This window comes from Ambystoma mexicanum, chromosome 1p (assembly GCF_040938575.1).
Source record: "Ambystoma mexicanum isolate Mex_15411 chromosome 1p, UKY_AmexF1_1, whole genome shotgun sequence".
NCBI lineage: Eukaryota > Metazoa > Chordata > Amphibia > Caudata > Ambystomatidae > Ambystoma > Ambystoma mexicanum.
In genome coordinates this window covers 639,817,618-639,961,796 of record NC_090921.1, presented here as the reverse complement: position 1 = coordinate 639,961,796, position 144,179 = coordinate 639,817,618, and the positions used below count along the sequence as shown (strand labels likewise).

At 46.7% G+C, this 144,179-nt stretch overlaps 1 protein-coding gene across 2 annotated transcripts; it reads left to right on the top strand.

The window, feature by feature from the left end:
• Positions 1–31,312: 31,312 nt before the first annotated feature.
• On the top strand, positions 31,313–106,807 carry CFAP300 (cilia and flagella associated protein 300). 2 transcript variants are annotated; one of them, XM_069649675.1, is made up of 2 exons: positions 31,313–31,415; positions 104,831–106,807. In XM_069649675.1, the coding sequence occupies exon 2, from the start codon at positions 104,924–104,926 to the stop codon at positions 105,752–105,754; it is 831 nt and encodes a 276-aa protein (XP_069505776.1). In that variant the 5' UTR covers positions 31,313–31,415; positions 104,831–104,923; the 3' UTR covers positions 105,755–106,807. The 2 variants fall into 2 exon arrangements, with proteins under 2 accessions (XP_069505776.1, XP_069505777.1); XM_069649676.1 differs by having other exon boundaries at positions 31,353–31,405.
• Positions 106,808–144,179: the final 37,372 nt, after the last annotated feature.

The window sequence follows — 144,179 nt, the reverse complement described above, 5'->3', positions numbered from 1 at the left end:
ACTTCAACATCTACCTGGATGCCTCCTGTCCTCCCTCTGGACTCTTTGGTGACCTCTGCGACCCTCTCACTCACTATTCTCCCCTCTGGCCCAGCTCACTCTGCAGGGCATACTCTGAATGTTCTGATCTCAAACTTTCCCCTCTCTGTCCCTCTCTCCACTCCTCTCTCCTGGAGTGATCATTTTCTCCTTTCATCCCACCTCACTCTCCCTACCCCTCAGGCCAAGCCACTAACATCATTGCCACCCACCTTCTCGGTCATCCGACTCATGAAGCGCGTGTCAGTTGAGACTTTCACCGCCACCTTCTCACCCCCTCCACCTTTGACTGACTCTCACCCTGACATAGCCCTCTTCACCCTCCACTCTGTTATATCTGATACTCTTGATATCCTTGCCCACGTCATGAGGATCCGCCTGAAGCCCAAAGCCAAGTGCAACTCATGGTACGGCTCAGACCTCGTCACCCTAAAACGTGCAGGGTGGTTGAGAGGAAATGGCGTGCTTCATGTACATCCTCCGACAAACTGCCTGCCGCCTGCTGCAAAGGCAATACCGGCTCTCTGTCCTAACCAAGAAGAGAGCTCATATCCAAGCCCGTATCTCTGCGGCATCTAACAACTCGGCTGAACTCTTTAAAATCTGCAAGGAACTAGCCAATCCTGCCGCAGTCTCAACCTCTCCTGCCCATTCCCAGGCCCTCTGCACAGCACTGGCTTCTCACTTCATCTCTAAAACTCAGGACATTCTGTCCTCAATCTCCTCCAATCCCCTCCCTCCCTTTACTCCCTGATCATCTTCTGGCCCTTCTGCTGCCACCTCTCCTCACTCGAGGTATCTAGACAAGTTCGATCTATGAAAGTCTCGTCGAAACAGGTCCACCCCTGTTCCTCCAAAACTATCAAGCACCACATCGACTCCCTGGCTCCTACCCTGGCTGATTTCTGCAATCACTCCTTCGCCACTGGAGTCTTCCCATCTCCCCGGCGGCAATCCCCTGTGCAACCTCTTCTTAAGAAACCCTCTGCCGACCCCTCTTGCCCGGCTAACTATCGCCCCAATCTCCATCACTCCTTCCTGGGCAAGCTCCTGGAGAAACTGGCCATCTCCCAGCTTAATCTCCACACTGAATCTGTTGGTTGTCTTCATGATCATCAATCTGGCTTCAGAGCTGCCAGAAGCACTGAAACTGCTCTCCTGAACATCCGTGAAGACCTGCTCTCCAACCTTGACGCCAACACCCCCTGCATCCTCATCCTGCTTGTTCTCTATTCTGCCTTTGACACTGTCAACCATGCCAACTATGCCATCCTGCTCAACCGTCTCCGTGAGATCCTGGGTATCACTGGTCAGGCTCTGGCGTGGCTGACTTCTTTCCTTTCGGACCGACCCTCCCAGGTCCAACTTGGGTCCTTCCTCCCTGCTATCTTTTTCTCTACCTGTGGTGTCCCCCAGGGGTCTAACCTCTCTCCCTGGCTCTTCAACTAACACCTGGCACTCCTTGCCCACCGCATCGCCGCTCTCTGCCCCAACTTTCAGTGCTATGCGGATGACACCCAGCTCATCTTCAGGCTACCCTTGGCCTCCTCCTCTCATTCCCTCATCGCAGACTGTGTGTCTGCTATCCAGGAGTTGTGTGCCGCCAATGACCTCTGCCTTAATGCCAGTAAGACTGAGATTCTCCTCATTGGCACACGCGCTCCCTCCTTTCCTGCAGCTCTCTGTCAGGATGCCTACCCCCGGGGACCCAGACCAAGTCCAGCAACCCCGGAAGCAGGCATCAAGTTATACTAAGCAAACCCAACAACCCCTGCTAGGGGCTATTTGGGTGCAGTCCTGGCGCCTATGGCGCCAGGCTCATATGGAGAGTCAGTCCTGGCACCATAGGCGCCAGGCTCATAGATTAAAACTTACCTGATGCAGACCATGCTGCAAACTCACCTGATGCAGACCATGCTGCAAGAGCTCCAAGCCAAAGGAGGCTTGGAAGGGACTACTTTACCTAAGGGACTATTATTTTTTACTCGGGTGGGGCTGGGGAGGAATACTTACCTGGGACTACTTTGGGGGCTATTTAAACCACGCCCGAAGAGCAGCACACGCTTCACGTTATTCTGCATCCAGCAGCGTTACGCTCACTGTGCCTGCAAGTCTGCATCCAGTCTTCTGCCACGCCCACCTCGAGTCCGGAGCTCCTAGAAAAAGGGGAGAGAGGGAGAAAAGGTTAGAACAAGAGCAATACCTTTGAGCCTTACCTGAATTCCCGATCCATCACGCCTTTGAGCTGGAAGAAAGAAGTTATTTTATGTGCGTCACTTTGCCTGCAGCAGCGCCGTGCTGAACTCACCGGCCTTCGCAGCATCTTCACATTCCACCGCATCCTTCTGCATGCTCCCGCCGCACTCAGGCACCTAAGGGGAAGACAAGAACAGCAAGGTGAGCCAAGGGAATACACAGAGGCAATATTAGTTACCCCCCATAGACTGATTTTACCACTGGGGGTACTATTCCTCTTCATGGGTCGGCGCAGCTTCCACTGCATCCTCGCCGAACCCCAGCCCCTAAGGGGAAACAAAAGGACAGCAAGGTGAAACAAAGGGATAACAAGGGGAAACCTCCTCACCATAATAGACTTACCTGATTTTACCGCAGGAAGCATTATTCCCTGAGACTTCATATTTTCTCTCAGCGCCTGAATAAGGGAGAAAGCAACAGGTTACATATTGACATTATTTTACCGAACTGTGTTGGATAATACAAATCCTTACCTGAATATTACCGGTTGCCACGAGGAACTCTTCGCTAGGGTCAAGCTGCAACCTGCAAGGAATCGGACAAGAGTGAAAGTCAGACATTTGAACTCTTACGAACTACATACTTACCGCGTCTTGCCAGGAATCTGAGAGTCAATATTGTTCTGGAACTCACCAATTCCTTCGAGCCAGTGAAGCAACTGGTTATCAACGCGCCCCTGCGCTCAATGCAGGATGGAGAGCTCATCTTTCCAAACCATCAGGTGAGACTATAAGAGGGGACATCAAAGGTGATCAGTGTGGAGAACAGCGGGAGTGGGGGAGGGTTAACGCTCAACTCCACGGGTGGTTAATTCCCTTTCTCCATTTGCAGAAGAATATTCCTACGGGCCAAGCAAACGAAGCTAGGTGGGCCAGTCCAGTCCGTCATCTCGGCACTACGCGTCACATTGGTGGAGGCCGCAGCTGTCCAGTTCAGATCGATGCCCCTGTGGGAGCCAGGTGAGGGTAACACTCTCTGGCCGGCCTCTCTTGGCCCTCTTCCTGCAAGGCAAAAAACATTGGGGTCATCTTCGACTCCACACTATCCTTCTCCCCTGACATCTCTAAGAAGTCACCCTACCAGCTGCACCTCCTCAGAGGTATTCTTCCTTTGCTGTCTCCAGAGCTCTGGTTCTCTCTAGGCTGGACTATTGCAACAGCCTCTTTCTAAATCTGCCTGCTTCTACTCTCCGCCCTCTGCAACTTATCCAGAATAGGAGTGCAAGACTTGTCCTTGGCCTGAAGCCCAGGGATTGTATCTCTCTAATACAGTACTAAAATCTCTGCAATGGCTCCCAGTGGCTGCGAGGATTAAGTTCAAAACCCTCTGCATCGTCCACAAGGCCTTCTGGGGCCTGGGGCCTCAATACCTTCAACTCTCTCTCCCTAAATATCTTCCTTCTCGAGCTCTCCGCTCATCCGCCTCCAACTCCCTCAAGGTCAGTCCCTTCTCCAAGCAGCGAGTTGGTGGTAGATCCCTTTCTTCGGCTGGTGCCTCCCTCTGGAACATCCTCCCTGCCTCCCTTAAACTGGAGGAGAACCATTTCCGGTTCCGGAAGCACCTCAAAACCTTTCTCTTTGCTTCTGCTTTTTCTCCCCCTCTCCTCTACTGACCTCTTTGCTGTTACCGGAACTGCACTGGCTACCTGGACACCCTCTGATCTCAGGCCCCCCCCCCCAGCATCACACACCTGCACTGCCCTCTCGGCAACCCCCGCACTTGGGAACTATTTCTGTATCCCTACAGTCCCCCCTACCAGCCCTTGACACCTGATGTCTGCACTTACCCTTGCACTTGCCACATGCTGGCCATTACTTACTGTTTATCTATTCCCCATGAAATGCACTGTTCCCTGCCCCCTTCAGACACACTTGCGCGATCTGAATGACACCTGGCCTAGAAGGATTGCTGTCTGTTCTCCCTCTGTTCCCCTCCCTTGCCGCGTTGCACCTTGAAACACTTGAGTATAGGCGCGTTATAAATGCCATATCATATCATACTGCTACACAGTTACATTGCTACATTTAACTACCACGCACATGTACGCAATGACTGATTTTCATACAAGCGCCACATGTACGCCGTGACACATTTACATACATCTATGCATAATTAGTGTATGCACACAACTACGGAACAACACATTGATGTATATTTAACATATGCATGCTGTAACATATCCACGTGCTTTTGCTCAGGCTATATTTTATCACTATGGAAAACGAAGCATTTGTATACAATGGCCCACCGCCAAATTAAGACACCAGCCTGTCTCACCTTGAAATACGGTCTAGCATGACATGGCATGGAAGAAACGCTTAATTGAGAACCTTTGACATAAGGGTGCCAGGCCTTTTTTAATTTGACCACTCCATTCCATTACCGTCTGCCATCAACAAAATTAACCTTTATGCACAGTCTATCCTTTGACTGTCACTCTTGACTCAGGTTTAGCAGTCACAGAATTAACCTTATGGAGTTTAACCAAGGGTACAAAGGGCCTCATTACAAACATGCCGTTCTGGAAATAACGTTGCTGTTATTTCCGTACCGGCATCCTTTACCGGACTGGTCTAGTCCGAGTCGTGATGCTGGTGTCACCAGCACAGCCAGGGACCTGCTGTGCCCGGCCACACCATTGCCGGTATCAGTGCTGAGACGCAGCAGCCGTGCCAGTGATACCAGCATGGCATAAGTAGGTCTGCATTAAGAGGTGCATAGACACGCAACCACCGGCATGCCGCTATTAACGGATACAATGATGCCGGAAACACTGGCATCGCGGACAAGCGTTAATAGGATTCTGGTGTGTTTAAACCTGCCTCAGGTGCACACAATCAGCACAGATGGAGGCAACTGACTGTGGCACAGCACAAAAGGACCACTCCCACACCCCACTCCTCTTCCAAATCCACAATGCTACCATTAGCACTAGCAGTACTGGAGCTGCAGGACATGCCTGCACAGCTACTCATTGAGGAGGCAGTGAGGAAGAGGATGCAGCGGAGGCACATGAGGAGAAGGAGGGCCATGATGGCCCAGCAGATACCCAATGTGCAACCGGATGTACCCCGAAGGCAGCCAACATTCCCTAGCCTATGGGCTATCCGAATCAATCTCACCCCCGCTCAGATCCACACCCTGTACCGGCTGGACATGGACACCATCACCACTATAGTGGACCTGATACATGATGACCTGGTGAGCGTAATAAATATCCGGACAGCCAAACCCTCCCCCGCCCCCCTTGCTGAAGGTAGTGTGTGTGCTACACTTCCTTGCCACGGGCACTTATCAGCACACAGTGGGTCAGCTGCATGGAATCTTCCAACCCCGTTTCTCCTGTGTGCTGTCCCAGGTGCTAGATGCACACCTGTCCCACGTACGCAACCACATCAGTTTAGCACAGACTGCAGAGGAGGTGAATGCAACAAAAATAGCATTCCATGCACTTGAAGGCATGCCTAATGTAATAGGTGCGGTCGACTGCACACATGTGGAGCTGGTTGTCTGGCCTGCTGGGGAGGTAGTTGTTAGGCAGAATTATATGCAGTAGCCTTTGGGAACACCACACACAATTAAGACTACAAGTGACAGTACAAATTCACCTTTGGTACAAGCCTGTACTACACAGTAAAGCGGTAGGAATGGCTGAGTAGCCAGACTTATCTCAAGAGTAAGTGAGCAGTATCAATAGTTACACAAAGGATAGCAATTACTATGATTTAAACAAACTGACTCAAGGTTTCTGAGTAAAAGAATATACATTTATTTACACATCAGTTATAAAACATGTCACTATTATCAAGCAGTTAAAAAATCACAATCTTAATACACTACACCACACCCAATAGATTCTGGACAAGTTAGGCTCAAAATTAAGTGTGAGCAAAATGGCACTCCAGTAATTTAAAAAGGGAGGGAAAGACAAAGTTAGATAAAAGTTGAGCAGCACCAACAAGTAAGTAAGCAGGGCAATCTAGAAAAAGGAACTACAGTGAGGAAATCAAATCAAGAGGCCTGGTCCAAAGTCAATGGACCAAAGTATTTGCGGAGGATCACACAGTTCAGGGTAGTTCGCGGTTAAGTCTTTGCCAAGAGTTCAGAACGAAGTTGGTCGGACGAAAAGGTACTTTAAAGAATAGAGAAGGACAAGCCCTCGGATTGGCGAAAGATTTCACACACTTTCACTGCGGCTGGACGAAACAAACAACTGGGTTAGCACAGTACCTTTAGAGCAGAAGAATGCTGTAGCTGAGGCAGACGTTCCTGGAAGGTCCGGCAGGCTCACAGTTCCTGAAGCGACTGTCGGACTGACAAGAAGGAGGAAGACTGGAGGGTCCTGCACTGCCCAGGGAAGGAACCAGTTGCGGAGCAAAGCGACAAATAAAAGGTGCGATCCTTAAAACCCAAGCAGGGTCCGTTCCTCCTGGCTATCCGGTTCACTGTAGCTGTGCACAGCAAATTTGACCAGAGGAGGGAGGCCTGGCTTGCAGTTTGGCGAACTGGTTGTTCCCACCAGCTCAAGGGGAGAAGATTCCTTGCAGATCTTCCCTGTCGTCGAAGTTTGGAGATTCGGACCCGCAGCAAGGCTTCACCGGGAGGTTCAGTCGTTGTAGAGGTCCTCTTCTGTCAGCTTCTCTTTGGTTCTCTCAATCCAGTGGCGACTCTGCCTTCTCAGTCCCAGAGACCTGCTTTTTATGCAGTTTTCCCTCATTCACACAGCCTGGCTGTCAATCACACAGCAAGGTGGCTGTCCTGGCGGGACGGTCACCTAGCTAATCAAATAGGATTGCGACTTGGGTTACCAAGGGAACCCATGGTAGGGGTCCTAAGACCGCTCCCTCTCATCCTGCCTAGGCAGACTTTCCGGCGCCTAAGGAGGGCTTCTGTGCAGAAGCCTGTCAAAGGTCAGCGAACAAAGGGACCAAACCTGGTTTGGCGTGCAGAGTAAAACACAAGAAAGACTTTTACAAAAAGAAATGGTGAATAAACCCAGCCGCAATCAAATAAAACATATATGGTCCAGCGGGTTTAAGTTTGAGGTGACTAAGATAGCCTAAAACAATACCAAGGCTATTTAAAATAACCGCGGTAGGAAAAATAGGGTAGATAGCACTGCTACCAGTCAAATCTTAATGTAAAGGGAACGAAACAATATTCCATGAGAGACAGACAAAAGGGGATAACTATTAACCCTTTCTAGTACTCGATGTAAGATAGTTTGTACTGGGTCTGTGGTTTTAAAAAGACTAATAAAGTCAATGGCAACTTTACATGTTCTGGGAGACAGTAGTCAGTCCCAGAAAATGGAGTCCGAGTTGGGAAGTCTAAAAAGACAACCCTGTGTCACTGCACTGAACGTGCTGTGTAACACACAGTAAAAAGATGATGCCTATGGGGTAGGTGAGGCTCCACAGTCTATGAACACAAGAAGGTTAAACACACACAGCAAAAACACATGTAAGAGTGGGAAAAAAGGCTCACACTCTTACCAGGTGAAAAAAATAAATCCTAGAAATCCAGCAAAGCTGCTGAGGGACTCAGTAGGTAAGGGAAATTAGCCATTGTGGAGAATTCCCCCTAACAGTAGTGTACCGCAACAGGAAGCTGTACCATTCCCTCAACGTACAGATGGTGTGCGATGCCCACAAAATAATCACACATTGCTGCGCAAGATTCCCTGGCTCCACACATGTCTCCATGGTGCTGCGCAACTCAAAACTGCCCCGCTACAGGACCCGACACGCTGGACATCGTACCTGGCTGCTTGGTGAGTCCATCCACAAGGCCATGAGGAGTGTTGAATTAGGGGGGGGGCAGTAAACAGCATAGCCAACCTGGCTGTTTCCGGGGTGAGTCTGACCACAGGGCCATGAGGAGTGCTGAATATGGAGGGGAAGTGGGACAGTAAACAGCATAGGGAACCTGACTGCTGGGTGAGTCTAATCATAGGGCCATGACGAGTGTTGGAACATACCACAGCATGGCATGCATAAAAAGCCTATGTGCATACTGCATGCATGAATCCAGCATCACTCCTACTGCAATATCCCGTAACCATTACAAAGTAACCATTGAAGTGCACAGAGACTGGATAGGCCAATAAAAGGCTAAGGTAGATGAGGAACAACACCAAGGACCCTCATCATCCGCAACCTGCACAACATCCAACCTCACACATGACCATACACAGCGTACTGAGTGCATTGAACTTGCTAGTGTGTCGATGTAACTGAATGTGCAACACAGTAACAGCATGCCGAAGCGCAAGGCCTTCCCAGCCATGTCCCCATGCATTTAATAGACACAGTGCACACATTAGTACATGTATTATGATCTTTACAAAACAGAAACATGAGCAGAATGCACCACTCATTAGTGACATCGGTAACACATTAATGAGATTTGAGTCCATTGGTGTCAGCTGTACTTGATTAGTGAGAGTGCAGGTTGACAGTGAATGGCCTATGTGACAGCAACTGCACCAAACCCCACCCCACCCCCCATGCATCTGCCCTAAGTTCACGTACGGGGTACATAGCCAATTATCTATGCCATGTACAGTTATAATTCCCTGTGCATAGTAGACTCATCAAATGAACACTGCACAGCCTGTGCCAACATGGAATTACAACATAAATCACAAGTAGCCTTTCTCTTGCTCCCATGCAGGGGATGCCGGTTGTCTGATGAGGCTCATGACTCTCATCAGACAACCCCACAACAGGCACGAAGAGGCCTACAACCATGCACATGTACGCACTTGCTGCACCATCGAGCAGACGTTTGGCCTGTTGAAGGCCAGGTTCCGCTGCCTCAGCAGATCGGGGGGGGGGAGCCTTCACTTACGGCCCAGAAAAGGTGGGCAACATTCTGCTGGTATGTGCCATGCTGCACAGGTGCATCCGGCGCAACGTGCCCCTGCCCCCTGATATAGACATGCTGCCACCAGAGGACGAGGATGAAGAAGATGGAGGAAATGCAGCGCGCCACAATGGAAATGATGGATATGCCACACAGCAAGAGTTAATTCAACACTACTTTTGATGGACTGTTACAGACACAGCACTGGACATGGATCACATTGTGCACTTGACATGGATCACACTGAGCACTGGACATGGATCATACTGTGAACTGGACACTGTACATGATTAAATGCACTCACACTGAATAAGCAATGTTCAGTCATGTTTTTGTTAAACCCCAGGTGTATTGCAACATGAATAACTTGTACAAATGTGAATGACATTGCCTACCACTACAATCCCGTTCTACTATCAACACCTTCCCTAACTATCCACCCCCTCACCCCCAACTACTCCCTCCCCACATGAACCATGGGCTATTTACCTCCTCTTTTAGTCAGATGGGGTGCCCCTCTGGCAGACGATTGAGCCGCTGTGAACGACGCACAGGGCTGCTTTGCATCAAACTCGTTGGTGTTGTGCATGAGGATGGGGCCAGTGGGGTGGTGATGTGGCGTTGTTCCGCAATTGCGTGGACCAACAGGTTGATTGACTACCAGTGAAGACACGGTACCATTGCCCTCCCTCACACGCCTCGTCAGGTGGTACAACCCCTGTGCAACCTTGCATTCATGCAGTGTTCCGTGAGGTGTCCTGCATGGTCTGGCGTGTGAGTTGTGCCTCTGTAAGGTACTGCTGTACCAATGAGTGCATTGCTCCATCCTGGTGAGGCGCCCCTCAATGTCACGTATATGAGTCCAGGTAGGGGCATAGGTGGTGGGCTCCGAGGGTCTGAACACAGCATCATCCACATAGCTACGGTCGCTGTGTGTCTCGTGCACACTGGCGTCCACAATGCGTCCACAATGCTGTGGGCTGCAGACACTTGTGTTAGTGGTGCAGGTTCATCTTGCTGGCTGGGTGCCAGGGAAACAGGTTCATCCTGCTGGCTGCGTGCCGGGGAAACAGGTACATCCTGCTGGTTGGGTGCCGGGGAAAACAGGTACATCCTGCTGGCTGGAAGCCGGAGAAACAGGTACATCCTGCTGGCTGGAAGCCGGGGAAACAGATATCTCCTGCTGGCAGGGCTGCTTGGCAGCAGGTGTTTCCTGCTGGCGGTGCTGCTTGGCAGCAGGTGTCTACGGCTGGCAGGGGGGCTGGGCCAAAGGTGTTGTGGCACGCTCCGGCCTGGTGGCGGATGTGCTTGGATCCTGGCTTGAGGTGGTGGATTTCATGCGGCCAAGCTGTGCCTCAGTGCCTCTGGATGTGGTTGCATGTTCCCCTTCGCTCTCAGATGATGTGCCTGTGGGGGACAGTGAGGCATGGCATCAGTAATGGGTGTGGATCCATCAGACAGACATCAATGCTAGTACATTCTGAGTCATCTGCATTGTCATGGGCATGGTGGAGGGCATGGCACACACATGAATGTGTGGGGGATGCAGTGTGGGTGCACATTTGTTGTGCTGCCATGGAGTGCGCAGTGCCTGTTGCCTGGGGTACTGGTGTTCACCGGTTTGGATGTTATGGGCATGGAACACGAACTGTGTGACTTTTTGAGTTTGATTGTGAAACGGATGAATTTCACTTGTGACTGCTGCCTATGGCTGTAGCTGCGTTGATGGTGATTCAGCGTGCAGGGACATGGTGGGTGTGACAAGTGTGCGACAGGTGTCATTGATGTGTGCATCTTGTCATGACGTGGCTTTGGCCATGTGGTGGCACGGCGGTGACAACAGCAGTTGGCCACTATCTGGGTGTATGTCTGTGTACATGCAGATGCTACTTGTGGCGAATATAGGGGACATGCGGGGTGTGTAGGTAGTGTTTGTTTTTGGGTTGCAGCCAAATACACTGTACATGTGTGAAACCAGGTTGTCGGTGGGTGGAATGGCAGCAGGGAATCAGGTTCCATAAACTTGACATATTGACCTAGCCATTTGCATTAGGGCTACAAGATGTGTCATGTGACTTTGGGGTTACGAAGACTCACCAGCATTGTATGTTGCACCTCCCGCCGCCGCATCTCCAACTCAATCTATGGCCTCCATGTGCAGGACGGTGCTGCACATCTCCTCCCACGCCTGCAGTTTGATAGGGGATGGTGCTCCCCCTCCTGTGGCCTGGCCCTGGCTGTGCTCTGCGGCAAAGAGGTTGCGGACACGAAGACGTAGGTAAACCTACCTCTTCTTGCAGTCGCACCCCTTCCGGGGGTGTTGTCCCCACTGCCGAGACTTTGCGGGCAACATCCTCCCATATGGCCTTCTTACGTATTTGCGCTTGGCGCCACAGATATGTGCAAAAATCTTCATCTGTGTGCTCCACAACGGTGTCAGCCAGCATGTTCAGTTCCCGTTCACTGCTTGCGGAGGCAGACTACAGGTTGCCTTGAAGACATGTCCCTCGGTGTTGTTAGATGCTCTGATTTTGAGTAACACTCCTGTGGACTGAGGATTGCAATGGATTGTGTTTTTATAATGGCCGCTGGTGCATTTCCTGTTCTGGCGCAATGGCTTTACTTCCGGTGCCAGTAATACCAGCACCAGTGATTTCGGTCTCCTCGGTGCTGGAGTCTGTGTCAGCGGCTTTGGGAACGTTACAGGCATGCCGGTGCTACTGTTTCCAGCATGCCGGAATGCATGTGCACGTTGACTCAGAATCTACCGTAGATTCCAGCAGCAGTGCTACACGGATATGGTAGCACCGGCATGCCAGTATTTTTGATTTTTTACTGGCTTACTCATAATGAGTCCAAGAATAGAGACGCCCAGGCAAATAAGCCTCCAAACTTCCAGGATTGTCCAAGCACACTCTCAAGCCCCTCATGTATCCAACATTACATTGTGTACTATCTTACAATACTTCAAATCTGCCCTGAAAACACAACCCAATTATCACAACACTTTTGGACATATCCGTCTCCTCCCTTTTGCAGAACCATGGGCCACCTAATAGGACTTGCATATGTCATAGATGACTATAATAACTTGCAGAGTCTGCAGGAAGATTCAAGGGTTTTTATTTTGGATTTTCAAAAACAACTTAATGTATATCAACTGACTGAGGTGCGTGGCTTATCAGCCATGAGATAGGCTGTGTTTCTTTCTGACTCCCAGCAATCCGAAATGATCCTGCAACGCTCTTGAGGAGGAGGTGTTTACACTATCCACAAGGACCCACAGGAGCATGAACGTGTGCTGCATGTATGGCACCACGTTGGAGACAAATACATATTACAGGAGGAGAGTTGTGCACAAAATAAGGATAACGGAGTCCCAAAGAAAGGTGGGCAAGATGGCTGCTTTCAAGGATGAAAAAGGACTGAAGCGTGCATCAGGAGATTTTCGGTGCACCCGCACCGCAACACAAAATAGTGTGGCGCCACGCAAGGGGTCAGTCAGCGACTGCAAGAGTTGGGATAGGACAGACTGGTGCCTGGAAGAAGGACGGAACCGCTTTGATCCCGCGGTGTAAAAAGTAGGAATCGATCCCTACCCCCCCTTGTAGACTGGACGCATGAGACAGAGCCGTCGTAGAATGTGACACGGCATCAATGAACCCTAGGAGTTTGCTGTGAAAGTAAGCTTCACAGGGTTGCAACAGTAGCAACTAAGACGTTGTGCCGGTAATCTGAGGGGAATATTAAAGGCGCCCGGCAACTAAACTGCCCGCACAGTCCCATAACTCGCAGTAAGGAGACACTTTGTTTCGGAACGCAGACGCTACAATAACAAAGCCAGAGCGCTTTAGAAGAAGGACTCCTCTCGCTTCACGCACCGAGAGCTTTTGAGGCAGCAGAGCCCTGTGGAAACGAAATCTATGGGCTGTGTGTTCTGGCCATGTGAACTGCTGTAACTGCCACATAGAAACATTATCCAGACCTTCGGACACCGGAATGGTCTGAGCTGCCGGAATACAGTGGTGCTTGGTGAATGCAGCATAATGTACCCAAGGCACAACAGGAAGAGCCATAAGAGGAAGACAAGGAGATGTGAAGGCTGGGTTCCTAATGAGACACTGGGAGGCAACATACAATAGACGCCATATGGATGACATTTAAAGTTGGAAAGGCACAGCAGTAGGGAGCGTGAGGGAGAGTGGCCCAAAGGCTTGGAAGTGGCACGGATTCCTAAAAGCGGAATGCAACAGCACCATGGGCGAAACAGGAGCGCAGCAGACGCCCAACTTAGGCTGACTAGCCAAAGGGGAGTGGGATTGACCCCAGAACAATGGCGAAAAGTAGCTACGGCCAATAAGAGGAATTTGGACCAGGAGACCGGAGGTTGGGCATAAAATAGTGGACGGAGCACACAAGGCGCTGTGTCTATACTGCGCAACACACAGTTAGTTGCCCTCGGAAGAACAGGTGGCAAGGCAATTCTGGGAGCCATGAGACCATGTGACAAAGCAAAGTCAGCAACACATAACGTGGGGTTCATCCCGGGAACGGTAATGGCCAGTAAGCTGAATAAAGGGAAAGGAAGCAGTCCACTATGGAGGAGTTTGCCAAATCCCCACAATCAAAGGAGGTGGTGAGGAACAAGGGGCAGAACACACAAGGCGAAGGAGCCCCGGTGCGAAATGATCAGCAGATCCTGGGAGCGATAGCAGACCTGAAGAAGTCAGAGGAGGCTAAGCTAGATGCTGTGATGGCCGAACTAAAGACTTTTTGGAATTCAAGATAGACACAGTGCAAGTGGACGTCAATTTGCTGCGACAAGATGTTAGGGCGCTGGCAGAACGTATGAGTGGACTGGAAGAAGAGGGGAAGACCAATACAGCCGCCTGCACGGAAAACGCTGTGGAAGTACACACACTACCACAACAAGTGAGCAACCTAGAGCACCGGCGGAGGAAGCGACAGGCCGCGTGCGCAGAAACAACATACGGATTGTGGGGCTCCCGGAGGGAGAGGAGGGATCAGACCCGACCAACTACGTCGAGACCATGCTGCTGCAGGAAATCAAAGGAGGAGCGCTCACCTAGGGGTTCGCAGTGGAGAGGGCACAAAGGACACAAGCACAGAAGCCACCTCCCGGAACACCCCAAAGCCGGTCATTGCTAACATACTGAATTACAGAGACAGGGAGAAGATTATGGAGCACTTTCGAAAAAAAGGAAGAACAATACACAGAGCGTCTGCGTCCATTACAGCGTACCTGGACTACACCTTCCTGGTACAGGGAGAGAGACGGCACTACGGGGCGGTCAAGAGGAGGCTCTGCAAAGCGGGCCACAAATATATGTTGATGTACCCAGCGAAACTGAAGGTGTTTCATAAGGGCAAGGCCCTGTTTTTATGAGACTCCGGAGACTGCGGCGGAATGGTTGGATGCACAGAACTGTCCAGCAGTAGCAGATGAGGAGACGGAGCGCAAGACGGATAAGTGAACCTCTGGTTTCTGGGGCAATGTGGGTGTGGGGAGAAATTGTCTTTGGGACTTGAATATAATACAGCACATGATGGGTTTCAGTAAAATGATTAGGTGGGACGATGAAGGAGGATAATTGAGCGGTCAAATGCCTTAAAAGGGAGACACAAGTGCTGCAGTAGAACAGCAGCACCAGAAAAAACACCATCACCCCCGTAGATTAGAGATACTGTTAGAACGGTATCCTCCTGCTGTATTCCGAGTATCGGTGCTACCGGGAAAGGGCTAGATGCGGCACAGCCTGAGATCCAGAGATGGAGGTGGTCGACAGTTGGAGTTGGGTGGGGGAATTGGACTAGTTGGTGAGGGAATTGGGGTGGGGGACTGGTTAGTTCGAGCTGAGGGAAGGGAGGGAGTTGATGGGAGGGGGGAAGACTGTTGGGAACAGTTGAAGGGCGAGCCTACACCTATAAATCACTGCATATGGAGAGGAAGACAAGGGAGGACACGGGTTGAATGGGGTATGAATGAGATGGGTGACCTCAAGATAGCGACCTGGAATGTCAGGGGGCTCAATAATTATTTGAAGAGGAATAAGGTCATGATGAATCTGAGGAGACAGAGAATTGATATTGCTTTGTTACAGGAAACCCACCTGACCAAAGAAAAACAGGAGGTCGTGGGGAGGAAATGGAGAGGGACCACCATAGGAGCAACATATTAAGCATACGCCAGAGGAGTAGTTACGTGTATAGCACTGCATGTCCCCTTTAAGCTATTACAGTCTACCATAGAGCCAGATGGGAGGATGGTGCTAATAAGAGGTCTAGTAGAAAATAGAGAGCTTTGCATTATCAATACGTATACCCCGAACCAAGATGCTACCAGCTATTTCAGAACTCCCTACAGTAAGATCAGCCCGTATATCGGAGGGGCAGTTATATGGGGAGGGGACTTTAATTGCATGCTGGATCCCAGGGTCGACAGATCAGATGAGAAGATGGAGAGGCCCACCCCAGTAGCTAAAGCTCTGAAGACCCTATTAAGTGATTTTCGACGAGCGCGTATGGAGGATGCACCACCCACAGGACAGGGAATACTCCCACTACTCTGCCCCACAAAACTTGCACTCGGTTAGACTACATAATTGCTGCACCGGAGTTGATGGGAGAACTAGTGAAGTCGGAATACAAACGAGGGTCCTCTCAGACCACTCTCCGTTGATTATAGCATGGCAGTACTCGCCTCCTAGAGCGCAAATCCCGACATGGAGATTTAGGGCCGTAGCCTGGAATGATACAGTGTTCAGGGAGAACCTGAGGAAGGAAATAAGAGAATACTTCGAATACAACACCAGGAGCGTAGAATCGGCTGGCACACTATGGGAGGCATTTAAGGTGGTGGCGAGGGGGGCGGCAATATCTAAATCTAAAGGTTTACAAGGTGGAATAACGCAGGAGCTACACAAAGCAGAAAGGAAGTTAGAGACAATAATGCGCATGGGTGAGCATTCCCCAGAGGAGGCTGGGACCATACGGCGATTACAACAAGATTGTAGGGAGTACTGGGAGAGATTATGCAACCTGTACTATAAAAAATATGTTGAAAGGCAGCACGCGGAGGGAGATAAGCCGGGTGGATTGTTGGCCTGGTTGTACAAGAATGAGACCCCCAGACAAACAATTAGAGCAGTGCGGGGGATGGATGAGCAGACACCAGATACCCAGGAAGGAGTGAACAAAGGCTTTTTAGAGTTCTACCAGCGACTGTATACAGATGTTACTGAGGGGGAGGAGATTGATGTGATGGAAACATTGATGGACATTGGCCTTCCCAAGCTGGATGCAGCGGAGAGGGAGAACTTAGAGGTCCCCCTTACGCTAGAGGAATTAGAAGCAGTGATCAAGCTCTTACCTACTAGTAAAGCCCCTTGGGCGGATGGACTCCCTAGCGAGTTTTACAAAACGTATGGAGCGGAGTTGCTCCCCCCATTGCTAGCAATGTCAAATGAAGCGTTGGATAAGGGGACGCTGCCGGAGTCTCTAAGGGAGGCAATCATCATCCCGCTCCTTAAACCTAATAAGCCAAGCATGGACTGCGGGTCATATAGACCACTATCCATGCTTAATCAAGACAGTAAGATACTCACGGCAGTACTGGCAAATAGGCTGAGGCCGGTTATCAATAAACTCATACACCCTGACCAGACCGGGTATGTCCCGCGCAGAAGCATATCTGACAATCTTAGAAGGCTCCATCATTTTATAGAACAGACTGAAAGAAACTCCCAGGAGGTTGCAATAATTTCACTATATGCAGTGAAGGCCTTCGACTCAGTCAAATGGCCTTGAAGGAGTATGGGTTTGGGCCCACATACTTGAAGCGGGTCCAGTTGCTGTTCAGTAAACCACTGGCTCGAGTCAAGACGGGAGCGATAACCTCAGAACGATGGCAACTTATTAGGGGTACTAGACAAGGATGCCCATGGTCCCCGATGCTGTTTATCTTAGCACTGGAACCCCTGGCAATATACTTGAGGCAGCAATATGGAGAAGAGGGGATTAGCACGAAGGGAGGGCAACATCTGATATCGATGTATGCTGATTATATGCTGCTATATTTGAGATATATAGAAGAAAACCTGCAATATATTCTGGAGGTAATGGAGCGATACGCGGTGCTGTCTGGTATAACAGTGAACCCCAAGAAATCGAGCATATTTCCCCTTGGTAGATATAAAGGGATACTACGAGAGAAACTGCCGGTATTGCAAATACAATGGGAAACCAAGACTTTTAGATACTTGGGGATAGATGTAAACCATAGGGTTGAGGTTGAACATAGACAAAATACAGAGAAGGCGGTGGTTAAAATTGGAAATAGCATGAGCTTCTAGGGCAAGCTCCCTTTGACCATGATGGGGAGGGTGGCGCTGTTGAAGATGGTGGTACTGCCTAGACTATTGCACTATTATGCGAACATACCATATATGATACCCAAGCGATTCTTTGTACAAATCCAGAGTATGTGTAGGGGGTTCATATGGCAAAATTCCAGGAATAGAATAGCATTATGGGAACTGCGGAACGCATATGAACAGGGGGGCATCAGATTACCCAACTTTGAGATTTAATTTCTGGCTAATCAGCTACAATATGTGGCAAGGTGGTTATCGGAAGACTCCACAACGGAGTCCAGATTGTTGAAGGCCAAATGTGCCCCGTTTTTCCTGAATGAATGGATATGGCTGCCAACCTTGCAACGAGACGAAGGGACAAGAATGTTGGATTTGGTTAAGAAAATTTGGTGGAGAGCCTACCGGGTCATGGAGAACCCATTCCTGCGTTCCCCACATATGCCACTAGTGGCACTGGAAGTGATGGATGAGCAGATGAGGAAGACAGTCAGAAGGCGCTGGGAACTGATTGGCATAGCAACTCTGGGGGATGTGTGGCAAGGCGGGAAGGTGGTGGAGTTTAATACATTGGTGGACGACACCGGTTTACACCGGGGACAATATATTACTTATACTAGGCTATTGCGAACGATAAAGGATACATGGTTGGAAACAGAGTTGGTTAAACAGCCTGATACGAACATAGAAACGTTTTATGATGTGTCGGACGGAGGCCACAAGGTCTCCCGAATATATGAACTGTTGATGTTGAAGGTGGGGAAGGTGATTCAGTTGAGGCGAGACTGGGAGGAAGCCCGAGAATAGATGGGTCAAGGAATGTGAGTTTGCAGCAAATCCAGTTGTATGTTACCCACAGAGCGTACATGACTCCTAAGAAGATAGCTAAGTTTTAAAAAACGCAGAGACACAAACATGTCCCAAATGTGGAGAAGTGGATGCGGGACTGATATATGGTCTGGGCATGCCCAAAAATAAGGAGATTCTGGGGGGAGATAGCCCACTTCATGGAGGAAAAAGAAATACATCTGGATGTGGAATCTATGTGGGCGTGCATGGTAGGGGGGTTCCCCAGGCCACGCAAACTGAAACACATAAGTAAACACAAAAACCTGGATTACATTCTAGCGCAGGATAGCTATGAGCTGGAAAGCATACAACAGACCGAAAGTAGAAGCCTGGTGGTATGATCTTTGGAAATGGCCAGATGCAGAAACGGTGGTGTGGAGCGAAGCAGAAGGAAGAGGTGGGGAAGAAGAAGCAGAGACGTTGACAGCCTGGAGGCAATTAGTAGCCACTCTGTCTGGGTCTGACCTGGCATGCCTGGAGGATGACGGTTCCTCGAAGGGATCGGAGGGAGAGGCGCCATCGGAGATGGTGGTGGAAGGCGGTGATGTGGGGTAGGCTCGGGACAAGGGAGGGACGCGGCCGGTGGGGGAAAGAATCGGAAACTGCACATGAGAATTGGAATGTATAACTGTCGTGTATTGTATTAATACAAATTGTTTAAAAAGAAAAAAAAAATGTATAACAACTGATAATGTGAGAAGGGGCAGATTGTTGAGTGTAATGATAAGAAGATTGTTTAATTTAACTCACTGGGCTGGAAAAGAGGTAGAAATGACACTAATGGGCATCTCTCTCTAGCCTTCCGTGGGCTTTCCCACACCTGCCCGGGCAGCCCTAAATCTCAGGTTTCCCCACTAACGCTTAGTTAGACCTACTATGTAAAACTTGCTCATATGACGGCCTAAAGGCAAATGCCTTAACTCTCTATCCCCCTCAATGGTTCTTCTAAGTGTGCCTATCCCCAGTGTGTTCAACAGAGGTGATGGTTTCTTTGTGCCAATTGCAGACAGCCTGGTCCTTTCTCATACTCACCCGCTCCTCTCTTCTTTCCTTTGATCTTACTACTCCTCTTCCTGCTCTCTCCTGCGCTACTCCAAAGTCCCTTCTATTCCCTTTCTCTCCTTCTCCATTCACCTTTCTCCTACCCTTCTATTTATCTTTCACTGCACCCCTCTTCTCAGCTCCCACTACACCCCTCTTCTCACCTTTCATGAAACCCCTCTTCTCTATGCTACTCACATCCCTCTTTTCACTTCCTATCAAGGATATGGTGCCCTGCTCACCCTTCCAGGTATATAGTGCACTGCTCTCGCTCCAAATACACACACTATTCTCTACCGTATCACCTCTCTTCTGCACCCTTCTCCTCACACCCCTCTCTTGCACCCTCTCTTGATCCCTACTCTCTCCCAAGACCCACTCCCATTCACTCTGCCTAATACGCTGAATCCCCTACTCCTATACCCCTCTCTTGCTTCACTACTAGCCGTACTCTTCACAAACACTCTCTCATTCACCACTCTCCCTCCCAAACACCTCACCTGCACTCTGCTAGAATTCTGCTACTAACTCCTCAGCACTCCACTCCTCTTCGTCCTTCACCTGGTCTACCAGTCTACCTCCACACATCCTGACCACATCCATGCAACCAACACTCTGCCTTTCACCTGCTTCACTTTTACACTGTGGCTCTCCTGCTTCTAACTTTCCTCTGGCATAAGCTCCATCGCTCACCTGACTAATAGACTATGTATGCCTGTCTTTTGTGTGCCTGCTATAGAGCAGAAAGGTTTAAAAATAGTGTTTTTCAATACATTTTATTAAACTGCTGGAACAATATTTTTGTGACACATTAGGAGCTGCAGGTTTTCTTTTTTAAATCCAAACAGATTCTATATTGATTATATGGATCAGCAAATGGAAGATCTCTTACATTATATTAAGCAAGGGACGAGGTATTAAAGGGAATGGCACTGTGTGGCCATGTATTAGGAGGAATGCAATTACTTGTACCATGCATATAAAGGATATTGGAAGTCACCTTAAAGTTCCCTGACGTTAGAAAAGAACTCAGCCTTTTGCCTCATTGCTTTTTATTGGTCACAAAACTCCTCAGTGGCTTGCAATATCCTTATAATGTACAGTAGGGCGTACATTATCCCATATTTAAACTTTCATAAATGAAGACATGTTATTTTGTATAATTTTATTATAAACTTTAATAAATTCAGACGTGTTATGAATTTGGTTTTATTACTTTAATAGATAAAAAAAGAAGATCATAGAGAAAGCAACAAAGACATGGGCCTCATTACGAGTTTGGTGGTAAATCTGCAGAATTACTGCCAAACTCAATTACCATTACTGACACTTGGTCCTGTGGGGTTACAATGGGTTTACAAGTGGTGGCAATCCCACTTATGGATGTGAGCACCCTGTGGGGATTTTGGGTGGATTTACTGCCAGCAGATTTAATGTGTGTTAAACCCACTGGCAGTAATTTCACCAAAAAATGACTGGTTTTGGAGGTAAAGTGGCAGATTTACCTCCAACTTGTTGCTGGTGGTAAATCCTCCACTTTACCTCTAAATGTATGATTCGCCAGTGCTGGAACAATGGCGATAATTCTGTTACTGCCAAAGAAAGTTTTTACCTGCACTTGTAATGAAGCCCCTGGTTTCTGCAATTCCTGAACAGGTGTTGCCACCAAACAAATATTAAAAAAGCATTATACAAAAATACCACATTTGTAAGTGCAATTCTCTGATTACAAAAATGATTTACAACTGTTTTTTTAATGAATTTCAGCTTTAAAGCATGTGTTAGACCAGAAAAGCAACCCTATAGTCGAATGATATGTATAATATGTTGGCCAGAAGCCAATCGCATCATCTTACAAACATCGCAATCCTAGAATCATTAATGTAACCAAAGGGTGTCCATTTTGTGAAATGTCGGCCATTTGATTTTTCCCTTCTGTCAAAACGCTTTGCAAATGTATTCTACACCGTGTGAGGCCACGGCTTGAACACTGAAATATTAACACACACATGAATGTCAAACTGTGCAGAAATACATTGTTTTTCTCTCTCACTAAGTCCTTGAAGTCGAGCAGAAGCCGCATCTAATTAGTAGTCCTGGTGCCAGTTTGTCTTGCAAGCGCTGTTGTAAAAGGCAGTTAAACATGAATTATATTCTCCTACCGGTGCTCCTTCGCGGAGAGTGGTATTTTCTGCTTCAGAACTATCTGACCCATAGCTCATGAGCCGAAACACACAGATAACGTAGTAAGGAGTGTTTTCCTGCTAAGAACACGATATCCTTGCCGAGCCAGAGCTCCATGTTCCTCATAACAGAAAGCTGTCTCTGCTGCCTTTACTAAAATAACTATGTTTAGGCTGAATGAAGACTTGTCATAACATGTCATAATTGTCAATCACTGAAACCTAGCCTGTATGACATGTATGAGGGCGGGTTGAATTGCCTTAACAATGGATATGTCTAATGTATATATATTGCTGCTTAAGCGTTGTTCGCTCTCTCTGATCACAACAGCTGGGATGATTGGTTTTATTTACAGAGATCTCACACATAGCACTCCCAGTTGTGACACAGTCTGCAGGCAACCAAAGCAGTTAGTATAAAAAAGGTAGCAGGTGCCCCTCTCTAGACAGAACGTGGCATAATAACCTGTTCTGTGATTATTTTCCCCACTTTGAAATGCCTCAGCCATCACTTTTTGCTCACTGTACTTTTCACAAAGGAGGAATATCCAAAGCAGTTAGTGTCACTACTTTTTTGCTCAGCACATCACAGTCTGAGTAAATTGAAGCCGGGGAACGTGACACTGTGAGCATGGAGTCCAGTCACTGTTGCCAGCTGGGTGCTGGTGCGTGGAGGCTGCTTTGCCTCTTGGCAGGAGGAGCGCCAGGCTCTGCGACTCACCCGGTCTGCTCCCTTCTTCGTTCCGCCTAGCTGCGCGCTTTGCGCGTGTTGCTCCGTGAGTCTGGGCCGGAGCTCTCACTGGATAAATCCTCCACAGATTATCACACCTAGGAGGTCTAGAGTCCCCATCGCCAAAAGTGCATTGCTGTTGGGCAGGCATATTAGGAAAATGTTACTGAAAGGTGCAAGCTGGGCCGGCCGAGGGAGCATTGGGTGGCTATTTAACCATCATAAGTCGTATCATGTACTTGGTGGCCTCCCCTGACCCTTAGTCCCCCCGCCTCCTGCTCTCCACCAAGGTGACACCATCACACAGGTTAAATGTAAAATACCTGTTTCATCTGCAATGATGAATCTTCTATTTCTGCATGTTGAATCAGAGCTCCATTTTCATTCTGGGCATGCCAGCATTTTCAGAAGTTTCCATTTCCATGAAGTTTGTTCTACGGGAACAAATAAACATTAAAATATGTATAACAATGCAAGTAAATTATCCAGCAACAATGCAGGCAGATTCACAAGAACAATAAGAGACTATCATTGAGCCATCTCTGTAACTAGACCCCCCCATTCCCATCCATACAACCTTGGACAGACCTCTCTCTCCTATCGCCTGAGGTCGGTTCTAAAACATGAATTTCCCTAAACCCCACTACCTACTAGGATGACATCTAGGCAAACATTCTCAAACAACCCTCTCAGCTGTGGGTCAGATTCCTACCAGGGAGGGATCCAGAGTCAGTCCTGCCCAACGTGGCCAGTGGCAGCAGAGAGGACTACAGTTCCTACATCCCGCCTATTGCCCCTCCAGTGCCAGCATGTTTGCTTCCAGACCTTATCTTCAGCCTTACCTTGAAAAAGAGATATTCACAAGGTCGTTTATAATGTTTTTTAGAAACCCTGCAATAATTGCAAATAAATACATTACAAAAGGTACATGAAGACAACACTATAGAAAAGCCCCGCCTAGGCCAACTCAACAAAAGTACATAACCGTCTAGAAGGTCCTATCATGCCCTTTTTTAAATCTGTGTGCAGATCAACCAAAATAATCACCCAACCGACCACATCTTGGCCTGGGCACATACAAATCCCCCTTATAAAAAGCCTGAGCCAGTTGCTTTGCAAAGTCACATTACCACTCTCCAAAGCCCCACCCAAACCCCCTCTCTCAATGTACAACCCCGCCCCACATATAAAACCCCATCCAAAACCAAACAGACATAGTTCAATCCTGAGGCTCCTCTACAAACCCACAAACAAAACAACCTCTGAAAGGGGCCAATCCTGGTGTCTTATAAAAGCCCAACCCAGACCACTTATAAAAATGTCCAGTCCTGCCCCCACTCTACAAAGCCCCACCCAAAAGCACTATGGCCTGGTCCAATAGTGGTGCCCTCTCTACAAAGCACCAAGTTAAACAGTTCTGCAAAGGTCCAAAGGTCTATGCCTTCTCTATACGCTCCATCCAAATCCCCTCGAACAAAGTCAAATCCTAATGTATTCTCTGCAAAACACCACCGAAGAGCAATGACAAGATCCAATTCTGCGTCCCCTTACATTGCACCTTCTATAACATTTCTAACACAGTGTTATGTGGACCCCTCTACTACAAGCTGTATACGGCTCCCCTTGCAAAAATCCGACATCTATACTGTGCCACCATCAAAAACCATTCCTACAAAGCCAAATGCCCCTTTGTTGGAGGTAGGGAGAATTCTCTCTCACAAGCACCATCCTGACCCTCCTTTACAAATACACGGTTTGAAATTGAGGGGAGCACGGAGCAATTTAGCTCCTAATTGTAGCCTAAAAGAGTCTGTGTTTTCTTGACACCAACAGCTACCAGGATCTACGTTTGGCTCAGCAGGCCAACTGATGCTGAACAAAACAAAACACTCTGTGGCGCTCATGTTCAATGAGCATGTAACGTAAATGAATTATGTAAAAGTCTCACGTAAGGTTTTTTCCCCATTCATTCACGTTACAGCTCATTTTAAACGTGTATGACGAATAGGAGGGGGCGGAAGAGACTTGCATTTGTTCTGCTATGCAAATGCTTCAGCATTTGTGCCAGGACGCATTTTCATGCCGGCGCAAATGCTGGAGATCACTATGGGGTTTGTATGCTTTATGCACCAGAATAAAACAGGCGGACACCATAGGGATATATTGTACATGCTGCCTATCCTGCTTGCATGGCAGACAGCGCGTATAATTACAATTAAACCCTGACTGATATGCTTGCCTGTCGGGCAGGGTTTAAGTGTAATTGTGAATGCTGCTTGCAAGCGGGGCTCACAATTCAAAGTACAGCTGAGCATGCCAGGAAGCGTTTTGTCACTTTGCACAATGGAGTGCAAATGGAGCCGCCTGCGTGAATGTCAACACGTAGCGGCTAACTGCCACCAAATTACACTTCAATGAAATGAACTCCTGTATGCTTCGGACCATCTATAAATAAACACATCAACACATCTTTTAAAGCATAAGGGCTAATAAATACTGGACAACATATACCTTTACATTTTATGTGGAAGTTAGATTGGCGTGGTAGTAGTAGCTCCTGGTCACTGCTGCACAGCCAGGAGCTGATTTTAGATCCTGTTTATATAATCTTAATTTTGATCCCTATAAACACCATGTGACTCCTTTACAAATCCCCACAGAGATGCCACACTTTTTACGTTTCCACTTGTTACTAACATGGTGCACGAAAACATAAGCAACCCGCCCCTTTGTACCCACCACTCTGCACAGGACCAGAACAAATATATGCAGAATTATGTCACTCTGCCCCGGAAGAATAACATCCCACCCTTCTGCTGCACATAACAACTCTCCAAATACCCCCTCAGAGCAGGGGCTCCAATCACACAAAATAACTGAACTGATATGATGGAAATTCGTACCCAAATGCGCCTGTCTGCATAAAACACATATCCCCATCTGCTGCACATAATAAATCCTCCAAACCCACCCCGACCCACGGTCTCCAGCCGGGAGGATAACTAACTATTCGCTGTACTGTTCACTGGTACCGAGGAAGTGCCATTGGTGTGATGTCGTCACATTCCTCCCTTGTCACGTGTGAAGGAACACGGGGCAGCAGGAAGTGGAGGGACGGGATATGACGTGGGGTGGAGATTGGGAGACCGTGGGAGGAAATAAAAAGACGTGTTAAATGAAGGCTCCGCGTCTGCGTATTATTTCAGGGGTAACGTTTTACCAATCTCGACACTGGCGACGAGGGAACTCACGCAGCGATCACACGGAAGCGTACGGCGGGTGGGAGAAAATATACACTCCCCGCCTGCTGAAACTCTCCTTGAAGTCCGCGGGTGGAGCGCGTCGGCTCCCCGCAATTGTCACACGCGGTGCGCGAGTGGAGCACAGTCGGCTCCTCGTGACCACTCCATAGTGGCAAAGTCGTCCGTGTGGTGGAGCGCGTCGGCTCCCCGCGACGGCCCTTTCAGTGGAAAGGATTTAGCCTGCGAGTGGAGCGCAGTTCGGCTCCTCGCACTGAAGCGTGTGAGTGGAGCGCGTCGGCTCCTCACAGCGCTTCCCGCCAAAAGGAAAGGCGGCAACACCAGTGGGTGGAGCGCGTCGGCTCCCCGCGACGGCCTTTTCAGTGGAAAGGAGTTGGCTTGCGAGTGGAGCGCAGCTCGGCTCCTCGCACTGAAGTGTGTGTGTGGAGCGCGTCGGCTCCTCACAGCGCTTCCCGCCAAAAGGAAAGGCGGCAACACCAGTGGGTGGAGCGAGTCAGCTCCCCACAGCATACAAGGTACAAAAACTACCTACATTTCGTGTAATACATAGACTTTCTATCAATTTCAAGTCCAGTTAACGGGAGACACATAACTAGTGTCATCCAAGCTTCCACACCAAATCAGTGCACAGTTATATATCACCTGTCATGCTTGATGATTCATCTGAGGAATCACTAACTGTACAAGTAACCCCTACCAGATCAACTCGCACAAGCATGACGGACGGCCTAATAACTCAGCTACCCCCCAATTTTGACCTGAGCGACACCAGCACACTGGGACCAAGGTGGAAAAAGTGGGTGAGGGATTTTGAAGTGTGTCTCAAGGCGGTAGGGCCTTTGGAGGATGAAAGGAAACACAGTTTGCTCACACATGCCATAGGATCAAATGTGAGAGATATTTTGGATGAAATTCCTGAAGATGACATAGACACCTACACCAAACTGAAAACAACCCTAACCAACTACTTCACGCCACACACAAATGTGGACTACGAGCGTCACATTTTTCACACCACTAAACAACTAAAAGGTGAAACAATGGATGCATTTGTGATGAGGTTAAGGATAAAGATGAAACATTGCGACTTTAACAACTACTCGAATGAAGAAGCCCTTCGCTCACAGATTATTGTAGGATGTGAAAGCAGTGATTTCAGAAAAAGACTTCTACAAAAGGCTCGAAATCTGGAAGAAATTCTACGCCTAGCTCGTTCCGAGGCGGCACTAACAGCACAGGTGGAAGGTCTTGACGGCATCACCATCATTCACGGGAAGCATGAAAGTTTACACAAACTTGAGAGCAACACCAAAGGAAACACAGATCCATTTTGTTATCGCTGTGGACATGAATATCCTCATGAAGGCATCTGCCCTGCCATGGGTCAAATTTGTTCTGCCTGCGGAGGGGAAAATCATTACAAAGCTGTGTGTTTCATCTATCGCAGCAAAATCAGAGGGAGTGGAAGGAATAGACGCTCCTCACCAGAAAGAGAATTTAGGCGTATGAGTCCCAATCGTGAGTCACACTACCAGAATGACGCACCACGCCGCCGACAACGAGAAGAACCGTCAGATAGAAGACAATCAAAACCCACACAGGAGTGGCGCGACAGCAAATCTTCATCCTCCGGGCGGAGAAGACGTCCCCGGAGATATGTCAGGTGTCTGGTGGAACAATCACATTCTGACAGCATTTCCAGCACCTCCTCAGAGGACAAACCCAAGAAGGAATCAAATCCACGCAAAGGAGAACCAAGAATAAAAGGCTACCTATATGCACTGGGAAACCCTACGGCAAAAGAGAATAGCCCTACTCTCATCATCAATGTCAACCAAGTGGCGGCTGAATTTCTGGTCGACACGGGAGCCACTGTAAATGTAGTGAGTGAGGAAGTGTACAACAACATGCCAAATGCACCACGCCTACAACCAGCGAGAGCACTCATTTTTCCATATGGCTCCAAGACGCCTCTACCTTGTAAAGGTTTTTTCACGGCATCATGTCGATACAAAGATCACATAAAGGAAATACCCATGCATGTCCTCAAAGCAGCCACTTATAGTGGATGCATTCTTAGCTACAAATCTGCAGTCGACATGGGTCTAATTCATGTTCTATACAGACTCATGATGCATAAGCATCTAGATCCCACTGCCAACATTGACCAGATTTTCCCTGCGTTATTCAGAGGACTTGGAAAGTTGAAGGACAGACAAATTGAACTACACATAGACAGCAACATCCCTCCGGTAGCACAACACTACCGTGGTATTCCCATCAACATACAGAAACAAGTAGAAGCTGAATTATTGAAACTTTTGGAAGCGGACATAATTGAACCTGCTGAAGGCCCCACTCCTTGGGTATCCCCCATTGTACCAGTCCCGAAAAAAGACTCTGCTGACATTCGCATTTGCGTGGACATGAGAAGACCAAATGAAGCAATCTTGAGAGAACGTCATCAATCTCCCAGAATAACAGACATGGTGCATTTGCTCAACGGAGCCACAGTATTTTCAAAACTGGACCTCAATAAGGGGTACCATCAGTTGGAACTTCACAAAAGATCCAGATACATAACCACTTTTGCTACTCACTTGGGCCTCTACAGATACAAACGGCTCAGTTTTGGAGTTTCTTCAGCAGCCGAAATATTTCAATCGGAAATTCATAACATAATAAAGCACGTACCAAATTGTCTGAACTATAGTGATGACATCCTAGTTTTTGGACAAACTCAAGAACAGCACGACGACACCCTCATGCGCGTATGCATGGCACTGGAAGAAGCACACCTCACCCTGAATAAGGACAAATGTGAATTTAGAAAACCAACCCTGCGGTTTTTCGGTCACATCTTCTCCAAAAATGGAATGACTCCAGATCCCGAAAAAGTCAACGCACTCACAAACACAACACCACCGACCTCCGTCACCGACCTGCGATCGTTTCTTGGTCTGGCAAGCTATTGCACGAGATACATTAAGGATTTTGCTTCCGTCAGTGCACCCTTGAGAGCCCTCACCAAACTGAACGTCGATTTCCGATGGACGGATGAATGCCAACAGGCGTTCCAAATTATCAAGGATCGCATCGCTGATGCCAAAAACATGGCATACTTCGACCCACAGAAACACACGGAATTGATAGTGGACGCTAGTCCAGTTGGCCTAGGAGCCATTCTAACTCAACTAGATCACAACGATGGCCAGGCCATACACATAGTGTCATATGCCAGTCGCAGCCTCTCAAAGACTGAACAAGCATATTCACAAGCGGAGAAGGAAGGTTTGGCAGTCGTGTGGGCATGCGAACATTTTCATCTGTTCGTATATGGGAAGCCTTTCACCATAGTCACCGACCACCAGGCACTATTATTCATCTATGGCAATGCTCAAGCCAAGATGCCTCCCAGAATAGCTCGATGGGCTTTAAGGCTACAGGACTATCAATTCAACATCATTCATCGACCCGGAAAGGAACAAAATCCTGCAGACTTCCTCTCGCGTCATCCCAATCAAGACTGCCACTCCAATTCATCCATTGCAGATCAATACATCATGTATGTGGTCCAAGAATGCACACCACAAGGACTGGATATGGAACAAATAGCCAGAGAAACCAACTTGGACCCCGCTATACAGGTCATCATGAGATGTCTTGAAACAGGACATTGGAAACAAGCGAAACAACTCAAGGAAGGTGCAGAGGAAGAAACCAAGCAAGACATCACCTGTCTACTCACAGTAAAGGAAGAACTTGCAGAAACAGAAGGACTCTTACTAAAAGGGACAAAACTAGTAATTCCTCGCTCATTAAGGAAAAGAGTCCTTGAGCTTGCACATGAAGGACACCGAGGAATAATGTCCACAAAAAGGATGTTAAGACAAAGGTTATGGTTTCCCCAAATGGATACTCAAGTGGAGGAATTACTGAAAACATGTCCCACGTGTGTAGTTCTTAACCCTCAAACCAGACCAGAACCCCTCAAAATGACTGACTTGCCCAACGGAACCTGGGAAGAAATTGCCGTAGATCACTATGGTCCTCTGGAAGGGGGTGAATATGTCTTAGTGGTCATCGATGAGTACTCGAGATTCCCAGATGCACAAATTGTGTCGTCAACAGCAGCACATCACACTATCCCCGCCTTGGACAGAATGTTTGCCACATACGGAATTCCAAAGGTAGTGAAATCGGACAATGGACCACCATTCACCGGACAAGATTTCAAAACCTCTGCAGAATACATGGGTTTCCACCACAGAAAAGTAACACCGCTGTGGCCTCAAGCGAACGGTTCATGGGAAGTATTAAACGAACCACGCAGATAGCTCGCCTGACTGGAGAGCCACTGGAAAAATTACTATGCAAGTTAATGAGAGACTACCGAAATACCCCACACAGTACCACTGGCAAGTCACCATCAGAAGTCATGTTTGGCAGAAATGTGCGAACTAGACTACCGCACATAGAACTAGAGGAAGAACGGTACAAAGGAGACACTGAAATGAGACAACATGATGCGGCCCAGAAAATGAATATGAAAACCATGGCAGATAAGAAAAGAAGGGCCGAGGATAATAGTTTGGAGCCGGGAGACATCGTCGTAGCGCGACAGCCACGACATCGCAAAAACATGGCATCGTTCAATGAAGAGCCCCTCACCATCACACAAAGGAAAGGCTCTCTCATCACAGCTGAGGGAACAGCGCACACGATGACAAGAAACAGCTCTCACTTCAAGAAAATGCCAGGGATCATACCACTAGTCGAACAGTGCATACCAAGGGACACTCTGATGCGAGATGCACCCTATGAAGGAGACCAAGAAGATTCCGACACTGATGAGCTCCGTTGGCCACCTCAGGAATCGCGCGAAAGAAGTAACTGGAGACCTCAAAGATCTCGACGTCGACCACCGCGTCTCATTGAGGAGATGCCCTAATAGTGAACTTAATGTTTAGTATCGGGGGGGTGTGATGTCGTCACATTCCTCCCTTGTCACGTGTGAAGGAACACGGGGCAGCAGGAAGTGGAGGGACGGGATATGACGTGGGGTGGAGATTGGGAGACCGTGGGAGGAAATAAAAAGACGTGTTAAATGAAGGCTCCGCGTCTGCGTATTATTTCAGGGGTAACGTTTTACCAATCTCGACAATTGGGGAGGGAGGAACGTGCTGTGCCCAGCGCCACGCCATAAAACACATCTCCCCGGGGCAAACCGCCCATCTGCACGAGAAAACCCCAAAAAAGAACTGAATCCGCCTGTACTTTAAGTAAATCTCACCCCTGATGCACATTACAAACCCCCAAAATACACAGAAAAACTCCCTTCCCAATAATGCCTCTCGGCATCAAAGTAACAATCAACGGAAGATAACTTTAACAATTACCGTAAACAAAACTCAAACACTAAATAACAAGTTTTCAATCACCAAATAACTATACGAAATGTGATTTGTAAGGAAGGAATCGCTCCCGCTCCTGCAACGCCTTGCCTTGCCTTCCCGCTTCGTCCAGCTCGTGCCTTCCCGCTTAAGCAAAAAAAGATGACGACGTGAAAGTTTGAAGCCCACGTGATGAAGCGGAGGCAAGCGATCCTCCGGCCTATTTCTCGGATGAGAACTACACACTACAGACGAAGTAAACGTTTGAAACCCACGTGACTAAGTGAATGTTGGAAACCCAAGTGATGCAGAGCATCCCACGTGATCAAGTGGAGGCGGAGCGTTGCTATGGTCCATTTCTGGGATAGGAACTAGACTCTAACGCACTCCACGCAGTGTATGGGCAGGTATTTATTTCTGTATTGTGTATTTATGAGACGCTTATATATCGCGGAAGTATTTCGAATCTCTATGTATATTTAAGTGCCAGTGAATGTGTTTTTCCTATTTTGATTTTGGTTGCGGCAACAATCTAGAAAACAAATAAACGCATATTGGTGTGTCAATAACGGGACATGAAAATAATGGCAATGTTTAAAACTTTTCTGTGTGGCCTATGTCCATAGTCTCGGAAGAGGGCATAGATTTCGGTGGGTAACTCTTGCTTTATGTGGCCTTTCAGAATAAAAATGCTCCTTTAAAAATTCTTATCAATCATCTAAAACAAGGACTATCACTTAAAAATATCTTCTACTTTAAGTGCTCCAACAAAACGAAGGGGTGACAAGCCAAGTAGTCAAGTACTTATGAGGTCCCAGTGCGGCTTATTTATCTCGACATCGACACAGCAGAGGTGGGAGGTGACTGCACAGCTTCGCTGGCACAGACAGAAAAAAATATCCTTCCTGAAAGCAATGCACCCCATGTACAATACAATGGTATTACTTTGAATACAGGCAGCTGGTAGTTGCTGCAGGGACCTCCTGAGCATGGTTCACTGGGCTATTGCACAGTCTGCCCATGCCCAGCCCTGTTGACTTGCTGTGCTATCTCACTGGGTCAAGCAGAGCTTTTTATGGCAAGACCCAACATCACATGACCATGTACTAACGGTACTACCTCAATATGCCAATGAACACCTGGCTAATGCTCTGATTACTTACCGGTAATCTTCATTACTCCTAGTCCTACTCTTCCTCGTCACAGTACTTACTTCATGAGGCACCCGCCTCCGACACAGGACCTTCTTCTATTTCTTTAAATCCCTATAACTCCTCCCCCACATCCATGTCACTCAGTTTCATATTACCAAGCCGGAGCATGGGACCATCCCCGCAGGGAGGGTGAGGAGGGTCGTCAGTACTGTGACGAGGAAGAGTAGGACTAGGAGTAATGAAGATTACCGGTAAGTAATCAGAGCATTACCTCCACGTCCACTCTTCCTCGTCCCAGTACTTACTTCATGAGGTATACCAAAGCATCAACGGGGAAAAGGTCCCAATGAGACAGAGCCAAAAACAGTGCAGCAAAACACACCCACAATAACTCTTAAATCACATCCCCACAGACAAAAACTCCAACCACGAAGGAACCAACCCCCGAGTGGGAGAAACTCAACCCATAGCGGTTGATGAAAATGCCTAGACCAGCCAAGGCGGCAGCCATACAAATCTCTTGCAGAGAAAAACCCTCCTTACATCGGGCCAGGAAGCCGCGAAACCCCTGGTAGACCGCCCCTGATTGTGCGCAGGCACAGGCAGGCCAGAAGCCACACAGGCCCTAGAGATCACAACCCGGAACCACCGGAAAATGGAAACCACAGATGCGTTATGCCCAGCCCCAGCCAGACCACAAGCAATCAGAAGACTATCAGATTGGTGGAAAAGGCAAACCAAGCCAAATACTCCAACGCGTCCCGCCGGACATCAATGTTAAGCCGAGCCACCTCCTCAGGCGTTCTTGGATCATGAAAGAAGTCAGGGAGAACCAGACCCTGAGAGGTGTGAAACCCGAGAGACAACTGAAGGGAGAAACTTCGGACCACACCCCGGCACCACCGAGTCTGGCAGCACCCTCAGGAAAGGAGCGTGACATAAGAGAGCCCCAATCTCCCCAAGCCTACGGGCAGAAGTGAGGGCAATAAGAAAAGCAGATTTCAGTGTAAGATGTTTGATATCAATCTCGGAAATGGGCTCAAAAGGAGGCCCATGAAGGAACCGTAATACAAGAGGGAGATCCCAAAAGGAAAGCCCTTTATCAGCACAAGGAAGGGAAGAAGAAAAACCCTGGATCAACTTCCCCACCAACACCTCCCCATCCAAGTGACCGTCAGAGTCCCCCAAAAGGAATTTCAAGGAGGCCCGCTGAGAGCAAAGCCTGGAAAAACTGCCAGGCCCCTGTCAAAACCCCTCCTGGAGGAACCGAAGGATAGCAGAGGCCAGAACGCAGGGGAGGGATCCCAGACTGCCCATACCAGTCTCGGAAATGGCCCCAATGTCTGCCCAACACCTTCAGAGTGGAGGGTCTAAGAGCATCCATTTGGACTCAACTACAGGATCTGAGAACCCCTGAGATATCAACCTAGACTGAGCAATAGCCACACCGCCCATTGCATCCGGTGGAATTCTAACCGCAGATCCCCTTGAAGGGGACACGGCCACCTCGGAACCAGCCAAGGTTCCTAGGAACGAAGCTCCAACAGAGAGGGGAGCCAACTCCGGCGGCACCAGAACAGAGCCAACAACAACACAGTCACCCTGGACACTCAGATGCGCCAAACCACCCGGGGCAGAAGGGGAATAGGCGGAAAGGCATAAAGGAAAACCCCAAGGCCACTGTACAGAGAGGGCGTCCATCCCCCAATCCCCTCAACCTGAAACCGAGAGCAGAAGAGTGGAACTTCTGCTGAGGCCGGGGATGCAAACAGGTCTAGAACCAAGGACCCTAATCTGACACAGGTCACCGCAAAGACCTGGGCCAACAGGACCAGTTCTGCAGAGGAGTGAAAACCGGCGTCTGAGAAGATCCGCTTGAACATTGTCCACCCTTCTGATCCGTGAGGCCAGCAGATACACCAGATGAGATTCCTTCCAGGTGCCTATCAGCGCTGTCAGAGCATTCAAGGAACAGCCGGAACCCCTTTTGCAGTTCACATATGCCAAGGCTGTCGTATTGTCCGATCGGACCAAAAACCGCCGACCGTCCAGCAACTCCTCGAAGTACACCAGAGCTTGCACAATGGCACAACTCTTGCCAATTGGATGATCACCGGCTCTCCCCAGATCTCACAACCCTTGAGCTGAGAGGACCCCCAATGTATACCCTTTCTGCTGGTGTTGGTAGTAGGAGAGGTCACAGGAGGAAGGACCATGCACACCTCGGCCTGTAGACCTGAAACCCCCCGCCACCATAGCAGGGACACTCGCAGCGCTGGGGACACTGAAAACAAAACTACGAAAGCCGAGATGTCGGGAGCCAGTGGGAGAGAGTATAAGACACCAGGAGACGTAACCGAAGACAGGCTCAAGGAACTGGAAAACATGCAAGACGCCACGTGCCCCGTAACTTCAGCAACAGGTGAGTCGAGACATACTGCCTTCTGAGAACCCAGCCCAGAACAGCCAGCAAGCGCCCCCCCTGCACAACATCCAGAGTACGCTCTCCCCAGACGTCCGGACAAGCAGTGCAGGGTCTTGAGACCCATAAGCAGGTGACACATCCTAGAAGGCATTGGGACCAGGAACACCCGCAAGTAGAAAACTTGACCCTGAACAGGGAGAGGAACGGGCAAGACGGTAACCCACAACAACCGTTCGGAGAGAACGGATCCCATGGCCAACCACTTGGACCGTGAGCTGGGTACCAAAGTCCTAACCATGCAAACCTGGACAGGAGGAGACAGGAACGGCAACTGATACCCCCTCCAGACGGATCCCATTACCCAGGAAGCCGAACCCCACCGGTCCCATACACCTCCGAGAAGATAGAGACGAGGAGCCAGGGAAAACCGCCAGTCACTGCACTTGCACCAGAGGGAAATCACAGGACGTTGAAACAGGCCTGCGCCACAATATAACAGCATGCTTGTCAGCCCACAAAAAGATTTGACCTATCAAAAGGAAGATACTGGACAGCCCAGAAGTCCAGCAGACTATGGCCCCCTCAGCCGACAGAGGAGCCACCAGGCTGGCGTCAAAAGGGCAGAGTACTGTCACAAAGCGGGGCAAAGCAATCCATCCCGGATAGCCGACATCAAAGGCAACCCCCTACCTGAGGTATGCCTATACTGGAAAACCCACTGAAGTGACATCCCCCCCACCGGCACCAGGGGCTCTGAGAACCCCTCTAAGCACAGACATGTGCCACCATGTGCCCTATCACTTCCCACAAGTCTGAGAGGAGGCGTGAAAGCAACACGTCAGCACCGGAGGACCTAGGGCCTAAAAGAAGAGACACTGGGAACCCCCTGCATGGCCGTTACTTCCATGATCATTTTCCATAATCCCATGCCGGACAAGGGAAAAGCAAATCAACTCCTTTTGACTTTCCCTTGCGCAGTTTAGAGGAAGAGGACAGGACAAGGAGTCTGCGTCCATAGCTAGCACAGACCCAAACACACCACATGACTGAGAGGTGGCTTGAGCCCTGTATCCAGTAGCTGGTAGCCCCATGCTCTAAATCGTTCCAATGCATCGGTCAAGGATGAAGGACCGAGTCAGCACCACTGAGACTCGAACCCGAAGTGTAGACTATGCCAGGCCGGTACCCTTCCGGCCGCTTGCAGATGGTTCCAAAATCTGCGCCGTATTCACAGGCAGCACGCAAGGAATGCAGCCAACATCCGGTGCATACTGGGCTGTGTGTGTCTGAGGAGCTGGTGGTATGTGACATGTCTGTGACAGAACAGAGCCCCGCACTTTCAAATACTCTGTCACAGTCACCCCACGACAAGAAGCAGAGAGTCCTCACAGCAAAAAAGGAAGGCTAGCCCATACTGCCAAGTGCTTGCCATCATTTCCAATAAAGATGTGTACACAGAGCACGAGGTAACGGCCTTTCAAAGGAGTCAAGATGGCCATACCAGCAAGAGAGGGGAAAACATCAAGCACAGTCCTCCCCTCTCCTTACCTTCCCCCAGAGAATGCAGCTGACATCCGGTGCATCCTGGGCCGTGTGTCTCTGAGGAGCGGGTGGTATGTGGCATGCCTGCGACAGAACAGAGCCCCCGCACTTTCAAATACTCTGTCACAGTCACCCCACGACAAGAAGCAGAGAGGCCTCACAACAAAAGGGAAGGCTTAGCCCATACTGCCAAGTGCTTGCCATCATTTCCAATAAAGATGTGCACACAAAGCACGAGGAAAACGGCATGTTGAAGGAGTCAAGATGGCCACACCAGCAGGAGAGGGGAAAAATATCAAGCACAGTCCTCCCCTCTCCTTACCTTCCCCCAGATAATGCAGCTAACATCCGGTGCATCCTGTGCTGTGTGTGTCTGAGGAGCGGGTGGTATGTGACATGCCTGCGACAGAACAGAGCCCCCGCACTCCCAAAGACTCTCTGCCACTGTCACCCCACGACAAGAAGCAGAGAGGCCTCACAACAAAAGGGAAGGCTAGCCCATACTGCCAAGTCGAATCAAGATGGCCAAAACAGGAGGAGAGGGGAAAAACATCAAGCCCAGTCCTCCCCTCTCCTTACCTTCCCCCGGGCCGTGCAGGACCTGGGACACAATGCTCACGCTGCGGTCCGGAGCCCAGCAAAGAACCGAGCGAGGCAATCCAGCTCAACTGTGACCCCAAGCCCCGCAGGGGGCCCAGGAGCAGTGCCGCACCTGAGGGAGGCGAGGGCCCCGCCACACAGCCCCCCCCAGGGGGCCAGCAATCGGTGCTCCCCAGTGCCCCGCACCGGGAAGAAAAAGTCCAACCTGCCGGAGGCAGGAAAAATTTAAACTGAGTGACATGGATGTGGGGGAGGAGTTATAGGGATTTAAAGAAATAGAAGAAGGTCCTGTGTCGGAGGCGGGTGCCTCATGAAGTAAGTACTGGGACGAGGAAGAGTGGACGTGGAGGTAATGTCATTGCATGCCCAACCACAGTCTCATATGCTTAGGCAGTCTCTGTTATGATGTGGATTCCGACGCCGTTCTCAAACGATGTAGGTTCGAGAGCGACATCGGGATCAGTAGAATTTGGTCCTCACGAAAAGAGCACACCTATTTGGGGGCTCTCTAAATAAACAGAGTCAAACACTTATACAGAGTTCTATATATTGGAATATACATTTCACAATTGGCGATGTGGAGCTGGAGAGAGAGCCTCCTGTAGAAGGCGGATCCAGACCCGGTCGGAAAAGGTGCCATAAAAAATATAATAAAACACTGCGAAGAGCGACGTCGACGGCCCAAGCCAGCCACACAAACGGCGCTTCACAGAGCAAGGTACCCGTGAGGGGAAACAAAAGGGTGGACCGCAACGGGGATTACAATTAAATTAAATGTAGGACTCGCTGTGCAGCACAGGGCATTTTTCAAACGCAGTCTTGCACGTGCATAACGTCCATCTGTGAAACATTAAAGGAAATGACCTTAAAAAAAGTCATAAACGTGCTGGTGTAGCGTCACTTTTTGCTATGTGTCAGAAAATCCTATCTGGCTGACTGAGCATGCGTGTGCATGCTCAGTCGGTACTTAATGGCTCGGATTTATTGACACCAGGAATGTGGTGTGCCTGTCTTTATGGGGTTCCAGGGGTGCAGTTTCTGTAACTTGATGTGAGCCAAGCTCACTGAAATAACAGAACACTGTGAAGCCATGTTAAGAGCTACTCGTAAACGGACGCAAACAGCACAAACCCAGCAGACTCAAGAAGATGAACGCAGCGCGCAGCGGACACTGTGTTTCATAAATTCCCATGATTCTAATAAGCAGTAAATGTGCAAAACATATGAAAGTATCCAATACAAATATTCACTAAGCAACCATAACTCGCGCCACCGCCGTGCACTGCTAAGACTAACACCCAGCACATCAAAGATGACCTCACAAATGTCATTGATGACATCACATGTGCATTTACTTTTCATGAAAAGTCTGTACAAGGGATTCCTATTATAATGTTGACAAAAAAGTGTCAAGGGTCATTGGAATAAATATCATGAGCTAATTAGTGCATTAAGCAATGCATTGATATAAATAGCATTCTATCATGAAGTTCTATCCAGTATACTAAGTTACTCATGCAGAAACATAGGTATTCTGTGTAGCATACATGATGAAGGTGCACTATTCATAATCTTGACATGTTGATTAATGAAATGATAACTGCTTTCTTATTAGAGTTTTGCGTACTGTGAAACATGTACAATAAGATGTTTGCCTCGTGGACAGTGTGGAAATACATTTTTTACTGATGTAGGAACTTCCAACTTTTCCCTTGCACAGCTCCAACACCTATTCGTACTCAGCCATTAACAATGTCGTACACAGTACATACTTTTAGCAAAAGTACTATTTATCTGAAAACGACATGAGCTAAGGCCATCCCTTCTCCCCAAGAAACAGCACCACTGCTGTAATGAAGGAGCATGAGAAACACCCCTCCACCCCATATTACTGTTTGGTGCCTCTTTGCTCATTTTGATCCGCAACTTTCCTTCTTAGCTGTCCTTCCAAAAAAAAGCCATCCGTAAACAAAGTAAATGTTCCTTTTTAAGAACCACCTTTCACAGTTTAAAAATATTTTTTTTAAAAATCGCATACACTCCATCTACTTTATATTTCTCAGTAAAGGGACGCAATAAGATTTTTCAACATTTCCATTTGCAGTTTGTGTTATGCTAATGAATATTGTAGAGTTTGTCCTCCGTTCCAGGGACTGGAGCGGTGAATAAAGGGCGAGCTGGTCAAGTTATCAGGCCAATCGAAGCAAGAGTGCTTAACACGATCTCTGGATCATTACCCCCCCCCCCCTTCCACCCCTAAAATGGGGGATGCATGCCATTAACAATCTAGATTTGCAACACAGTAACTTATGCTACTAAAAAAAAAAAAAAAAAAGGATTTGTCATTCATTAGAAAACTAAATCCTTTTCCAAGATGGCCACCATAGGAAGGCGGTTGTTCCATACAGGGCCCCTCTTCGCTTTCCATGGCAGCCTGCAAAAAGGAAACCCTGTTAACATATTACTACAAGCACTTTTTTCTTCCCTTTCAAATGTATCCTAATGTCGAACAACTTTACCACAAAGCCAGTCCCAGGTGGACATGGCCACTGTAATCCTATCTTTTCTCCCTTCTGGTCATGGCCAGTAGCCACATTGTGCGGATCATGACCTTATACCATGACCCCGAAATTCTGCCCACTCCCTATGGCTGCAGCCTACCCCTCAGCCAATAAACGTATACCGCTATGTTTTTTAACTACATTACGACACTTGTGTAATACGAAAACACTCCCACATCTTGTCACATAACCAACCCCAATGATATTGTACACCTTCTTTGGATAACGTTCCTCTCCAGCGTAGCCAAATGCGCCCATAAGCACCTACGTGCCGTGACGCAGAACCTGAAAATGAACACACAGCGACGTGCAACGTAGCACGTTACATTTTGAAATAATAAACTGGTTTTTAAAAGAAAACATTAACATTTTAGAATTTGTAAAGTACTTTTATTTCACAATAAACCGTCCGAGACCATCAGACTATTCCCATTTTCAATCAAATAGTAACTTTGTTTCTTCGGTCGCCATCGAAAATGTTAATCGTGAGGCACACGTTGTTGTTTTCACATACACAAAGTATTCGTTTTCGATAAAGCAACCGCTTCGGTCGCACAGTGATTTCCAAGACGTGGACATGAACTTCGGCCTACTCCACCATAAAAGATGTTATGTTACTCCTAATGGCCACCAAAGCGTACAGACAAATGGGTCCTGCGCGATCGTCCCACAACACAGTGACGGTTAGGCAGCCGGTCATGAGTATGTGCATCTGGCGTGCAAAAAAGCCATCACTTGGCATCTGGAATCCATGGCAATCACTGTAAGGCAGGATGTAGCTGTTCGGAAAACGTTACAGAAAATAGGTATCAATACCCAACCTTTACCAAACAATTTAAAAAAAGAATGTGGAAAGTGATACACAAATCGATGTGGTCATACATGATATTTTAAAGAAATATTAGCGTTGAAAATGGGTGAATCTAGTGATAGCCTACAAACGCTGAGAATCTACACTCTCCATAACTTAAAAAAAAGGACAACTACACAGAAAGATACTACTTATGTTCTGATAATAAAAACGCAGTAAATCTTCGCCTGTACTTAATGGACAATATATTGAGCAGCAACTTCCAATTTACCGTATGACTTTGGTGACAAGAAAACACCACTTTTTGACTTCCTGCTGCCACATCCCATCCCAGCCTCATTAACCCTCACCTTCCGAAACAGTATTTCAAAAGTTTAACAAGTGCAATGGTGTGTTGTTTTATATGTGTTAGCGGTGATGTCCGCGTACACCAAAACACGAATGAAAGATGGTGGGCACAGCAAAAGAATCTGACACACTTCACGCTGTTCAACATCCAATCAGTGAATGCATCACATGTCCCTGGACATGACGCTACGGATTAGCCAATCGGTTTCTTGTCCGCGCAGCGAACAGGGAAGTGTGACCGCAGAGCGGACATAGATATCACACATTTTTTGAGACATACTTTTTGGTCGGATGGATTGGCACGAAATTTACAAAAGCACGCTTTTGGGACCAACCTCCTGCCGCAAATTTGGTGAAAATCCGTCCAGCGGTTTGGGCTGTAGGCGTGCGCAAAGATTTTCTCCCATTCAGTCTATGCAAAAAAAGACGTTTTGGGACCCCCCCCCCTATAACTTTTCCCCCCCTGGACCAAACATCACCAAACTTTGCAAAGAAATTCACTGTGGCCCATATACTTTTGCAAAGTTTGGTGTGGATTCGTCCAGGGGGAGCGGAGTTATAAGCCGCCCAAAAAAACTAAGTGCATCATTATCACGTTAATAATGCACTTATTTCACATACACGTACATATTTGTGATAAATCCGGCTGACTGTGCATGCGTGCCATGCTCAGTCATGACTTATAGTTAAGCAGTGGGGGCAGGGCCGCCGAAATAGCAGAGGCAATCATTAAAGTATCATGTTGAGAAAAAAAGAGTATGTATCTGTATTTTCCACATCCTGAACGGAAGCCTACAATCACCAGCATGGATGATATTTCACAAGAAATAGTGAACGAAAATACATTACGATCACCAGGTTAAAGTTATGGGTCACCATCTATGCAGAAAAACAGCGAATGAAGCCTCGTTATAGGGAAGGAGAAGTGTTGAAATTGCACTTTGCAGGTGGAGACATTAATCCTTGCACCACCTTAACAACCATCATATCAGGACTTCTTGTTTGGGGTACTGCTCCCGAAACGGTGTGATTGATAATGTAAATGCATCTGTCAGATAGCTCAGTGAGTTCAGTGCTCTCTGCTGAGAACTGTGCTCATCCTCAGATCTGCCAAGTCTGGCCAAGCCAAGATCATTCAGGGTCTTCGAGACAAGCCCCTGCTGGGTTGCTACAAACCAAATGGCCTCACGCTGCCCCTGTGAAAGCGTGGGGTGGAGTGCGTTGACAGCTGATGCCTTGCTTTCCCCTGCAAACAGCGCTTAAAGGACACGCCCACCCTAATAATCATGCCCACCCCACCCTAGCATCTTCCAGCGCCCCACCTAAACACCTATCGTGCACCTCAGCACAGAATACCACCCACCCTGGTTTGCTCCAACTCTACAACCCACACCCTCAAGCTCACCTCAGCAATGAATTATCCAAGCACTCTTGCCACCCACCACAACCCTAACTCATCGCAGCACAACAGCTCACGCCACCCAACCTCTCCACACCACCCACGCTACCTTAGGCCGCTTCCTCACCACCTCACCAACATCACCCCAGCCACCCTTAACCCACCACCTTGCCCACTCCATCCACTCACCAAAGCTAAACTCTCTTACCTCATCCCACACATCCTTACCGCACAAATTTACCCAACATGCACAGACCCTAACTCACCACACCCCACCACCCATTCACCTTACCTCACACAAACACACCCACGCCATGTCGTCCCAGCATGCTACCCACCCTGGTTTGGCTCAACACACCAACCTGCACACCCAACAAAAGTTACCCCAGAACACCTCAAACAACCCATCCTACCTCATCCCCAGCACGTATAGTCATTCCATCTCACTGCCTCCCACTGTAGCTTGACACAACATACCTCCCAGCAACTCACGATCGCCAAGCACATCAACCATTCTAGATCACCCCAGCAGCTCATCCTTCCACACTAGATCACCCCAGTAGCCAAACCTCCAGTATACACTCACCCTGCCGCATACCCTTTCATCCTACCTTACCGCAGCACTCCAAATGACTGTGAAACCTAACAGCACCCCCTTTACTCACCCACCCTAGCATGCCCTGGCCTGCCACTCATTAACCCAGCCGAGCCCCTACCAGAATCCCAAACTTTCACTAGCCCCTCAACCACCAACCAACCCTTGTTGACCCCAGCTCATCTACTTCACCCTAGCACCCCATCTTAGATCGTCTTGTCACCCTACCTATTCCCAAAACACACCTAGCCTAGTTTACCTTAGCACTGAAGCCCACTCACTCTAGATCACCCCAGTAGTGGATCCCAACCATCCGAGCACACCCCAGTCCTATGTTATGTTATGTTACTTGACATTTATATAGTGCTCTATATATCATTGGTATGACCTCAAAGCACTGGTAGGTTGAAAGCCCTTGGGAACCGTGGTTCTGGTCAACAAATTACCTGCCTCAGCTTTGCCCTTCCTCCATCCATGTACCCTAGCGCATGCCAGCCTAAAGCTCACCACACCCAACCCCACCAAGATGTAATGTCAAGAAGTGTGTGAGATCAGCTCATGGGGTGAGAACCAGTTGCACACATGTTTGCAACAAGCAGGTCACAGAAGTAGGTTTACTCATCAATATGATGCACCTTTCCCTACAAAACTAAATATAGTTGACACTAAGTGATTGAGATACACTAACCTATACTTTACTGAAATAAAATAGACCATGCATTGTTTTACAGTAGAAATACTGTACTTATGCATTATGTAACAACTTACATTTTTAGGAATGGAATTGCAGGACTGTCTTTTAACATGTACTGGTCTTTGACAAACACAATATAATTTGCTTAATAAAAATGTTATCTTGATTACTTCTCATTTGAATTTATTTAAAATAGACCTTTTATTGGTTAGCACTTGTTATGACCTTAAGTGGGGTCAACAGGTAAAAGGATACTCTCGATGCCAGGAGAGATCTTCAAGTTGGTTTAATCAGATGACATCAGGAGATTACTTAAGTCAGTTACAGGATACAAGGGACGCCCACTTGCTCCCACCAGCCAGGTTACTTCATTCTCAACTGTCCTGGGTGGAATCTTATCTCACAGCATTCCACTCAGCCACACCTCACACGTTCCATTTGTGACCTCATACTTCAAGCACTCAGCATACATACAATAAGGAGGACAAAGCAGATAACCAAAACACCTCTCCTCCTTACTTCAGACAACCAATCCTAACACCTCTCCTCCTTACTTCAGACAACCAATCCTAACACCTCTCTTCCTTACTTCAGACAACCAATCCTAACACCTCTGTTCCTTCCTTATCACAGCGCGATAACCACTCACCAAATCAGAACACACTACCCAGTTCCAAACACCCGAAATAATTGTACAACCAAGCGTAACTAACATGCATGCGGGCAGGACCCGACCACCACAACTACACTCCTAAACCAACATACAACACAGACCTCCTTCCGCTCCCCACTGCCACCAGGGAACCTCAAAACTGCCAACTTCAAGCACCACCGTACCCACTTTGGGCTACCAAACAAACACAACCACAACCCTCAACAAACTCTGACCTCCGTTTATCCACCCCTGCCACAGGTGAATCATGGGGCTGCCACCCCAAGCACAAAATCCCCACATCGGGACTGGCACAAGGTCCTACCGCAGCTAAATGAGAAAACCAACTAACTTCCCAAACAATCAGCCCAGGAAGAACAACAGGAACAATGCACCACACAGACACGCCAAACAAACACAAGCTCACCCACACAACATTCACACCAGGGCCACAACATGCACGGAGGAGCTCCAAACATGAAGAAACCCAAATCACTAATCCCAGTTTGACGGCCGTTCAAACTGGGCCAACCACAAAATTAGGCTTAAACCCAAAACACGCAATACACTAAAGAAAACCTCCGGCAGCTTGATGAAAATAAGTAGAATAAGCCCTAAGATCACAGAAGAGTGTCAAGGTAATTTACACTCACTGTGAACAAGATTGAACGTGAAGAAAAGATAAACCTGCCTTGGCACTAACAGCCAAGCAACGCAATCCAAGCCCACTACAAAACATCTCTTTACAGGACAAGGGCAATTCATCAAATTCTTGGGAAACCCTCTCCCATCTAACCACTGCAACGAAACTCGCCACTAGACACAACACAACACTTGGGAGTCAGCCAACACTAAATAACTCCTGTCCAGGAAGACTACTAAGTCTCCTCCCTGGACACTGACAACAAGAAAAAGAAGGCGTCCCATCGTTCTTGTGCCACAAACAGCGTGCGGACAGTGCTCTGCCCCACACCTGTTCCATCAATGGGCTACCTCTAACCCATGCTAAACACCTAACATTCGGCATATACCCCCATGCCAACACACCATCTATGGGTTACCTTGCCATCCATACTCATGCAGCTCACACCACACTTAAACACAAACATGCAGCTCACTGCTTAGTATCACTGGGAAGTTGGACTTGCCCATGCATGGGAGTGTCGGCATACACACCCATCAAACGAGACACCACAGTCTCACCTCAACACCGCACACACCCATCTCAATGTGTGAGCATACACACAAACCACAGGGTAAGCACACTCAACCAACAAGCGCTAAAAACATGCCACTATCTGCAGCACACATCACTAGATGGTTGAACTTCCAACCTTTAACATTCAATAATATGCATTCAAGCCACCTTTCCGAAAGCATCTTTTGATTACATGACAAAAGATCCTACAAAAGTGTTCTTAAAATTAACCAGTCTGGCTTAACATATGAGTCCTAAAAGTCCATGTTGCCTTATGATTGCAACGTAACACCCTGAAAATCCTCCACAAGACTTTAAACTAACCCAGGCAATCATTCATGTATCCACGGCAACTTAATTCATCTCTAACCAGTGCATCAACAAACACTGTTACATTTAAAAGTCCACGTTGCATGTTTAATATGGGTTGCCAATAGCACCTGCAAATTCTCAAAACGTTAGTACTACCATCACATTTATATTCACACTAAAACAATCTACACTACTGAAATCAATTAATGTACAAGCATGCCCACGCACCCTGGCATCATAACCACATGCCAGAAGCATGCCCACGCACCCTGGCATCATAACCACATGCCCCCACAAATTAGGACTTAATCACACATAACACAGACTGCACACTTCCTGTGATAACTACCATCACAAACAGAAACAGAGTCTCTTTAAATTGTTATTATGAGCTTGACGACTCTACATTGTTGACACCACCTCGTATATAATACAGCGACAGATGACAAATGAGCAGAGCAAGCTTGTCCCAGTCAACTTACTACACCGGAACGGCTGACCCACTTATGGCGGTTGATGAAGGGAGCTCTGTGAAATAGAAACTGGAAACGCTCCCCGCTCACCGCAACACTACACACATCATTCCTTAATGTGCTACTGTCGTGGTGATCTCCTGGGGGCCGGCAGAGCCGTCCGCGGACCTCCGGGGCTGGGGAGGCCCCAACTTCTCCCGCGTCCCAAAAGGAGTATGAGGCACACACAAGAGAAAAGTAATTACTGCTGTTTATTATAGTAACGGCAGGGTTCGTTCTCCGTCTGTATGCATCCGGGGAGACGCTATCGTTCTTAGTGTGGCTCGCAGTCCCTTTTTACCGTAGTATGACGCGCTACTCGTGTCACCTGGGAAAAACCGTCACAAAAACTATCGCCACTTCGGGTTGGCTCCCCGAGTGGTAGGGTTAGTATAGATACATATATGGGGAAATGTTAGTGGATAGGGACAGGTCAGGTGGCACACTTGGGTTGTCCCTAACACTTGCTACAATAAATTGGTTACACAGGGACCCTTGGTGATTGGCTACCCGAAATGGCGTCAGTGAGGAGCCCTTCGTACTCTGATTGGTTCCCTCGTGAGCCCCCAAGCCTGGGACCATCGCTGTTCCCGGCCCGCGAGGTACCTGGTGTTGGCAACATTGTGCAACTGCCAACACCAGGTTAGTGGTGGACAATGGACAGGTCTTTGCTAGTGGCTGATGATCATGCCTTTCCCATCAGTGTAGGTGTCCAACTTGTCGCTTCGTTGTTGCAACCTGCGTCCCAGACGTGGGACCCCGGCAACTTTCTGTCTTGTAAGCTTGGCATCTTGTCAGTTGGTCATGTGTGTAGAGACTGTAGCTGGAGCATAATTATGAGCATTTAATTTGTTTTTTCGGCCCAGAGGGGTGCTGGCTGCGGCAGGTGTAGCCTTGCCACTGAGAGCTCGGTATGTGGGTTGCAACATTGTGGCCTTGGCGGTGGGCTCTGGCTGGGACTCGTTCTGCATGATCAGCGCATTGCTTTTTGTCTCGAGAAGGTTTTTCATCTTAGAGGCTCCGGCTTGCGGCCTACTTGGGCCTAGTTTTTCTGGGAGGCGATGTATAATTACTAACATGGGCGCCGCCCGCCGGGCGTCAGGGTGTCACAAGTAGTAGTAGTAGATACACATATGTATGATGCTATCTCTATTGAGTACGGTAGCATGAAGCGTCTGCAAACGTGTACACGAGCTCTTCAGGCATCTTGCGTTTCTGCGGTGCTGTAGCTGGCCTATGTGAAAAATAACAACGATGCATGTCCGTGAATATGTCAGTCCGCTACGTCATAGCACTGAGTATGTTCTTCGTGTGGGTTGGTGTGTGTGACCAGTGTGCATGGTGGCACGTGTTTTCTTGTCTGTGGGCTATGTCGTCATGGCATCTGTAACGATGTGGATGCTTTGCGGCTGTTGTTTTAGACGATCTGGTCCATGTCGAAGGCATCGGCTTGGCCAGGGCATGGTAGTTGGCATGCTCCTCGTGCATGTGTGCCACGAACACATGTTACCTTGTCATCTGGTAAGGAGGTGAGTGGGTCAAACTCCTCTTGCGGGGGGTGCTTGGGCCGTGATCCTCTAGGCCATGGTCGGGATGAGAATGGGGGAAGTGTGTTCTCCCATTTTCCCACTTCAGTCCCCCCTCTGGTCGACTTGTATGGGAATGGGGATTTACACCATTCCGCCTCCGTGATTCCCGGAAATACGGGGTTATAATGCCCTGGTAATTCTGGGAATCACAGAGGCGGAATGGTATTACGAGTCCGGCGTTAACCAGGCGGTTTTGTCGACCACAATATTTGTCGACCACAATATTATCCGCTCTCTTGTCTCCGCGTGATCGCCATACCTTTGTTATCCCTCCTAAGTGTCCATACTGGTTCACATGATCTTCAAATGACCATTACATACACACACATCCACCACCGGGTTTGCAGTCGACCCACTTCCCAACATAGCTCTTCGGGTTCCTTGGGTTTTCCACCTTCACAGACAGCGAGTGTGAGTCATTTTCTAATATTTGCTTGCGCAATCTCTCCCTTTCCTTTATTATTATATCTGTATGTCTGTCGTCTTCTACTGGCATTAAGGCGTGCATGCCGATCATTTCATCTGTTGTCCGTGCTGTCCGAGCTCTCCACCACCTTCATCCTAAAAGGGCAGCCATACCCAGTATAATGCACCCAGCTATTATTTTAAGGCCGTCTGACAACCATGATGGCATCCACGACCACAAGTAGGAAAACCAGCTGCCATCTTGTTTCACTCCCTTAGCTGCTTCTTCAATCTTGGCGTGCATCTGGGGAAGTTTTTATACTGCCTCGGTGAGGGTGCCGTTATCTGCGTCATTAGCAGGTATAAATGTGCAGCATGATTTTCAAATTTTTGCTCAAACTCCTCCTTCCATTGCAGTAAGAAGGTCCAGCACATACCTATTCTGTAGTGCTACCATTCGTACTGTCCTCAATTCTTCTTTTATTGCATTAAATCTGTTGACGGTGGAGTTTTATTGTCATCATTAGCTCCCATCTTGTTATTTGGAACCATTTTGCATTTGCATACGCCTGCAGTCCTGGATGTATTATTGATGAGAAGAACATTGCCGCTCTGCTAAACAGTCTGTGTCCTGGTGGAATGTCACTGAGAGCTGTTTCCGATCTTCCCCACAGGTAATTTCCCGTCAGTGGCTCTCCTTGTCTTTTAACTCTTGACAATATGTTTGTGCTGTTATTTTCTTTTCCTTCTTCAATCGTCACAGATCTCTTCCTCCTTTTATTCCCTTCATCCATCTTAGGGAAGTTTGCCAAGTTCACATCTTTCTGTGGTACCACTAGAGATGGTACGTTTATGTGTACCATTGTGCATAGTCCATACCAGGATGGCGGCAAACTGTGGTATGCCTTGTCTCCGGAGGCCCAATAGTGGTCCATTAAAACCGCTGTACCGGCACCCTCCTTAGTTATTGTCACTATCCTTTTGCAGTTGCTGTTCCTTCCGACATGTACGTCTCCGTTGTGTTGATAACATAGGGCCTCATTACGACCCAGGCGGTCCAGAAATAACGGTGGCGGTAAACCCGCCACCACCGTTGTTTCCGGACCGCCTGAGTCCGACCCCTGTAGGCGGGAGGTGATGTTCCCGCCAGGTCTGACCTGGCGGGTTTAACACCTCCCGCCTGCAGGCTGATGAGGAAACACCGGCAGCATTACGAGATGCTGCCGGTGTTTCCATGATCCCCATTTCCATCGAGTCCCATAGGACTCGATGGGAATGGGGATTTACACCATTCCGCCTCCGTGATTCCCGGAAAACCGGGGTTGTAATGCCCTGGTAATTCTGGGAATCACGGAGGCGGAATGGTAATACGAGTCCGGCGTTAACCAGGCGGTTTTACCGCCTCGGTTCACGCCGGACTCGTAATGAGGCCCATAGTGTCGGTGCAGTTAGTGGAAGTATTGATACTGGGTCTTCGTCCTTCTCTAACCAGGTCACTAGTCCGGCTGTCTTAATCCATACGTTGAAACACTTGTTTTCTTCGTCTATTTTTGCTATATTTGGTTTTGTTAGTGTTACCATTTTGCTCCCCATCACTCCGTCTGTCCATCCTTCCTTCGTGTATACTTTCCCATATATTAGCAGCAATGGTCTTTCCCAGCACCCCATTACTCCAGCAACTTCACTTGCGTGCCATTCACATGGTAGGTAATTCAACGTTACTTCCTTCATCTCTCCTTTGTCTGGGCCATCCGTCACGTACTGGAGCCCTTCTGTTAGCTGCCAGTAGTTATTGTACATATGGAGTGTCTTGATTAAGTTATTCCCAGACGGGTATGTGTCTCTCGTCTGCCACTTTATTATTGCCATTCTCCTTTGAAAACGTCCTTTTGTTTGGAACAGGGCCAGGTATATCAGGCATTCTACTGATGTTGCTGGTACTTCAGTAGCCACAAATGCTGTGGAGGCGCTCAAGGCGTATGAGATCAGTGAGCACACATAGCAGTTGTCCTTAGTTGTCCCCTTACCAATTTTGGACATGTGCTGATACCACATGTTGTTTGAGACGTGTGCGGAATCTGTAAGATATGTGTCAACCCCATTATTATCAACATATGTGCTACGTTTAATCCTCCCCCTCCCTAGTCTTGTTCTGCTCGTACCACCTGACACCGTACCTGTTGCAGCCGTGGTAGGGGGTTCATTAGTAGGGGGTGCAGCCAGTACATGGGAAGCATAGTGTGTTTGCCAGACAGTGGCAGCAAGTAGACCAGTGATAAACAACAATCCTATAAGTTTTAATACAATAGCTAATATCACCAGCATTTTCCTCTTACCTTTGCTGTGGTCCTGCAGCTTATTATTTTCCGACGATATAGTTGCCCGCCTGAAAATTTCAACAAAAAAAAGCATTAATTTTGTTAGTTCTGTTTATTCAAGCTCTATCAAATAATCGTTTAATGCCCAAGCGAAAAGCTGCTCCCACGCGTATCTTAGCGACCTATCTCTTAGGGCTGGTAGATGTTCGTGGGGATGTGGAAATTATTGCTCTATGGCCAGAAGGAACGTGTTGTAGTACACACGAATTTTTCTCTTCTTTAAATATTTTGGTCTTTTTATAACATATACAAATTGGTGTGACAATGCTTCGGGTGTGTTGTCGTATGTGGGCAGCATTTACCCCTGGGCAAAACGCAACGTTAGTTACTTCGCTTGTCTTTATACGTAAACAGTTGTACGTGGTACCTGCATGTGCAAGACAAAAAAGAGAAGGAGAACATGCACGTGTCTACAAGTGTGGTGTAATACGACAGTTTGTTATATAATGTCCTTTATTTGGGTAGTGGCATGGGAGGGGTTGGCCGGGGCAGGGTTTTGTTTGCTCTGGGACCTCGTGACCATGAGGTGGGTTGTGGGCAATTGTCCATTTGAGTCCTTATGGGTGTCTGGAGATTGGGAGGGGACAGGGGCTGTGTCGCCTCCTGTCTTTTATTGTTGTTGTTGTTGCTGCTGCTGTGTTGGCCCTGTCATCGATGCAAGGGCCAGTCTTATCTTTGTAGGGCTTGATGTCATGTAGGTGAGTCCAGACCTGTTTATCCCTCAACTTTACTGCTCTAGCAGTTACTTTCTCGACCTGGTGGGGCCCAGTGAATCTCGTGCTATTCCACTTTCTGCTAAAATTGCGAAGGAGAACGTGATTTCCTTCGCTTATTGTCCATAGTGCTGCTTGTTCCTGTCCTTCAATATCTTCTTGTTGGGTAGTCTTCGACCCGCCCGTGTCTTCTCGAGCTGTTGAGTGATAAAGGTGACAATAGTAATCAAGGAATTTATATATTCGAACATTTCATCACCAAAAACAGTTTGTACAGAGTGGCAATCTGTTATGGCCCTTGACGGTGGTGTCAGTGGAAGGTGCATCTGGTGCCCGGTCACCACCTCGTGGGGTGTGTGGTGGTGACCTGACCCTGGCCTGTTTCTTAGTTCAAATAGTGCTAAGGGGAGACTGTATAGCCAGCTCTTTTTGGTAGAATGCTGGGTCTTTGCTATCTCTTCTTTTAGGAGGCCGTTGAGGCGTTCACACACGCCATTCGTCTGTGGGTGGTATGTACATGCAAACTTGTGCTTGATGCCAAGGAGAGCAGTTATGTGCTGAAACATTTCGTTGGCGAAGTGTGGGCCATTGTCTGACCGTAATACTTTGCACACCCCCACCTCGGGAAGACCTCCCTCACTAGGAACTTTGCCGCTCTAAAGGCATCTGCATGGGAGCATGGACTGGCTTCGATCCACCTTGAAAATGGGCATACTACCACAATCCTGTATCTGTACCCCTGACATACATTTATCATGTCAACGTAGTCCATGTGGAGGTGTAGGAAGGTTCCTTCCGGCTGGGGTATAATACCTTTGATCACTTGCAGCGTGTGACCGTTGTAAACTGTTGGCAAGTAAGACAATTACTAATGAAATTTGCAACGTGTGAATTTAATTCGGGACAGAACCACCCTTCCTTAATTCGTGCTGCAATCACCTCTTTTCCTGTGTGTGCGGGATGGTGTAGTTGGGCCAGGGCTGTTTTCAGTAAGGCCAGGGGCATGACTATTTTGCCTGTATTGTTTTGTCGCCATTCCGCATCTGTGGGGGACATTGTGCATCCTCTTCTGACCCACAGTTCTTTCTCCGCCATGGGTGCTGCTGCCTGTATCTCTATTATTTCATTCTCAGGGATATGAGGGTACCCATCATTCATCGGCATCTGTCTTGCCCCCACTCTCCCCTTATCTTTTTCTTTTTCTGGGGGGATCCAAATCTTCCCATAGTACGCAGCATATTTAGCATGTGCGTCCGCTGTTTCATTACCTTTGGAAATGTGATCATCCCTGTTTGTATGGGCCTGACACTTCACCAGGGCCACTTCTTTGGGGTCTTCAATTACTTAAATTAATTCAGCAAGTAGTAGGGCATGTTGCACTGGGGTGCCGTCTGCCCTCCTGAATCCTCTGCACTGCCACTTAATTAACCCAGAGTGTACAGTTGATGTGACATATGCACTGTTGGAATATATAGTTACTCTTTTTGTCATTGCTTTCTTTTAGTGCTAAAATTAGGGCCACTAACTCTGCTGCCTGGGCAGAGTAGTGTTGTGGTAGCTGGACACATTTTACTGGAACATATGTCCAATCCTCTTTCAATCTTACCACTGCTGCACCTGTTCTGCGGACCCCATCACTTTGGTCAATTGTTGAGGACCCATCAATGTACAGTATCTCTCCGCCCCTCTAGGGCGTTTTCCTCAACTTTTCTTGTGCTGGAATATGTGTCGATAGCTTGTGTGCAGTCATGAGCATAGTTGCCATCTTCTACTACCTCTGCTATGAATCTTGCCGGGTTCACGTTGCTGCACCTTACAATTGTTAACTCGGGCCTGGACAAGATCACTTCGTACCCTGATGCCCTTTGGGTGGTCAGTGTTGATTTTGGTTTATTCAAAATGGCAAAAAGGGCATGCTCCACATACAGTGTAGTTGGGTGACCCATTGTTATTGAGGATGATTTTTACACCGCAAAGGCTGTGAGTCAGGGAGAAGAATGCATTTTTGAGGTCAATCGCAGTAAATCGTGATGCCTCTGTTGGTATTCCACATAGTATAGTGACTGGGTTAGCCGCTATAGGGTATTCTGCCTCTACAATGTGGTTGAGGGGTCTTGGACCCTGTATGAAACGCCAAGACCCTCTCTTGGCCTTGCGCACAGGATACACAGCCGTGTTGCATGAAGACTCTGATGGTACTAGTATGCCTCTCTCTATTAGTGCTGTTATTGTTTCATATATTCCTTCATCTGCCTCTTTTGATAGTGGGTATTGCTTCACTTTCGGCAGTATGGCCCCCTTTTTCAACTTTATTTTCACACCTCCAATGCTTTTGATGCAGCCCACGTCATATGGACTGGTGGTCCATAGAGATGCATGTACTTCTGCCATATCCTCCTCATAAAACGGCACAACTGCAGCGGCTGGTGCTTCTAGCGCCAGTGCCATCTTTTGTGCTACATCTCTGTATGTTACCGTCGCCCAGATGTGGACGCTCATTTGAAACACCATCTCACCCTCACCGTTATCATCTGAGAAGAGTTTTTCATCAGATACTTGTGTTAGTCGGCACCCTTCTGCTAGAGCTATAACTGCCCTCCATGCCCTCCCTTCCCTGTCTTGGGCATGCACCGCAATGTAATCCTGCGTTGCCACAATGCTCTCAATGTTCAGTGATATCCTCGTCCCTACTCTCACTGGTTGGTGTTTCTGGTCGGAAAAGGTAAGTTGTAGGCCTCCTCCAAACTTTCCCTTCAATTCCTGGCAGCCATGCTATTGCCATGTCTGTCCCATATTGGAATAGTTCTCCATCTATTGGTTCTGCTCTTGCTACTGTTTTGCCGCAATACGCCTGTAATATTTGTTGTGCTGTGAGCATGCTTTATGCTTGGTGTAGAGAAAATTATCTCTTTGTCAGTGAAGGAGATAGTCATGTTCAATCTGCTCATGATATCTCTACCTAGTATGTTTACTGGTGACTTTTCTGAGTATAGCAGTGGCAGTGACATATCATGATCACTTACAGATAGGGAGATGTTATCTGTGAAAGGAACCAACCCTCGAGCCCCAGAGAATCCTTGAGTGTTCATAGCTTCGCCTGACAGTTGAAACTTACCCTCTCTTATGCATGACCTAGTGGCCCCTGTGTCAACTAAGAAGGAACATTTCTTGTCACCTATTGTCACCTGTATGCGTGGTTCCTCCGCAGGGTAGGTGTTATTGATAGGATGGGACACATCAAGGACGTCTGTGGGCTGTCCTATTTTGGGTATAGTGACTGTCCATTTCCTGTGTATGGGTTGTGACCCAATATTGTCACCTTTCCCAAGCTGTGCCTGGGCTACATGTGCATCAGTAGACGTTATTGTGCTGTCTTGTATTTGTGCTAATTGTTGGCCAGTTCGGACCTGCTGTTGCTGCTGTATACTTGGCTGTTGCTGCAGTTGTGCGTGTGCTTGTGTGTTTAGTTGTTTTTGCTGTTGTGTTTGCACTGTCTGTTGTTGTTGCTGTTGTGGCATTTGTGTTTGTTGTGGCGGTAGTTGTTGTTGTATTCCCTGCTGTTGGTAAACCTTTTGTTCCCCCATAGGCCCTTGATGTCCCTGCTCCCCCCCAGGCCCCTTGCGCTGGTCTCATCGTACATGTGCGCGACATATGTCCTACTATTCCACATATCCAACATGTCGGTGGTTCCCGTGCTTGCCATTGAAGTCCCCCCATGTAGTCCTGATACCCCTGCTGGCCCTGTTGATCGTAAACTCGGAACCCTCTCCCTTGCTGGTTGATGGGTGGGCCATATCATCTCCCTCTCATTTGCCCGCCCCTCCCTCTGTAGTTGTTTGAGTACCCGTTTCCCATTTGCATATAACCTCCTCCCGTTTGTTGTATGGGTGTCGGGGGAGGAAGCATTTGCTGTGTCACTACTTGTGCTTGCTGTGGTGGTGCTACCTGTAGTTGTGTTGTGTCTTGTGTCACCATTGTCTGTGGTTGTGCGGGGGCTGTTATCAGTGCTCCCTCCATGGCATATTTCGATAGCTTCTTCTGAACCAATTTTGTTTATTCAGCCTTCCTATCCTCCTCCTTTTGTTTCATTTTTTTCCTGCCACATCCTGCAGTAGTGTACTATTGTCAGTTGTATTTCTGGCCATCCTTTAGCTTCCATGCCCACTAACTTCTTTAACTGTCTCTGTACTTGCTCTGGGAGCCCTTGTACTAGTATGTGGTAAAAAATTGCTAGTGTTTTGTCCCACGGTTCCCGTGTTTCCAAGCGCCACTTCTCCTGAATCTCCTGTATGTATTCAACAGGATCTTCATTCTCACGCATCTTTCGTGATGTAATTGCTCCTATGTCTGAAGTGTCTGGAAACTGTACCCTTAATGCTTGCCAAACGCATGTCTGCAATTGGCAAATGGTGCTCCATCATGTGCTGTGTCATGTATTGTCACCCCGGGGAATCCCCCCCTCTTCCATATGTCATCAGCAGCATCCCCCAGTATTGACATTAGGAGGCCCTTCACGTCTCCCACCGCTAATGTTTGCCCTGCATTGTGTTTTTCCATCTCAAATATCCACTTCCCAGCTCCTGCACTCAACGATGGGAGTCTGCATTTTATATTTTCCTTGTCTGCATGCTTCCAGGGGATGTATTGTGGTCTCGTTCCTCCCCGCTCCTGTAGTGGCATTAAATTGTACCCCCTCTCCTCTTCCTTCACCCTCCTATGTGCTGTTATGCCATTATATTCATCATTTTCCTCCATGTCTGGTAGTTCTTCAGTGCCATCAATGTTACAGGTGTTGTCATGATGCCTACCCCCGGGCTTCAGGACCAAAGCCAGGTGAGCGTAACAGAACGCAAAGCCTCTCTATAAATCCCCACCCAGGCGTTATGGAAACCTCGGAAACCGACGAACTGGCCCAATTACTGGGGGAACCTAGGGTGGAAGTGCACTTCGCTCGCCAAGAGACTAATGCCCTCAGGAGAGAACTGATTGTTTCGAAGGAGCACACTGACGATCTGGCTAGGCAGCTGCTACAAAACCAAGCAGGGCAAACACCTTTACCGGGACCCGGGGGGAATCCAACTCCTGTTTCATCGAGCAATCCGGTGCAAGTGGTTTTACCAGGAGCTATTCCTTTAGCTCTACCTGGACGCTTTACTGGGGACCCAAAAAGGTTTGCTGTGTTTATGAACCAATGTGCACTTTCTATGCAGACCTGGAGCTTTTGTACTATCATACTTGAGTGGCAGTGCAGCTGATTGGTCTATTCCATTAGTCAATCAGGATGACCCTCTTCTTCAGGACTTTCAGGGTTTTCAAATGAGCATGGAAAGACTATTCGTAGACATTCCCAGGGACATGCCCTGGATAATAAACTTTTATCCCTACGACAAGGTAACCAAGATCTGTTAACCTATATCGCAACCTTCAATAGGCTGGTGGTAGAAACCGGATGGCCAGAGGTAAAACGAATTACACCATTTCATCGTGGACTTCGGGGAGAACTTAAAGATGTTTTGGCCCAAGTTGTGAACCCACCTCAGGATTGCGCAGAATATATAGACTTAGTGGTCCAGTTAGACCATCGGCTTCAGAATAGAAAGGCTGACCGAGCTAAGTTCGAGAATCGGGTATTGGTTAAACCCAACGTCACCCCCAAAGGAACAGATGCAGCAGAACCTATGCAGATCGGGGGGGCTAAGGGACCCTTAACTCAAAAGGAAAGGGAAAGGAGACGGCAGATGCAATTGTGTCTATACTGTGGGGCCTCAGGACATTTTCTACGGGATTGCCCTATAAAACCATCCAAGAATATAGTCAGAGTCGCTGATAGAAATCAAACAACCTGATTCGGGAAACGACCACGCCCGACAAACGTAGAGGTCCGCTTGCCGAGCTTGAAGAAGGACACTCAGACCTCACACCTAATCATACCAATGGTCCTTATTGATCCAAAGTACCAATGTTCAACTAAAGGTTTGTCTTGCACTTTGTTCCTTATGCAGGAACGATGTTCCAATATTCTCTGGCGTACCTCTCTCATAGTTTTTCCTACATATACAAGATCAAATGGACATTGGATACTGTATATGGCATTTTTGCTCAAGCAATTGGTGTGATTTTTAAAGAACCACTCCTTCTTGTTGCCATATTCAAATGATTTTTTCGTAGAGGTAAATTGACACGCCACACAATGGCCACATTTATTATTTTTAGGGTCAGAAAAGCCTAATATGATAGTGGGGTCGTTATAGACCTCCGGCATGATTGTACAAAGGTTCATGAAGGGAATTTCTTATCTGTTTTTTATCCGTTTCCTCCACAAAACTTTATGTAGGGCGGGGCAGGGGAGTGAGACAGCAGCATTAACAAAACCTTGACAATGTTCTGAGTTAGTTAGATATATGAGCATGATGTTTAGTTCCATGTATCCCTTCAGGAACATTGAACTGGAACCACCGCGCAGTGAGAAAAAACTGGGGTACCAGAATAAGAACATATCCAGACTCGGCCACATGAGGTGAGGCGAATTGATAGGAGGTTTTGATTACCTCCAGTGTTGTCAAGATGAAAATATTTGAGTCTTGAGTTTCTGTGTTGCATTTCAGGCGAGAACAGGGATTTTTCCTCTTTGGATTTATTGACTAAAGACGCAAGACACCCCCATACCTGAAATTTTGATCAGGTAAGATAGTGTGTCCATACCATATAATGTTGTATTGTTTATAGGGCAGGCTTACTAAGATGCTTTGTCCTCCTCTTACGTTGCAGTATAGGCGCAGAGTTATCTAGCACCACTGCAGGATTTAGTCCATCGTTTACACGCATCTCCATTAATTCACGTGGAGGTGAGTGCCAATCTGTATACACATAAACTGAGATATACACACACGATATATCTGTGTCTAAACAAATAAGAGATCGGAATTCTGATGTTATGTATATTGCCTTATTGATCCAAGGCAGCCATCACGTATGCACGCAGTAAGGGCATACATTGACAGCGGGGCCGTAGGGAACTATATGGACCACGAATTGGCTTCTACGATGAATCTACCTTTCTGCAAAAAAACCTCTTCGGATGTCATCACCAGAGGTGATTTCAGTTCCATCAACTGCCACCACCACAGTTGATGGAACTGAAATCACCTCTGGGCCTGTAACTCATTCCACCACAGAGATGACACTGTTGGGCCAAGATGGGCATCGAGAGACTATTGTGTTTGATTTAATCAAAGCCGTGCAGTTCCAAATAATACTGGGGATACCTTGGTTGGAAACACATAATCCTAGTATTGATTGGCGAGATAAGAGAATAACCTTCCCGGATTGTGCACAGACCTGTTACCCGGAAAAAACCTTGAACAAAGGCCTGGCCACAGTTGCTAACCCAGTCGCGCAGTTACCTCAGGAATATCAAGAATTCCAAGATGTTTTTCAAAAAGAACAGGCAAACACCTTACCACCTCACAGATCATACGATTGTCAAATCGACCTCATACCCGGTGCACAACCCCCATGCAGTTGGATCTATGCCCTTACGGAACCCAAAAACCTTCACCTACGACAATACTTGGACCAATACCTTGCTAATGGCTCTATTCGTCCATCCAAGTCCCCTGCATCCTCAGCTTTTTTCTTCGTGCCTAAAAAGGAAGGTGACCTCAGAACATGCATAAACTACCGCGCATTAAATCAGATTACGGTGAAGAACCGATACCCATTGCCTCTGATCCCCGAATTACTAGACCAAGTAAAGGATGCTTGCACCTACACTAAATTGGATCTCCGAGGGGTATATCATCTGGTACGTGTAAAGAAAGGCGACAAATGGAAGACTGCCTTTCACACCAAATACGGATTATTCGATTATCAGGTGATGCCCATCGGGTTGTGCAATGCACCAGCAGCCTTCCAGTATTTTATGAACAATGTTATTCGTGAACTCATTGACGTCTGTGTTGTCGTATACATAGACGATATTCTAGTGTACTCCTCTTCAGAATCAGACCATGTTAAGCACGTGTGTGCAGTCCTTGAGAAACTACGCCAGCACAAGTTATATGCAAAATTGGAAACATTTGTTTTTCATACTACGGAAGTTGAATTCCTTGGATTTATCCTGACTCCAAAAGGAGTCCGAATGGACTCTCGAAAGGTGGACGCAATTCTCAAGTGACCATCACCCAGTTCAGTTAAAGGGGTACAAAGCATGCTCGTATTTGCTCATTTCTACCGCAGATTAATTCTGGATTTCTCACATGTTGTACATCCCCATCACAGCACTTTTGCGAAAAAACAAACGCTCCTTGTGGACCGAAGAGGCTGAAAAGGCCTTCCAAGAGCTGAAAGCAAAATTCACGTCTGCACCTGTCCTAAAGCATCCCCGCCCTGAACTTCCATACATAATTGAAACTGATGCATCCAGTTTAGCCATGGGAGCTGTCCTGTCCCAGAAGGATCCCGAAACCGGTCAACTTCACCCAGTAGCATTTTGGTCCAAAAAGTTCTCAGCACCCGAGTTAAACTATGCGGTCACCGATAAAGAGCTATTAGCCATCAAATCAAATTATCTTCTCGGTGCCAGGCATACCATCACTGTAATCACCGATCACCGGAACTTGCAGTATTTAAAACAGCCAAAGCCCAATCATCGCGCCAACTTCGATGGGCATTGTTCTTTGCCGAGTTCGATTTCGTGATCACTTATCGACCAGGCTGTAAAAACGGCAAGGCAGATGCCTTATCCCAAATAGGGATGGGAGAAGCATATGGGAACCCGGAACCAGTGCCTATAATTTCAGAACAAAGAATTCTTGGCATAACTACTCTACAAACACTGGAGGATATTCATGTAAAAATCCAACAACTCTTCGATCCAACAGCCCTGCAGGACTGGGTAAAGAAAGGCCCGGACTACTCGGTCATCAATGACCTACCTTACTATCAAGGGCGACTATTTCTACCACATAAGGAACTACAAGAACTAGTCCTCTCCAAATATCATGACACCCGGATGGAAGGGCACCCAGGTATCGCAAAAACTGAAGCTAAAATTAAGAGACGATTCTGGTGGCCCACCTGGCGAAAACACGTAAAGTCATTTGTGATGTCTTGTGCCATTTGCGCCCAAAACAAAAGTCAAAAGAAAAAACCAGCTCGCCTTTTACAACCTTTGGATGTTCCACCTAAACCATGGCACACCTTATCTTTAGACTTTATTACAGATCTACCTCCATGTAATGAATTTAACACCATTCTAGTTATTGTGGATCTTTTTTCCGAGATGGCCCACTTTATTCCTTTAAAGGGATTACCTTCTGCTTCAATTCTGGCCAATGAGTTCCTCAAGAACATTGTTTGAATACACAGATTTCCTTCCGTATTGGTCTCTGACCGAGGTAGTCAGTTCATTTCACAATTTTGGAAGAAATGTTGTCAATTGGCGCAAATCGACGTGAGGCTATCAACCAGTCACCATCCCCAGACCGATGGTCAGACGGAGAGGACCAACCAGACCCTTGAACAGAACCTACGTTGCATGCTACACCAGACCGAAAGTAATTGGAAAGATATTTTATGGATTTCCGAGTATGCATACAATAACTCAGTACATTCAGCAACCGGACAAAGCCCCTTTTATACCATATATGGACATCACCCCCGAACCTCAGAACTAGATTCGCCTCAGCACTTAGAAATACCTGCAATTTGCACTCTACTATTACACAAGCTTTAAGGAGCCAACAGAACATTTGAAACAAGCAAAGGAGAAATATAAGAAAAATGCTGATCAACATAGAAGTGAAATTCCACAGTACCAGATTGGGGATCAAGTTTGGCTGGCTACAAAACACATACCTCTGAAGGGAACTCAGACTTTTAACCCTAGATATTTGGGACCTTACACAATTAAGGCCATTATGAACCCGGTGGCCGTCAAATTGGAATTACCCTCTAATATGCGAATTCATCCTGTCTTCCATGTTTCACTTTTAAAACCAGTTCAACCAGGGACAAGATTAACCAAACCACCCGACCCCATCTTGATAGAGGGAGAACCTGAATTAGAGGTAAAAAATATCCTGGTCTCCAAGATGGTTACATCAAAACTTTTTTATTTAATTGTTTGGAAGGGCTACGGACCACATGAAAGGTCATGGGAGCCTAGTGACCACGTTCATGCACCTCGGTTGGTGAAGAGATTCCATCGGGACTTCCCAGACAAGCCAGGGCCAAGGGGAAGAACAACTTTAGGAGGGGCCTTGGGGGGGGGGGGGGAGTGGAGAGTGCTGTCATGATGCCTACCCCCGGGCTTCAGGACCAAGCCCATCAGCTCCGGGAGCAGGCATCCAGATACTTATTAAAATCCCAACAGCCCCAGTCTTCTGCCACGCCCACCTCGAATCTGGAGCTCCTAAAACATAGAGGAAAGAAAAGGATAAGGTTAGAAAACAAACTATTTTTGAATTCCTCACCTGATTCCGGATCCATCTCGCCTCCGGACCTGGAAAGAACATCATTTCAGTACGCGTCGCATCTCCAGCTGCAGCGCCGCGCCATACTCCCCCAGTCCTCGCAGCATCTTCCGATTCGGCGCTGCCTCCATCAATTCTTCGCCGAACTCCAGCACCTGGGGGACAAAAGAAAACAACAAGGTGAGCCGAGAAAACCAACAAATATAACTCTTATCACCATATACTTACCTGATTTACCACCGGAGGCATTATTCTATAGCTCTCCACATCTTCATGTGCCACACCTGCAAAGAGCGAGAAAACAACACGTTAAACACGTGCAACATTTACCGGACAGCGTCGGGTTATAGACTCTTACCTGAGCGCCACCAGCTACCACGAGAGCATCTTCTCACAAACTCAGCTGCAAGACAAGGAAGGAAGGGGGGAACAAGAGTGAACATCGGACATATTGAACTCTATGAACTTGATACTTACTGATCCTAGCCAGGAATCTCAGAGTCAATACTCTCCGGAACTCTCCCACGCCTTCAAACCAGTGAAGTAACTGGCATCAACGCGCCCCTGCAATCCATGCAGGATGGAGAGCTCATCTTTCAAGAGTATAAGGTGAGATTGCTGAACGGGCACTTGGGAGAGATAAGTGGGGAGGACTGTGGGGGTGCCATCACTTGAATCCACGGGTGGCTAAATCCATCTCTCCACTTGCAGGAGAATACTTCTACGGATCAAGCAGACAAGATTCGGAGGGCCAGTCCAGTCAGTCATCTCTGCACTACGCATCACATTGGTGGAGACCGCAGCCGTCCGGGTCCGACCGATGCCCCTGTGGGAGCCAGGTGAGCGTAACAGGTGTTTACCCTTTCACTTCCTATATCTTTCCTCCCCTTTTTGTGTCCTTCTGGTCCTACCATCGGTGTGCTTGCCCTTTCTTCCTGCCTGCGTCCTGGGAGATCCCTAAGTCTGCCAACATATGGGGTGTGTACTGGTGTTGGTGTCAGTGGGCGTGTTGTCGGTGTGGGTGTTAGTGGGTGCGGCATTTTCCCCATAGTGTCCCTGTCCTTTTGCTCTCCTGCATTTGCTCCTCCCCTTCTCTCACATGCCCATGGTGACTCGCAATTAGTGCATGTTATGTATAGTTTGTCTAAACTCTCCCTACTTCCATCTCTTCCATTGATGCGCGAACCTTCCTCTTCTTCGCTGCAAAACCCATCAGTTAATGTCAATCCCCACTCTGTGCGTTTTCCCCCTACTGTCACCGTTTTTAAATCTATTAAATCTGCATCTGTGTACTCACCTCCTCTATCCTCAGCTGCCTGTGCTGATGTTGATGCCATTTCCTTGTCATGGCGTGTGTATTTCCTTGCTCCATTTTCCATCCTCCTATCTCCTCCCTCCGCTACCTTCTTTTCCACTACTTCACCTCCTATTTCCTCTTTTTCTTTTCAGTTCCTCCAATAGTTCTTCACTTACCTTTGCTAATATCCTTTCTTCATCCTCTTTCTCCCCTTTATTCCCCCTTCCCTTCTTAGTATACTTTCTATTACCTTCCCTTCTTCATACTTCCTTCCACTTTCAGCTATAATCCTCTTTGTCCACATTCCCATTTCCCTATCCTTCTCTTCTCTCTCCTCCTCATTCCTTCTCATCTCCCTTTGCTCTGCGCGCGCATTCTTTCCGCTATTGCCCTAATGCGCTCTCCTTCCTTTTTCCGCTCTTCCTCCTTCAACTTCATTCTCACCAACTCTTCCTTATATGCTTTCTTTTCATTCTGCCTTCTCCGTGTCTCTTCCTAGAACTGTTTGAGCAATGTGCTTCGCACATTCCTCACTTCCGGCAACCTTTCCTCCAATATCTCTTCCTCCTCTCGTGATAGTCGCCCTTCTCTTTCTTCACTTACCTTCGACCCTGTCTGTGTGTTTTCCTTCTCTTCCTTATTTGCATTTTTAACTGTATCCTCCTTCCTTAGTTAATGTTCCTCTGAGTTTCAGAAGCACCTGCGCTGCTATCCACTCCTCTGTTCCTACGTCTGCAAACCTCCCCAAGTTCCTGCTGTCATCCCCCTTCCTCACCTGCGTAGTTGTTGAATCTACCGTACCTACCTCCCCGTCCTCATTTTACAATCATCCGGGGGCCCATATGGCGGGGGGCTGTATGCGGGGTTGGTGTATTCTTCAGCAGCAGTTAGTTGCTGCCTAGCCGCTTCTCTAAGTTCTGTTAGTGGGTACAACCCCCCTTCCTCCTTCACTATCTTAGCCACTTGCGCTCCTTCTGCCCCTTCTTGTTTGACCTTTGCCTCTGCTAGCGCAAATTATCCTCCCGCCTCTTCTTCACTTTCTTCAGTGCTGCGCTCACTTTTGTTCTTCTTGTCCCCACCCCCTCCTTTCCTTTTCTCTTCCTTTGCCTCATTTCCCTCCCTTATCCCCTTCCCCTCTTTTACCCACTGCACTGTGTACATACCTGTATCCCCAGGTCTAGTTCCCTGAAACAACTTCCAGAGGTCAGAAACTTGTAAGTGGTTTGGTAATTTCTTCCCCTTGTAGGTATTGTGCATGTATGTCAATAAACTGTGTTGTGTATACGTATCGAAGCTGCCGTTGGGCGGCCACGGTACTCTTACTTAGTTGCCCATTCCTTATGTCCACTCAATGCTGTACTTAATTATTTTTTCCCTGTGTGGTGTCAATGTCGTACATATGTGCTGAAGTGGAGTTGTTAATGCGTTCCCCATGTTCCTCCATTCCGCTCCTGTCCCCGATCCATATTACAGGGCCATGTTACAGCTTTACTTTTCCAAATGTAAACCTTTTACCTGGCCCCGTAAATTGGGAACTTCGACCGTCCGCTGAAAAGAAAAGCAATGTTTTTATTACACAGTTATTACTTATTACTACAGCCCCCTTCGACCGTGGCGCACAACGCCCCCTGCGTCGAAGTGCGTCGTGCCTCTGGGCTGCCCCACCTTCCTCTTCTTTCTGTACTTGTCACACCTTCAACTTTACTCCTCCTCCTCCCCTTCTCTCTCTCTCTCTCTCTCCTCAAACCCCACCCTCTACTTCCACAAACCCTTCATCGAGCGCTGCCAGCGTTCTCCGTGTTCAGCCGCCTCTTCCCCCCGTGGCCCTTCCTGGTCTGAGCACGGCCGGCGTTCTCCGTGCACGGCCGCCTCTCCCCCTTTGCCCCTACCTTCCTTCACCCTCCATCCCCGGCCACCCCTGGAGGGTCGCGAGGTGTATCGCAGTGTCCTATACAAACCCTAAGGGTGACGTCACCAGCTTCTACAATACACTTTAAATACTTACAAATTTCAAAACTTCAGAAATGCGCGTTTGTTCTCACACAATGATCCCCCATTAACCCCACAGCTGTCTTCTCGCCTCATCTGGAGCAAGGTAATCCACAATCAATTCACTTAATATAATCGGTCTGCGCACGCTGCATCGCCTTGCGTGTGATACGCCCCCTCTCCAGAGGAGCTTAACCAGCCAATTATCTTCCGCACTCGGTAAACAACCTATCTACCCCCTGCGGGAAAACGTCATCTACTTGACGAGCTTCAACACTCCATTAGTAGGGAACCTCATCTATTCATTGATCTACAACGTCCACTCATAGGAAAGCCACAACCCCTCTTACACAGGTGTCCGCGATCTCTAACCAATCCGCGCTCTCTAACAGTCACATGTGGGTGCCTGAGGCCCCACCCAATCCACTTTGTGACGCTGTAGGGGATGGTCCTCGTGGATGTCCCGTTACACCTCACACCTCTACGGCCATGGAACAGTCAAAATCAATTTCCTTACATATTACAACCTCCCCCTCCCTCTTTAGAACTCCTCCCCCCTCCCGCACAACATTACGTTGTTGGTTGGGTGTGCCATACTCACCAAGTCCTCGTGAGTCAGGGCCACTCGACCGCGGGCACCCCTCCAAAGCGGCTCGCCACCGCCCCTCGTCTGGACCACCTCTGGACACTCGCCGCCCGCGGGCGGGATACTTTTCAAGTCGGCTCCCGAGGCCAATGTCCGGATTGCGCTGTCCGGTCTTCTCGCAGTTCCGCGATGGTCCTGTAGTCCTCGAAAGGGGGAAACGGCAGAGGGGGCAGCGCTGCCGGGTTGCCTCGCTGCAGGAGGCCTGGTAGTTATGCTCTTAGGGTAGGTTAGGTAGATCTCGGCAGTGCCTCCAACTTGTCGGGGTGATCTCCCGGGGGCCGGCAGAGCTGTCCGCGGACCTCCGGGCCTGGGGAGGCCCCAACTCCTCCTGCGTCCCAAAAGGAGTATGAGGCACACACAGGAGCAAAGTAATTACTGCTGTTTATTATAGTAACGGCAGGGATCGTTCTCCGTCCGCATACATCTGGGGAGACACTCTCGTTCTTAGTGGGGCTCGAAGGCCCTTTTTACCGTGGTATGACACGCTACTCGCGTCACCTGGGAAAAACCGTCAAAAAACCTATCGCCACTTCGGGTTGGCTCCTCGAGCGGTAGGGTTAGTATAGATACATATACGGGGAAATGTTAGTGGATAAGGACAGGTCAGGTGGCACACTTGGGTTGTCCCTAACACTTGCTACAATAAATTGGTTACACGGGGACCCTTGGTGATTGGCTACCCAAAATGGCGTCAGTGAGGAGCCCCTCATACTCTGATTGGTTCCCTCTTGAGCCCCCAAGCCTGGGATCATCACTGTTCCCAGCCCGTGAGGTACCTGGTGTTGGCAACATTGTGCAACTATGTGTTAGTGGCGGACAATGGACAGGTCTTTGCTAGTGGCTGATGATCACGCCTTTCCCATCGGTGTAGGTGTCCAACTTGTTGCTTTGTTGTTGCAACCTGCGTCCCAGACGTGGGACCCCGGCAAATTTTTGTCTCGTAAGCTTGGTATCTTTTCAGTTTGGCTCGGTCACGTGTGTAGAGACGGCAGCTGGAGCATAATTATGAGCATTTAATTTGTTTTTTTCAGCCCAGAGGGGTGCTGGCTGCGGCAGGTGTAGCCTTGGCACTGAGAGCTGGGTATGTGGGTTGCAACATTGTGGCCCTTGGCGGTGGGCTCTCGCTGGGACTCGTTCTGCATGGTCAGCGCATTGCTTTTCGTCTCAAGAAGGTTTTTTGTCTTAGAGGCTCCGGCCCGAGGACTCTTGCTTGCGGCCTACTCGGGCCTAGTTTTTCTGGGAGGCGATGTATAATTACTAACATGGGCGCCGCCGGGCGACAGGGTGTCACAAGTAGTAGTAGATACATATATACATATATATATATAATGGCATCTCTATGGGGTAGGGTAGCATGAAGCGTCTGCAAGCGTGTACACAAGCTCTTCAGGCATCTTGCGTTTCTGCGGTGCTGTAGGAGGCCTATGTGAAAAATAACAATGATGCATGTCCGTGAGTGTGTCAGTCCGTTACGTCATAGCACTGAGTATGTTCTTCGTGTGGGTTGGTGTGTGAGTGACCAGTGTGCATGGTGGCACGTGTTTTCTTGTCTATGGGCTATGTCGTCATGGCATCTCTAACGATGTGGATGCTTTGTGGCTGTTGTTTTAGTCGATCTGGTCCATGTCGCAGCCGTCTGCTTGGCCAGGGCATAGTAGTGGGCATGCTCCTCGTGCATGTGGGCCACGAACACATGGTACCATGTTGTCTGGTAAGGAAGTGAGCGGGTCAAACTCCACTCGCGGGGGATGCTTGGGCCGTGATCCTCTAGGCCATGGTCGGGATGAGAATGGGGGAAGTGTGTTCTCCCATTTTCCCACTTCACTACGACGACACCATTGAAAAGCTGGGCGGCTCTCCAGGTCCCGGAACCGATCTGATGAAAGCGGGACTTGGCTCCTGTCCTCACATAACCAGAAGATGGGTTATTTTCTTGGATATGCAAAGACGACACCCCTCCATAACTCACACGCAAAATGCTGTTGTTACTAGCCGAACTCTGAAGCATCAAGGTTCTGGACAATCGGCAGCACCTCCAGCGACCCTCCTGACCTCACCTGTAGCACTAGACTGTAGAGCAGGCAAGAGCTCTGCGTCACCAACCGTCACTGCAAGCAGGTTGGCTCTCAAGACACTGCCAAGCGATACAGTAATAGTGAATACTCCTTGTGCTGGAGGTCATGCTGAGATCTGCACTCTTCCACTACCCGCAATTTCAGTGCTGTGACACCTCGCACGATCTAGGGTGCCGCCCGTAGTGTGTGTACACTCAGCTCAACCTTCCATACTTCAGGGCACGCTAATTCAAAGCCACGGCGCTCCCATTGCCGTGCCCCCCTCGGGACCCAACGTCTCTAGATTCTGTTTGACACACTGGCAATTCTCTGGCATTGTCGACTTGGGGAACTCAGTAGGCAGTCCCTTCCTCTGCCACCATTTCTTCCCCAAAGTATCTGCCAGCACCGCTTTAACAGATCCCTAGGAACCCGGAGGGCAGTCTCTCTCTCTGCAGCCTCACTCACAAATCACTGGAAGCCTCCCTCTGCTACACTCAGGCAACCAAGCAAAGCACCCTTAGAGCTGCCCTGGGTGGTGGGACTGCTCATCGTGGGGGGCAGTGGGCTCCCTCCTTCTCCTTTCTCAGTCTCTTTTAATCCTGCGCTGCACCCCAGTCCCCCCCCACCCAGAGGCTCTCTCTCTCTTTCTTTCTCTTCTCCCCCCCCCCCCCCCAACAGGTAAAAGGATACACTAGATGCCAGGAGAGATCTTCAGGTTGGTTTAATCAGATGACATCAGGATATTACTTAAGCCAGTTACAGGATACAAGGAACGCCCACTGACTCCCACCACCCAGGCTACTTCATTCTCACCTGTCCTGGGTGGAATCTTATCTCACAGCATTCCACTAGCCACACATTCCATTCATGACCTCATACTTCAAGCACTCGGCATACATACAATAAGGAGGACAAAGCAGATAACCAATCCTAACACCTCTCCTCCTTACTTCAGACAACCAAGCCTATCAGCACTCCGACACAGGCTTTTGGCACAATTGTGTCTATACTGTGGGGCCTCAGGACATTTTCTACGGGATTGCCCTATAAAACCATCCAAGAATATAGTCAGAGTCGCTGATAGAAATCAAACAACCTGATTCGGGAAACGACCACGCCCGACAAACGTAGAGGTCCGCTTGCCGAGCTTGAAGAAGGACACTCAGACCTCACACCTAATCATACCAATGGTCCTTATTGATCCAAAGTACCAATGTTCAACTAAAGGTTTGTCTTGCACTTTGTTCCTTATGCAGGAACGATGTTCCAATATTCTCTGGCGTACCTCTCTCATAGTTTTTCCTACATATACAAGATCAAATGGACATTGGATACTGTATATGGCATTTTTGCTCAAGCAATTGGTGTGATTTTTAAAGAACCACTCCTTCTTGTTGCCATATTCAAATGATTTTTTCGTAGAGGTAAATTGACACGCCACACAATGGCCACATTTATTATTTTTAGGGTCAGAAAAGCCTAATATGATAGTGGGGTCGTTATAGACCTCCGGCATGATTGTACAAAGGTTCATGAAGGGAATTTCTTATCTGTTTTTTATCCGTTTCCTCCACAAAACTTTATGTAGGGCGGGGCAGGGGAGTGAGACAGCAGCATTAACAAAACCTTGACAATGTTCTGAGTTAGTTAGATATATGAGCATGATGTTTAGTTCCATGTATCCCTTCAGGAACATTGAACTGGAACCACCGCGCAGTGAGAAAAAACTGGGGTACCAGAATAAGAACATATCCAGACTCGGCCACATGAGGTGAGGCGAATTGATAGGAGGTTTTGATTACCTCCAGTGTTGTCAAGATGAAAATATTTGAGTCTTGAGTTTCTGTGTTGCATTTCAGGCGAGAACAGGGATTTTTCCTCTTTGGATTTATTGACTAAAGACGCAAGACACCCCCATACCTGAAATTTTGATCAGGTAAGATAGTGTGTCCATACCATATAATGTTGTATTGTTTATAGGGCAGGCTTACTAAGATGCTTTGTCCTCCTCTTACGTTGCAGTATAGGCGCAGAGTTATCTAGCACCACTGCAGGATTTAGTCCATCGTTTACACGCATCTCCATTAATTCACGTGGAGGTGAGTGCCAATCTGTATACACATAAACTGAGATATACACACACGATATATCTGTGTCTAAACAAATAAGAGATCGGAATTCTGATGTTATGTATATTGCCTTATTGATCCAAGGCAGCCATCACGTATGCACGCAGTAAGGGCATACATTGACAGCGGGGCCGTAGGGAACTATATGGACCACGAATTGGCTTCTACGATGAATCTACCTTTCTGCAAAAAAACCTCTTCGGATGTCATCACCAGAGGTGATTTCAGTTCCATCAACTGCCACCACCACAGTTGATGGAACTGAAATCACCTCTGGGCCTGTAACTCATTCCACCACAGAGATGACACTGTTGGGCCAAGATGGGCATCGAGAGACTATTGTGTTTGATTTAATCAAAGCCGTGCAGTTCCAAATAATACTGGGGATACCTTGGTTGGAAACACATAATCCTAGTATTGATTGGCGAGATAAGAGAATAACCTTCCCGGATTGTGCACAGACCTGTTACCCGGAAAAAACCTTGAACAAAGGCCTGGCCACAGTTGCTAACCCAGTCGCGCAGTTACCTCAGGAATATCAAGAATTCCAAGATGTTTTTCAAAAAGAACAGGCAAACACCTTACCACCTCACAGATCATACGATTGTCAAATCGACCTCATACCCGGTGCACAACCCCCATGCAGTTGGATCTATGCCCTTACGGAACCCAAAAACCTTCACCTACGACAATACTTGGACCAATACCTTGCTAATGGCTCTATTCGTCCATCCAAGTCCCCTGCATCCTCAGCTTTTTTCTTCGTGCCTAAAAAGGAAGGTGACCTCAGAACATGCATAAACTACCGCGCATTAAATCAGATTACGGTGAAGAACCGATACCCATTGCCTCTGATCCCCGAATTACTAGACCAAGTAAAGGATGCTTGCACCTACACTAAATTGGATCTCCGAGGGGTATATCATCTGGTACGTGTAAAGAAAGGCGACAAATGGAAGACTGCCTTTCACACCAAATACGGATTATTCGATTATCAGGTGATGCCCATCGGGTTGTGCAATGCACCAGCAGCCTTCCAGTATTTTATGAACAATGTTATTCGTGAACTCATTGACGTCTGTGTTGTCGTATACATAGACGATATTCTAGTGTACTCCTCTTCAGAATCAGACCATGTTAAGCACGTGTGTGCAGTCCTTGAGAAACTACGCCAGCACAAGTTATATGCAAAATTGGAAACATTTGTTTTTCATACTACGGAAGTTGAATTCCTTGGATTTATCCTGACTCCAAAAGGAGTCCGAATGGACTCTCGAAAGGTGGACGCAATTCTCAAGTGACCATCACCCAGTTCAGTTAAAGGGGTACAAAGCATGCTCGTATTTGCTCATTTCTACCGCAGATTAATTCTGGATTTCTCACATGTTGTACATCCCCATCACAGCACTTTTGCGAAAAAACAAACGCTCCTTGTGGACCGAAGAGGCTGAAAAGGCCTTCCAAGAGCTGAAAGCAAAATTCACGTCTGCACCTGTCCTAAAGCATCCCCGCCCTGAACTTCCATACATAATTGAAACTGATGCATCCAGTTTAGCCATGGGAGCTGTCCTGTCCCAGAAGGATCCCGAAACCGGTCAACTTCACCCAGTAGCATTTTGGTCCAAAAAGTTCTCAGCACCCGAGTTAAACTATGCGGTCACCGATAAAGAGCTATTAGCCATCAAATCAAATTATCTTCTCGGTGCCAGGCATACCATCACTGTAATCACCGATCACCGGAACTTGCAGTATTTAAAACAGCCAAAGCCCAATCATCGCGCCAACTTCGATGGGCATTGTTCTTTGCCGAGTTCGATTTCGTGATCACTTATCGACCAGGCTGTAAAAACGGCAAGGCAGATGCCTTATCCCAAATAGGGATGGGAGAAGCATATGGGAACCCGGAACCAGTGCCTATAATTTCAGAACAAAGAATTCTTGGCATAACTACTCTACAAACACTGGAGGATATTCATGTAAAAATCCAACAACTCTTCGATCCAACAGCCCTGCAGGACTGGGTAAAGAAAGGCCCGGACTACTCGGTCATCAATGACCTACCTTACTATCAAGGGCGACTATTTCTACCACATAAGGAACTACAAGAACTAGTCCTCTCCAAATATCATGACACCCGGATGGAAGGGCACCCAGGTATCGCAAAAACTGAAGCTAAAATTAAGAGACGATTCTGGTGGCCCACCTGGCGAAAACACGTAAAGTCATTTGTGATGTCTTGTGCCATTTGCGCCCAAAACAAAAGTCAAAAGAAAAAACCAGCTCGCCTTTTACAACCTTTGGATGTTCCACCTAAACCATGGCACACCTTATCTTTAGACTTTATTACAGATCTACCTCCATGTAATGAATTTAACACCATTCTAGTTATTGTGGATCTTTTTTCCGAGATGGCCCACTTTATTCCTTTAAAGGGATTACCTTCTGCTTCAATTCTGGCCAATGAGTTCCTCAAGAACATTGTTTGAATACACAGATTTCCTTCCGTATTGGTCTCTGACCGAGGTAGTCAGTTCATTTCACAATTTTGGAAGAAATGTTGTCAATTGGCGCAAATCGACGTGAGGCTATCAACCAGTCACCATCCCCAGACCGATGGTCAGACGGAGAGGACCAACCAGACCCTTGAACAGAACCTACGTTGCATGCTACACCAGACCGAAAGTAATTGGAAAGATATTTTATGGATTTCCGAGTATGCATACAATAACTCAGTACATTCAGCAACCGGACAAAGCCCCTTTTATACCATATATGGACATCACCCCCGAACCTCAGAACTAGATTCGCCTCAGCACTTAGAAATACCTGCAATTTGCACTCTACTATTACACAAGCTTTAAGGAGCCAACAGAACATTTGAAACAAGCAAAGGAGAAATATAAGAAAAATGCTGATCAACATAGAAGTGAAATTCCACAGTACCAGATTGGGGATCAAGTTTGGCTGGCTACAAAACACATACCTCTGAAGGGAACTCAGACTTTTAACCCTAGATATTTGGGACCTTACACAATTAAGGCCATTATGAACCCGGTGGCCGTCAAATTGGAATTACCCTCTAATATGCGAATTCATCCTGTCTTCCATGTTTCACTTTTAAAACCAGTTCAACCAGGGACAAGATTAACCAAACCACCCGACCCCATCTTGATAGAGGGAGAACCTGAATTAGAGGTAAAAAATATCCTGGTCTCCAAGATGGTTACATCAAAACTTTTTTATTTAATTGTTTGGAAGGGCTACGGACCACATGAAAGGTCATGGGAGCCTAGTGACCACGTTCATGCACCTCGGTTGGTGAAGAGATTCCATCGGGACTTCCCAGACAAGCCAGGGCCAAGGGGAAGAACAACTTTAGGAGGGGCCTTGGGGGGGGGGGGGGGAGTGGAGAGTGCTGTCATGATGCCTACCCCCGGGCTTCAGGACCAAGCCCATCAGCTCCGGGAGCAGGCATCCAGATACTTATTAAAATCCCAACAGCCCCAGTCTTCTGCCACGCCCACCTCGAATCTGGAGCTCCTAAAACATAGAGGAAAGAAAAGGATAAGGTTAGAAAACAAACTATTTTTGAATTCCTCACCTGATTCCGGATCCATCTCGCCTCCGGACCTGGAAAGAACATCATTTCAGTACGCGTCGCATCTCCAGCTGCAGCGCCGCGCCATACTCCCCCAGTCCTCGCAGCATCTTCCGATTCGGCGCTGCCTCCATCAATTCTTCGCCGAACTCCAGCACCTGGGGGACAAAAGAAAACAACAAGGTGAGCCGAGAAAACCAACAAATATAACTCTTATCACCATATACTTACCTGATTTACCACCGGAGGCATTATTCTATAGCTCTCCACATCTTCATGTGCCACACCTGCAAAGAGCGAGAAAACAACACGTTAAACACGTGCAACATTTACCGGACAGCGTCGGGTTATAGACTCTTACCTGAGCGCCACCAGCTACCACGAGAGCATCTTCTCACAAACTCAGCTGCAAGACAAGGAAGGAAGGGGGGAACAAGAGTGAACATCGGACATATTGAACTCTATGAACTTGATACTTACTGATCCTAGCCAGGAATCTCAGAGTCAATACTCTCCGGAACTCTCCCACGCCTTCAAACCAGTGAAGTAACTGGCATCAACGCGCCCCTGCAATCCATGCAGGATGGAGAGCTCATCTTTCAAGAGTATAAGGTGAGATTGCTGAACGGGCACTTGGGAGAGATAAGTGGGGAGGACTGTGGGGGTGCCATCACTTGAATCCACGGGTGGCTAAATCCATCTCTCCACTTGCAGGAGAATACTTCTACGGATCAAGCAGACAAGATTCGGAGGGCCAGTCCAGTCAGTCATCTCTGCACTACGCATCACATTGGTGGAGACCGCAGCCGTCCGGGTCCGACCGATGCCCCTGTGGGAGCCAGGTGAGCGTAACAGGTGTTTACCCTTTCACTTCCTATATCTTTCCTCCCCTTTTTGTGTCCTTCTGGTCCTACCATCGGTGTGCTTGCCCTTTCTTCCTGCCTGCGTCCTGGGAGATCCCTAAGTCTGCCAACATATGGGGTGTGTACTGGTGTTGGTGTCAGTGGGCGTGTTGTCGGTGTGGGTGTTAGTGGGTGCGGCATTTTCCCCATAGTGTCCCTGTCCTTTTGCTCTCCTGCATTTGCTCCTCCCCTTCTCTCACATGCCCATGGTGACTCGCAATTAGTGCATGTTATGTATAGTTTGTCTAAACTCTCCCTACTTCCATCTCTTCCATTGATGCGCGAACCTTCCTCTTCTTCGCTGCAAAACCCATCAGTTAATGTCAATCCCCACTCTGTGCGTTTTCCCCCTACTGTCACCGTTTTTAAATCTATTAAATCTGCATCTGTGTACTCACCTCCTCTATCCTCAGCTGCCTGTGCTGATGTTGATGCCATTTCCTTGTCATGGCGTGTGTATTTCCTTGCTCCATTTTCCATCCTCCTATCTCCTCCCTCCGCTACCTTCTTTTCCACTACTTCACCTCCTATTTCCTCTTTTTCTTTTCAGTTCCTCCAATAGTTCTTCACTTACCTTTGCTAATATCCTTTCTTCATCCTCTTTCTCCCCTTTATTCCCCCTTCCCTTCTTAGTATACTTTCTATTACCTTCCCTTCTTCATACTTCCTTCCACTTTCAGCTATAATCCTCTTTGTCCACATTCCCATTTCCCTATCCTTCTCTTCTCTCTCCTCCTCATTCCTTCTCATCTCCCTTTGCTCTGCGCGCGCATTCTTTCCGCTATTGCCCTAATGCGCTCTCCTTCCTTTTTCCGCTCTTCCTCCTTCAACTTCATTCTCACCAACTCTTCCTTATATGCTTTCTTTTCATTCTGCCTTCTCCGTGTCTCTTCCTAGAACTGTTTGAGCAATGTGCTTCGCACATTCCTCACTTCCGGCAACCTTTCCTCCAATATCTCTTCCTCCTCTCGTGATAGTCGCCCTTCTCTTTCTTCACTTACCTTCGACCCTGTCTGTGTGTTTTCCTTCTCTTCCTTATTTGCATTTTTAACTGTATCCTCCTTCCTTAGTTAATGTTCCTCTGAGTTTCAGAAGCACCTGCGCTGCTATCCACTCCTCTGTTCCTACGTCTGCAAACCTCCCCAAGTTCCTGCTGTCATCCCCCTTCCTCACCTGCGTAGTTGTTGAATCTACCGTACCTACCTCCCCGTCCTCATTTTACAATCATCCGGGGGCCCATATGGCGGGGGGCTGTATGCGGGGTTGGAGTATTCTTCAGCAGCAGTTAGTTGCTGCCTAGCCGCTTCTCTAAGTTCTGTTAGTGGGTACAACCCCCCTTCCTCCTTCACTATCTTAGCCACTTGCGCTCCTTCTGCCCCTTCTTGTTTGACCTTTGCCTCTGCTAGCGCAAATTATCCTCCCGCCTCTTCTTCACTTTCTTCAGTGCTGCGCTCACTTTTGTTCTTCTTGTCCCCACCCCCTCCTTTCCTTTTCTCTTCCTTTGCCTCATTTCCCTCCCTTATCCCCTTCCCCTCTTTTACCCACTGCACTGTGTACATACCTGTATCCCCAGGTCTAGTTCCCTGAAACAACTTCCAGAGGTCAGAAACTTGTAAGTGGTTTGGTAATTTCTTCCCCTTGTAGGTATTGTGCATGTATGTCAATAAACTGTGTTGTGTATACGTATCGAAGCTGCCGTTGGGCGGCCACGGTACTCTTACTTAGTTGCCCATTCCTTATGTCCACTCAATGCTGTACTTAATTATTTTTTCCCTGTGTGGTGTCAATGTCGTACATATGTGCTGAAGTGGAGTTGTTAATGCGTTCCCCATGTTCCTCCATTCCGCTCCTGTCCCCGATCCATATTACAGGGCCATGTTACAGCTTTACTTTTCCAAATGTAAACCTTTTACCTGGCCCCGTAAATTGGGAACTTCGACCGTCCGCTGAAAAGAAAAGCAATGTTTTTATTACACAGTTATTACTTATTACTACAGCCCCCTTCGACCGTGGCGCACAACGCCCCCTGCGTCGAAGTGCGTCGTGCCTCTGGGCTGCCCCACCTTCCTCTTCTTTCTGTACTTGTCACACCTTCAACTTTACTCCTCCTCCTCCCCTTCTCTCTCTCTCTCTCTCTCCTCAAACCCCACCCTCTACTTCCACAAACCCTTCATCGAGCGCTGCCAGCGTTCTCCGTGTTCAGCCGCCTCTTCCCCCCGTGGCCCTTCCTGGTCTGAGCACGGCCGGCGTTCTCCGTGCACGGCCGCCTCTCCCCCTTTGCCCCTACCTTCCTTCACCCTCCATCCCCGGCCACCCCTGGAGGGTCGCGAGGTGTATCGCAGTGTCCTATACAAACCCTAAGGGTGACGTCACCAGCTTCTACAATACACTTTAAATACTTACAAATTTCAAAACTTCAGAAATGCGCGTTTGTTCTCACACAATGATCCCCCATTAACCCCACAGCTGTCTTCTCGCCTCATCTGGAGCAAGGTAATCCACAATCAATTCACTTAATATAATCGGTCTGCGCACGCTGCATCGCCTTGCGTGTGATACGCCCCCTCTCCAGAGGAGCTTAACCAGCCAATTATCTTCCGCACTCGGTAAACAACCTATCTACCCCCTGCGGGAAAACGTCATCTACTTGACGAGCTTCAACACTCCATTAGTAGGGAACCTCATCTATTCATTGATCTACAACGTCCACTCATAGGAAAGCCACAACCCCTCTTACACAGGTGTCCGCGATCTCTAACCAATCCGCGCTCTCTAACAGTCACATGTGGGTGCCTGAGGCCCCACCCAATCCACTTTGTGACGCTGTAGGGGATGGTCCTCGTGGATGTCCCGTTACACCTCACACCTCTACGGCCATGGAACAGTCAAAATCAATTTCCTTACATATTACAACCTCCCCCTCCCTCTTTAGAACTCCTCCCCCCTCCCGCACAACATTACGTTGTTGGTTGGGTGTGCCATACTCACCAAGTCCTCGTGAGTCAGGGCCACTCGACCGCGGGCACCCCTCCAAAGCGGCTCGCCACCGCCCCTCGTCTGGACCACCTCTGGACACTCGCCGCCCGCGGGCGGGATACTTTTCAAGTCGGCTCCCGAGGCCAATGTCCGGATTGCGCTGTCCGGTCTTCTCGCAGTTCCGCGATGGTCCTGTAGTCCTCGAAAGGGGGAAACGGCAGAGGGGGCAGCGCTGCCGGGTTGCCTCGCTGCAGGAGGCCTGGTAGTTATGCTCTTAGGGTAGGTTAGGTAGATCTCGGCAGTGCCTCCAACTTGTCGGGGTGATCTCCCGGGGGCCGGCAGAGCTGTCCGCGGACCTCCGGGCCTGGGGAGGCCCCAACTCCTCCTGCGTCCCAAAAGGAGTATGAGGCACACACAGGAGCAAAGTAATTACTGCTGTTTATTATAGTAACGGCAGGGATCGTTCTCCGTCCGCATACATCTGGGGAGACACTCTCGTTCTTAGTGGGGCTCGAAGGCCCTTTTTACCGTGGTATGACACGCTACTCGCGTCACCTGGGAAAAACCGTCAAAAAACCTATCGCCACTTCGGGTTGGCTCCTCGAGCGGTAGGGTTAGTATAGATACATATACGGGGAAATGTTAGTGGATAAGGACAGGTCAGGTGGCACACTTGGGTTGTCCCTAACACTTGCTACAATAAATTGGTTACACGGGGACCCTTGGTGATTGGCTACCCAAAATGGCGTCAGTGAGGAGCCCCTCATACTCTGATTGGTTCCCTCTTGAGCCCCCAAGCCTGGGATCATCACTGTTCCCAGCCCGTGAGGTACCTGGTGTTGGCAACATTGTGCAACTATGTGTTAGTGGCGGACAATGGACAGGTCTTTGCTAGTGGCTGATGATCACGCCTTTCCCATCGGTGTAGGTGTCCAACTTGTTGCTTTGTTGTTGCAACCTGCGTCCCAGACGTGGGACCCCGGCAAATTTTTGTCTCGTAAGCTTGGTATCTTTTCAGTTTGGCTCGGTCACGTGTGTAGAGACGGCAGCTGGAGCATAATTATGAGCATTTAATTTGTTTTTTTCAGCCCAGAGGGGTGCTGGCTGCGGCAGGTGTAGCCTTGGCACTGAGAGCTGGGTATGTGGGTTGCAACATTGTGGCCCTTGGCGGTGGGCTCTCGCTGGGACTCGTTCTGCATGGTCAGCGCATTGCTTTTCGTCTCAAGAAGGTTTTTTGTCTTAGCGGCTCCGGCCCGAGGACTCTTGCTTGCGGCCTACTCGGGCCTAGTTTTTCTGGGAGGCGATGTATAATTACTAACATGGGCGCCGCCGGGCGACAGGGTGTCACAAGTAGTAGAAGATACATATATACATATATATATATAATGGCATCTCTATGGGGTAGGGTAGCATGAAGCGTCTGCAAGCGTGTACACAAGCTCTTCAGGCATCTTGCGTTTCTGCGGTGCTGTAGGAGGCCTATGTGAAAAATAACAATGATGCATGTCCGTGAGTGTGTCAGTCCGTTACGTCATAGCACTGAGTATGTTCTTCGTGTGGGTTGGTGTGTGAGTGACCAGTGTGCATGGTGGCACGTGTTTTCTTGTCTATGGGCTATGTCGTCATGGCATCTCTAACGATGTGGATGCTTTGTGGCTGTTGTTTTAGTCGATCTGGTCCATGTCGCAGCCGTCTGCTTGGCCAGGGCATAGTAGTGGGCATGCTCCTCGTGCATGTGGGCCACGAACACATGGTACCATGTTGTCTGGTAAGGAAGTGAGCGGGTCAAACTCCACTCGCGGGGGATGCTTGGGCCGTGATCCTCTAGGCCATGGTCGGGATGAGAATGGGGGAAGTGTGTTCTCCCATTTTCCCACTTCACTACGACGACACCATTGAAAAGCTGGGCGGCTCTCCAGGTCCCGGAACCGATCTGATGAAAGCGGGGCTTGGCTCCTGTCCTCACATAACCAGAAGATGGGTTATTTTCTTGGATATGCAAAGACGACACCCCTCCATAACTCACACGCAAAATGCTGTTGTTACTAGCCGAACTCTGAAGCATCAAGGTTCTGGACAATCGGCAGCACCTCCAGCGACCCTCCTGACCTCACCTGTAGCACTAGACTGTAGAGCAGGCAAGAGCTCTGCGTCACCAACCGTCACTGCAAGCAGGTTGGCTCTCAAGACACTGCCAAGCGATACAGTAATAGTGAATACTCCTTGTGCTGGAGGTCATGCTGAGATCTGCACTCTTCCACTACCCGCAATTTCAGTGCTGTGACACCTCGCACGATCTAGGGTGCCGCCCGTAGTGTGTGTACACTCAGCTCAACCTTCCATACTTCAGGGCACGCTAATTCAAAGCCACGGCGCTCCCATTGCCGTGCCCCCCTCGGGACCCAACGTCTCTAGATTCTGTTTGACACACTGGCAATTCTCTGGCATTGTCGACTTGGGGAACTCAGTAGGCAGTCCCTTCCTCTGCCACCATTTCTTCCCCAAAGTATCTGCCAGCACCGCTTTAACAGATCCCTAGGAACCCGGAGGGCAGTCTCTCTCTCTGCAGCCTCACTCACAAATCACTGGAAGCCTCCCTCTGCTACACTCAGGCAACCAAGCAAAGCACCCTTAGAGCTGCCCTGGGTGGTGGGACTGCTCATCGTGGGGGGCAGTGGGCTCCCTCCTTCTCCTTTCTCAGTCTCTTTTAATCCTGCGCTGCACCCCAGTCCCCCCCCACCCAGAGGCTCTCTCTCTCTTTCTTTCTCTTCTCCCCCCCCCCCCCCCAACAGGTAAAAGGATACACTAGATGCCAGGAGAGATCTTCAGGTTGGTTTAATCAGATGACATCAGGATATTACTTAAGCCAGTTACAGGATACAAGGAACGCCCACTGACTCCCACCACCCAGGCTACTTCATTCTCACCTGTCCTGGGTGGAATCTTATCTCACAGCATTCCACTAGCCACACATTCCATTCATGACCTCATACTTCAAGCACTCGGCATACATACAATAAGGAGGACAAAGCAGATAACCAATCCTAACACCTCTCCTCCTTACTTCAGACAACCAAGCCTATCAGCACTCCGACACAGGCTTTTGGCACTTTTTAAAGTTTAGGAGATGATTACTGCATCTCCCCCTCTCCTCCCCTCTCTCTCTCTACCTCAGCGCACTGACGGGTTGGCTTAATATTCCCCGAGTGGGTTCCTGCTTCCATCTTACCTACCCAGCTCTACTCTTCCTTTGAAATCCTGGTTTGCAAGCTGGTCATCTCTCCCATCTCCACCCTGACCATTGCCACCATCTATTGGCCTCCAGGCTTCACCACCCTGTTCCTCTCGGAATGGGCTGACTTCTGATCTTCCTTCCATCTGGGAGCCTGGTGAGTGCTGTGCGCATTCATTTGTTATTTAATTCCTGATTTCGCATTTTGTGTTGGCCCGAGTCCTTTGCCAGTCCCCTTGCTTCCTATTCCCTCCCCGCACCCTGTTCCTGATTTCCTCGGCCCTCCCGCCTCCAATCACGCCCTCCACCCCTCCCATTGGTCCACCCATGTAGTTTTGTGAGTCTATCGACTCGAGGGCATCCACCGACTCCATGGTCCATCTGGGAGCGTGGTGAGTGCTGTGCGCATTAATTTGTTCATTTCACGCCTATTTTAGCATTTTGTTTATTTAGAAAGTGCGCCGAATAGCATATCTGTGGTGACATAGGGTCTAGAATGGGTCCCTAATGGCATATCTGTGGTGAAATAGCGTCTAGAAAGGGTCCCTAATAACATCTAGTTTTGCTTTTGGTGTAATTGCATTTAGAAAGTGTCATCTAGCATTTAGCATATCTGTGGTATAGTCGCACTTAGAATGGGTGCTGAATAGCATATTTGTGGTCTAGCTGCATTTAGAAAGTCCGCCAAATAGCATATCTGTGGAGTAGTTGCATTTAGAAAGTGTGTCTAATAGCATATCTGTGTTCTAGTTGCACTTGAAAGTCCACCTAAAAGCATATCTGTGGTGATGTTACATTTGAAAATCTGCCTAATAGCATATCTGTGGTGGTGTTACATTTGAAAGTCTGCCTAATAGCATAACTGTATCCTAGTTTTCTAGAAGAAAGTCTACCTAATAGCATATCTGTGCTGTAGTTGCAACTAGATAGTCTGCCTAATAGCATATTTGTGGTCTAGTTGCATTTAGAAAGCCCACCTAACAGCATATCTGTGGTCTAATTACATTTGAAGGTCTGCCTAATAGCACATTCTGTGGTCTAGCTACATTTGAAAGTCTGCCTAAAAGCATATCTGAGGCCTAGTTTGCATTTGGAACAATAAAACTTAGAATACGTGAATAATATCACCCTGTTTAGTTGAACCTAGAAACTGTGAATAATCTCACCCGGTGGTATAGTTGAACCTAGAAAGTGTGAATAATCGCTAGGTACAGCTGTAGTACTGTTAATCATAGAAAGTGTGAACAATTAACATCCAGTGATATAGCTAAAGTGGGATGGTGTGAATGAAATCATCCAACCCCATCTATATCACAGTTCAAACCATGAGTACACCCAATCCACCAAGGTCTGCCGAAAATTACCCCTGTGCGTCCCCCCTTCCCCAAATCATCCCACCCTCCTCCACATCCCCTACCCATCCCCTTTCCAAACACCAAGCCAGAGGGGCACGATGGCGAGCCAACCACCCTAAGACCACTGCTCCTCCCATCAGCCTACTACGATCATACCTGCTCCCCTCACTAGCCTCCCAGGTACACCCAGCCCAGCAACCACTCATCCCCCGCTTCCCTCATCAACTCCCACCATCATCCCCCTCTGACCACACTCCTTCCCCTCCCTAAAAACCGCATGCCCCGCCTTAGCAAGAACAGTAGCCATGTCCCTTTCCCCCTATGACCCCCCCACCCTCTCTCACACACCAATCGCAACAAAGACACTGAAGAGAAAACGTACCTGGTCTCCCTCAATCTCTCAGTACTCATCGCCTCTCCTGTCTCGTCCCACCACCTCATCCTCCCTTTCACGATCATTACCACCCTCCCTCCCCCTGCCTGAAACCCTCTCCCTCGAATTCTCACCAGCTACAACTGAAACTCCTAACCCCCACACCCCACCTTCAAATCCCCTGTGCCAAACCCAATCAACCCAGCGCACCTGTCCATCCCCCTTTACCCCCTAACTCTTCTGCTCGCCTACTCTTCCCATTGACCACCAACCACCCCACCCCTCTCTCTCTTTCCAGTTTCCACCCTCTCCCCTCCCACCCCCCATCTCTGCCACTCCCACATAATCATCCTCCTCTAAAGAAGTAAATTGCATCCTTTTTAATGCCCGATCTGTAGCAAAAAACAGACACAGCATCTTTGACCTCCTCGCCGCTGACAAACCAGACCTCGTCTTCATCACGGAAACCTGGTTCCCTGACAACTTCGCCCCTATCGCCAATGAAGCCTTGCCCCCAGACTACTCCCTCATCCCACTGAACCGTCCCTCCTAGAGGAGAAGGAATAGCAATCGCCTTCAAGTCTCACTTACACGCCTCAATCATCGACAACCAACCATCCAGTCCTTCCTGCGAATCACTCCTCGTAAAACTATCCCTCCCCCTTCGTTCTCCCACAGCTTCCTAATCATCTACAGACCCCCTGGCTACGATAGACAATTCTCAAACAACCTCTGAAACTCTATTGCCGCCCTCCAACTAAACCATCACAACCTCACCCTGCTCGGAGAATTCAACATTTTGCTTGACATTCCCACCAACCCTATGACCCACTCTCTGGTTGACGGCCTAGAAGCTATTATCCTCCAACCCTACATAAACGGCCCGAATCAATATAAAGGACACACTTGACAACCTGATACATCTAAACCCCCCAACCCCTATCATCTGGTCTGATCACTTCATTGTTTCTTTCGCCATTCGCTCACCCAACCCGCTCCCCTTACCCGAAACAGAACCTCAAAATCTACGCAAATGCTGGAAGAAACTAAAAATCCTTCCTGACCTAGCCGACGCACTCCTTCAGTCTCCTCCCCCTACCTGCCTACTCAATGAACAACTAACCTCCGACGCCTTTGACTCATTGCTCAACACCTCTCTAATGCAGCTCACACCCTCTTGCAAACCATCAGCCCGCCGTGGCCTTTTTCCTAGATGGTTCACACCTGAACTGAAGACTACTAAACAACTATATAAATCCCTAGAACGCAAATGGCAGAAAGACAAAACGGCCATGAGCAGATCCACCTTGGCCCGGCACCTTCGCCAGTACAAGGCTGAAATCCGGAAAGCAAAAAAAGCCAATTACAACTCCCAAATCCTAAACTGTAAAAACCCCAGCAAAGAACTTCACAAAATCATCACCAAATTCACCAAACCAACATGTACCACCACCCTTCCGACCCCCTCACAATCACTGTGCGGCTCACTTTCTCTCCACTTTTACACCACAGCTCTCGAAAGAACAAACGCTCTAACCAACAAACTAGCTCTCTTACACCCACGAGGCAATCCACCCATCATACAGGCCACCCCACCGACTGCGACCACTACCCAACCAACGTTCGACTCCTTCAGTCCAATATCAAACGGCCAATTTCTCAAACTTCTCTCTTCCCGCAAACCATCCGGCTCTGCGCTGGACCCTTGCCCAGCCACAACCCTCAAAGAAATCTTTGCACCTACCTGCGCAGGAGAACACGCAAGAACCATCATAAATGACTCCCTTTCCTCTGGAATTTTTCCTGACGCATTCAAAATGGTTCATGTCAAACCTCTTATAAAAAAGCCTTCCCCAGACCCTCTCGAGCCCAAAAACTACCGCCCAATCTCACACACCAGGTTCCTTACCAAACTCATTGACCGAACCGCCTACTCCCCACTAAATGCCTTTATAGAAGCCAGCAATCTCCTAAACCCCGCTCAATCAGGTTTCAGAGCCCGACACAGAACCAAAACCATCCTAACCTCAATCTGGGATGACCTTAAAAACACTGCAGATTCAGCGGGATGTGCTGCATGAATCCTTCTTGACCTATCCGCCGCCTTCGACACAATCAACCACTCAATCCTCCTTGACCGCCTCCACTCCCTAGGAATCCGTGGAAACGCGCTCAAATGGATAGCATCCTTCCTCAATAACAGGAACCAAATAACCCTACTCTCCGCCTATTCTTACCACGCCCGACCAGTCAACACTGGAATTCCACAAGGAGCATGCCTATCAGCCCTCCTGTTTAACCTCTATATGGCCACCCTCCCACAAATAATTTGTTTGCACAATATCCTCTGCTACAACTACGCCGATGGCACCCAACTAATTCTAAAACTCCTGAACTCAAAAGCCAACTGCCAATCCGACCTCGCTTCCTGCCTCCTCGACATAGATCACTGGATGACCACAAACCACCTCTTGCTAAACCCCTCCAAAACTGAAATCATGGTATGTGGCAACACTGAACTTCTTCCACACCCGCTACCCTGGCCATCTGCCATGGGCCACTCGCTGACACCGTCAAATTTAGTAAAAAACCTTGGATGCACCCTAGACTCAGACCTAACCCTCTCGCGCCAAGTCAACAACGTCTCAAAGTCCTGCCATTAGCACCTTAAAACTCTTAGACGCATTTTTCCATACCTCTTCTTTCCCAACAGACTCTCCGCGGTCCAATCAATTGTTATGTCAAGACTGGACTATGCTAACCCCCTCTACCTCGCAGTCCACGCGTACCAACTGACTAAACTACAAAGAGAACAAAATGCCACAGCCAAACTGCTACTAGCGCTTGGCCCAAGAGACCACATCACCCCAGCCCTCAAAACTCTGCACTGGCTTCCGGTTGCCCGAAGGAACACCTTCAAAACCTTATGCATCTCTCACCGAGCAATGCATAAAACCGGACCTCAGTATCGTCAAGACAAACTAAAACCCTATCACCCTGCACGTACTCTAAGATCAAGCTCTGCCAGCCTCCTAGTCATACCAAAAACAAACTCAGTCAAGTTAGGTGGATCATCTTTCTCAGCCCTGACCCCCACTCTGTGGAACGCACTCCCACCCCACATCCGACTCACCGAGGACCTCCTGTCCTTCTGCAAATTACTGAAAACATGGCTCTTCCCCTAAAAATCATCTCTTAACTCAAACTGGATAACAGCAATTCAATGACATTAGCTCAAACTGCTAGATCATAAATAACAATCCAGCATCATGATCCGAGCGAGAAATCAAAAAATAATAACCGCTAATGTAAATTGAAACGGACAAACAGAATAGAACGAGTAATGTGGATGAAAGCAGTGAAGTGGATGAAAAGAATAAATTGTATGAAAGCAGTAAAGTGGTTGAAAGTAATGAAATGGATGAAATTAATGTAATGGATGAGAGGAACAAAGTGGACGAGAGGATGGAAAAGATGAATACATGATAGATGAGTGCACAGAGTGGATGGAACGGGTGAAGTGGATGGATGGAACGGTTGAAGTGGATGGATGTTTGTTTGTTTTATTATTTATAATGTGCGAGCGTACGCGAGGGTATCAGTGCGCAGCCTTTACAAGAATATGCAAAGCTTGCTTACAATAGTCATAGAATATACATAGAGACAATGAGGTACACAGATAATATAAACATATAAACAAGTAGGCACACGTGGTTACAGTGTGTGCAAATGGCATGAGAGGGACAGCCTTGGCACTTCAGTGTCTTTGAGGGCCTATGTTTTCAGCCATGAAACTACCTTGGATCGGAAGTTCTGATAGGGCAGGTCCACTCTAAGAGTTGGCGGTAAGGAGTTCCACAGTTTAGCTGCTTTCATTGGGAAGCTGTTGCCCCTATAGTGGCACGTTTGAAGTTAGGGACAGAAAGGCAGTCTTTATAGGTAGTTCTGATGGGTCTCAGGAAGGACTTTCTATGGAATCTATTGATCAGATAGGTCAGGGCAGCGTTATTGAGGGATTTGTGAGTGAGTGATGCTGTTTTTAAGAGAATGTTGTCATTGATGGAGAGCCAATTGGTATGTTGACTAAATCCTGTGATGTGCTCTCTTCTGGAGATGCCCAAAGCCGCTCTAAGAGCGTTGTTCTGAAGAATTTGTAGTTTGCTAGTGGTAACCTTGGAGGATCCCAGATAGAGGGCGTTACAATAGTCCAGGCGGGACAGTATAAGGGCTCTAGCGAGGGTAAGGCAGCTAGTGTCGAACAGAAATGGTTTGGCTGCGCGGATCAATTTACACGTATATGCCGTGGAGGATGCCAGGATGGAACGGGTGAAGTGGGTGGATGGAACGAATGAAGTGGGTGGAATGGATGGAGTGGGTAGAATGGCCGAAGTGGGTGAAACATGATGCTTGTAGAACGGATAAGGTTGGCAGAAAGGGTGAAGTGGGTGAATCAGATGATGCTTGTAGAACGGATAAGGTGGGTAGAACGGGTGAAGTGGGCGAAGGTGAAGTGGGTGAAACATGACGCTTGTAGAACGGATAAGGTGGGTTAAACGGGTGAAGTGGGTGAAACAGATGATTCTTGTAGAATGGGTAAGGTGGGTAGAACGGATGAAATGGGTGGATCAGATGATGCTTGTAGAACGGATAAGGTGGGTAGAACGGATGAAATGGGTGGATCAGATGATGCTTGTAGAACGGATAAGGTGGGTAGAACGGATGAAATGGGTGGATCAGATGATGCTTGTAGAACGGATAAGGTGGGTAGAGCGGATGAAACGGGTGGAGCGGATGAAGTCGGTGGAGCGGATGCACAGTGTGGAGCAGATGTAGCCGATTTAACAGTGGAAGTACGTGGAACGGGTGAAGTGGGTGGATGGAAAGGTTGAAGTGGATGGATGGAACGAGTGAAATATATGGATGGAACGGGTGAAGTGGGTGAAACAGATGACGCTTGTAGAACGGATAAGGTGGGTAGAACGGATGAAATGGGTGGATCAGATGATGCTTGTAGAATGGTTAAGGTGGGTAGAACGGATGAAATGGGTGGATCAGATGATGCTTGTAGAAAGGATAAGGTGGGTAGAACGGATGAAGTCTGTGGAGCGGTTGCAGGGTGTGGAGCGGTTGCAGGGTGGAGCGGATGCAGGGTGTAGAGCAGATGGAGCCAATTGACCTGTTGAAGTGGGTGGATGGAACGGTTGAAGTGGGTGGATGGAACGGTTGAAGTGGGTGGATGGAACGGGTGAAATATATGGATGGAACGGAAGATGTATGTGGATGGAACGGGTGAAGTGGGTGAAACAGATGATGCTTTTAGAACGGATAAGGTGGGTAGAACGGATGAAATGGGTGGATCAGATGATGCTTGTAGAACGGATAGGGTGGGTAGAACGGATGAAATGGGTGGATCAGATGATGCTTGTAGAACGGATAAGGTGGGTAGAACGGATGAAACGGGTTGACCGGATGATGAAGGGGTAAAATGCATAGAACGGATGAAAAGCATGGATTAGAAGGAATACATAGAACTGATTGAACAGATAGCGTGCATAAATCTGAGTGAGTACATGCAACGGATGGAATTCACAGAACAGATGGAGGGCACGGAATGGACACTGTACAAAAATGGTTTGAGTGCATGGAACGGCTGGAGTGCATGGAACGGCTGGAGTGCATGGAACGGCTGGAGTGCATGGAACGGCTGGAGTGCGCTTGATCACAAGCACCTAATGTAAACCACCATATCACATCTCCACGCATACCCTCTTCTATACACCACCACTCAACTAGAACACAGCAATACTATGACACATTCGGCATAGCTGTTCTCATACCATCACCTGCCTCGTACTCCCCATCATCCAAATTAAACAAAGCTGGCTACACACCCGCCAGCCTAGGCGTTCTCCTCAGGCCTAACGCAGCCAGAATCGGTCTGGATAACAACCTACCAGAACTAACACATACTCATCATCTCCCAACCACCACACCTACTGCTAAGAAGCAGCTATCATATGAATGCCACACCTGCTGCACACATATCCGGTGCTCACATGCACCTTATGACTCTCGCTCCCTCTCTACTGACTTGAACTACGGTTCCCGAGGGTGTTCAACCTACCAGCGCCTTGAGATCATACCAATGGTACATAAGGCGCTATATAAATGCGAAGTAACATAACATAACATAACGTTCATCCACCTCCAACCTCATTCTACTGACCTCTCCAGGCACTGCATCCATTCTCTTCACTGACCTCTGCACCTCCCTTTCCTTCTCCATTCTCCCTTCTGGGCCAACCCACTCAGCTGGTCACACTCTGGATGCCCTAATACACTCTGACCTCTTTTCCCTCCCCCACTAGGCACGCCTCTCTCCTTGTCAGACCACTTTCTCCTCACCTCCCACCTGGGTCCCCATGGCCCCATGACAAGAAGCTCCACCAATCTCGTTCGCTAACACCCGCCCGATGAAACGAGTGTCTGCGGCTGCCTTCGTTTCCACCTTCATCCCACCTCTTCCCCCACCTCTGACTCTGCCCTCAGCAACCTCCACCCTTCCATCACCAACACTCCAGTCATGAGGATGCACTTGAAACCTGCCTCTAAGCGTAACACCTAGTACGACTCTGAATTTGTGTAAGTGCAGGGCAGCAGAACAGAAGTGGCAAACATCAGGCTCATCCTCTGACAAACCGGTCTGCCACCTGCTGCAAAGGCAATACAGACTCGCCATCCGTGCCAAGAAAAGAGCTCACATACAGGCACAGGCATTCGTTGCATCCAATAACATGGCTGAACTCTGCAAGATCTGCAGGGAACTAGCCAACCCCTCCTCAGTCTCCTCCATCCCTTCTCCCTACCAGGCCCTCTGCAATGCACTAGTCTCACACTTTGCAGTCAAAACCCAGGACATCCTGACCTCCCTTGCTACACACCCTCTCAACCCATCCCACACCCTTCTTCTCTAACCCTCCCTCCTCTTAACTCCTTCCTCCTTCTCCTTCTCCCTGTCACACTTGAAGAAGTTACCAGTTGTCTGCTTCATGAAGGCCTCCTCTAAGCAGATTTCCCCCTCATTGATTTCTGCAATCACTCTTTTATCACAGGATCTTTCACCTCCTCCCTTAAGCACTCCCTTGGGCGCCCTCTCTTGAAATAACCTTCATCCGATCCTACCTGCCCTGCCAACTACTGCCCTATTACCATCACCCCCTTCCTGGGGACACTGCTTGAAAGTTGGTTTAGCCCCATCTCAATTCACACACTGCCCTTGCTGGTCTCCACAACCATCAATCTGGATTCCGAGCATCCAGAGGCACGGAAACTGCTCTTCTGAACATCTGTTAAGAACTGCTTACATCTCTTGACTCCAACCCCCCTGTGGGTCCTTATCCTTCGCAATCTCTCCTCTGCCTTTGACACAGTCAACCACTCCATCCTCACAGAAAGGCTCCACAATACCCTTGGTATCTCAGAACGGGCTGATATCCTTCCTTACTGGTCGCTCTTCCCAAGTCATCCTTGGCACCTTCTCCTCTCCTACTTCTCTTTCCACTTGTGGTGTCCCCCAAGGATCTATCCTCTCCCCCTCGCTCTTTCCCATCTACTTTGCTCTGCTTGCATGTCTCATCTCTTCCTTCTCTCCCAACATCCAGTGTTACGGAGATGGCACACAGCTCTTTTTCAAACTCCCTCCCAACTCTCTTGCACCCCCATCATCCCTGACTGCCTATCTGCCACCTGGTCCTGGTGCACCTCCAACAATCTCTCCCTCAATGACTGTACAACTGAGATCCTTCCCATCGGGACCCCTGCTCCCTCTTTCTTTCCCTCACTCTGGCCTTCCTCTTTGGTCTCTCCCCCTGCGCCCTCTTCTGAAGCCAGAAACCTTGGAGTCATCTTCGACTCCTCTCTCTGCTTCTCCCCTCATACTCGGGGAAATTGCCAAGAAGTCCCACTTTTAGCTCTTCCGTCTCAAAGGAATTCTTCCTTTTCTCACTTTCCCCCAGAGGCTCAATGTGTTCCAAGCCCTGGTTCTCTCTATGCTTGACTATTGTAATAGCCACCTCCTAAATCTTCTATCGTCCACTCTGCGACCACTTAAGCTAATCCAGAATAAGGCAGCAAGATTTATCCGTGGCCTTAAGCCCAGGGACTGCATCTCTCCTGCACTAAAAAGTCTTCAATGGCTCACGGTTGCTGCACGGATTAAATTCATATCCCACTGCATCATCCACAAGGCTTTCTGGGCTCAGGGACCACACTATCTTCAACTTTATCTTACTAAATGCTCTTCCTATGGACCACTAAGTTTCCCTGGCACTAACTCTGTGTGTGAAGCGTTTTGATAAACAGAGTGCAGGGGGTCATTCACTCTCCTCAGCTGGCTCCCTCGTATGGAGCAGCCTCCTCCTCCCTCTGCGTCTTGAGCAGGATTTTCTTAAATTCTGGAAGCTCCTTAAGACCTTCCTCTTTTCCTCCCCCTTCCCTTCTTCTCTCCTCTGCTAATCCCACAGTTGCTGCATTAGGTGTCCTGGGCCCTTATGCATCCTCAGGGTCCTGACCTCCCACACCCAATCGGCCCAGCTCTCTTTCCATTGCACTTGCACTTACGCCCTCCGCCCTGGAGGCTCGCACTTACACCTCTCGCGGCTCCAGGCCGTGTAGCACTCCACATTCCAATCTGTGACTCACCTTTGAGCTCAGACTCCCCAGCACGTACCCACTCTGCCCTCTTCCTTGCTGCACTTGCACGTTCTGAATACTCACAGGGTATAGTAGGGTTGCCCTCTTTCCTTTCCCCCCCACTGCTCAAAAATATTGTGTTTAATATATTTAAATGTATTTCTATATTAAATATTGTGTTTAATGTATTTCCCTACTCCTTCTCCCCCCCTGCCCTATGGGCACTTTGAAACAGTATTTTCATATTGTATAAGCGGCTAACAAGCAAACAATGAATAAATAAATATTAGCCACCTTGAACTTTAGTGAACAGAGAAAAGGAGGGAAGGGGAGCCCTGAGGGCAAGAGAAGATTGCAGGGAGAACTTTATTTTCATTGAACAGGGTAATTTAAATTGCCATCTGTGATACACAAGTGTCAGTTTAATTAGCACACCGGCAGAATTATATAGCAAATTGCTATACAACGCAGCTTATGTTATGCCTTGTGTAGAGTGCTGCAAAGTTCCCTATGTATAAAGAATTGGCGCTCTGGCCTCATTTGCCTCTAGGTTTAAAAATATAGCTATCGTACTCGTACTGGAAACACATAGAGCACAAGCACGATCCATAGCCCTAATTAGAGCTGAACTCTGTGGGCACCGCTTATTCCTGGTTTTAAATTGTATAGAAAATAAAAAATGATTTCTGCCAGAGGTTTGCAGCAACCTTTCCTATTTTTTGGGAAGTTAGCCTGTGCCCACTTCACTATGAAGCCATACTGGTCATATTCTTGCTGCATATCCATTGTTCAGGAAAAGTGAAGATGTTCAGGAACGTTATCTGGGATATGCTAACAAACAAACCCAGAAAGCTGTGTGTGGCACTAGTTGAAGCATATAACACAGGTGCTTTTTGTACTTGGTTATGAGCACCTGTGGCATTTTAATGCCCATGCTTTAGGAAAGCCTAAAGTGAATGGTCTATGGGGCATTTTCTGGCAAAAATGTCGACGGCAAATGTATAGTGGATTATTTGCTGCTATCTGTAGTTTGTATAGCACTGCACACCCTGAGGCCTCAGAGCTCTGACAATTGGATGCAACAAAACAAACAACATAAACGCTTGAATGATGACGAGTTTGAAATCACCTTAGGATTTACCTTTGACAAAAAATGCTGAAATATCAACATTATCTAAAGTGGATTAACCATCTGTATAAGTGGTAACTATGTGGGAAATGTAGGGATAATCCTTTATTGTTGACCTCATGTACCTGCAAAATGGCATGCGGGTAGTAGTGCTAACTGACCGCTGTGCACTGCCGCAATAGAGACAGAGGTGCACTTTGTATTCTTCTCCCCTGCCTATACCCACGCTAGAAAATGTGGATTCTCACAATTTGGATAACCTGGGCATAAAAACCACTCTTGAAACCATTCATTTTCTGAAAAACAGTCCTTTACATCGAAAATGTTTATTCTACTGTAATTAATACAATCATTAAACACATAAATAAAACACCATGGTGGAATCCCCTCACATTGTATTATCCTATATGCGACTGCCTTCAATATTAGACAACATTATTTGTATTTTATTTTTATATAGCGCCTTATGCCAATGCACTGTACATAGCATTAAAAACAGTACAAACAGTGGGATCAATATTTAAAACCGAAAGTATTTCAAAATTGCAATAGGACCTTGCTAACCAGATGAAAGTAAATGAGAGCGTTGAGAAGCCTGAAAGGAGGAGTAAACAGTAATAGATCGGAGAGAGAGAGGGAGAGTATTCCAATGTAAAGGTTCAAGGAGAGAGAAAGATCGGAAACGAGATTGGGCACAAGGAGGTGACTGTACTACAAGGCGGAAATGGGAGGCAGACCGAAGAGGATGCGAAGGAAGATAGAAAAAGACAAGCGAAGAAAGATGGGGAGGGACAAGACCATAAAGTGCTTTAAACACCAAACATAAGAAATTAAACTTATAGACGTGAAAAGAAAGCCATCCAAGTTGATCCAGAAATGAAGAGATAGTCACGCGGAACCAATTGACTAAGAACATGACTAGAAACATGAAATACAGAATTAAGTGGAGCCAAGCGAGAGATTGGAAGCCCAAAAAGTGCAGAGGAGCAGTAGAAAAGTTGGGAAAAGATTAGAGCAGACACCAATAAAAGTCATAAACAAACGGTCTTTCCGGATGTTATAGAGATGAAAACGACAGGAACGCACAGTAAGTGAAATGTGGTGGGTGAAAGAAAGCTCTGAATCAAGAAAAAGACCAATATTGCTCACTAATGATGAGGTAGGTAGCTGAGCCGGCGGAAATGACAGAAGGTGAGGAAGCCAGAGAAGTTGTGTTAGAAGGAAAGAAAATGACCTCCGTTTTTGCAGCATTAACAACCAGAAAGTGATCGGACATCCATGATTGGATAGCCAGTAAGCAAGCGCTAAATTTGTGATGGATGTCATCAGAGAAATGTGGAAATGAAAGAGCTGTGTATCATCAGCATAGAAATGATGCAAGAACCCAAAAGGAGAGATAACCCCAGCTAGTGAAGAAGTGTAGAGGGAAAACCTAAAAGGACCAATGACTGAGCCTTGAGCAACACCACAAGTGAGTGAGTATGTTTCAGAGGAGACCCCAGCCCAAAACACTGAAAAAGTTATCTGAGAAAGATAATATTTGAACCAAGATAAAGTGAAACCAGAAACACTTATATTATATGAAACTTGAGGGTTAAATTAGCTTTCTAGATTATTCCGAAAGCTCATAAGCAAGGATGTGTGTCATGTAGGCAGTGACGGGGGCCTCCTCTCTCCTCTTTGTTGTTGCATTTTTAAAAATTACTTTTAAAGCTGGTGTTTCTTGACTAGGGTAGCTAAGCCATATTTAATGTTTTCTTTCGATTGTAATACATACAAATGTTTGCAATCGAATAAACATGTTTGATAAAAGTCATATGCTTCCATAGGCGATTACTGTTGCCAATTCTTTACATTCGGCATGGTTTTTAGATGTAAATTTAGGAAATAAAGTGTAATCAAATAATGTCAAAAAGTTGTATAGAATACTACTTTCAGAATTATGAATTTCGATCGTAGTGTAATCTTTATTCTTAGAGGATATTCTATATTTTTATTTAATGCTTTTCTCTGTGTATTTGTTTTTATGTAAATGTGTGAACTTTCCAAATAAAATTGATTGATTGTACCTGTCAATCCTCCATCTCGGTGGCCTACGGGCAGTCTCATTGTCAGATTCTTATACAGAGCAGCGTCTGTTTACATCTTAGTAATGCATACAATTAGAAAAATATGACTGAATCATACACTTTCTTGCTATGGTCAGGATTGGGCCTGGAGAGAGAGGCATCAGTGGTCTTAACAATTGCCTTGGCCCTATCCAAACTTCATATGGTATCCTGTCCCTTGTTTGACACCAATAAAGATCTTCCAGAATAACTTTTAAGAAAGTCTTAATTCTATTAATGACACAGAGGCAAGCATTATGATTCTCTTTCTTTATTAACATAAAATAGAAGGAGCTCAGCAGGAAGTTTTTATGCACCCAAATGGATGATATTTCATGTACATAACCAGGGTGCAGAAAAAATATCTCATTAAACAACGTTAAAAATGTGAGGAAGTAACCTCCAGTCCATAATAAGTCACTGAAGAAAATAACTCCATTTCCCAGAGGGCTAAGCCCAAGTTCATAACAGGTCACCTCCAATAAACAGTAGGCAATCCCTCCAAATAGGAACCAACAGTGCATCACTGCCTCTTTCGAGGCTGCGAACCATGGAAAACCAGGAAAAAGAACAGACATGGCTGAGGTCGTAAGTGCAGACATCCTGCGGAAAAACTAGGGCAGGTCTTTATTCTATGTCAAGACCAGAGGCTTACATTATGCTGGTTTAAAGCTTACTTACCACTACGGATGCGGGTTGCTCTACCGGCTTCAGGTAGAATTTTTGAAAATGGACTCACCTGCCCAGTCGGCCATCCTCATGATGTCCTCCAAACGGATTCCAACCTGAAAGGCTTTGGAAGCCATGACGCCTCTCACAGAGTGAGCGCCGAAGAGATTAGTATAGATTCCTGCTTGCAAGAGAGTCCAGCGCACCCATCATGATAATGTTGGGGCAGAAACTGCCCTATGTGGCTTGCGAAGTGCTATCAAGGATTAGTTAGGTTTAATCCTGAGAGGCGCGGCACCTCTTCGTAAAACTTTATGCACTTAACTAGACCTAGCTTTTGCTGTTCTCTAAAGGCAGGATATGATATAACTCTCGAGCTGTATTTGGTTCTCCTGGATATGTGGAAGACTATGCCATCTGGAGAAAAGGTTCTACCTGCTAAGTCAAGAGCTCTGACATTGGAGACTCTTCTGCAGGAGACCAAACATAATAGAGTATTGAGCTTGCCGGAAAGGGCTGTGCGAGATAGCTCCTCGTTATGAGGCCAGGCAAGGAAAAGATTGAGCACCTTGTTAACGTCCCATAGTTTGCTGTATGGGGATAGAGGCGGTACTGTTGGGTGAATGCCCTTAAGTAGTCTGCATACCAGGTGGTGGTCTCCTGCTGGGAGGCCTTCTACGAGATCGTTGTGGGCTGAAATTGCGGAGCAGTAAGCATTAACCGTCCTGTACATGAGGCCTCGCTCTACTAAAGAGGCTTGGAAGTTCAAAATTTCCTCTACAGGTGCTGAAACTGGATGAAGCCTTTGTTCCAAACACCAGCGGGTCCCGACGCTCCAATATTTTGAGTACCTCTCTGATGTGGTGGGGGCTCAGCTCTCCTCAATTAGATTGACTGCTTTGCGCGAGATGCCTGGGACCCTCCATCTTGCCCTGAAAATATCCAGGCCGCCAGGGTCAACAACCCGCTCAGGAGAAGGAGTGGGGTTGACCTGTCAGACCCGATAACAGATCTGGAGATTAGGGTAGAAGGATTGGAGAATCAGAGGAAAGTTCCAGAAGAACCGGAAACCAATGAGATGTCCAGACCAGGGCTATGAGGGCAAACTCTGCTTGTTCCCGACGGGCCTTCGCCAGGGTCCTCGGTATCATGGTGAAGGGGGGGGAAGTCGTAAAGAATTCCCCCTATCCACTGCTGCAGAAATGCATCCGTTGCTGGGAGTTGAGTGTTGAGGCGAGAGGTAAAGAGATCCTTGGACATGGGGCCCCATATCTGTTTAAGGCGGGTGAAGATCTCTCTGTTGAGCCTCCAATCTCTGTAGTCGGTGTAATGGTGGGAATGCAAGTCCGCTACTTTGTTCCTAAGCCCTGGGAGGTATTCCACTGTGACAGAGATTTGATGTTCCAGGCAGAAATGCCAAAAGTCCTTGGCTAGTTCTACTAGAGGTCGTGATCTGGTGCCACCAAGATGATTGATGTATCTCACTGCTGAAATGTTGTCCATTTTCAGCAAGATAGAACAACTCACTGCCTCTGGCAAATGATCGCACAGCGAAAGAGCCCGCTAGGAGCTCCAGGCAATTTATGTACATTTCCAATTCCCGACGAGACCAAGTTCCCCCCGTGGCCTTCTGAGCCACATCTTGCTCCCCAACCTGAACGGCTGGCGTCCGACTCTATAATTATGTGTGGAGTGGACCCAAAGATCGCTCTGCCGTTCCAGGCTTCCACATGCGTGAGCCACCAGACGAGCTCTGTCCTTGCCTGAGGCAAGAGTGTTAGGCGTTGAGAGTAGGACAGGCTGCGCCTGAGATGCTGGCCTTTTAGTCTTTGCAATTCTCGCTAGTGAAGAGGATCGGGAAATATTGCTTATATGGAAGAGACAGTAAACCTATTACTCTTGTTAACTCCCGAAGAGAGATGACATTCATCAGCAAAAGCATGCAAATCTCCTGACGCGTGGAGTCTACATTGGGAGTTGGCAGGCAGAGCTGCAAGCTCTGCGTATCGACTACAAAACCTAGAAATTTGAGGTTCCTGGAGGGGGCAGAGAACCGTTTTCTCCCAGTTGATGAGAAAACCGAGGTTGTGCAGCAGATCTATGGCGAGCCAGGCTTGTTCTACCATGGTTTGGGATTGAGATTGAGCCATGAGAATGATGTCGTCCAAGTATTTGATGAGTCTGACAACTTTCACTCTGAGTTGAGCCACAACTGGCCTTAGGAGCTTGGTAAATGCCCAAGGGGCCGAAGAGAGCCCGAAGGCCAGGCTTGTGCACTCCCAATCCTGATTCCTCCAGGAGAACCTCAGGTAGCTTACTTGTGCCTGATTGATGGGCACTGCCAGATAAGCGTCCTTGAGGTCCAGGCGAATGAGCCAGTCGCCAGGTCTCAGAATGTCACTGAGCATGTGTATCCCCTACATCTTGAAATGGCGGTAGACTATGAAGTCGTTCAAAGCTCTGAGATTTATAACTGGTCGTACCTTTTGTTTCCTGCGAACCAAAGATATAGGGCTGAAAAAGTCACCCGGACTCGAACAAAGGCGTTTTTGGTGTAGATTGTGCACTCTGCTGTCGAGCGCTGCTTCGACTGCCTTGAACATTACTATCTGTGCAGGCGATGCGCTTGAAAGGGTTGGGCAAAGAACTCTAGACTGAAGCCTCGAGCTGCGTCCCTGATCCTGGCATCTGCTGATAAGGAGTCCCAGGCTTGCACAAAGTGAGCTATCCTTCCTCCTATGGGTGTAAGTGGCTCCGGCACTGCTATGCATACACTGACCTGTTGGGCTGGATATCTTGCCGCTCTCCTCCAGCCGCTGCCCCTTCCTCGTCCTCTGGATGGGAAGAAGCTGTCTGAACAGTCTTGCCAGAAACTTTGATGGTCCCTTGAGTGCTGGGGCCTTCTGTCAAATGGTTATTGGCCGGAGGAGCGACCCCTCCCTCTTCCGGCCAGGGAAAAAATCTTGGAGGCGAATACTCTCTTAATAGATGCTTGCGCCTTGTCTAAGGCGTTGAAGGTGCCTACGAATTTAGACATCTCTTTCATGAAGGAATCTCCGAATAGCAGGCCCTGAGCTGCTGCGCCAGATTCTGTGTTAGTTCTCCCAGAATGGGGTCAATTTTTAAGAGAATGCCCTTCCTGCGTTTAGTTGATACGGCACAGTTGTTATTCCTGAGTAGGCATAGTGCTCTCTGGGACCATCCTGATAGGATAGTTGGGTCAATCGGCTTGCCCGTGTCAATGGCCTTTTCGGCCAAGTCCATTATCTTTGCCAGGGGCCTTGTGATAGCCAGGACCTTATCTTGACAGGATCGCCAGGCACGATCAATGCCTTTCTTAGGGTCCTTGATGTTCTTTCCGAGGACGGTAATCATTTTCAGGTCAAGTTCATGCGTCAAGGCTACCTTCCCCGGAATCTCTCTGGGCGAGGGCATTCCGATTTAGGCTTGGCCCTGACTTTAGGGGCCGACATAGTCTGGCTTTAATATATTCAGTGGCTCTGAATGACGGATCCCAGTCTGTTGACCTGGGATGAATCAAATCCTCTGGCGTAAACATTCCCTCGAGAGTTGGATGTTCTGCGGATGCTTGCCTGGGGATGAGGGCTGCCGCATTTCCCGAGGTAGAGGATCTTGACCCTATAGTTTGATCTTCCTCCTCTGATTCTAGGGGGATCTGGTCATCATTATTGTACTCCCCCTTATCGTACTCGTCATCTGTGCCCTGATGGTACTACTCCGGGCTCGAGGGTCTTGCACCCGCATTATCCTCCTCTGGGTGAGAGGGTCTATTGTCGGAAGGGGTTTCCTTCCTAGTCAAAGAGAAGGTGTCTGAAATGGAAGTCGTGGCTTGTTCTGGCTGGCTCGGAGATTTCAGCGGGGTCAAAGAGTCCTTAGTCTTGCGAGCCAGTGTGCTTCCCCCATTAGAAAGGTGTTTTCTTTTCTGCATTCTCTTATTCCCTGGTGGGGGCGTATTCTGTAAGTGCTCCTCCATGCTATCTAAACGCTGTTGGATGGGCAAGAGCATTTCAGAGACAGCCTTCTTAATGGTGGTTTCCACTGAGGATCCCAACACCCTTTTCAAACTGTCTGCCATGGCCACTTCGTCTATCTGATATACTCCATCCTCATCTTCTGACCATTCTTGAGCAGCCTGAGGGGAGTATTGAGCTTCCATTATATTAAATGAAACTTCTTCACACCTTTTTTTTTTTGTTTGTTTTTTTTTAAACGGTTGGCAATCCGATTTCACCTTCTCTCAATCCCACTGTTCCTTAAATGAACATTTTCTTTCTTTTTTCTTTTTTTAAAGAAGGAAAATGCAGAAACAGACTGTTATTTGATGCAGGATATGTGGTACAGAGTAAGGGAGTCCTCTTTTTTGGGGGGCTGTTTAATTAACACTAGTATGCACAGGATTCCACAAAACAGCTTCCCACCTTCAAGCGTATTAGGTCAGATAGCTTACAAATATTGCCAAATCAATTTCATCATGTATTTAGACACAGATATTTTAAATTCACATATTTTAATCAATATATACAAAACATTAAATCATAAAAGTTAAATCACGTTAAAAACCATAATTTGACATTAACAATGGCCTTGTTGGACCAGGGTGAGAGCACTCATAATTAACCAAGTGAATCCTAATCATCACAACATTTTTGTGAGGTTAGTAGGCAAGTGAGGGAAACATCTGGATCAATTGATCAACCCTCTTCTTTTTATATGATTTTCTTTGACTTAGTCGACACTAAAAATCTGTTTCTTGATTCATTGGTGCTTAATACCAACTGTAATTTGGCTATAAAAAGGAAACGTTTTAGGAGTAAATATCTGCTGTTTCTCCTAATTTCTTTTATATTGTTAGATCTTAATGAATCTACTTTGTTTGAGTTTATCAGAATGGAAATTCATTAATTTCACGAGCTTAGTCTCTGTAACAGAATGTTTATAATCTCCCTGGGCTATGTCTTTAAAAAGGTGTTTTTGCAATTGCCTTATAGGTGAACACAATTGGCTTCGACAAAAGATTATTTTTAAAACAACGAATCACTGCATTAGTTTCTAGGTGATTACCTTTACGCCAATTGTTCGTGGCTGTCTTTATGTTGTGTTTTTGTCTCCGTAATATACAATGTTAGAAGTACAGGATAAGTTTGAGATGAATGATTCGATAAATCCCGTGCAGGCTGGCAATAAAACGGAATGACAAAACGGGACCGAATTTTAGGTCTATAAACTATATCGCGGACCAATCATGTTGATTAAAGTGGCGGCAGTGAGTGCCGTGCATTGGGAAACTTACTTAGTAATTCGGAGCCGTAATATGAACATGCATCGCATCCGCGTTCGACAAGGCTTCCAAAACGCCAGCGCATGACGGTTCATTTACTGCTCGTATTGATAGTGAGCCACTATACCGTTATCGGCAGAGGACGACTAACTCAATCATGCCGCCATCTTGGGTGTACTATTGAAGCGTGGTATTCTGACTTCCTACACACGCTAGTATAGATTGACTACAATGACGGATGTCCAATTACTATGTTAGCATTCCTTTATTGTTCAGGCAGCCACTGACCCATGTCGAGCATCCACAGGGGTTCGACCTTATTTATTCAAGATGGCATCTTTATGGGACAAAAAGAATGGATCAGTAACAGGCATTACTATCTGTGCATGTGTATCACACAGCTTCACCATCATTGTCTCATCTCGCAGGATGAATCTACCATTCCTGAAATCAAGATATTTCTAGATAAAATTCAAGAAGAAATGGTAACATTTAAATCTTTCACCATTGATAAGAAAATTTGGAAATTGAAAAACGACATACAGAATTATAAAGAAGAGGTCACCTACCCCTATTTGGTACCTGGTTTCTACCAATTAATGAACACCAACCAAAGCACAGCAAATAGGGGCCCAAACCATTCCAGACCCTACAAAGAATTTAGCATTTTCAAATTCCTCTAATAGCAGCGATTCAGGATCCACAAGCAGCCTCTGAAATAATAGAGGTGGCAATTCACAAAGAGGCCAGTTTTTTCAAGGGCGGGGCAGACGTGGCAAAACACGGCAACCACGGCATGCGAACCAGTCCGTGGCAGCCACCACCCCAAACCTGGTAATCCTGATCTTTAATTTAAGTAATCATAATCTCACTCCAATTGAAACAAGCCTCCTGAGCAAAGGATTATCCTTCGTTCCAACAAACCATGCAAATCTTTTTCAAACAGAGATTGAAATGCGGAACTTCCCAATGCACGGCACTCACTGCCACCACTTTAATCAACATGATTGGTCTGCGATATAGTTTATAGACCTAAAATTCGGTCCAGTTTTGTCATTCCGTTTTTTTGCCAGACCGCCACGGGATTTATCGAATCATTCATCTCGAACATATCCTGTACTTGTAACATTGTATATTACGGAGACAAAATAACACCATCAAGACCGCCACGAACAATTGGCACAAAGGTAATCGCCTAGAAAATAATGCAGTGATCCGTTGTTTTAAAAAAAATCTTTTGCAGAAGCCAATTGTGTTCACCTATAAGGCAACTGCAAAAACACCTTTTTAAGACATAGCCCAGGGAGATTATAAGCATTCTGTTACAGAGACTAAGCTCATGAAATGAATGAATTTCCATTCTGATAAGCTCAAACAAAGTAGATTCATTAAGATGTAACAAAAAAGAAATTAGGACAAACAGCAGATATTTACGCCTAAACTGTTTCCTTTTTATAGCCAGATTGCTGTTGGTATTAAGCACCAATGAATCAAGTAATATCGTCATCTTCATTCTAAATGATTCCTCACACGCAGTGAAAGAAATTGAAAGGTCAGCGATGACAGCCACAAACGCCATATACAGTTACAGAATGTTTCATAGTTTTAAAAAAAAATGTATAGTGTTACCAATACGAATTCGTTTTGGTTTTTTAGATTGTCAAGATTAGAAGACCGTCATACAATGTGCCATTTGTAACTTATCTGGGACCTAGAAACAGATTTTTAGTGTCGACTAAGTCAAGGAAAATCGTATAAAAAGAAGAGGGTTGATCAATTGATCCAGATGTCTCCCTCACTTCCCTACTAACCTCACAAAAATGTTGTGATGATTAGAATTCACTTGGTTAATTATGGATGCTATCACCCTAGTCCAACATTGCTAATGTCAAATTATGGTTTTTGACGTGATTTAACTTTTATGATTTAATGTTTTGTATATATTGATTAAAATATGTGAATTTAAAATATCTGTGTTTAAATACATGATGACATTGATTTGGCAATATTTGTAAGCTATCTGACCTAATACGCTTGAAGGTGGGAAGCTGTTTTGTGGAATCCTGTGCATACTAGTGAAATTAGATGCAGCAACGTTTTCTCCGGCGCTCGCAGAATCCCTTGAAATCAAAGGAAATGCGTAGCGTGAGCACCAGGTAGTAGAGAAAAGCACCAGAAACTGGTCAAGCTCCTTCTAGTGGCTACGGGAGATATCGCGCTCTGGCAATGCTCTGTGCGGCCTCCATCTTCCTCACAGAGGTAAGAAGAGGAGCCGTGCGTGGGCGTTTGAACGAAAAAATAATCACGCGCGCGTGAAATAAAAATGGACTCGCCTACGAGGAACAGCTGCCGTCGGGAGCGAAGTAAAAGTAAATGGAGACCGCGGGTTACGCGGCCGGGGCTGTAAATATGTGAGAAAAAGAATAATGAAGCACAATACAGCGTTATGGAAGAGTGCCTGACAGCACTTCTGATATTCTAAAGCACAGAAATATTGTAAATGCTTGAAAAAAACGAATGAAATGAAATTTGTACTTATCTCTTGCTGTGAGCAGCAAAGAAAGAGAGAGTGATGCACTGTTGGTTCCTGTTTGGAGGGATTGCCTACTGTTTATTGGAGGATTGTGGTCACATGTGCAGTGACCTGTTATGAACTTGGGCTAAGCCCTCTTGGAAATGGAGTTTCTTTTCTTCAGAGACTGTTATTATGGACTGGAGGTTACTTCCTCACATGTTTAATGTTGTTTAATGAGATATTATCTGCACCCTGGTTATGCATATGACATATCATCAGTTTGGGTGCATAAAAACTTGATGCTGAGCTCTTTCTATTTTATGTTAACAAAGAAAGAGAAGCATAATGTGAGCCTCCCGTCTTGACATAGAATTCTCGGATCCTTATTAGGTACAGTCTCACCTCTGCTGGCAACATTCATGTCTCTTCAGTGCCCTCTAGTGTTCACTGGCGTCTACATGCAACAATTTGTGAATAGTAATGACTTGATTATAATATGTTCTGAGTAAAGCATGGAGTTTTGACTAAGTAGTTTAATTAAAGGCAGTGGAGTGTTAATTAGGGTAAAGAGGAGCTTGTTCCCCTTTTTATTGTTTTTTTATTGTTTCGCATGGATATCTTGACAGGCATTTTTTATGTTTAAGTACTTGTGTCGAGATTTGGGGGTTGAGTTTTGGGTAAAATTAGGTGTTCAGTATTGGAGGTCGAGATTTAGGTAGGAGATCATTTCCAGCCGACATTATAGCAGGTGATTAAAAACATAGGCTCTCATTACAACCCTGACGGTCCGGTAACAACGGTGCCGGTAGGCTTACCGGCACCGTTGTTACCAGACTGGCAGAGTACAAGTATGCGGGCCGGATACCCTTCCGTTCGCCATGTCTGACCTGGCGGGCGGAAAGGCACCCGCTCGCAGACTTTGACGGTAATGCTATCGTCTTCCCCTTTCCCATTGAGATGGGAATGGGGAGTGACTTTTTCCGACGCCTGGCTTCAAGGACCGCCGGGGCTGTAATGCCCCGGTGATTCCCCATTGCCAGGCGCCGGAAATAATACACAATTCCGGCTGCAGCCTGCGGTTTTTACGGGAGCGCCTACCGCCGGAGTTGTAATGAGGCCCATAGACCCAATTCATGTGTATGAACTTCCACATACTGAGCCTGATTGTATCAGCATTTATGAGCAGACCGCTTGGTGGAGAGGTCGCTCTCCTTAGATTTATTTTCCTGTGAGCAGTTCGCACAGCGAGATCTTTCCCTGAGTAATGTATGCACTTACCACATCCTCTTTTGGCGGGGGGGGGGCTAACAGGGAGAATATTGTGAATGCCCTGATGGTTTTAAGAAGAACCGCCGACTGCTCCAAGACTAGATGTAGGCAGAGCTGGCACCCTATCCTTCATCTTGTGGTCAGAAGGCTCAGGGATCGCCTTGAGGGTCCCGTTCTTTTTGGCATGGAAAACTCGATCTGCAACAGAGCAATCTCATTCCTATCTTTATTAGGAACCCAGCTGCCCCCATCTGCGTGATTTAAGGATTTGAGCAAATACCTTCATATGGCCCGCAACAGCCCAACCGTAATCCAAGCTATACTAGGGACCCCACCTAACATCCGCAACAGCATGACTGAAAACAAATGAAACACACAATCAAAAGAGCACTACTGTGCGGCTTACATCATTGTTGTGCCTTGGCAATTTTGAGATCTGCAATGGAAAAATGATTAAATAAAGTTGAGAAAAAAAAAGATCTGCAATGGCGCAACCTCATTTTTTTATAGGAATGTTAGCATTTGTCCATGTTATGGGCCACAGTGTGCGACCCAAATAAGAAAGTCCAGGCAAATGAAAATGTCCCCGATAGCCTGCACCAGCATGGGCAGGGAGGTGGACGGGAAGGTGTGGGGTGGAGACTTTAGTCGCCAACAGTCTGACCCTTCTTGCCCCTAACTATCTCGTTATTCATCTGGAACGGGCAACAGCCCGGCACTCCTCTCTTGTGGATGGAAGCTAATGCAGGGACTTCTACTTTCACTAGAGGGCACAGGTTGGAAACCAGGCCTGGCAGCATGAAAACAATAGGGTCTCATTTCTCTATGACAGTAAATTACAATACATAACTCTCCATATGCTTCTAACTCTACCCTTAAGATATTAATATGCTATGCTGGTAATCGTATTCATATTTTTGTACTCTGTTTCCCTATCTTGTACAGTGCTCTGCTGCTTTCCAGCTATGTTCACACTATGTTAAACACAGTACACACAAAAATGCATGCAATGATTTTTGCCCAATGAAGAATATAGTGGGCCATTTTAGCATATGAAATAATTAAGGGTTCCATTTGGACAGGAGGTTTTTATGGTCACTATGAAGGGAATTTTCCTAGAGTTAGGTTATACAGTTGAAGTGTCTATTATTTCTCTAAATATAGAATGTCACTATCGTATATCCTCTCTGTAATTAAGTTTTTGTGGTCTCTCCTCTTTCTGCAGTGCTGATTACTCTGGATCCACTATTGAGCTGCAGCTGGCGATCGAAAGGGGAAAGACTTTTTCAACGCATGTTCTCCCTCTCCAGCATTAGCAATGGAGGCCCTTGATAAAATGGCGCAGGGAGATGTATTGATCACAAGCAATGCAAGGTTCACCTTCCGTTACCTAACAAACAAGAGCTTTGGCTTCCTTGATAAAGGGGATACCAGGGAACTGCTGATGAAATGGTCCATGCATGGCAGATTGACGGCACAAACATTTGGCTACGACCAGTATTTTCAGGCATATCAAAAGGATGAATTTGTTCAGGCCTTTTTTAAAGACCCAAATGTTACATCAAATTTAAAAGTACTATCTGCCTCCTCGGGACAGTGGATGAAACTAGGTGAATCTGTGAAGAAAGCTGAAGCAGTCAGTGTACCATGCACGCAGGTTTCAATGTCCTTCTTTGATCGCTTGTACACAGAAGGCGTTGTGAAAAAAACTGGACATATTTCTAAGTGTTTAGATGAATTTTATGATGATATTCCTATTTCTGATGAACTGCGAAAGATGCTGCTTATGGACGACTTCGATAAATATGATATATTCAGCAAGGCTGATCGGGAAGAGTTCATTTTCTGTCTTTTCAAACATCTTTGCCTTGGGGGAGCTCTTTGCCAGTTTGAAGATATGATCGGGCCTTACTTGGAGACAACAAAGTCAGTCTATAAGGATCTGGTCAGTGTTCAAAAAGATCCAGAAACAAAGGCTATAAACATAATATCTGCAGTTTTCAAGGTTGTGGCCTATGATGAACATGGCATGTTCTACCCCGCATCCAAAAAACATGAACAGACATTTGCCTACATGATTGTGGATCCGTTAAAACGCCATGTTCACATTTTGTATCATTGTTTTGGTGGGGGGCTATTTTGTGGTTGACGATTCCTAATTAGTTCACACATGAGGCTGAGCTTGCTGATTTCCCCCCCACCCACATAGTAAAATCCAGGGATGTATACGATTTGGCCATGGCACAATTGTTCATGGCCGAATTGACCGTGGTCAATGCGGCTGCGAAGACAATTTTGCTGTGGCTAAATCGGGCCAAATGTAAATCCCCCCCCCCACTGCTCCCAAAACACCTCTGCCCCACGTACCCCCACTTACCTTTTTCACGTCACCTTTGTTTCTGACCCTGCGGCATCGGATCCGTTACTCATACGCGGGTCTGATCCGACGTCTATGTGTCTGCTTTTTTTTTTTGCGTTTTTCGTCCCCCATTTCCCAACCTCCGGAAGCGCTACCCCCAAAGGCCATCACCACCAAATATGGGGAGCACGGGGCAACCCCGCTCCCCATTTTTGGTAGTGATGACCCAAACTGATCATTTACAAACGATCGAATGGTACTGGCCGAATTCGGCCGGATTTACCATACGATCATTTGTAAACAATCAATTTTGGTAATACGAAATCCAGACCACTTTTTAGAATGAAATATCCAAATTATATCCATTGAATATATCATATGTGCATTTTTCCCATGCATGTCCATAATGGATACCATTAACACCTGACTGGATGTTACTATTACTTCTATGTTATGTTACAGTAATTTTAGTAAGTAAGATGCTTTCTTTCCAACATTTCTGTAATAGAATTTTGTTTCTATGTTCTAATTAAAACGAAATGCTCACAATTGCCTGCATCTAAGAGTAGGAACCACGATTAAATGCCCCACAACTCAACACATGTTCAAACAGTTTGGGTTGAAGAGATTGACTCGTTTTCAAGCTTTTGAATTGTTGCCTTGTTTGAAAAATAATCGCTGTTATGTCTTAATAGTTTTAAGTCCATGCTAGAGTTGTGTCTGCATATATGTAGACTTGCCATATGTAAAGAAGCCCAATTGATTTCTTAAAACGTGCTTTTTCTCCTCTGCGTGTTTTAGCTACAGCAGATCCAAATATAATAAAATTGGACAGGTCAAATACTTATGTTTTGTCTGTCTCAGAGTCACAAAGTTTTGTTCTAAGTGACATGGTTTGAAGTACAAAATGCAATGAATGTTAGCTTTTTGTGGTTACGTTCTGAAATCTGTATATTGTTGGCCCTTTATGCAGCATCTTGTGCATATGTAGTTTAGTAACATTGCTGCTTTCTCATTATCTTTAACGTCATGCAATTTAGTGTAGCCAAAGTGAAAAAAGACTGGAGTGAGTGACCAGTCTTAGAATGGGTGAATTGCCCGAAATAGAGGCAGGGCACAGCTCCAATCGGCCAATCCCAAATGCCGTTTTTCTCACTCTCTCTGGTGTGTAGGGTTTTTCGTGATGGTTTCTTCTCCTGGACCCTTTACTAGGAACTAAAGCTCCTTAATGAGAGGGGGCATGGTACAGTAGCTGGAAGTGCATGGATAAAAATCAGAAACAAAAAAAAGAAATAGAAGGTCAGACATCAGCTTGAACTGGTCCAGGTGTGGAAGGGGTCTGTCGGAAGCTTCAGTCGAATGGTCAGTACAGAGCTTTCATGGACACTGAATGTCATGTATCGCTGCTGTATGCAGATTTCCATACCAGGGATGTTCACACATGGCCAAGGACAAGCTCTATCGTGTTTTAACCTTTTCCCTATTTATTGAGCTGGAGGTTGGGGTTTTACACCAGGGCCACTTGGAGTGCAGTTCATTGCTTCTCTCCCTCCTTGCTGTATTTTGTCCCACTGGCCCATAACAGACATCAAAGTGTCAAGGTGCATCTTCCCTTGAATTAACAATTGAAAACAGAGGGTCAGTTATCTCATCTGCTCTGCTAGTTAATGACGGGAGAACCAGTGGAGTAATGGATGTGTTGCAATTATAAAGGAACTAGTTCATCTACAATACTGTTCCATGTTGTTTTGACACCTGGTCGGGAACTGAATCTGCTTTGTACATTAGTTGCCAGTCTTGATAATCCCAAATTCTTATCCACGGTTCACCTAGAAAGCCTGGTCATGGTAATGCTACCTCTTGTCCTTGTTGCCAGGGATTGTGGATGAAATATGGATGTGACTTTTTCTGCTCTTTATTTTTTCACTAATTTAGTCATTAACCCCAGTTAAATAAAGTTGATGGAGCCTACAAATCCTTTGTTATTGATGGTATTAATATCCCAGTCGCTCAGGAAGTCAAAACCCTAGAGTCGACTTGGACTCTAATCTGTCACTTACTAAGCAAGTAAATGCAATTGCCTCCTCGGGAGCCTATACTACCAAACTAATTGATGACTGCAGACCATTTCTCTCCTCTGACAGTTGCATTATATTAGCACCAGCACTAATAGGATCCAGACTTTACTATTGCAATTCCCGATTTGCCGGCACCTGTACTCGCAATATCAATAAGCTGTAAAGCATTCAAAACAATGCGCAGATAAAAGCCTTGAACATCCCTAAAAAACATTATATGTACAGTCAGACGAAATGTGCATTGGCTGCCTATTCGCAATCGCATATTGTTCAAAACTCTAGTCATCACCCACAAGTGCATCTCTAACGCTGCCCCTAAATTCATGTTTAAAAAATGTAACAAATCTCAATCCATCAGACCTACTGCTCTAACAACATGCACCAATTCACCATTCCAAGATTCAAACTTCAAAGATCTGGAGGTCTCAGCTTCACAGTAATTGCAGCAAAGAACTGGAATGCGCTGCCATCTTCCTTAAGATCTGAACTTTCTTATTGGGCTTTCCGTAAGCATCTTAAAACTTGGCTCTTTGTCAAGATCGTGAAACCAGAGATTACCGGTAGCATGACCTTACCTTGTATGACACGCTTGCCTGTAACAAGCACATTTTGATATACTACCTTGGCTTTATGCTGTACCAGTGCCTCGATGCCTACGGGTTTAGAGCACTATACAAATGATAAAATAAATAAATAAACCCTCTCCCTACCCACACCTTCAAAAGCCTAGTTCCTCCCGGCTCCCAAGAATGTAAAGCATTTAGCTGGCTGCAGCTGTAGTTATCTCTTCATATCCAACTTTCTACCTGTGCCTTGTCTTTCCTCACCTTTCAGGTAATTTCTAGTTTTTTGTTGAACTTAATCACCTTGTATAGTAATGTTCCTTGTTCCTGATTAACACAAGATTTCTGGGCAGTCTGTTTTTTGTAATAGTGCAAAATGTTCCTGCATTGCTTTGCCATCTGGTACAAATGGCTTAGTGCTTTCTTCTGCACCATAACTGTCACCATTGCTTTTCATTTGATTGATATGAATCTCTCCACCATATACTTTGCTTGTGGTTATGGCAGTGTTATTTTCATTAACTAGAAGTGCAAACATGGTTCACATTTGTCAAATTCGGCTCCATTTGACAATGCTCTGTTTTCAGTGTGAGGTATTCATCCCTTTACACCAATGTATTATCATTTTGGTAATAATTCAATTATTATAACTACTGTTACTAATGGATTGTGTCCCCCCACCAATTCCTCATCTTTGATATATTTGTATCCTGCATTGCAGTCTAGAAAAAAATGGGCAGCATTGGGCGCTGTACAGCATCGATGTCCCTTGACAGGTATCATTACCACTTCCGGATGTGATGATTATAACTGCACCCGTTGCCTCAGTTCTGTTCTTCTGCTTGCATAGTACCCTCTCAGAACAGTTTGACTCTCCTCATCGATTCTCTTTGACTAACATCATTATTCTTTTTGTGATTTATCACAATATCTATGCCAAAACAGGCTTTAAGATATATGCAGACTGTGACCCGAAGACGTCGATCACAAATCCACACAGGATTGGTATCTGGTGCCTCGGCAAAGAACATGCCAATCGATGACCAGTAAGGCCTTGAAGGAGAGAATGTCGAAGCTCGTCCTAGGTCGGTCGGTCGGTTTCAAAGTCTCCATCTTCCACACCTTCAAAGAGAAAATCTTCCAAAGGTAGAAGTTCCACCAGTGACAAGTCTCCAGAAAGGCTCAAAAACCGCTCCAAGCATTCAAGGCGGTTTTGATCCAGGACTGATTCCTGTTGCTTCATGGAAGAAGTCTAAGAAGCAACGCCATCATTTGCTGTCTTCAGATTCCTCGCAAGACAAACGTCAGGTTAATTTTTCCAAAAAGACCACCTCTGCGGTCGAATGGGAATGTTTCCGTGAGAAAATGATGGAAGTGTTCTCGAAGGCCTCCTCTCCTCGTTCATTGAAAGAGCTGAAAAAGGCTGTTGATCCTACTGCATCTTCCAATACCGGCAGTGAATCGAGTAAGGCTTTGATGCACATGCCCAAAACCCAGAGTCTGAAGACCTTCTGGATGTTGTCTTGAGTGACGTCGACTGCTGAAATAACATTGAAGCCAAAAGATTCTGTGACATCCTCTTTTGAGGTATCAAAGAGTCCGTCGATGTTGACCTCGGAGTCCGCTCTGACATTTAAACCCCAATCTAAGATGGATATTTTTCAAATTTTTGGGTGCATCTTCGAGGAGGAGGAGGAAGACGATGATGTAATACCCTTTGGCTATGAATGTTATGGAACCCCAGAGGTTCCAGAAGAATCGATCTCGGATCATTCTTATCTAGAAGACCTAGCTTCAGTTCTAAAGGAAACCAGTTGTCTGGATACCTCCCGTTTGGTTGAATCTGACATGCCAGATGACCATTCTCACCCACATGCAGCCTATAGAAAGGTCTTGAACAGGTTGATTGAATATTTGGGTTAGGGGAACCCAGCAAAGGACATTAACCAGGATGATCTCACAGACATCTTAGATAGAGGTTCTCCCATGGAGCCTGTGCTGCCCTTCCATACTGCACTAAAAAGAAACATTTTGGAATCCTGAAACCAGACTGGTGAAAAAGTGAAGGCCTTCTTCTGTGGACCCTGATTTTATTTCCTGGCACCCAACAACAGGGCAATTTGTGGTACAGGTTGCTACCTCAACTTCAAAGGCCACAGCTTATCCGGCCACCCCCGATAGGGACGATAAGAAATATGACGCACAAGAAAAAATTATATTTTGTGCTGGAAGCATGGCATTTAACTCCACTAATGCATCTTGTGCTGTGGCAAAATACACCTATATGTTGTGAAATAAGAATGTCAAAACCACAGAAAACATTCCTGAAGGTGAGATGCGAGCTAGATTCAATAACCTCATTAATGATGACAAAGAGGCCTCTTGGCAATCCCTTCAGATGTGTTAGACTGCATCGTCTGATGTATGGGCTCACGTGCATTAATCGGGAGATTTGTTTGGCTGCGTAAGTCTGGGTTTGCTCATGATGTCAAGTCGAGGCTCCTGGATATGCCCTTTGATGGGTTCAACCTATTTGGGCCAAAGGTGGACGACAGCCTAGAAAAGCTACAAGCTTCAAAGGCTGCAGCAAAATCTTTGCGGGCAGCCATTTGTCAGCTGCAACAGCACCTGCCTTAGTAGGCTTGGAGAAGGCATTCCTTTTGATTATTACTCCTCTTTTGGCCATAGGGGAAGAGGACAAGCTACCCAGAAACAAGGACAAAGATGTTTTACACCTGCACCTCCGGGCCGTGGTGGAGGTAAAACTGCTCAGGCAACAACCTCCTCTTTGCCCTCTGCAGCAGCCACGGCCCCAAAACCTCTCTGAGCCCTTTCCTCACAGAACCCCAGTGGGAGGCAGGTTAACCCAGCATCTGCAATAATGGCATCTTAATACTTCAGATGCATGGGCACTACAGACAATGGCTCATGGGTATTGTCTCCCATTTCAGAAAACACCCTGAGATGGTCCCCTGAGCGAAAAATCTCTTCAGGAACCAGATCTGCTCCTGCTACAGGAGATTCTTTCCCTGTTGGAGAAAGGTGCAGTGGAGAAGGAACCTGTAGCGAAACAATACCAGGGTTGGTACTCCACCTATGTCCTGGTTCACAAGAAAGATGGAGGGCTGTGATCCACCATGGACCTGAGGCGCTAGAACAAGTTCATCAGGAAAGACAAATTCAAGATGGTCACTCTTTCGCAGATCCTCTTCATCTCCAGGACTAAATAGTGGCGCTCGATCTTCAGGTTGCTTACTTTCATGTGCTCATACATCACAGACACAGGAGGTACCCGAGGTCCGACATTGGAAGCTCTCACTGTCACTTTTGAGTACTGCTTTTCATGCTCACCTCTACCTCGAGGGTCTTCACCAAGTTGATCATGGGACTGGCAGCAAATATAAGGAAGGCAGGAATTCACATCTTTCCCGCTGATCAGAGCTCTGGAACATCTCTACAACACCTGTCACTCTCTCCACAAACTGGCCTTCTCCCTCGATTTCAAGAGGTCCCAGATGGCACCTTCTCAGAAGTTTCAACTTATTGAAGCAGTCCAGGACTCTTCCTTGAGGTAGGCTTTGCCTCCCGAGTTCAGGGTTCAACATATCTTGCATATGATAAAGAGATTTCAACTTTCTAAGGTTGCTGGGCCACATGGCATCCTACATTTTGTCTGGTGTCAGAAGCACGCCTAAGGATGAGGTCCCTCCAGTGGGCCCTCAGATCCCAATAGTCTTAGTTCTCAGGCAGGATGACAGACCTTCTTCGGGTCCCAAGCAAGGTCACACAGGATCTCCTGTGATGGGCCTGCAAGGAGAACGTGATGATGGGGGAACCCTTTTGGCAACCCTGGCCAGAGATAACTGTAGTCACGGATGATTCCCTCAAAGGATGGGGTGCTCACATGAGCGATTTGACACTCAGCAGGCTTTGGTCCCCTGCAGAATGAAGACTACGCATACACCTTTTAGAGCTGAGGGCGATCAGACTGGTGCTGATGGCCTTTCAACCTTCCATCCAGTGAAAGAATGCCCTATTAATGACAGACAACATGGTGGCCATGCATAACCTCAACAAGAGAGGTGGTCTAGGGTCACTACCACTGTGCAGGGAGGCAATGCAGCTCTGGTTTTGGGCTCTACAAAAGAGGTTCTCTGTCGGCTGTTGACCTAGCCAGGGAAGAGAATACGACAGCGGATGCTTTGAGCAGGCAGAGCACGATCTCCCACGAGTGGGAGTTAGCTCAGGAAGTCCTTTTAGCGTTTTCCTCATTTGGGGAACCCCTCAAGTTGATCTGTTTGCGGCAAGTATCAACAGGAAGTGCAACAAGTTCTGCTTCAAGGAATTTCCTCAGAGAGGAGCTCCCAGGGACACGTTTGTAGTGGGCTGGGAATTTCCACTCCTGTATTCATTCCCACCAGTCCCCATCATTCCTTATGTCATGAGGATGATGAGGACATTTGGGAAATCCACGATCCTGATTGCCCCGGATTGGGCCAGGAGTCATCTGCCCTCCATTCCGTTGCCCCCAAAGAGTGGATCTATTCTTGCAAGAGGGAGAAGGTCTTCTTCACCAAGGAATTAGAATACTGAACCTTCACACCTGGTTTCTTAGAGGCTGAGCTAAAAAAAACGGTCATTACGAGTATGCCGGTAAAACCGCAGTAATACTGGTCCAGCGGTGTTACCGGCAGGGTGATCTGCGGACGTACCGCCGTATTGTCACCTTGTGTGTGCATTCCCACAACCCCGCTGGTAATGGTTATACCGTCCGGTGGAATTACCACCAACAATATGCTTTTGCCAGAAATACCACCAAATAAACATCGGTATCACCAATACCGGCGGCATATCAGCTGGTATTACCGCTACTGGTATCACCATTGGCAGCATTACCACAGCCGGTATTACCAGCAGTGGAAATAGCACCGCCGCCGGGAAAGCGCAGCGGTGGACATCTTTAAAAACTTGATCTATCCTGAATCCCCCATTTTCTGATGCCATCTAGTCTCCATGCTTGTGGCAGCACAAGATAAAAGGCATGCCTCCCAGAACTGTGGCTGCAGAAGCAGGAGTTCATGGAGACAGAGCTCACTGCACTCGCTGATGCAGTCACGGGACATGCAGAGGAGCTTATTGGGTGCAGACAGCGCAAGACCGCTGCACAGAGGAAGGCGGCCATATGGGCCTACGACATGTCAAGGGTGACGGCAGTGGGCACTGTTCCCTGCACAGCCAAGGACTGCCACAAGCAGTGGGACGATTTGAAGGTGAGGGTGCACAGCCTCATAGCTCGACACAGAAGGAAGAGTGCTGCCACAGAAGGTGGCACAATGGAACCCCTGCAACTCATGCCTTGGGAGGAGATGGCCAGCTCCATCCTCCACATGGAGGGCATCGAGGGGGATTGGCAGCGGGGAAGCCATAGCAGAGCCCCACTGTGATGCAAGTCCATCCTATCCCATGTACAGGTGAATGCTATAACCATAAGCATGCTTCCCCCAGCAGAGATGTACAACATGGGCAAGGGAATGGGTCACCACATGCCCATCACAGCAAATGCACAGTGAGGACACAGATGTGCCAGGGGAGGTGGGGAAATATTGCCATGAAACTTTTGTAATCCTTGATCTCGCCTTTAATTTGTTAATTCTTTGAAGAGTCTGCGTTTTTTGATCCTTTTTAATCAGGCTTCCACCACGGCACGGAGAGTCTATTGGTATCAGTTGTGGATGATCTTGCCCGCCTCTCCGATCAGGGTGGAGTGGGTGCTCTGATATTATTAGATCTGTCAGCAGCATTTAACACCGTTGACCACTCCATGCTGCTTGACTGCCTTGCCAGGGCAGGGATATCAGGCCAGGTTTGTGCCTGGTTTAAGTCCTTTTTGACAGATCGGGTGCAAACTCTCTCACTTCATCATTTCTGTTCATTATCCTGTGGTGTCCCCCAGGGCTCCGCCTTGTCACCCACTTTATTTAACATCTACATTAAGCCTCTAGTTGAGCTCATCCACACCAATGGCCTCCGATGCTACTCATACGCAGATTCTTGTATGGCCCAATCTAGCTCAGCCTGAAACCACATCACGGCTAAGGTATTGCTTGGAGGACACAGGGTGTTGAATGAGTGACAACTGGCTTATACTCAATTTATTTTTGTGCCGAAGCCCGCAAGCATCAGAGCGCGAACACGGAGACCCAGACAAACAAAGAAAAAAACGGTACAGCAGATTCATTATCACATTGAGCTAGTCATTTATTTAAACGGAAGAGTTTTCAGTTTCTTGCTGAAGATCAAGTAATTTGATTCTAGTCTTAGAGTGCAAGGGAGTTCATTCCACTCTGTTGCTGCTTTTTCTGCAAAAGAGCGTCTAAAACCATTCGCTTTTTTAGGGTGGGTGATTTTCACCAGACCTTGAGCTTCGGATCTCAAGGACCGACCTGGTCCATACAGGGATATTTGTTCTTTCAAATACGCTGGAGCTGAGCCATAGAGGCAGTGATGTACAATGGTCACTGCTTTAAAGGTAATATGATCATCTAAGGCTAGCCAATGGAGAGACTTTGTGTGCTCTTCTTGTTTTCATTTTAATTGTTCTCACCACGTTATTTTGATTGGTCTGGCATTGCACGATGCAGCCCTTATTAGCTGCGACCATCAGGGCGTTACCATAGTCCTTCCTAGAGAGGATTGTGGCTCTAGCAATGGTGGTACAATTTATATTGCTCAGAACAGGTGTAATACGTCTGAGTAGCCTCTGATCATACTAGCAGTTTTTCTTCAAGTATGCTACATGTGCATCCACCCCAGGGGATGCCTCCAGGTAAACGCCTAATGTTTTAAACTTGTATGAGACAAGAATGTTTGAATCTTTGATACTAAAGGAAGCATAGGGATGAGCCAATGATCATGAACTCGGTCTTGCTTCCATTTAAGCAGTGCCAGTTTGTCTTCATCCAAGCCTCGATTGTTTTATAGATGTTGGCAACCTTGGTGTTATCTGAGTTATAGCACCCGCTCAGTTCAATTACTAGTTGGGTGTCGTTGGCAAAGTTGGCAAAAAACACCCCTAGGTTGGTAAGGAGGGTGCAAAGACACCGTAGGTACAAGTTGAACAGATGGGGGCTAAACTTGCCCCCTGGGGTACACCACAGTTGATAGGGCGAGGCATAGAAAACTGGTCTCCCCAATGGATTTTGGAGCTCCGTTCCGCAAGAAAAGAAGACACCCAATCTGTAGCATCTTGAATACAGCTCCCTGATTTTTCTAAGGCCTCTTGAAGATTCTGATGGGCAAGCAAATCAAAGGTCGCTGACAAGTCCAAAAGAACTAACATACCTGCCTTTCCTCTGTCCTAGATGTTAAGCATTCTGGTTTGAAGATCGAGCAGGGCGGTTTCGGTGGTATGCAATCCTCTGAAGCCCGATTGCTGTTTGTGGAGAAGGTTGTTGTCATCCACAAACGCTTGGAGCTGTCTAGTTGCTGCCTTGTTTAAGATCTTTAATAGAAAATTGCAAGTGGTTATCGGATGAAGGTTGGATGGGTCGGGCTGGTCAAGTCCCGATATTTTTTTTTTTTTTTTAACCAACAGAGTGACCGTAACCGTTTTAATGGCTGCTGGGACATTGTCTCTGAACGAAGCATTGACCATTCTAAGAAAAAATTGAGCTAATATGTCAATATTTTCCAAGATAAGTTTAGGGGGCAGGATGTTCTCTGAACAAGCTGTTTGTCTAGTGGAGGAGAGGAGCATCTTCATATCCTTTAAAGAAAGAGGGTTGAATTTAAATGTATTCCTATTTAAAGGGGTAGTATCTACATTTCCAATGGTAGATTGTGCCTGGGTGGACACATAGCAGGAGCCTATAGCCTCACGTGCCTTTTGGATTTTATTATGAAATGCAAGGTGGACCTTCTCACAGTGCTCCTGTGAGGGTTGGAATGGGGGTGATAAGGAAAGATGTTTTTCAACTGATTTCAAAATCTGAAAGCTCTTGCCTGTGGAATTGGTGGCTGCAGAGATTAGTTTATTGAAAAAGTCTTTCTTTGCTTCAACCGATTTTTCTTTGAATTGTTTTTCCAATTCTTTCCACTTGCCCTTATTAATTTTTTGAAGGATCTTTTATCCACTTTCTTTCCAGTTTCCTCTTTTCTTTGTTTAGATTAATTTCTGCATTAAACCATTTTTGGTGGTTCACAATGGATCTGACCTGTTTATATTTCATGGGAGCATGTAGGCCAATAAGTGTTTGGAACTGATTGTTGTACATTGTCACAATCTCGTCACAAGAATCCTCATCTGAGGTCGAGGCCATGATGTTGGTGATACCTTGAGCTAAAATATGGGAGGTGATGTTTTTAAAATTCCTACTGAGTACTGTTTTGGTGCATTGTCCACTTTCCTGGCATTGGGCCTCATTACGACCCTGGCGGTAGCCGTGCCCTTATTAGGGGCACGGCTGCCGCTGGTAATGATTTTTAATTGCCCTTTTCTGGGACCCAGTAAAAATGTATCTCCATTCCCATTGAGCCCTGTAGGGCTCAATGGGAATGGGTAGGATGCTAACAACGGGCCAGTTAATGACAGGCCCGTTGTTATCATCCTGGTCAGACCAGGCGTCCTTAGCGGGTCCCGCAGCAGTCCTCGTAATAGGGCAGCCCGTAATGAACGGTGCCGGTCCTGTACCGGCACCGTTCATTGCGTGGCTGCCTGCCTCCTAATGAGGCCCATTGTCTTTAGGTGTCCTAGCAATCCCGACTTTGTAATGGTCGGACCATATGCTGCGAATTGTTCTTTGCATAGTAATAGCCACATTGCTAGAGGTTACCCAATCTAATTGATTACCCTTAGCGGTTGTGGGTTTGTTGTTAGCCACTGAGAAGCCAATAGGTTTTAGGTCTTTTTCAAGGGGCAAGGCTTCCTTGTCATTAATATTGCCTCTCCTTCTGTTTCGGTCACCCAATAGCACAGTCCCTGTGTTGGGCCCTTTCAGGTTATTTAGCACCTGTACCAGTGCATCGTTAAAGTCAGAAATGAACAATGGTGGCCAAAAGAGTGCAATAATATTGATGTAGCTGTTTTTAGTTGGTGTCAATTTAAGTAGGAGGGTTTCACTTCTTTGGCAGTGGATAGGTGAAGGAAATACGTGCAAGTTATTCCTAGCTATTATGGCTACACCTCTGCCCTTTCCTACTTCTCTATTGTTGTAGAAGATGTTAAGATGGGGGTAAGACAGAGGTACTGGTCACTGGTCCCCCGTCTGTTAATGCCTTCTGTCCTCCTGTGCTTGGCCCCTTTCTTTACCCCATTCCACCGGTGAAGGATTTAGGGGGGGGAATTACTGTATCTCTATCTAATTAAGCTCATATATTTTCAGTTTGTCAGGCTGGATACTTTCAATTGAAAGTGTTGCGGAAGATTCTTCATTTTCTTCTCTCCCAGATACATGATATGATATGATGAGATGATATGGCATTTGTAACGCGCCTATACACAAGTGTTTCATATACACAAGTGTTTCATATGGAACATGCTCCAGTAGTTCCCTCTCTAGTTATGATTACGGCAGACTACTTTAACTCTTTAATTCTTGCTCAACCTGCTCGTTTGACCCAAAGTTTGCAACTCTTCAAAACGCTGTTGCTAGACTTGTAACTGAAACCCCTTTAAGAGCGCATATATCCCCTGTTATTCGGCAACTGTATTGGCTTCCGATACCTATGCGTATTTAATTTAAATCTATGTGCCTTGTACACCGCGCTTTTTATGGGAAAATGGCAGAATATGTGCAATCAAAATTCCACCATTATGCCCCTATACTCTCAGGAAGCCCTTCTTATTCAAGTTCCCTGTGTTAGACTGTCCAGAGTAGACTGTCGAGCCTTCTCAGTAGTGAAAGTGGTCATTCCCCAATAATTCAGTATAAATCAAAATAAGTTGACACGATGGACACGCCCCAGTAGGGAATGAGACCAGGAAACCAACTGCGAGTAGAAAGTAAAGTAGCTTTATATAATAGTAAAATGAGGCATCTAGAGGACTCTGCAGCTCTCAGAGCGTTCTGCCAACAATACAGTAACATCACATTTTAACAAGAAAATACATCATCTGTGACAGGTTCTATAGGCGATACACTGTGCCACTCCATTGGTTTAGTTCAGTGAGACATTATATCATTTAAGGTTGTGAAGCTGCTTGATTGGCTGACGCTGAACTTGTTACTTCTTGTGGTAGGCAGGTCAGCTGGGCTCATCTGGAAGGGGTGAGGGTCAGCTGGTGTTCAATCAGTTGTATTTCTAACTAAGCTAAAACATCACAGCAGTCAAGAGTGTACAAGATTTAATATAAGACATAAAGACTTAGTACAATATACTTTCATCTATAAATTGCAGCGAGGAGTGTAAATTCTTGAACCTGGGCCCTAGTGGGCAATGATTCCTCATGGTGGCGGTCGGAGGAGCAGAGGCATGTTTGTGGAGACAAATGGTTTTGTCAGTAGCCAGGCTTTGGCCCGAACACACACGGGGCAATGATCTCAGAGGAAGGGGAGAGATACAATGTCAGCTTGCAAAAATGTGTGCCCAAGCTTTCATGAGAACAGGACAGCCGCGGCGCAGGCCGAGAGGAGGTGTGGGGTTGTTGGGCTTAGCTGTGCGCAGTGCTGGTGGGAGAGAGGGAAAAGGGAGCAGCCAGGAATGGAAGCCATGGAATTGTCTTTTCATCTCCCTTCGAGCTACAGTGAATTACCTTATATTCTGTAAATCCTTGAAAACCTTTAACTGTGGCCTAGTCTGCTAAATGTGGGTTGCTTGGCCTTGTTCGACTTATATTGCCAAGATGCTCCCTGGGTTTGCATTGCACTTTAGAAGTTTGTATAACATAACATGCACTGTAGGTGAAAAGTGTATGCCAAATAATGGACATATGAGGAGCACCGATGCGTGCCATGAAAGTTCACGTTGACAAAGTGATGCCCCACCGCACACACACCATGCACCATGTACACCCTCAGCAGGCACTACCACCACATACAAGTAGTAGCACTCATTGCGCCAATACAATACATGCCAGTAATGCAAAATGTGTGTCCGCAAGATGAATGATAGCATAACATTCTATTTTCAACATGTACACAGTCCACGGACAGTGATGAGGCAGGACCCTCCACTTCAGGCCCATGAGCTGCCTCCAACCCTGCACAGGCCCAGACCTCTTGCCAGTAGGAACAAGCAGCAGAGCAGGGCTACAAGGCAACCACCAACTCTTCCACTTCCACCACCCAGCTGTGGAAACACCAGAAACTCTGGATAATGTCACCATCCCCACAGGGGTGCACAGTGACCCCTCCACCAGCTAGACAGGTGGCACGACTGTCACTGAAGCCACCACTGCCATGGGACTGTGCCTGATGCAGATGTTGTGCCACATTGTACAGGTGAGGATGATCTGATCCTCCTTATCAGGCCTGTACAGAATGGTGAAAGTAGCAGAAGCAAGCCTTCAACAAGCCAAAGGTGCGCTCGACACACACCCGACTCACGATTTGTGCCTGGTTGTATGCAACATCCTGTGGCATCTGGGGATTCCTCACTAGAGTCCTAAGCCACGGCTGCTGGGGGTATCCAGAGTCACCTGCAAGGACATAGGTGTAATTCACGGTGATCTGTGGTTGTGTTGCCTGTAACAAATGCATATTTATGTTTTTATTTATTATTTATATAGCACTAAGACAAGAGACGCAGGTATAGCAGCGCTGACAACACAGACTACAACAAAATAAACCATCAGACTGAAAGAGGGCAGAACGGACTTCAGGTGAGGAACAAGATGAGTTGCTGGAATAGCAATGTCTTCAAGCAACGCTTGAACCTGGTAAGAGTGTGGCAGGACCTCTGCTCAGGTGGAAGAGCATTCCAGCCTTCATGCGCAACATAGGGGAAGGACCATTGAGCAACCTGAGTCAATTTAGCCCTGGGGGTATGCAGAAGCGAGTTGTTGGATCAAAGCACTCTGCGTGCTGGTTGCCAGAGAAGCCTGTCGGAGAAGTAAACTGGGCTTTTCCATAGAAGTACTTGTGCGTGTTGGTCAACAAGCGGAAGGTAATTCTCAACGCCACAGGGAGCCAGTGCAAGGGCCTTCCTTGCCTCTTAGACATGTTCTTTCTTACGTAAGCCCTCTATGCCCCAGACTGTGTTATTTTGGACGGTCTGCAGACGAACCAGCTCTCCTTTAACCAGCTCATCCTTGTAACAAGCTGGAACAGTAATCCAGTTTAGTGCCTATGATGTCTCCGGCAAGGGTGGCTCGATTACTGTAAGAAATGATCTGAGTTGGGCAAAAAGTTTAAGATGATATGAGGTAGAAGAGATTAGATAATTGACATGCGCCTTTATATTTTATTCCTGTTGCAAAAAAAAACGAGTGTCTTGACTCTAGTTATGGTGGTGATGAAGCAGCAAGCAATGGAAAATTTGCAGAGGTCCGGGATACGTTTATTCAGCTGGGGCCTTGTGTCCATAATCATGAGCTCTGTTTTTGAGTCTTTATCCATTATCCAAATCTGGATGAGGGAGTAGGCTGAGTTAAAGGCATGGTCTAGTAAAAAATTTTATTGTCCCTACGGGTCGGCCATGTTTTTTTAAGCCTAAGTGGCTCGATTTTAGAAAACTTTCCTATGGACCTTACCCGAGTTTTCGTCCATTAAACGCACGCGAAAACAAGCACTAGGGAGCCGCCATTTTCTGATAATCCTATCTTTTCCCCGATCGCCCTGGCTGACCTGCTTTTGCGGCACTAAATCAATTCCCCCGCCCCTGAGCCTGACATTATCAAAACATTCATATTCCCCGCGACGTTACTGTGCTGCGTAGGCAAACGCGCCCAGTCGTCTTCTGCGCGACTCCACACAGAACCCGGAAACCAACACAGATCAACTCACAACACAGCGCGCCACAATTCGGAATATGAAACTGTACTTTAAAATGAAACAGCAACACGGTACATTTGGTAAAGTACATTTATTTGACATTAAATGTTTAGAGAATATTCAGCAATTGCCATATGAACTCCGGAAGCCATTTATTTTCTTTTATCTGTATCCGCAATAACTGTTCCGTTTCATCTTGAGTCCCGCGCTGTTCCTTTATGGTACACAGGGTGTTCATTTTCATAAAAAGAATCACTTTGGAAGCACAGTGAACCGCAAGGCTGTTCCATCAACTAGGCACTAGTCCAGCCTAAAGGTTGATATGTTGCTTCTAGCCACTAGTACAGCGTAAGGGCATGTGGGCCCTTGGCGATCGTCCCATAATATGGTGATCGTGCTCCAGTTGTTGACACGAAGCTGCAGGTGTCTGCTGAAGAATCCATCCAACGGTGTCTCAAACAGATGGCAGTGGCAGAAAGGGATCAAATACCTGTTATGAAAACAAAAAAATGATAATTAGTCTCGCTAGCCGAACTTCATTAATATTACTCATTTTATTTATTACGGCCGATTAGAAACTATTTGCTTGCAAGGATAGTTCAATGGAGTATGTTCGCCTCTAAAATCAATGCGAAAAGTAACGAGATAAATCGAGGCCAACACACAATGATAAACGACAGTCTACATGCGTGAGGAATGATATGATATATGATATGGCATTTGTAACGCGCCTATACTCGAGTGTTTCTAGGCGTGACAAAGCAGGTGGGGAACAAGTGCAGACAGACAACGATCCTACTAGGCCAGGTGTCTTTCTGATCGCGCATGGGGAAGGGGTGTACATGGTTAGTTGAATACAAATTAAATAATAGGGCCAGCTGGTGGCAAGTGCAAGGTAAATGCCGGGAGAAGGGGCTGAAGGATACAGAGACAGTCCCGTAGTGCAGGGAAAAGGGGCTGGGCCAAGGACCGAGATCGGTGAGACCAGTGGACCTGCATGCCCATGTGCCCACTACGAACAGTTTTACTTGCTTTTCCTAGCTCTTCATTCATTCATTTATTCATGCATCCATTCATTAAATCTTCATTCCGGTATAAAAGCGTGTAAAGATTTACTTACATTATATTTGAAATTTCCATTGTGTCTCTTCGTAATGCAGTCTGTAAAACGGACCGTGCTCTTGACAATGATTTTTCGTATACTGACCTAAAATGAAACTCGGTCTAGTTTCTGAATTTTCTGCCTTATCGTCTCTTACGTTATTGTGCACTCCCTTCAAATGTAGTTCTTTCGGCATGGTCACTGTCTCAAGGTCAAAAAACAATAGACCCTTATACTTCCAGTGCGACTTGTGGGCCTCATCTGGGCGCTGTCCTTCGCATTCTTTATTTGCAACATCACGTAGTATAGGCATCTGTGAGAACTTGAAGTTTAGAATCCGTCTATGTAGTGCGCCTCAATGTGCAAATGCGAATTGGCTTCTCTCCCAAATGCCACGGCCCGCTTGGCTGGCGCGTTCTAAGTGCCCCAATTTTGTCCCCGTTGTCTGCGAGCTTTGCAGCCCAAATTGAGACATTTAATTTTTGGCGGAAGGTCAGGGAAAGTATAAAGTACCACAGGAGTTGAGTTAAAAGTGAGATTTATTGTTTGTTTGTTTTATTATTTGCAATACGCAAGCCTCCCCTCCGTTAACAGTGCGCAGCATTTACATTTACATGAGATGAGACATGAGAAAAATATATACATACACATATGTGAGGTGAATAGAGAGAATTCAAAGATGACACCCAGCTTGTGCGCTACCCATGATGGTGAAGGTAGGGGTTAGGTTTACAGGTACACTGTACAATAACATTTATTTACAAAAAGACAATCGTATTGCAATTATTTAAACCGGGATTTGTACTTCACAATCAGCTGTGCTTCGGGTGGGCATGGCACAGTCGCAATGTTCGGTGGCAATGGATCACTGCTCTGCACAGAAACGTCCAAAATTCGATATCTGTGCTTCTCTAACACAGCAACAATAAGGCCTTTCACAAAGTTGAACTGCATTTTATCATAGACTGGTTTGATCACCCATTGCTTACTTCGTTTTGAAAACACCTTAGTGTAGCGAGGCATCCTTACTTTACCCCTAGTCCTAGATTGTTCACGTCTGACATTGCTGTTATGGGCCAAGACCGCTAGTAGAGTGCGATGTTTCATGCCCCGAAAGCTAAAATGCAAGCGCTTTGGCCCGTACTTTAGGCACATATTGTGGAACACCTCCAAATCTCCTGTTTGACAGAATTCTGTCAGTCCTCTCAAATCTCTTGATAGAGTTTTGTCGAAAACAATCTTCTCAATGGCTTTGTGTGTCGGTGAAGATGGAATCAACCACTTCTTCTTCCGTGCCTCCTCTGGGGACAAAGGGCCATGTTCACATTGGTGGAAATGTTCATTTGCTGTCCAGCGGTGAACGTTGGTACAGTGGTGCATCAGTGACCGCCATTTTTCAAGTAGTATTTCCACTGACCCCTCACAAGTTTTTGAGCTCCACCAAAGATGGTTGGTGATAGAATGTGACCACTGCAAAATACTTTCAAAACCTTTTTTTTCCCCTGCAGCCGAGATTTTCTTATTGATTGATTTAGCAAGATGCCATACGTCAAATTGATGTTTAATATGTGGGAACTGCTCTCTCATTGTCTTGGCAATTGAAACGTGTCTATCCGTGGCTATGAGGTCAATGTGCATTCCCCTCGATTGTAGATATTCCACTGATTTTATAAAACCTAGTTTCTCCATGGCCACTGAGGATGTACATTGTGTTACCTGCACGACAGTTTCCCCAGCATCGGTTGTGCAGACCATGAGAACCTATGATTTAATCTACAGGCGGCATTTATTTTGACGTTACTGCCTTTTATTTGACGAGTCACATTAATCAATGGCTTCCCACATACTTTCCCTCTAATGGAATGCACACATTTCAGCATACTTATAATTTCCATCAAACAACTGTCGAATACAATGTATTTGCTCTCTTTCATTAGACTGTCATCCTGCGTCAACGTTGTTTCGGCCTGTGACGTTGTGGAGATTTCAACACATTGGAAAGTAATATCGCTGAGATCAAGTTCTGATGCGTCTATGGATGCTGCGGCTGGTTCATTCTCTGTCATTTCGACATCTATTACTTCAACATTGATGGGAGAACACAACAATGTCGACAGGTTTTTTGGTGGCAAATTTTTGGCGGGTGTAGATTGTGTAAATTTATCTGCAACTACTTCAGAGCTATCTTCAATACATGCAATAACATCTTCTTGTGGTGGTGCGGTCGCACTGTAGCTATGGTCCAATGCAACTTTGCTGTAGTCTCCAAACACAGTTAATTCATGTTCTGGCCATTGGACATGAGCATCTCGAGCCTGAACACGCCTCGCCTCAATTAATAGTTCCTCCATAGTGTACACGGTCTGGCAAGCCACATCTCTCATTCGCTTCACTGTCTGTGTGTGTATAGTTCTGACACCCACGGGTAACTGGAGGAGAGATTGGAAAAGGGATGTTCAGTTTAAACACAAGATGGAGTGTAGTAGAATTGACTGGAAAAAAACATAAAATAGTCCCCAGCACAAACATTTTCTTAAAGTTATGAACTGTTTGTAACTAACCTTTTTTTGGTTTTTTTTCTTTGCAACTTTTTTGACTCGACCTTCAACATCTGCACGCTGTAGCTCCGATTCGTTTCCGCATGTCCTCACTTCCTCTTGCGCTGCAACGACTATATTTTCTGTATCCGCATAGACAGCACGGAATGAGGCTCCATCGTCTCCCTGAAACATAGTACTTTCATTACTATGTATCAAAATATTGTTAGCATAAAACACACGTGAGGAGGAACATACAGGTACATCTCAATAGCCAAACACGATTTAAACATTGTGTGCAACAATCAAACGACAAGTATTCGACCAGTAATGATCTATTTCGATGGAACTGTCAGTATCCATACCTCTGGCTCTGCATGGACTGCCATGAATGGTTGTATTGGAGAGGAGGCATCCGCATCTCCCTGAAACACAGTACTTGCATTAGTATGCTTTTCAATATTGGAAACACAACACACACTTGGGGTCGACGGCACAGGTACATATAAAGAGATAACCACAAATGATGCATTGTCCAAAAGAATCAAGGAAAATCCAAATATGATCACATTTCATCGACTTATTTCAACGATTCCTTTACATCTGCATCATCTAAATGAGATGTTGTGATTGTGGTGGAAGATCCGTCGTCTCCCTGAAACACAGTACTTGGATTAGTATGGTTTTCAATATTGGAAACACAACACACACTTGGGGTCGACGGCACAGGTACATATAAAGAGATAACCACAAATGATGCATTGTCCAAAAGAATCAAGGAAAATCCAAATATGATCACATTTCATCGACTTATTTCAACGATTCCTTTACATCTGCATCATCTAAATGAGATGTTGTGATTGTGGTGGAAGCTCCGTCGTCTCCCTGAAACACAGTACTTGGATTAGTATGGTTTTCAATATTGGAAACACAACACACACTTGGGGTCGACGGCACAGGTACATATAAAGAGATAACCACAAATGATGCATTGTCCAAAAGAATCAAGGAAAATCCAAATATGATCACATTTCATCGACTTATTTCAACGATTCCTTTACATCTGCATCATCTAAATGAGATGTTGTGATTGTGGTGGAAGCTCCGTCGTCTCCCTGAAACACAGTACTTGGATTAGTATGGTTTTCAATATTGGAAACATAACACACACTTGGGGTCGAACGCACAGGTACATATAAAGAGATAACCGCAAATGATGCACTGTCCAAAAGAATCAAGGAAAATCTAAATATGATCACATTTCATCGACTTTTTTCAACAAATTATTTACATCTGCATCATCTAAATTGGATGTTGTGATTGTAGTGGAAGCTTCGTCGTCTCCCTGAAACACAGCACTTGCGACAATAGGGAAGAAAGTATAGCAAATGGAATCACGTTATATGATCACGCATGATGGAGCTGTCATTATCCAAACCTCGTGCTGCTGAAGAATATCTATGGATGTTGCAAATGTAGTGCGCACTTCCGAAAGCTGTTGCGCCAATTCGTATACTTGAATGTCAGGCTCTGCATCAAGTGCAGGGGTTGACGCTCCATCAACTGCCTGAAACATAGTACTTGCATTAGTGAGGATTACAATTGTGAAAACATAACACACACCTGGGGTCGACAGCACAGGTACATATCAACGGCTAACCACGAATGAAACATTGTGTAGAACAATCAAACGACAAGAATTCCAGCTCTGATGATGACGCTCGATGGAGCTGTCAGTATCCATACCTCCTGCTGTTGAAAAACATCTGGAAATGTTGTAGATGTGGCGGACGCTTCAGCATCTCCCTGAAAGACAGTACTTGCATTAGTATGGATAACACTAATTATAACTGAAAACAAACACCAGTGGACGATAACTAAGGTGTATATCAATTGGAAAGCAGTAACCAAACATTCGGTAAAATAATTACACGATAGAATAAAACTATTGCTTGACATGCATAAAACAAGTATGTAGGGGATTAGCCTAGTAAGATTACCTGATACGCGCTAGAAGTGGTTGATAACTGCGACCACGTCAAGGATGTAGAATGTTCTTGCTTCAGATTCAAGGGATAGTCAAGAAGTTGTAAAGGTCAATTAATGATTGATAATGAAATTCCAATATTAAAAATAGCTATGTAAGCCGACAGAATACTTGAAAAATGCTCAATACAGCACAGTTCCCTGTCCCCATATATATATACATTGCGTTTGTGGGTTATGAAATCGAAAAAGAATATATTGATAAATGTCATTATTCAAAAAACTATACACTCATATCAATATCGAAATTATTACAAGGGATAGAACACCTACAATATCAATTAATCCATTCGGCTACCTACACACTACCGCAAGGCCTAAAGCTAAATCCGGACACTTGACTCACCGGTGGCGGAATGTGGACGAATAGAGTGGGAATAGCGTTTTTGCGCAATTTCCGTGTCGTTCGCCGTTTATTCTTCTTTGTTACCCAAGAAGTTGTGTACATGTCCAAGGAAAAGTGCCGGCTGCAGATGCGATATCGATCACCCCTCTTGTCCTGTAAGACTTGTTGGACTCTACTTTCCAGCTCATCCAGTGGATATCCGCAATGTCTGACCCATTCTCTTATTCGATCAACAGTTTTCGGGAATACATGCATTGTAGTTCCTTCAGATTTCGCATGGGTCTTCGAAGGGCAACCGCTAATCGAACAGGCAGGCATTGTTGATAAATCTGAAAAGTAAATATCGACATTATTATACAATCTTAACGAATAAAAATTTGATACAAAAGTAAATGAATCATACAATGATCAATGCAAGGTTTGTTTTGGTCGCAGGAACTATACCAGTTCATTATGTGCGGCTTAGTATTTGCATAAGTTGCAGAAATGTATAATTGATGTGACTGAAATCTGAACATGTGACTCGTCCCTTGGATGTTCTGTCTTGCACGAGAAGGAAACATGCTTACATTATAGACTGGACTCCCGAAGGATGCAATTCAATGACAATAGACAAAGATGAAAATAAATAGATCTATTGATAGCATAGCAATGGAAATTCAAGTCAATAGTAATGAGACCAATGAACATAGCACTATTGGGTACTCTACTCGCAAATAGATAGAAATTTAAAAATCTGCGAAATATGACCAGGATACATGGCCTTACCTTGACCAACAAACAGTTGGATTCAGCAAGCAGAGCAGTATGTTGCGGGAGAATAGGTGGATGGCCACAGGTAGCGCACTGATGGGTATGCTCGAAGCGGTCACAGAAGTTCACGGATAGCACGACGACAAGCAGATTAGCGTAGATCTCAGTGGTTCCCAGGTAGCACGTTCAGGAGTTCACTTGCAAAGCACAAAGATGTTCTCATGAGACATATTGAGTGGTTTTTAAAGTATGAGAAACTGGGGTGTGTTTGTGAATGAATGACGTATGTATGTCGTGGTATTAGGGGGGCGGCCTGCTTGAAGGGGAGGCCTGCATGGAGACACGGGGTCTGAGGAGGCCATGTGACCGATGGCCCCTTGGCGTGGGACACCTTTTGAAGTGTACATGTAGTTTGGCACCTTGGCCTTTCGCGCCCCCGACAGCCCCCCATGCCAGCGCGCATCCACCGGCGCGAACTGCCTTTGATAAAGGGGGGTGAGATGGATGGCCCTGGGGCGTGCAGATAAGGCACAGGAAGACTGCTGAATGGAGACACACTTATGTGGATTGCAGGGGGGGCGGCCTGCCTCAGGGGAGGCCTGCCTGGAGACGCGGGGTCTGAGGAGACCATGTGAACAATGGCCCCTTGGCGTGGGACACCTTTTGAAGTGTACATGTAGTTTGGCACCTTGGCTGTTTGCGCCCGTCACAGCCCCCCATGCCAGCGGGCATCCACCGGCGCGAACCGCCTTTGATACAGGGGGGTGGGATGGATGGCCCTGGGGCATGCAGATAAGGCAAAGGAAGACTGCTGAATGGAAACACACTTATGTGGATTGCAGGGGGGCGGCCTGTCTCAGGGGAGCCCTGCCTGGAGACACGGGGTCTGAGGAGACCATGTGAACAATGGCCCCTTGACGTGGGACACCTTTTGAAGTGTACATGTAGTTTGGCACCTTTGCCTTTCGCGCCCGTCACAGCCCCCCATGCCAGCGGGCATCCACCGGCCGAACCGCCTTTATATCAATATAAAGTATATCGCCTTTATATCAATGATAGTATATCGTTGCTTATCAATAACAAATGCCACATACCGGAGATTCTTGTGAGCACAGACCCACACTTCAACCGGTGTATTATAGTGGTCAAGACTGTATAATCCAATGGTAAATGTTAGTATACATACATGTGTGACTTTTATAGAGACATAACCTACTGAAAGACTTTGAACAAGTGTGTTTTAGTGCATGCATTATCGAGAATATGTTATGTTAGCTTAGATAGATAGTGACCACCCTGCTTCACAGCAACCAGACCTTCACCCATTCGGAGCACAGATGTCTGACGTCCATCCTTGAATGGAGACACACTTGATTCATTTAAAAAATCGAGACAACCGTTGTTAAAATATATGTGGTGTTTTATTTTGTATCTTATTTTCATGACACAAAAACACAAGACTTTAAAGATTATACAGGTCAGGTTGCAGCACAGCGAGAGAAAATCCCCTGTACTGACCGCTGTCACTCGGGAACGTTTCTCTAATGGCACGAACGGCACAGACGGGTATCACTCTTCGAACGCGGTGTCCAAGCCTCCCATGAAGCCACCATGTAAAGGAACGATAGGCCACCAGCATGTACCACCTGTGAAAAGGAATGAAACAAACTGTTTTTAAATGACCAAGATAAGTTTAATAAACGTTTGTTGTCAATGACAATTCTTGTAACTAATGGCATTTTACACGGACAAATGCTATCTAGGACAATGCACACTATTGAACGACTTACATGCGTTACAATGATATGTAGATGTAATTTTGGATATAGTAGAAGAACATGAAATAGGAGTGGCATGACAAGCAGAGTATACTTACTCGTTACTCGGATTACAAGGACGAACAGTTGCGCGAAGTTCGTGCATAAGCACCATCATTATTCTCAATACGGCCCGTGTGAGGCAGGCTGCCCTGAAGTCTGGCAGCTCGGTGATGCATTGCGGTCGTGGCTCGCCTTCCGAAATGTAGGCCAGGCATCCCGAGTTTTCTCGGCAGCAGCAGTTCTCGTCCTCAGTTGGCATTAGCTCGCACCGATTGCATGTGCACCAGGTGGAGACGCCGTCCATTCGACTAGGCCCAGGCTCTTCATCTGTTGATTCGTCCTGCCAACTGCCGTCCGAATCCCCATCGTTTTCGCGTGCTTCCCTTTCCAGTAGTTCCTCCTCGGTATACTCGGGCTCGTACATGGAAGGCATTATTGTAGCCATTGTGTGTTAAACAAACTAAAATAATTTATAGCGGTGGTACTGGTATCTGTTCACACGGGCTACAAGCGGCGAAGGTAGCTGACCAGAGCACTGAAACGAGTCACAGAATACTCAAAGTAACACAGAGAGAGGAATGGAATCGAAAATCGGCTGCTGTGTGTTGTGAAACGGTCTGTTTATACTTATTGAGGAGAGAGGCGTCCTGCCATTCCATGGCGACACGTCATTAGCTGAAGCGCATAAAATGTTGACACAAGACGTGCTTTGGCGTTGGGAAATGGGCGGTACGAGTCTGCTGATGACAGGCTCAGGGGCGGGGGAATTGATTTAGTGCCGCAAAAGCAGGTCAGCCAGGGCGATCGGGGAAAAGATAGGATTATCAGAAAATGGCGGCTCCCTGGTGCTTGTTTTCGCGTGCGTTTAATGGACGAAAACTTGGGTAAGGTCCATAGGAACGTTTTCTAAAATCAAGCCACTTAGGCTTAAAAAAACATGGCCGACCCGTAGGGACAATTAAAAATTTTACTAGACCATGCCTTTAATGGTTTCGGAGTCTATGCCGAAAGAGGTGTAAGGCTCTGGCTATCATCAGCATATTTCATATAAAATACCTCATTCTCATCAAGCAGGACGAATAGGGGCTTGGTGAAGAGGTTGAATAGGGTTGGGGATAAACAAGGTCCCTGGGGGACTCCACATGTCGGCAAGATATCCTCAGTCCTAACGCTACAGCTGAACACTCTAGCTGACCGATGAGCTAGGAAGGATTTGACCAAGCTGGCCGCGGCTGGTGAAAAAGCGGCATAGTGTGATCACCTAGTGGCCAACTGCGCATGGTCAACCAGTCGAAAGCTGCATATAAATCCAGAAGCATTAAAAGAGCTGTTCCGCCTTTCTCAGAGACCTGGAGAATGCTAGCCTTCAGATATGACAGTGCTGACTCTGTATCATGGGCATTGCGGAAACCAAATTGCCTCTGACCCAGGATGTTGTATTTGGATAAGAAATCCTGCACCTGAATATAGGCTGCTTTATCCAGAATGCTTTATCCAGAATTTTTTAACCAGAATCGTTAACAAAAATGGAGAGCTCGTAATGGGCCTATAGTTCGAGGGGACATTGGGATCCAGTAAAGGGTTCTTAATCGGAGGCGAAATCCACGGCTGCTTAATGCACAATGCTTCCTGAATGAAGCATTAATACATTTGTTAATCAGAGGAGCAGGCCTTAACAGTCATGGCGGGACACGCCTCTCCCTTGCAATGAGTAGGTTTTAGTTGTTGGTGTATAACTGATACTTCCACTTCTGTTACCTGGCAGAACTCAAGCGCAGGGATGTTACAGCCCACCCCAATCACTTCTGGACATAACCGTGGGGCCATGCATGCGGCTCGTTTGTTAGCAATGTCCTTCTGGATATCTACAATCTTGTTGGCCACAGGCCGCACATCACAGACGGCAACCCACAGGACTAGGACATGAGTTAGGATGCTGCATGAAATCGACAATAAAAAATATTCCAAACAGGCCAGCTACACACACTGCACTTTAGGAACCACAATGCAACATCACACATGGCAAGACATCCATGCCCCCCAGTTTGCCCTCCATAGATGTCTTACCATGTGTGATGCTTCGAGCTATCATTTCACTGCAGCTCGACTATTGTAATTCTTTGCTTGGGGGAGCAAGCAAGGAATGTATGAACAATCTTCAGAAGCTTCAAAAGGATGCCGTACTCCTAGTGTACAACCTTGAACGCAGAGACCTGGTATCTAAGGTCTGCAGGGAACTTTACTGGCTCCGAGTGGCAGCCAGAGGCCAATTTAAGATACTCCCGCTGGGCCATAAGTGTCTTTTTGGGACTGCACGGTACTATTTGAAGGAGCAACTGGAGTTCTACAAGCGGTTCTACGTTATTTCGCCGCGGTATTTTTCATTGCGGGTTTTTTCATTGCCGTTTTTTTTTTTAAACTAATTGATTTTTTTTTTGATTTTTTTTGGGGGGGTTACCCCCCAAACCGTTTTATTCCCTTACACCCACAACCATATATTTAATTTTTTAACCCCCCAACAAAAAAAAAGATGAGTTTTTTTTCAAAATAAAAACGGCGATGAAAAAACACGCGATGAAAAATACTGCGGTGAAATGCGTGTATACCCTACAAACCAGTTAGCAGTCTGAGATCATCTGATGCTCGCAATCTAAAGGTCCACCAGTTCAAGAGAATTCGGGGGGAATGGTCAGTCTTTTCCCATTTTCATTGCACAGGCTTGGAATCAGCTCCCAGAATCTCTGCGGAAGGACGAAAGTCATCTTAAATTCAGGAAACTCTTGAAAACTAGATTATTTGCCCAGGGAGGTCTTGACTGTTCTTTTGCGTTTGTCTTGTTCATCTGTCCTTGTTCAATGTAGCGCATGGATGCATATGGGCTTTGGCCCTCTAGAAATATATAGAAATAGAAAACAGAAATAAAAATGGATGTTGCATTGTGGTTCCTGAAGTCCAGTGTGTGTAGCTAGCCTGTTTGAAATATTTTAATTGCCCATTTCATGCAGCATTATAACTCATGTCCTAGTCCTGTGGGTTGCTGTCTGTCATGTGCGGCCTGTGCAGGTAGATCAGTAGATCCTATATGTACAGGACCTTGACAGGGCATGCACGCTTCATGTGTACTACCCTCGCCCCGTTCAAATTGCATGTCGATTGTGCTGCAAGGTTGGTGTGATGGAACTTGGACTCGCCCAAAATCCAGGTCCGTTGGCCTCTGTGCCTCTCTGTGTATCCTGGTAGGGCTGTTCTGCAGGACCATGGCATCATGGGTGGAACCTGGGAATTGGGCACAGCAGTGTGTGATGGTGAGGTCTGGATCACAAGTGACATGGACATTGAGGGAGTGGTACTGCTTCCGATTGCAGTAGACCTCCAATGTCTGGGGTGCCACCAATTTGCTGGTATTACCATCGCCGCAAATACTGTTGCTGCTAATACCTTTGTCGGTAATACAGTCAGCAGATTTCCCGCCGACGGTATTACCAGCAACGGTATTTGCTGCGGCTCATGATTCAGCGGTCCAGTGAAAGTGGAGGTAATTCCGGTTACCGCCCCTTTTACCTTGTACCGCCTGATTCATAATGATCCTCAAAGATTGGGAACTCGCGGGAGATGTTATGGAGCCGTTGCTTTCGGCCAGACGACCAGCAACTAAAGCACTATACTGCTGCTGTTAGAACACGTTTTGCAGCTGCTGTAGCACTAACGATATAGATCCTTTCTCTTGCAATACACCTACAGTGCTTTCTTTTTAACTGCACCTAGCACAAGGGCTGCAGGTGGGTACCATTAAGGGATACTTGGTGGTGTTATCTATTTTTAAACATACAGCAGATCAAGGCTCTTAATCTAAGATGCCAATTGTCATATAATTCTTGCAAGAGCTGACAAATTGCCACTGGTCCTTTTCCTAGTTCCATCCTGGGATTTGGACCTGCTACTTACTTTTTTAATGGGAGTGCCATTTGAACCCCTCCATTCTTGTCCCCACAAAGAATGACATTACCAGCTTTTTATCCACCACCTCACCCTTCTAAGGATGAAGAGAGGTTACGTAGGCTTGACCTGAGAAGGTCTCTTAGTTTCTACATTTCTAGAACAGCGAATATCAAACGGGATGCCCCACTATTTATTCGTTACACAGGCCACAAGTTAGGCCAAGCCGTGACCTATCATGCTGGATCATTCTATGCATTTCGGAGTGCTACTCCATTGCTGGAAAAGAAGCCCCATTAAAATCTAAGAGCCCATTCCACCAGGGGAGTGGCAACAACGTAGGCTCTCCAAAGAAGCGTACCAGTGCAGGACATTTGCAATGCAGCAACTTCGTCCTCACTCCATACTTTCTCAAAGCATTACTGCTTGGACAATCTGTCAGGCCAGAATGCTGGCTTTGGAAGAGCTGCTCTACACAATATTATGTGTTAATCAGACTTCCACAGAAAATCCACTACAAATGGATTGTGTCCTCCCACGGTTTCCTCATCTTTGATATGCCAATATCCTGCTTGCAGTCTTCAGAAACGTTTTTGACAGCAGATGGTGCTGTGCAGTGTCGACTCGATGTCCCTTGGCAGATTCCATTCCCATGCTCTGACATGACATCAACAATGGTATAAATGGCATGCACTGCGCCTGTTGCCTTAGTTCCATTTTTACACATGCACAGCACGCTTCAGGACGATTTGACTTGCTCCATTGATTCTTATACATATTTGAAATTCGGTCGATGCCAAGGAGGTTTTAAGAGGTGTGTGGACTTTAACCCAAAGAAGTCGATCACAGATCCACACAGGATATGCCTCTGGTGCCTCGGTAAGGAGCACAACGTGTGGCTTCTGTCAGTCGATGACTAGCAAGGCCTTTAAAGAGAGGAAGGCAAAACTCACCCTAAGTCGGTTCGTGTCAAAATCTCCATCCTCTACTCCTTCGAAGAGGAAATATTCTGAAGTTAGAAGTTCAAGGGACAAATCGCCTCACAGGCCTAAACAACGCTCCAAACACTCTTAAGTGGTTGAGGTCTAGGAGCGATTTGTGTCATTCTTTGTCTTCGTCTTCTTGAGGAAAATCAAAGAAAGACACCATTGTTCTTCATCTTCTGACTCCTCATCCGATGAGAGAGGTACGTTTCCCAGCAAGTCTGCCTCGACAGCCGATTGGGAACATTTCCATCAGAAAATGATGGACGTATTTTCAAAAGCGGCCCTCCAGCTCCCTCTAAAGAGCCAAAAAAGGCTACCGATCCCATTGCGCCTTCAAAAGCAAGCAGGGAATCGCCAAAGGCTTTCACTCACATGCCCAAAACCCCAGGTCTAAAGGCCTCCAAGATGCATACTCAAGTAGCGTCAACAGTGTCGCCGCAGGGGATGCATCGAAATCAAAGGCTTCAATATCCTCACTTCCGAAGGACTCGATTCCCAAAGTCATCAAAGATGTCAACGTCGACATTGGATCCATCTTCAAACTTGAAGCTGCAATCTAAGAAAGACTAAAGGCCTCATCACGAGTTGGGCTGTATTCCCGGCTGTAATACCGCCGACTGTAATAGCCCTAGCACACGACCGGCCTGGTGGTATTACCACCGGATCATGGGTTGGGCCTTAACAGTAAATCCCCATTCCTGATTGGGTCCATTGGATCCAATGGGGAATTTTCGGTGCTAATACAGCCGGCTGTAATACCACTGAAAACAGAGAGAAAAAAGCTGGAGGTAAAACAGCCGATTTAGCCCCCAACTCGTGATAGGGCCAGCCCTTAAATGCAGCGGTAATAACGTTACCACCGCTGTAAGTGATTTCAATCCAGCACTCCAACTCAATGCCTAGTATGGGATGCCCAATGGAAACACTTATTTATATATTTTTATGTCAAAAGTTCATTTAATTCTGGATGATGTACCCTTATATAATGCCCCTCTCTTTGGATCCCCCCGACCTCACTGAGCGAAGAAGTAGGTTTGTTTTGCAAATTAAAAGATTTATTTGAAGAATTGAACAATATATATAGATTACACTTTTATAAATATGAATAATATCTGAATATCACACTTATGAATATGAACAATGATCAGCAATGAGTAATATTACAATATTAACAATCTCTTTAATCAGTTAGGAGTAGGAATAGGAAAAATAATATATCAGAGAATACTTTGGATGGGTTCAAGAAATGGCAATGATCGGAAGGAATGCAACACAGAAATAAAACTTGATATGACTTCAATCAAAGACAATGAGATCACTCTTCCCCCTGTTATTACTCACCCCCCCCCACTATGCAATATGGAGAGATGGAATGAGGGCACACAGGTATCAGGAATAACAATCCACAATTGCAGTTTCAATCCCACTTCCCCCAGCAAGCTTAGAGAGAACAGGAATGCTTTAAAAACAGGTCAAAATGCTTTTGAATGTGATTTGCAATAAATAAGGAAAAATTCAAAAAGGATTTTAATTCGGTAAAGGAGATTAAGCACTAGTGAGAGTGGCTTTGGATTGGTTCAGGTCAACCCTAGCAATGATTTATGAGTGATTAGCAGATGGAAAACAAATTCAGAAGTTGAAAACAAGAAACAGCTATTTTACATGAAGTGAAATTGAGCCAAATGGCAAATTCATGGCAACGTTTCCGCGTTAGGGAAACGTGATTGCGGAAAAACTATAAGGAATTGGAATCGTTTTGGGGTCGTTTGAAAGCTGGGGATGTTAGCTTCAAAATGACATTTAATTTTCGTCTCTATGACGTACGGTTCAAAAGTTAGAGGTTTTTGTGAAGGTCGATTTTTCTGAAACAGAGTCAATATTCAAAATGAAAGATTACGCTTTAAAGATTTGGGAACCAATATGGACTTATACTAAGGGGCTATGAAAGTACAAGATACCCAACGGGACAACCACCAGAACAGGGCGCCTTCTACTCTGATTGTTGTGCGCCAGGACACTTGACTTTCTTCAGAAAATATCAGCGCACAGATGATTATCGCTACAATTATCTCAGACTATATAATGAGAAGAATTCAGGATGGACACAAGATTCTATAATGCAGTTCTGGACAGGTTGAAATTGATTGAATAGGATTACTTTAAACTAAGAGATGACTATAGACAGTTCTAGACTAAATACTCACTCCTATGGCTTTGGAATGGAATGGGCCCGTCAAAGATCTGGTCAAGGGTTTGGCTGGGATTCTCTCACCACCGGACAGGATTCAAGGCACCTGGACTCTACTCTCAGCAAGGCACTCTGGTCGGCACGGCCTCTTGGACTGGATCTGACGGGTTCTGGGTTATAGCTCTGCTCTGCGGATCTGGATCTTGGTTCTAGCATGGGGTTCTTTGCTAGAATAGCAAAACAGCTCAGCCAGGCTGTTGGATTTTGTGGTGCCCCTTGGAAGTTTAGGGGTTAGAATCGGGTTGCTTAAGATTTTGAAGGCCAGCTAAGAAGAGTTCAGCTTTTGGGTTGGGCCTTTCTGCTTCAAAGTTCTAGAGTCTGGTTCTAGAGTCTGGTTTCTGGATCTATGTCTGGAGCCTGGATCTTCCTGCAGGGTACTTCGCCAAGAAATCAGCTGATGAGTGAAAGTGTGTGTGTCCTGTCTGTCCTCAGCAGTCCCTATTTATCCATTTCCAAATTGGGTGGGGAGGCTGATTATCTATGCCCAACCATCTAAGGATCTGATGGGTCAGAGAATTTCCCCTCTCCTGATTTGAGAGAGGAGCAGTGTGTCATATGTGTCAGAGTGACACCGTGTTTATGGCCCAAAGGAAATCCCTCCCCTTTGCTTTTACTTAGGAAATCTATTTTATCCACAAAACATATTTCCAAGATGCACAACTTGTTGATATTACATATACACATCACAGATTGTTTAAGGCACGTCTCTGTTCAAGTCCCATGTCCCTACGAGCTTTGGTTCAGAAATGACAACTTTTTTGCGCTTTTGGTGGGTTTCTCAATGTTAGTTCTGCACCAATTTTTATACATGCATGCACATGCCATCTGGGCACATTTCTGTAATTTTTCATGTTCCTAACATAAACACAATGGTTACAATATGAATAATTTCCGGGGTTCAGTCTCAGAACATCGCACAGATTCCAGCTTAGTCTTAAACTGTGAGCGAATTTTTCATTTTAACAATCTCTAACTTTCATATTTTTATCAGTTCAGTACACTTTGCTATAAGCATTTTTCTAAAACATACATTTACTCCAACTTCAATCCACATTTTCAGTCTGGCCCGCCCCAAGAGCTGGGCTGAGTCAGAGGGTCACATGGCTTGCCTTCCTGCCAGAGCAGTTGTTTGTCAGTTACACCCGAATTAGCATTTTCTAATCAGCCCAAGGAACCCATTGTTTCTTTCTCCGGGCAGCAGAGGAAATCTCCTCCCCTCCTGATTAACATGCCAATGCGATATCCTCCTTTTGGTGGGAATGAACAAGGTGTGAGTTTCTCAGGGGAAGAAGGCCTCTTGGAAGTTTTAACTGAATCAAGTTACCTTCTGGTCAATTGTAACATAGTTCCTTGTGAAAGAAAAACCATTTATAAATTTAAAATAAGCAAACATATCTTTACTTCCAGTCTTTTTCAACATGAAAATCAATGTGTGGCACTCTTATATAGCTTTTTGATGGAATTCTCTTCTTTCGCATAATTAACTTCTGAAACACCAGTTCTCCTGTCAGAATTAGAGATCACCAGCACCTGTCAGATGCAAGTAACGGTACTGCACCCATTTTTGACAGCTTTCTGTCCATCAAGTATCTTTAAAAGACGATTTTGTTCTGATAACATATGATTCTTGCTGACATTGCATTTATGTGGATTCTTGCAGTAGAATATTGTGGAACACCCAACAAGGAGGTTGGATCTTTTAGGTGGTTTGTGAGCCATGATTTTTGCACATTTTTGACAATCAAGAAAACGGATTTCCAAACAGCTCTGTGTTTCTTTTTGGCAATCAGCATTGCTTTTTCAAGTGATTTCAGGCTACTTTGTGGGTAGCTCAATGGTGGGTTTTGGCAGTGGTCTCCTGTGTTACCATTGACATAGGCAAAAGTGGATGGCGGCCTATTTTTCAGATTTTTACTGTGCACTTTCTGGTGAATTTTAGCGAGCAGCATGCTTTCCGGCGGCCATTTCTGATGCTTCTGCTGCCAGCAATGCACAGTAATGTTGCACGGCCTGGACTAGTGGGTTGAGACATCCCACACCACATTTAAGGGCTACAGCCCAACTCGTGATGAGGCCCTAAGTCTTTTGGATCTATTTTTGATGAAGATGAGGACATTGTCCCTGAAGCTAATTTCTGAGGAATCTCATTTAGAGGACTTGACTACTTGCCTTTACGAGGCCAGTGGCTTAGACACTGCCCCAGAAGTGGAATTTGCTTCACCTAATACTACTGCCCATCCGAGTGCTGCATACAGGATGGTGATGAACAAGGTCACTGAGTGTTTGGGTTGGGGACTTCCTGCAAAGGACATAGAACAGGATGACCTCCCGGATAGCTTTGACAAAGGCCCTCCCAAAGAACCTGTGCTGCCTTTTCATTCAGCACTCAAAAGCACCATCCTAGAGAACTGACAAAAGCCCAACACCACCCCTGGTGTTGATAAGCAGCGGGTGAGGAAGTATAGACCATCATCTATTGATACTGATTTTCTCTCAAGGCACCCTACTCCAGAGAGCTTGGTGGTACAGGTGGCTACCTCCACTTCTAAGGCCGCTGCTTATCCATCCCACCTGTGAAAAAATATGACATGCTAGCCAAATGGGTGTTCTCTTCTGGGAATATAGCCCTCAAGGCCATTAATGTGTCTTGCGCATTAGAAAAAATATACGTCACTTTATGGAATGCAATCTCTCAGGCAACCGATAACATACCGGAAGGAGAAATGAGTGATGGCTTTGCCAAGATCATTAGTGATGGCAAGGAGGCAGCATGCCAATCACTCCAATCGGGGCTGGATGCATCAGACTGTGTTGGTCACTCTATGGCATCAAGTGCAGTCATCAGGATATTTGCATGGCTGCTCAAATCTGAATTTGCTTCTGATGTCCAGTCAAGACTTTTGGACATGCCATTTGATGGGTCTAATCTTTTTGGGCAATGGCTGTCGGCAGCAGGCTTCTAAGGCAGCTGCAAAATCGTAAGGAGCAGCCATCCGTCAGTCACAACAGCAGCAGCATCCGACTTCCCAGACTTGCAGATGGTTGTTCCTTTGCTTCTTCTCTTCTTTTCGACAGGTAGAGGTCAGCCTGACCAAAGAGAGCAACGGAGATGTCCATGTGGCTCTATGAGCCATTGGAGGAAGGACAGCTCAGGCAGTCACCTCGTCATTGCCCTTTGCCGCAGCCCCAAAACCACTGAGTGCTTTATGCACAGGACTCTGGTGGGAGGCAGGTTGACCCACCATCTAGAACAATGGTGTACATCACTTCAGATTTGTGGGAACTTCAGGCAGTGGCTCAAGAATACTGTCCTGGACTCTTGTTACCCAGGAGGTTTTTTTTCGCATCCCATTCAGGATATTTTTTGCCATGCAGAGTGATAGCTTGAAGTATATAAACCTCCATTGACCTGAAGAATGTGAGCAGGCACGCCTGAGAGGCGCTTAGCAATGTGATGAAGAGTTAGGTAATGTAGAGCTTTGGGAAAACAGAACTTTGCTATTCTGCTTTTACTTGCTACCAACAGATATGGGAAGTCCCAGGTAGTTGTAGGGTGACTGTATGAACACTGTGACCACTGTTCTATATTGATGGTGCTAGGGAACTTGGGCTATAAGTTACAGGATAAGGACATTGCCGTCCCTGTGCTAGAGCGGGTGCTTCTTGCCCATCTCTCTTATGAGATACTGTACCAAGCCCCCCTTTGATACCGCGCATCGATACTAAATTGCTTTCACTGAGAATACTTGTCTGGATGACGAATTATCCTGTTTGGGTTTGACCAGATAGCCTTTTATTTAATACATTTTTTTTTATTGTATGAGGTATTTGGCATTGTGGGTGAATTTAGAATCACGCCGTGGTGTTTTTTGTGTTCATGACAATGTTATGATTAAAGTGCCTTTTTTCCTGCCTGGTTTTACTTGCAAATTAATATCACACATTTGCTAAGTGCTTAATTCCCTTATTCGGAATATAAAATATTTCTATTAGCAGAACTCGCGATTTGCGACTGTCCTTGCCGTTCCAACATGGCCACCAAGCGCGACCGCTCATCTCTTTACTCTGATACGAGTGCACAGAATGAAACTGACTACATATTACAGACGCCGGGCAGCCGACCGGTTTCGCTGGTCTGTTGTCCCTCAGTGTGACTAATTGCTTGATTCCTGGTTTTACACTAATGGTAAACTGAGTACACATGGGCAACACTTACTTCATGTAGCCTGTGAGGGATAGCCCACTCAATTATACATCGCTCTTTTCATATTCTGCAGAGAATGTCTTTGTTGTGATTATTCATGTGCATTATATGTGGGTGAGTGAATCCCCACTGTGGTGTGACTATGGGATTAAATGGTGTGTCATTTCCTTATTAGTTCAGGAGATTGAGTAGTCTCTTTATATCATACTTAAGGTTTATAACCAGCATGATGGGAATTCAATCAGTGAGGTTTGTGACTGATTTGGCAATATGTTAGTAGCTGATAATTTTTGACAATAAAGAAATGAGGTCTCCTATGGTGTTCTTGTCCAAGTGATACATTGAGACCAACTGTCCATCAGTCAGAGCCCAGGGGGATGAAGGGACACATGGTATGGGCGTCCTCTGCAACACGTCTCCTCTGTCTTGTTGTGGATTCCGTAATTCACTTTTCGTTGGGGCTGCATGTTGGTTGGAAGTGTGTTTGGGGAGTATGTGTGCAACTTAAATATGCTTTTGGAGGCTAATATTGACACCTGTGCTTGATTTCCATCACCTGGTTGTTTGCGTTTCTGGAGGTAATTCAGCCGGGGCTAATTCTGCCAATTGTTGGTGGAATTTCTGCTGGTGGTAACTCCGCTGGGACTAATTCCACCAAAGGAATTAGCGCTGACTTTTGGTGTCCTGTAATTCATCGGAGTGGTAAAAGAGGCGGTAAGGGATTTTCCACCAATTTTACCACATACCGGCGAACTCGTAATGAGGGCCTATCTTTTGTGCTATTTGTGAGATGTTTTGAGAATGTGGGTCGCCCTGCTTGGGGATTTAAAACACTGTGGTCGGATCTATCTTTACCAGCACATTTGCCCTCTGTTCCGGGAAGTTGCATAATGCAAGATGAGTTTCTATTAACTCTAAGAAGAGGTTGATCTGCAAGTTTGTCGTTCTAAAGTCTGCAGTCCCTACATGGTGAAGCACTCGACATAAGAGCCCCATCCTATCTCTGACTCATCAGCCGTGAGGATTACTTTGGTGTAGGGATTTTTAAAAGGTGTCTCCCTCATTTTTTTAATTTGCGTTCACATTTTACAATAGGTAAAAACAAACAATTGTATCGTTAAAAGTTAAAACGGAACCAAGGGAACCCCCAAAAATAAATAAATTGGCATCACACAAAGTGCATGACAGTTCTATCACTACTACCCCAAATTATGTTTCAATAAAGCATTACCTCCTTATACATATTCAATTTCTTTTGTCTACCCCACAGAATGTTTTCAATAAGAGAGTGTCTACACAGTACTTGTAACCATTCTGTTTTGGTGGGAGGTTTAATCGACTTCCAGCTCCTCAGTCTAAATTATTTGGCAGCCATAGCAGCTCTAAAAAAACAACATTTCTGAGTGCGTGTTAAATCCTCCATCTGTTAATCTGAACCAATAGTTAGTGTCTCGAAGGAAAAGTCTGGATCTGTTCTTAAAATATTGTTAATCATCATAGCTATCTCCTTCCAAAATGTATTAATTCTACAGCACTCCCATATCATGTGTTGCAGAGTCCCCTTCTGTGATTACAGCCCAACATGCATTGCCTTGCTTTATTATTCCAGTTGAATGTTTCATTTAACGTTTTTGCAGAAGCATTGTCGTTGTTCTTCTGTGATTTCTTTCCTTATTTCTTCTGAGCGGTTTGTCAGTAATTTAGGATCACTCATTCTCATGCTTTGAAGTATTGAATATACTGAGGAGGGCAGGTGTCCTCGACTCTCCATCTGCAAAAGGACTCCCCGTAGTTTCTTCTCCTTACCATTCCTTTCTTTCAATCTGTAAGCTTTCCCAATTATGGTGTCCAGGTTCCTATTTGGCTAATTTGAGTATCCCTCCATTACTTGTTTCTCTTTTAACGTCTCAAACAAGATCCCTTTCCCTTTTTCCATCTGATAATTTTTTATTAATTATGCTAGATAAATGGCAATTGGATCAGTAGAGTATTTTTTTATTTTTATTATTATTTGTAACTTTGGGGTTTAACCATATGGAAGCCTTCTCCTTGGCATATGCATCCACCTCCAACATTTGTGCTAATTCTATCCAGTATTTTCTGATAAATTCAGTCATCATGTTGCAGTGTTCTTTCTTTTATGTAAATGTGGCCAAGACAGCCAAGAGATCCAGTGGTCCCGCCTTGTTCGATTCAGCCCTTGTGCAGTCATTAGGTGTTTCTGATAGGAATACCCATAAATGTCGAGCCGAAAAAAAGCTAGCTGGTAATGTTCAAAGTTTGGAAATCCTAGTGCCCCTTTCTGTGATGGTGTTGTTAGTTTCCATAGGACCAATCTCAGAGACTTTGGGCCTCATTACGAGAATGGAGGTAATGAAAAAAGGAAGGCGGAATGGTAGTACCGGCATTGTTAACGGGTCGGGGGCATTTGGACCCGCCAATACCGGCACTGCCCGTACCGTGCCCCCTCATACCGGCATGGGCGCGTACACGCGCCCCTTCGGGGAGAAAATACCGCCATGCCGGTAATAGTAGGACATCACAACCCACGCGGACATGCAAATACCAGCATCCCAAAGGCGGTAATCAGGGGCTGCACGATGCCAGCCATACAGGCATCGCAGACCACCCGCAAACAGCAATCAGCAATCAAGCCAACTGCCACAG

Coding starts and splice junctions, on each gene's coding strand:
- CFAP300 (XM_069649675.1), top strand. CDS start 104,924: ATGGAGGCCCTTGATAAAATGGCGCAGGGAGATGTATTGATCACAAGC.